This window comes from Delphinus delphis, chromosome 5 (genome assembly GCF_949987515.2).
Source record: "Delphinus delphis chromosome 5, mDelDel1.2, whole genome shotgun sequence".
Taxonomy (NCBI): domain Eukaryota; kingdom Metazoa; phylum Chordata; class Mammalia; order Artiodactyla; family Delphinidae; genus Delphinus; species Delphinus delphis.
Window position 1 is genome coordinate 17,592,401 of NC_082687.1, and position 115,418 is coordinate 17,707,818.

The window sequence follows — 115,418 nt, forward strand, 5'->3', positions numbered from 1 at the left end:
CAGCAATACTAAATGCTTACATTACCTAAACATATTCTGCTCTTTCATGCTGAGCCCTCTGTCTGGGAAGCCCAATTTTCCTTCTGTCAAACTCCTCTTCATCCTTTCAATTTAGGTATAAATATTTGCTTCTAAGTAACAATCAACATAATCACAGAATGCAAATCTCAGGTTAAACAATGACAATTTCTCTTTTAGGTATTAGTTTTGGATGTACTTGTTATCCTCTCCCCTTCCTTCTTCACTCCCTTCTTTTTCTTCAGAACTATTGGAGAGATGGAGAATAAATGGCTCAGAGACCCTTAAATCTCTCTCACACTCAAAAGTCAACCAGCATATTCTTCAAAGATCTGTTTTTCAATGTCCTTGAAGGAAGGGAAGGTAGCAAATATAAAATAAATGGTCATTGACAGCTCTAAATCTTTTCTGCTATTCATTATAGTTTGAAGACTTTGGAAGGATAACACCAAATGCCTTAGTATTTCCTTCCATTAATGGAGGAGTGTACTTCACTCCAGCTTTTCTTTCACTTCTAATTTTCTGATGCTTGAATTCAGGTGCAAAATGACATAAAGATGAAAAAGACTATAGAAAAGTTCAGTGAAACCAAGAGCTGGTTCTTTGAGAAGAAAAGCAAAATTGACAAACCTTTAGCTAGACTTAACAAGAAAATAAGAGAGGACTCAAATAAATAAAATAAGAAATGAAAGAGGAGACATTGTAACTGATACCACAGAAATACAAAGGATCATAAGAGACTGCTAGGAACAAATGTATGCCAACCAACTGGACAAACTAGAAAGAAATTTTGGGAAACATACTACCTTCCAGGACTAAATCAGGGAGAAATAGAAAATCTGAACAGACTACTTACTAGTAAGGAGATTGAATCAATAATCACAAACCTCCCTACAAACAAAAGTCCAGGACCAGACAACTTCACTGATGAATTCTACCAAACATTCTAAAAAGAATTAATACCAATCCTTCTCAAATTCTCCCCAAAAATAGAAGAGGAGGTAACACTTCCTGATACCAAAATCAGACAAGGATACCACAAGAAAATAAAATTACAGGCCAAGATCCCTGATAAACATAGATGTAAAAATCCTCAACAAAATATTAGTAAACTGAATTCAACAACATATAAAAGGGATCATACACCACAATCAAGTAAAATTTATTCCAGAGATGCAAGGATGGTTCAACATCCTGAACTCAATCAATGTCATATACCACATTAACAAAATGAAAGCTAAAAATCATATAATCATCTCAACAGATGCAGAAAAAACATTTGACAGAATTCAACATCTGCTTATGATACAAGCTCTCAACAAACTGGGTATAGAGGGAACATACCTCAGTAAAGGCCATATATGAGAAGCCCAGCTGACATCATACTCAATAGTGAAAATCTGAAAGCATTTCCTCTAAGATCAGAAACATGACAGGGATGCCCACTCTCGCCACTTTTATTCAGCATGGTATTGGAAGGCCTAGCCAGAGCAATTAGGCAAGAAAAAGAAATAAAAGGCATCCAAATTATAAAAGAAGGAAAACTGTCACTATTTGCAAATGAGGTGATAGTGTATAGAGAAAACCCTAAAGACTCCACCAAAAAAAACCTGTTAGAACTAATAAATAAATTCAGTAAATTTGCAAGATATAAAATCAATATACAGAAATCTGTTGCATTTCTATACACTAATAATGAGTGACAAGAAAGAGAAAGAAAACAATCCCATTTACCTGAAACCAAAAAAGAAGAAAATATAGGCAGTAAGCTCCTTGACATTGAACTTGGTGATAATTTTTTGTATTTGACACCAAAAGCAAAAGCAACAAAAGCAAAAATAAACAAGTGGGACTACATCAAACTAAAAAGCTCTGCACAGGAAAAAGACTATCAATAAAATGAAAAAGCCACCTACTAAATGGAACAAAATATTTGCAAATAATCTATCTGGTATGGTGTTAATATCCAAGATATATAAAAACTCATATAACTCAACAGCAAAAAACCAAACAATTGGATTAAAACTGGGCAGAGAACCTGAAAGACAGTTTTCCAAAGAAGAGCTCCAAATGCCCAACAGACACATGAAAGGATGCTCCATATCATTAGTCATCAGGGAAATGCAAATCAAAACCACAATAAGATACCACCTCACACTTGTTAGAATGGGTATTATCAAAAAGACAAGAAATAACAAGTGCTGGCAGGGATATGGAGAAAAGGGAATGTTTGTACAATGTTGGTGGGAACGTAGAAATTGATGCGGCCACTATGGAAAATAGTATGGAGGTTCCTCAAAAAATTAAAAATAGAACTAGCATATGAGCCAGCAATTCTACTTCTAGGTATATACCTGAAGAAAACAAAAAGCTAACTGGAAAAGATATATCCATCCCCATGTTCACCGCAGCGTTATTTACAATAGCCAAGATATGGAAACAAACTAAATGTCCCGATGAATGGTTAAAGAAGTGGTCTATATATACAATGGAATTTTATTCAGCCATAAAAGAGATGAATACTTGCCACTTGTGACAATATGGATGGACCTCGAGGGCATTATGTTAGGTGAAATAAGTCAGATATAGAAAGACAAATACTGTATGATCTCACTTATATGTGGAATCTAAAAAAAAAAAAAACACAGATACAGAGAACAGAATATTTGCCAAAGGTGGAGGTGCCGGGGGGTGGGCAAAATAGGTGAAGGGAGTCAAAAGGTACAAACTCTCAGTTATTAAAAAAAATCCTGAGGATGTAATGTACAGCATGGAGAATATATTAGTTAATAATATTGTATTGCATATTTGAAAGTTTCTAGGAGACTAAATCGTAAAGGTACTCATCACAAGAAAAAAAAATCAGTGTCAAAAGAAATACTTAAGTCTTCATGTTATTTCCCAATCTCTCTCTCAGCCATGCTGAAACATGGAATTACCTAGGAGATATTCAGTATTTAAATTTAGAATGAACTAAAATTCTTCTTGCTTCAAAGCTGTAGTTATGACCCTTTAAGGCAGTTAGACATCTCCCAAAACACTGTAAATTATTTGTTTATGGTGAGTAGTAGTTTTTTTTTTTTTTTTTAATTTTTGGCTGCGTTGGGTCTTCGTTGCTGCACGCGGGCTTTCTCTAGTTGTGGCGAGCGGGGACTACTCTTCGTTGTGGTGTGCGAGCTTCTCATTGTGGTGGCTTCTCTTGTTGTGGAGCATGGGCTCTAGGCATGCAGGCTTCACTAGTTGTGGCACGCCCTAGAGCACGTGGGCTTCAGTAGTTGTGGCTCGCGGGCTCTAGAGCGCAGGCTCAGTAGTTGTGGCACACAGGCTTAGTTGCTCTGTGGCATGTGGGATCTTCCCAGACCAGGGATTGAACCTGTGTCCCTTGCATTGGCAGGTGGATTCTTAACCACTGCACCACCAGGGAAGTCCTGAGTGGTAGTCTTTAAACATCATTTTTAGATAAGAATTGTCTGATGGTTTCTGACTTGCTTTTGTTCCTAATAAATCTACTGAGTTATTTGTTGACATGGCAAATACCTCAAAGAGCAAGACTGGAAAAGGAAACCAGATGCTTTACTGTCTCTTTGCTCATGTGTTAGTTTTGTTTATGAGTTATTCAGCCACCTCTGGGTTCTTTTGATGACTGTGGTAGGGCTGTGCAAGATGATCTTCTGGCCCTTGGATCCCAAGTGAATGAAATGAGTAAACCAGGTAGACATATATGACAAAAAATTTCATCAAAATGGTGTTTGGCCTCTAGGGCCCCCACTCTAGTTTTATTCTTGCCATACTAATTTTGGTTTCTCTTCCTATGCAATGGTCCATTTCCTGAATGTTTGCTGCGTATTTGACAGATAAATATAATTTGATATACTTCAATAAAATGATCAATTTCACATTTTTGGAGAATACTTAATAGAGGTTATTTGTGCAATAATCAGTTGCTAACAGAATTAAGTAGTCATGTGTCTAAGAATGTAATTATTAAATACATACTTGCTCTTACTCTACTTCAACTTCTGAGTAATTTTTTTTGTGTGTGGTACGCGGGCCTCTCACTGTTGTGGCCTCTCCCGTTGCGGAGCACAGGCTCCGGACGCGCAGGCTCAGCGGCCATGGCTCACGGGCCAGGCCTCTGTGCAACCAGTAGGATTTTATGCCCACTATTGTGACATGGGCATTTAGAACCATCTCTTTTTCCTCTGAATCTCACATTATCAGCACCAATATAAAAACATTGGAGCACCCAGTAACATGGGAACGTGGTGTTCCATGATGTCAGGACAATCTGAAAACTTAGGGACATTCTTAAAGCTCCCCTAACCCTCAATATCTCCTTCAGTATCTTTGACAAAAGAATTAAACTGTTCCCTACATTTACGTGGCACTTCATAGTTGACAAGCCTTTTCACTAGCATCATTCCATCTAATCTTCATGAAGCTGTAATGGGTTGGTAGAGTAATTTTTTAAAACAATGGATAAAATGGGTTTAGAGAGGTTGAGTAATTTACTGAAGGTCACAAATAAGTGGTAGATCACTTGCTCTAAGTCTAGAGTCCTTTCCACAATATCAAACAAATTGTAGACATGGAAACAAATCACACTTTTAAAGATAGCTAAAGCTCCTTCAAGGAATAAGCTTTTCATTACACATTTAGAGATGAAGCTCAAAGTGCAAATCTTCCCCTGAGAAAGCACTAACAAATGGGGACCATAGACTTTCACATGTGCAAAGAATTAATTCCAGGGTTATAGGCTTAAGACATGGTAGTTAATAGAAAAGTTCTAGTTTGAAAAGATTTTTGCAAAAATGTACATCTCTATGTGTATATACATCTACTTAGAAAATCTATTGCTTTGGATGTTTGTGCCATTTCTTAGTTACCCTTTTTACACGCTGTGTCCACAGCTGCTTTATTCCCATCCCTAGACTTCAAGCCACCGTATTATTTTTAATTACCTTATGACTTATTTTCAGTCAATTGTAATAACTAAGATCAGTTAACCAATAAAGTACTTTCTTGAGTAAAAGTTATAGACTTTTGGAATATGGTTCCAAGAGCAGTTCAGTTTTCAGATTTACTCTTCAAACCTCACATTTATCACAGGTAGTATGAAACTGTAGTATAAAAACACTTCCCTTCACCTTAAAAATATGTGACATTTCCCTAAGAAATTCCCTGCACTTAGAAGTTCTGGACCTTCTCCACTTACAAATCTGAGTGTATCCTTTCGCAGACTATGTGTAGTTTTTACTGTAGGGTTTTGCTGCATTTCATAAAAAGGAACATACAGACAGTAGAAGTACAGGTAGAGGACTTGGAGCACAATAGTCCATCACATATATGTTGGGGAATAAGTATCACGAGGACTTTCTCAATGACTAAGGCTTCAAAGACTAAGGGTGGCAAAGATACGAAAAGTGCAGAAACTCAAAAGAAATACCTTTCCTCAGTGGGAAAGATGACACGATTCAACATGAGTAGAATGATTAAGAAGGAGGGTTTATTGGACTCAATTACCCATATGATGGTTCATCTGGCTCTTACTTGAATTTTAAGCATTTGCTTAAAAATGATTTCACATTAATTTTATTTCTTTTGGAAAGCCCCCATGTGTAATTTATTGGTAGTATCTCTGAAGAATAGAATTATTGATGATGTTTGGCTGATGTTTCAGATGATGGAGGAGCCGGAAGACTGCTACAAGTGAAGCCACGTGTATAGTCTCAAAATGTCAGGACGGTACGGACACTGAAACAGAAAATAAAAGATACTAATTGTTTTAATGTTTAGATAATATACACTCTTCCATGTGAGAGTACAAGGAGCACTTGATTTGTCTCTTTGAAAAGCTATCTTTGTTTCCTGCTATTTCATTCCCATCCGTAATGCACTCAAGTCAAGTCAAGTAAAACGTCATCTCATCTTTTCCTGTTGTGTTTTCTCCAACCTGAAGCTCTATTATATCCTGAATATGACTGCCATTTAGGCTTCATTATGTATTAGATTTTGAAAATATAATTTTTGAGATCCCACATGCCTTGTATAATAAGGAATACAAAATAACAATGTGTAATGATATGTTCATGCTGTTGTCACATACTATGTAGATGTTTTTCATGTATTTTATCATTTAAACTTCTACTTAAACAACAATGCTAGGAGGCAGTTTCTAATATTATTTCCATTTTAGCAATTGTAGATACTGAGACTTGGAGAGACTTGCAACTTTCTTTAGATCACACATCTAGTGTGGGATCCTGGGATTTAAATACAAATACAAAGTTGCACAAATTACAAGATGATAGGTAATGTGCCTAAAGGTGCTGATAGTGTAATAAAGTTAAGACCATGTTGAAAGTTTAATAGAGCTTTGATAAAGAAATGTTTAAGGAGACTTAGAAGTAGAAAAAAAAGAATTGATTTGTACTGGGTGAGACTTTATTCTTGGAAAGATCAGAAATGTTACATTTTACTGGAACTAATGTCCTTTCCAAAAACCATCTTCTGATGGGTACTTTAGAAAAAGGTGGTCTTTGTATTTAAAAAATATATATATATATGTGTGTGTGTATATATATAATATATATGAAAAATGTATGTAGATAATTTAGAAAGTAAAGGACAGTATAAAGAAGAAAGTAAAGATAACCTGTAATCCCACAACCCAGAAATAATCAGTGTTAATATTTTCTTGAATTTTGATCAACTTTTTCTAAACATATGCAAGTTTTTATTGCTCTTATTGAAAACTTGGAACCATATTGTATATATAATTTTGTTTTCTCTACTCTATAGCCTAAAATTACATCAGGAGAATTTCCCAATTTAATGAAATCATTTCTTTTTAAATGGCTTCATTGATTTCTAGTACATGTTTGGAATTTATTTAACTATCCCCTTAATGTTAACCTTTGGAATGTTTCCAATTTTTGATATTATAGATGAACATGCTTAAACATATGTATGTTGGCATATCTCATAATTTCTGTAGAATATATTCTCAGAAATGGCATTGCTGGGACATAGGATCTAAGTTTTATTTTTTTGTTTTGTTTTTTTAAGGTTTCTGATACAAATGACCAAACTGCTTTCTAGAAAGGATGTAATCTGGTACTGTTTGGATGCTAGTTTCTTTCCTTCCTCAATAATATTTATCAGACTAAGTGCCTAGTATGTGTTATGTGTATGGGTGCTAAAGAAACATTGTTTAAAATTGAAAACCTCATGAGAAGAAGGGTGAAGCTGCAGAAAAAGCAGGGACTATGGAACAAGAAGGGGAGAGTTAGGTAAAACTGCCTATTATTAATTGTGCCCCATATATAAATGCAAATGATAAAATTCTTCTTTTTAGGTGGTTGTAAAAGTTAAACGTTAGAGGTGGAAAATGGAACTGGCTTGTTTTCCTAAGCTTTGAAGAACACGTAAGATTTAAAGATTTAAAATAGATTATGTACCCTTCCTCTTTGCAATAATTTTTATTTGTGAAAAATTCTTTGTAAATGGAAAAAAGGAATAACAATAATAGCATTTTAATGAAGAAAGTAATATCTGTATAGAAAATAATGCCTATATAGCTCCACCAGCTCCCATAATGAGTTTTGGGGATGTCTTGAATGTAATTTAAATTTATAGCTATTAATAGTCAGCCGTTTTAGGTGGCTAGGCAGGGGCTGCAGTAACTCCATGTTATAATATGACTGTGTGTCTCATTCTTTTTCCTTGCAAAGGTAAGAGTTCTCTTGTAAAGAAGGCAGAGGGCTCTGATCATTCAGATTTACTGTGACCAACATAATTTGGCTTCAACAAAACAGGCAGTGCAAAGCATTTAGCTTCTCACAACATGATCTTAAGTGTCCTACATGCAAAGATTGAACTGGGAATGGAAAACCAAGGTACTGCACCCTTGCTTTCTCTCATCCTTCTACCTTTTTTTCTCTGTTAGTCAAACCGCACCATGAAAAGAAACTTAAAGTCTACCTCTTTCCTGAGCGAAGCAGGTCAAATCCTTCATTTATTTTTTCAAAGGGTAAAACATGGGTTATTAATGGATCCAGTGGAAACTTCTTAGCCATAAAATCAGCCACAAGTTTGGGGACAGAATCTTTACTTTTAAAGCCTGAAAAGGAAGTGACATCAATGTTAGATTCAGCCAGATATGAGGAGAATTGGAGAGGAGACTTTCCACATAGAATTTAAATGAAAGTTTATAAAGTGTCCACAGACTACTATTACTGAGGTTAAGAAGAGATGGTGTGTTTCAATATCCTTTTGCGGTGGTTTGACTTTTTAATACAATCTCTCCAAACAAACTAGGGTCCTTGGTTATTAGTTCTCTCATAGAGAAATTATAGTACAGATGGTTATTCTCAAAGTGAAGAAGAAGATTTAACAATTGTCTAAATTGGGGCAGTGAGTGCAGACATAGATTATCGCTGTGGATTTCCTGGATCCTCCTAGGTATTTCAGTGCATTGTGCAGTCACAAGTATCAAAGGAGATGATGCTGAAAGATCCTTGTTTGTTTATGGGGACTCCATTAAAGTCTATCTTGGGACTTTCTGTGTGCATTAGTTCCACATCTAGTTGATTTGGAACCTATAGATACAAAGGAACTTTAGTTTATTTTTAAACTACATTGCGTTTTATTTTTTTAATTAATTAATTAATTAATTTTGGCTGTGTTGGGTCTTTGTTGTTGCGCGCGGGCTTTCTCTAGTTGCGGTGAGCGGGGGCTACTCTTCGTTTCGGTGTGCGGGCTTCTCATTGTGGTGGCTTCTCTTGTTGCAGAGCACAGGCTCTAGGCGCACAGGCTTCAGTAATTGTGGCATGCGGGCTCAGTTGTGGCTCACAGGCTCTAGAGCACAGGCTCAGTAGTTGTGGGGCACGGGCTTAGTTGCTCCGTGGCATGTGGGATCTTCCTGGACCAGGGATCAAACCCATGTCCCCTGCATTGGCAGGTGGATTATTAACCACTGCACCACCAGAGAAGTCCCTACACTGCATTTTAAAACCTGGCCTTGTCACTTGTAAAAAGGAAGAAATCCTGACGTTAGTAAGAATTTGGCCCTCAAGCCTAACTACGTACCACCAAAAACAGCTCCTTTCCAGGTACGTCCAGTCAACAGCAACATGGGGTTCATAGGGAGATTTTCGGCACTAGAAGCTATTCCTACAATGACGCTTACTCCATATGCTTCTTGACAGCACAACAAGGCAGCCATCTGGAATAAAATTAATATGTAGCATCATTAAAGTGGATTTTCTGGTAGTCCCAACTTATGATACACGGTATCGTGTAATATGGATCTAGCTAAATTGTGTGTGTGTGGCGGGAGGAGATTATGCCTTTTTCTTCATTCCCCATTATTTCCTAAAGCCACTAGGTGTGGCTTTAGAAAGTGCCCAGAAAATGTTTTTGAGTGAGACAACAGATGAATGAATTTGTATGTTTGTATGTACTTAAGTCTTCTTTAGAAAATAATAAAGTGGCAAATCTCATTACATATATGTAATCTGATTCCTCAAATAAAGGTAATGTTTATCATCACATGACCCCTGGGCAATCTGAGTTAGTTAACTCATTCTTCATTTACTTATTAAGATATTTTGAACTCAGTACTTTGAACCAGGTATTTTGATGGTGAACCAGATACAAGGTCAATTACATCATCAACATTTCTCTCTTTCCCACTTCACAGTCTCCCTTTTTAATGGATCCCCATTTCTACCGCCCATTTCTAGTGGACACTTTTTTCTTAATTTATGTACTTTATTTTTTTACAGTTTTGTTGAAGTATGATTGACAAATAAAAATTGTTTATTTTTAGGTTGTACAATGTGATTTTTTAGGGTGAACAATGTGATTATTTAATATACCATGTGAAATGATTACCACAATCAAGTTAATTCACATTCATCACCTCACATAGCTACTACCTTTTTTTGTAGTGAGAACATCTGAGATCTACTCTCTTAGCAAATTTGAAGTATACAGTATAGTAGTATTAACTATAATAACCATGCTGTACATGGAAGTCTCCAGAACTTACTCATAACTAAAAGTTTGTACTCTTTGACATCTACCCATTATTCCTCCCCCACTCCTCCAGACCCTGGCCACCACTGTTCTACTCAGTGGTTCTAAGAATTTGATTTTTTTAGTTTCCACATGTAAGAGAGGTCATATAATATTTGTCTTTCTGTGTCTGCCTTATTTCACTTTGCATAATGTCCTGCGGGTTATTCCATGTTGTTGCAAATGGCAGGACTTCTTTTTTATGGCTGAATAATACTCATTCATATGAATTATATTATTGAATATATTATTGAATAGAATATATATGAATATATATATTATATATACATCACAATTTCTTTATCTGTTCATCCATCAATGGACATTTAGGTTGTTTCCATATCTTGGCTATTATGAATAATGCTGCAGTGAACATGGGGGTGCAGATAGTGATTTCTATATTCTTTGGATATATACCCAGAAGTGGGATTGCTGGATCATATGGTAGTTCTATCTTAAATTTTTGGAGGAACCTTTATACTGCTTTTCATAATGGCTGTACCAATTTTACATTCCCACCAACAGTGCACAAAATTCCCTTTTCTCCACACAATCTCCAACACTTGTTATTGCTTGTCTTTTGATAATAGCCACTCTAACAGGTATGAGGTAATATCTCTTTGTGGTTCTGATTTGCATTTCCCTGGTGATTAATGATGTTGAGCACCTTTCCATATCATTGTTGACCTAAAATGGGCATGTTTTAAATGTGCTTTTAACTCCTGTGTGACTTTACTTTAAACTACACCTATTACTCTGGAACTTGAAAAGAAAGCCTTTCCCCTCCAGTCAGGTTTTTAAGCAGGTTTGCAGTAAGAAAGTCATTTAGGATCCCCCCTGAAATATATAATTATCAGTCCTTTGATTTTGGAGTATGACATTTGGAAGACCAGAGAACTTTAGAACATGTGGCTATCAGACATTTAAAACAGTCCAATTCCACAAGAGAAAATGGAGGGGAAACCATAGAAAAATGGCCTACGGAGAAAGGCTAGAGCCTTGGAAAAAGTTGGATTGTATTGGAACTTCAGTCATCTATGGCATATTGTCCCAGGTCAAGGCTGAAAAGAGCTTTACTCTTTAGGTGCTGCTTCTTACTACCAACACTGCTGGGCTGGGACTTACTGGAGAACCTTAAAAGGGGGCTTTTTTTTGTTGGTCTCTGGGGGTGTTTTCATTAGGATTCTAGAGAATTCTGGTTAGGTGAAATGTAGCTAGGAATGTGTTCTCTGTTGCAATTGATAATTGTAATTATTTGAAAGTAATATGTATATTTTAAAGATGATGTAAGTGCTGCAAGATTGCAAACAGTACTGTACGTTGATGACCCCAGCTGACATTTATTAATAAGAGCTTGCTACTGACAGGTGGCACGTGCTAAGTATTTTACATGTTTATCTCACTTAATCCAGAAACAACACTATGAGATACATATCACTTAAATTTTTTGGGTGGAAAAACCTGTTGACTTTTTAAAGTATTCAGTTCAACACACAGATTCGGATGCATATTATGTACCAGGCACTGTGCTGCGTGCTGTGGTAAAACAGGGCATATTTTCTGTTAATAAAATGATACAGAGCCTAAAGTTGCTCATTTTTTTCTTTTGGCCAAAATATGATATCCATTAAAACCTATAAAAATCATCAAACCATTTTTTGTTAAGAACGTGGGGGAAAAATCAAACTTGCCAACTTGAAACCAGAATTTATATTCTTTATATTGACTTGAGGTTGAATTTTTTGAACTAAAAATTAAAATAAATTTATGATGGCTCAATAAAAAAACCCTCTTCTGTCTCTAAAAAGGAAATAATACTTGTGACAGTTATATGTAACTGATGGAATGAGATTCCTCATAATAATAATTAAGCAATCCAGGTAACAAATAGGAGATGGAAAATTGCCATAGTTTAAAAAATATTCTTTATATATAATGTTTATATTCTGCTGCATAAAAGTAGACTCTAGAATGCAGAAGCTGATGTCTCAAGGCATTTCAGGGTACATACCATGGTGTCAAAACGACCGATGACTTCAAATGAAAAATCCACACCTCCACCACTCATTTCCTTCAGCACCTCCTGGATGGGTTTCTCATAGTCCCGAGGGTTGATGCACTCAGTGGCACCCACCTCTTTGGCCTTTACAAATTTGTCTTTGTTGATGTCCACTGCGATGATCCTGGCTGCTCCAGCTGCCTTACAGCCTATGATAACAGACAGACCAACTCCTCCGAGGCCAAACACGGCACAGGTGGAGGCCTGGGTGACCTGTGTTTTCAGAAAATGCAAATACAGATTAATGGCTGTTAGAAAGAGCCTAAATTGTATAAAGTGCCATGCTTTTCCCTTGTCAGGAGCGACTCAAACTATGTCCATCTGTTTTCAAAACTTCTTTTGGCTTCAGCTGCTTCATGTTTAAAATGAAGGGGTTGAATTAGATCAGTGGTTCTCAAATTTTGCTAGACATAAGACTCACCTGGGGAGCTTTGAAAAAAAATCCCAACACCCAGGTCACAGCCCATAAGCAATTAAATCAGACTCTCTGCAGGTGAGACCAAGTCTCCAGGTGACTCCAATGGGAAACCCAAGCTGGGAGCCAGTGGACTGGATGATCTTTGAGCTCTAAATGCTAGTGACCCCCTCTTAAAGAGAATCTATTGATAGCCAGCTTCAGTCCATCACACATACACAAACACAATTTTGGGGAAATTAAATAATAAGTAGAAGAGAGGAGACTGAAAAAAAATAATCCAATTGAACCCTCAATAATTAACTCCTTGTTTCATTAACTTTCAGTAGTCATGAGCAGTATAATGAGAGCAGAAATTATCGGTGAAGCATAGAAGAGTTATCCTCGGCTTAAAGCAAACTTAACAACAGGGGAAGTTGAACAGGTAAGTTTAAGATAATACTGCTTGGGACCAGTGTGCTCTGAGTGGGTCTTTATGTCTGCTTTTTAAAATACACTAATGAAGAATAATGCAATGAAAAGCTAGTCTGTACTTTAATAATGGATGAAATTCATCATCACAAGTGTTTCTTGGCTTCTGTGTGTAGGTTCAGTTGGACCACCTGCTCAGATGAGGCAATTGCACAAGGGACTTAGTGCTAGGCTCACAGAAATTTGGAAAACACGTGCTCTCAATTGTTTAACTTGCCTAAGGAACTGTTTAATAAACCTAATCTGCTACAGTTAGCCTTCAGTGTGGGTGAAATGTTCCTCCTGTCCCAAGTAAACATTCTGTGGGGCACAGCACCACTTTTTTACCTTAGAAAAACATAAGGCTTGTGATTGTGATTTAAAAGTGCTGGTAATTATGTATTATGGTTTATGATTCAGCAGGAATTTTGAGAAAGAAGCTAGTCACAGCTGTCGTATTAACCAGTTGTGAGATTTTGGGCAAATAGCTCTATGTCTCTGGACCTGAGTTTCATAAAATGAAAGGATACTACTAGATTTCCAGCCTTTTGGGAAGAGGAGCCTTTAAAGAATTTCTCCTTAAAATCTACCACTTCTGAAGTGTGTGTGTGTGTGTGTGTGTGTGTGTATGTGTGTGTGTGTGTGTGTATTTGTGGCAGGGGTGGAGGTATAGCAGTGGAATAAATGCTTCATGCATCATTGAAGCTTCATTGCTTTCCTCGTAGAGATCCGTAGAGCGGGTATGTTGGCGACCCTCAGTTTGGAAGTATATCGGAATATCAGGTAAGGCTTTGAAATCTACTGTTGGTCATAATTCTGGGAGTAGAAGATCCATGGACTAGATACTCCTCAAAGGCAACGCCTTCATTTCATTTACTTTTCCTGACGCAGAACTTAGTGGAAACTGCTGTGTATGGCTCATGTTGGTGCTAACTACAAAATGAATGACAAAACGAGCTCCCAGCTCTAAAATTTAGTAATCCCATAGAAAAACACATGTAGAAGAATAATTATTGAAAACATCTTTACTTTCTCTTAGTTAATTATCAACAGCTTTTCATTTGTGATTAACAGACAAATTTTCTAGGATGCGCTCTCAATTCCTTCTGAGGGCATTTTCTACTTATAATCAACAGGCTCGATTCTATGGAGCATGTCAATATTATTACGGTGGTGGGGGGAGAAGCTACCAGTAAATCTGTGTAGCATGATCTCTGATTCCTGTGAGAAGCTGCTCTCCTTTTAGCTCCTGACAGTCTGAGTGTAGCTGGTTTTATCACCCATTGTAATTCCTACCTTGGCAACTTTGACCGCAGACCCATAACCAGTAGAAAATCCACAGCCAATGAGACAGACTTTCTCCAGCGGTGAGTCTGCATCAATCTTGGCCACCGACATCTCATCCACCACTGTGTACTGAGTGAAGGTGCTGGTGCCGATGAAATGGTAGACGGGCTTCCCTCTGCAGGTGAACCTGCTGGTACCATCCATAAGGGTCCCCCGAGGCTTGGTCATACTGGTCAGTGCAACACACAGGCACATGAGGGTATGAGACAGGAGTATAACTGATGTGCAAATTCCTTGGCTGCATAAGGAGAGTATCAGAAACTTACCTGTTTTTCAGGCAGAAATTGCCTTCCGGGTGTTTACAAACACTGCACTTTCCACACTGGGGAACAAAGAGTGGGATGACTTTATCACCTGGGGAAGGGGGTAAAACAAATTCTTCTTAAATTTCTACCCAGGAATTAATAGAGCTAGAGCTTAGAACTTACGCATATGCATTAGAGGCACTTGACTTTGAAAAGTCTCCAACAATAGGGTCCAGTCAGCACTATGTCTTGGTCATTGCCTGCCAGCATCGTTACCAGTTTGGGTTTATATATGCCTGAAGATGCCCAAAGAAAATGCAAATGTGGAAACCAACATGGATTTTTAGAAGTGGTTCCACTGTGTTGATAGTTATCTTTTATTGTGTGCCCTTTCTCTTGGGGATTTTATATGTATCATCTCATTTAATCCTTAATAATTAAAACAAATATTCTCACTGTAAGTGTAAATATAAATTTAAGTTGTGAGCAGGCTGCCATAGTTCCACTAGATGATCCAGTATTTTGTAATAGTTTGGGATACAATAGCAATGAGAATCTCAACAACTATTTCTTGGCTTTTCAAAGTGATTATGCTTATCTCTACTATGAAATGAGTCCTTTAAAAAATTCTTTTTTAAGGAAAACAAACAAAAATAGGACACATAAGAATTTAAGAAATGCTTTTGAAAACCTCAACCCTCAATAATAAGTTAGACACTTTCTTTTAGGATAAGAACTGACTTTCCAATGTTTGTAGCTGATAATTTGTGAATAGTTCATTTTTACTGCTATGGTGGAGGGAGCAGGGGTGAAAAGTAGGGGTGTTGGGCTTCCCTGGTGGTGCAGTGGTTGAGAGTCCGCCTGCCGATGCAGGGGACACAGGTTCATGCCCCGGTCCGGGAAGATCCCACATGCTGCAGAGCGGCTGGGCACGTGAGCCATGGCTGCTGAGCCTGCGTGTCCGGAGCCTGTGCTCGGCAATGGGAGAGGCCACAGCAGTGAGAGGCCCGCGTACCGCAAAAAAAAAAAAAAAAGTAGGGGTGTCATTTATTATTAATAGATTTCTAACTAAAGGAAATACTGAGAGCTGAAACTCAAACCAGACAACTGATTTTATTATTTTCTGTTCATAGGTCAATTAAGTATTTGGTGAGCAGGGAGGTCAAATCTACTGGCTAAAGTGATTTTTTAGAATTAAAAATATTTATTTTTAATCATCTATACTACTTATCCAAAAGACTCAGAAAGATAACATTTAACAGATAAACTTTATATGAGATGATAGCGTGGAAATTTTCTGTTTATTCACAGTTTACCTCTAAAAATATTTATCTGTATTAATACACAATAATATTAGGATACAATAAATATTAAAGAAAAATAGTACTTGGTAACCAGTCACATTTAATCATGGTTAAAGGTAATAAAACAGATATTGTTTATGGCAGGATGCCTTCTGCTAGTTCTCTTTCATTTCCTGCCAACTAGTCTGTTTCGTTCATTCCGTGTTCAGGAAAGAAGGCCATATTGGAAGGGGAAATCAGTGAATGGACTCCACTTCCCACCTGAGAAGAGATAATGTTGATTCAGTCGTGGCCTCACAATCCCCATTGTGTGAAGTCAGTACAGAACAGGTTCCATACACTGATCTAGAGGCTCAGGACACAGACATGTTTTTTCCCTTGTCTCATCTGTAGTTTAATTTGGACCTGATAGAAGACAATGCTTAGCAACACTAAAATGGGAATTAATTCATTATGAACTCCACCCTGGCAGGCACTGGGTCTTTTTTGATCCTCATATATTCCCTGGATCTAACATGGTGGCTGACATCTAGCAGGTCCTCAAGAAATACTTGCTGAAGGAGAGAATACAGGAGTGCATGGATGCATACATGCCTGAGACAGGCAGGGAGGGAGGAAAGGAAGAGACCTCCAGTCAAGTCCTAGCTCAGCCTTGAGCAAGTTCTTTCATCTCTTATTACTTCAGTGTCATCATCCAGGCTGGATCATCTTGGGGTCCCGAACCAAAGCACATTCCCCAACTGTGAATTCTGTACCTGGTTTTACCGTAGTCACCCCTTCTCCTATGCTCTCCACAATGCCGGCTGCCTCGTGGCCTATGATCGCAGGAAGAGGTGTGACCAAAGATCCATTAATCGCATGGTCATCTGAGCGACAGACTCCTGTGGCCACCACCTACAGGGTAAAGGGAGGATGATTAGATTCAGAAAAGATTGTGACCCTCACTCAGATGGACTTAACATACCCAGTTTCCTGAATTTGCGCTTAAGAGTTTTCACTGATAATTCCTACCCTTCCCAAATACAGATTCAATTTATACCCAAGATTATTCAGCCTAAAACCCTCCTCTACTTTCCTTTCATGCATTAAACAATTTGGAATAATCTGTGAAATAATTGTTTCTGAAATAGTTAAGTCATATAATATACAAGGAGGCAATCTTTTGTATAGAAGTAGGAAATGCAGATTAGCACCAAGAAAATAGTTACTTAAATGCTACCATCTAATGCTAATTGATTTAAAATCTGGATATATATTCCTTTGCACCTATTTTTCTGTATTAACACATAAATTCTTTTTTATTTTACTAGGTTTATACTGTATATACTCTTTGGTCTCTTTTTAAAAAATTTAACAATTTATACTTACAACTTTCCTTGGCAACGAATGTAATTCCACTGTCTGGATAACCATATGAAAAGTGCCTCTTAATGGATTTTGGTTATTTTCATTGTTACTCTCTGAAATTTTTAAACCTAAGATTAAATAGAAATGGAAGAAAGTTTTACCTTAATACGAACTTCATAGGCCTTAGGGGGTGCAACCTCCACCTCCTCAATGGAAAATGGTTTTTTGAGCTCCCATAGCACAGCTGCTTTGCATTTTATTACCTGAAAATTGAACAGAAAGATGATACCAGTTTTTCCCCACCCTTGAAGTCAGGGATTGTGTCTTTTACCTTTTTACGTGCAATATCTAGCCCCATGTCTAGAAACTAACATTGTTCCACAGAAATGAAAACCTTTGATTTGCAAAAAGAATAATAGTACCTCTTTATAAAAATGTGTAAAGCAATACCACAAGGAAAGAGAAACAGAATTAACTATAGTGAGACACTGAGATAAAATGGAATATATTCTTTTATGAAGAAAGAACACCATAGGTTTCTTTTTTTTCCTCTAAGGATTGTTTTTTGCTTCTATTTCCTAATGCAGTCCTGAAATTGGTTGTTTACCCAAAACTATTGGCTCGTACGTGAAGTTCTAAATCACTATCACTTTGCTGACAGATTCAGTGTCTGTTCACATGATACTGATTTCTCCCTTGCTCAGTTCTCCACTTAAGCCAAAATGATCTGACTTTATGATTCCAGTTATGGACTTGCCTCCCTGCCTAGGGTTTCTCTCTATATATTTGCCTGTTCCTTTGATTTTCTCTCTACACTTGTTCTATGTGCTATTTGTTTGCATCACTTATTTGAAAGTTAGCTTTGGCAGCTCTGTTTTGTTATATAATTTATGTATAGGGATTTCTTCCAGATTACGCTTGAGCCCAAAATTGTAGAGGTTAAAACTCTACACACACACAACACACACACACACACACACACACACACACACACACGCTTGTATTTAAAAATGGGACAACTGTGTATTTGACTTTCTAGCTAGCATAGCTTACTTACAGGTGTTCTTACAAATAAAAGTTGAACACATTTTTAGTGCTTGGGAATGTAGTATAAGACTTGTATTCATTTTTGCAAAGCTTGTATAGTTGACAGTTTTTTTCTAGAGAGAATTAACATATTGCAAATACGATAAAAATTCAATTGAAATTTATCTGATAATTTATTTTCATTATTTGTATGCCAAATCCTTCTACTTTGCAAAGTGTTTGTCATGGTCAATTCCACAATAAATATAAGAGTACTTGGAAATAATACACTAACGGTAGATAGGTGTTGATTATTGGGTGCCAATGATGTAGCAGGCACAAGTGGCTGTGCTGGGTGAGTTCTTGATACATGTTTGACTTTTAAACTTTATAGGGCAGTATTATTGAATTATTAGTCTTATTTTACAGATGAAAAGATTGAGGCTCAACTGATTTAGTAATTGACTAAACACTTCTCCCAGAATCACAAAGCTGGGTGTCCAAAGAATTAACATCATTTTATCTTTTCACTACTTGATGGTAGTAAAAGATTAACAAAAGGTTAGAGGTTAGATAGCAATAACAGCAATAATAGCAGTGACTGGTATTTATTAAATTATTTCTATGTACCAGGCACTATTTTCAATGCTTTCCAGTAGGAAAAAACTTAATATGAATTTATTAAATTCTCACAACCACCTTATGAAAGTAGGTATTATTATTGTTGCCATTTAGCATTTGAAGAACATACAATGCAGGAAGGGTAAACATAAATGAAGTGTTATTGTAGCTAAAAGTTATTGATGTTGCACCTGAGGACTGAGAATTGATTGCCTATAATTTATAATTATCATTAATACATTTGGTTTACCCTTTTGATCTCTGAACTCTTTCAAGCTGAGTTTTGGAAAATTTAGTTTTTCTTTTTCTTTACTATTCTTCATTTGAAATGTAATATGCCACTGTAAATGCTCATCAGTAATGGATGAAAATAAAGTTAGAATAAAAAAACTGACAATTGGTTACCCATAAGATTTCCAACCAATCTCATTGATATAGGCCTTTTTTGTGTCACACAGTGTGCGTAGAAACCTCAGAATCTTTCAGTTGAGTCATCATAGCAAGATATTATATTGTGCAATCAACTCCTAATACAGCAAACCTACTGGAAACAGTTACACAGGCTTTTGCCGTGAAGAAGTTAAACAACATGAATTGATTGTATTGAATAACCACATGTATTTCTCTTCACCTGTAAGCACATTGAACAAATAAACATGAATCTATGGAAGACTTAGAACCAAGTATCTCTGTTCCCAGTGCTAAGAAGTGGTTCAAACTGTATCAGTATTAACTTTTTTTTTTTTTTAAATCACATTGACTTTTACATGAAGAAGATGTCGTTCTTTAGCAGTGGTCCCCAACGTTTTGGCACCAGGGACTGGTTTCGCGGAAGATAATTTTTCCACGGACCGGGGGGTGGGGGAAGGGGGATGGTTTAGGGGGTAATTCGAGCGATGGGGACCAGCAGATGAAGCTTCACTGGCTGGCCTGCCTTTCACCTTCTGCTGTGAGGCCAGGTTTCTAAGCAGCCCAGGGGTTGGGGACAACTGTTCTATAGGATTTCTATGGAAATTTCCTGAATTGTGCCATAATAGGACCCTTTTAAATCAGAATTTGCATGTTGATGTTGGTTTGTTTAGTCTTGATTGTTCTAATGCTTTGAGATCAATAAAAGTTTTATCACACTTAAGTTTCCTGTACTCATAAAAAGAATATGATTATAAAGAATAGCATTCATATTATGGTATCTTAACATAAAGATAACTTCTTGATAAAAACATTTCATTTCTAACTTTAGACTTGAAAATTACTCATGATTGGATGTACTACTTCACATTTATTTAATATATGAAATATAGACTGTAATAGGTATAATGCTATACATTTTGTTAAAGATATTTAGGTATTGCCCATCTCTTGTAGTTTAATATACCTTGTATATCGAAGCCTATATTCTATGTTGTATTTCAGTATATATTATTTCTAATTTATATATTAATTTTAAGTTATTCATTAAATACTGTATCTCTTTGTGTATTATATTAATTAGAATATAATTCCAAAAGTAAAAAATAAATTGCCTTACTTTTCCTGCTGTACTCATGTTTCTGCTTTCTCTGCAGGCCAGGAGACGTGAATTCTTACAGACTCTTCCCTGCTTAAGTATGTACAACAGATATATTGCACAGATTATTGTTTGCTTGGATAATGCCCAATTCTACACATGTGATCTGGGATCTTTAAGCCCCTCCCATCAGCTTATTTTTGACCAAGTCAAATCAGGAAGAACAGTGCACTCGAACACTGACTTTGTTTGCAATATGCTAATTTCAGGTAACATCTTGATTTCATCAGGTTAAATATTTCCCTAGATATATCTTTTTCCTGGATTACGTATTTCTCTTCTCTCAGTCCCACACAGGGTGTTCAGAGTTCTGTTTTCCCTTTGTGTGAACTAAGCTCCAACTTCTAATCCACATAATGCAGTTAGCAAGGCGGAGGAGTAAGAAAGCAGCACAAATGCCTTAGGACGGAGAGAGTTACAAGCCTGAGGAATGTGTTTGCTTCAGCACTCTCCTCCTCTTCACAGCAGAGAAGCCAGACACCAGTCAGTGACAGCAAAGGTGCTCACTGTTTCTGGCATTCCTGCTCCACTCAATACCAATTAGCACTGGCTGGGAACTTCCCTGTTCCAGACACTCAGCTGGGTACCGTGGGGTGACAATGATGGATAAGAGATGGCCTCTACTCATGCCAGGAGGCATTATGAGGCAGTGGTTATAGCATGACCTTGGATTTGAGCAGACCCTATCCTTACTAGCTGCGTGAACTTGGTCTTGTTATTTAACTGTCCTTGGCCTTAGTTTCCTTATCTGTAAAATGAGGATGAATAGTAGTGCCACCTGAAAAGGTTGTTTGATGGACAAATGAGTTAATCCTTTTAAAGCACTTAGGGGGCCTGACACACAGGACAGCCTTTAATAAGTGTTAGCTACAATGATCATCCATAAAAGTAAACTCACAATCTATGGGGGAAAAAGACACAGGCAACCAAGTCAGACCATCTGTGATGTTCTATATCAGAGGGAGGGCGTTCTGACCGAAGGACTCAGAGGAGGCTTTGTAGAGAGAAGACATTTAGGATAGAAACTAAATAATGATCATTTTGACAATTAGTCAAGAAAACTCCTGTGCATTTCCATTGTCCTTTGTTCAGTGAGTATGAGAAAGAGTTTGATTTTTAATAAATCTCAAGTCTTTTACCAGCACTTGGAGGACATAGTGCATTCAACTACTTAATTAGATTTAGTCTGTCAACATGTATATGTTAACAGAAAGGGTATGTTTCTCTGGAATTGTCAAGGGAACAACACTATTGTCTGTTTCCAACTTTACTTATGCAGGTGTAGAAAGTCATACTAGGGTTGCGCTATATCCACCAAGAGGAGAGGCAAGAAAGGTCTTCCATCTCACTGTGGTCTTATAATCATTGAGTAGGCGCCACTTCTAAGGAATGGCCACCACCCAGCTCTCACCCACCTTAACTTGTGGAGGAGAGCAGTGCAAAGAAAGGGAGTCTGACCACTTTTCAGAGATTCTGGATGGTATCAAGGGGCTGATATGTCCTAACCAATTTGAAAGACTCATGGGATTCGTGTGTTTATAGGATAATGGAAGGATAGGGTATCAGGAATAATGTAAGATACAAATTTACAGGAAGCTAATGGCCACCATTAATTGAGCACCTACTATGCTTCCAGAACTCTACTGGGAGTTTTTCCTACATTCTCATATACAATCCTCAGAGCAATCCTACAAGGAAGATACTACTATTATTCCTATTTTACAGATGAGATAAGAGAAGCTCAGAAATTATACATCCCTAAATATCCTTTCTAAGTCAGAAATATTGGCTTCAAGAACATCAAGATACTCAGGCTGATGTTAATAAGTTAGGGTATGAATATAACAGGCAATCACATAAGCGTCAAAGGACAAGAAGTGAATGGTATGCCCTGAAAAAGCGAAATTTCAGGGCTAACTGACTATTTCATATCTTTGATTCCCTCTCCCTCTCTTTCTCTCTCACTCTCTCTTTCTCTCTCAGAACATAGCTTGGCCGTAAGTCTTCTATCTTTTGACTAAAGTCTCTCCATCAAGCAGTTGGGTCAGGTGTTATCTTAGTCTGTCTGGGCCGCTATAACAAAAATATCATAGACTGGGTAGTTTAAACAATAAACATTTATTTTTCATAGTTCTGGGGGCTGGGGAGTCCAAGGTCAAGGTGCTGACGGATTCTGTGTCTGGTGAGAGCCTACTTCCTGTTCATAGATGGCCGTCTTTTCAATGTGTCCTCACATGGTGAAAGGAGCAAGGGAGTGCTCTAGGGCCTCTTTTATAAGGGCACTAATCTCACTCACGAGGGCTCCAATCTCATGAACTAGTCACCTCCCAAAGGCCCCACCTCCAAATACCAGCTATTGGGGATTAGGTTCAAACATATGAATTTTGGGGGACACACACATCAGTCTGTATCAGGTGTCCGGCCATGAAATAGTCAGTTAAAAATAGATGGTTGAGTTTATGCAGCTGTAGAGAGCTATACCATCTCTAATGGTATCATGAAGCTCGAAAGTGGCAGTGGAAGAATCCTAAACGAGGTCTGCCCAATTCAGAAACCCATATTTTCCCCACTACTTTATAAAAAGAAGGCAGGGCAGAACAGGGTTTGAATAAGACATTCAGCTATCTATCCACAAAGGTGGCCCCCACATTTTATAAGGCCTGAGAAAGAACTCTTTAGCAAGGAGATCAGAAACCATCCAATCCAAATTCCTTATTTTATAGGCCAAATGACTTGGCAAAGCAATGTGGTTAATATTTACTTAAAAGATATTTGGAAAGGAAAAAGATGTAACTCTTCTCATGGGTGCATAAATAATCTAATAGCTTTCAAATATTGTGGGGTTTGGGCAAGGTAAAGAGGGAGGTTAGCAACAGCCAAACATTTACGTTGCTATGGCAATATGTTTAAACTGCCCAAATCCAATACTACAAATCAAGTATTGGACTTCCCTGGTGGCACAGTGGTTAAGAATCCGCCTGTCAATACAGGGGACGTGGGTTTGAGCCCTGGTCCCGGAAGATCCCACATGCCATGGAGCAACTAAGCCCGTGCAGCACAACTAGTGAGCCTGCGCTCTAGAGCCCGAGCTACAGCTACTGAGTATGCGTGCCACAACTACTGAAGCCCACACACCTAGCGCCCATGCTCCACAACAAGAGAAGCCACCGCAGTGAGAAACCCACACACTGCGATGAAGAGTAGCCCCTGCTCGCCACAACTAGAGAAAGCCTGCATGCAGCAACAAAGAACCAACATGGCCAAAAATAAAATATAAAATAAATTAATTTTAAAAAAACAAATCAAGTATTTACTTAACATTTTACTTTGACATTGAAGCCTAAGTTTTTGAGAGAGTTAAAGTTATCTCCTTTTCCCCCAAGTTAGAAAATATTTTGGCAACTTTGACCCCTGATCCTGACCTAAAGAGCATGTATAGAATGTTTAAAATATTTGTTTGTAGATCTCCTTGTGAAGGTCTTAGGAAATAATCTCAGAGAAGTGTTAAGACAAAGCCATGCAGATTTTCTTGACAGTTTTCTCTGAGTTCCAAATTCGAATTATCTGAATGTGTAGCAGATGTTTTAGTGAAATATTATGGATCAGTATGCTGAAGTGCTGCTCAGATGGTAATTTTTGAGATGATGCAGAAACAGAAATATTATGTAATGATTTTTTAAAAATTGAAGTATAGTTGATTTAGAGTGCTGTTTTAGTTTCAGATATACAGCAAATTGACTCAATTATACATATCTATCTATCTACCTATCTACCTGTCTATCTATCTGTCTCTATCTTTTCTTTTTCAGATTCTTTTCCCGTATAGGTTATTACAAAATATCGAGTATAGTTCCCTGTTCTATACAGTAAGCCCTTGTTGCTTATCTATTTTATATATAGTAGTGTGTCTATGTTATCCCAAACTCCTAATTTATCTCTCCCGCCTTTCCCATTTGGTAACCATAAGTTTGTTTTCTGTGTCTGTGTCTATTTCTGTTTTGTAAATAAGTTCATTTGTATCATTTTTTTAGATTCCACATATAAGTGATATCATATAATAAAGTAATGCAAAATGGCATGAATTCTGCACTTTAAATAATATGAAAATATGTACCAGGGAAAGATGCAATCTACACACTGAAAACAGTTGTTTAACCATGAAGAATCTATGGTGATTTTCCACAGGATAGTATTTTTTTTAATTGATCATCACATTATATACTGAATATAGCCAAATTTTATTGAGTGATTGCTTTACTAATGCTTTATTTACATTGCTTAGCTTAATGTTTATTAGGAAGATATTATCATACGTCACCCTTTGTAGATAAGAAAATGAAGATAATACATTAAAAAGTTGATTGAGATAAGTTTCTAAGAGGTTTTCTCCAAAGTTCTTAATAAAGAATAATAACGATGATACTAGTAGCTAGCAATTACGTAGATTTAGCATGTGCCAGGCACTAAGTGCTTTATATTTACTAAAAATTTTCAATTCAATCCTATGCAGTACTACTATATTCCTTTTTATAGATGAGGAAACCGAGGCCCAGAACCAGGTTCCCCTGCCAATGTGGGGCAGAATCAGGATTCGAACAGTTCAGCTCCAAAGTCTGCACTCATCTGTTTACTGCTCTAGTCCCAGGGCTTCGTGAAAGTAGCAAAGAAAGAATGAAAAGAGAAATTACAAAGGAAAAATTAAAGTACGTGTGGTAAATCCAAAAGAACTCAATGTTCCAGTGTGAATGCGTGGAAGAAAGTGGTTTTACTGACTAATAGGGGAGGTTGATTTGAACATGTTAAATTTTAGATAACCTTGAAATATTCTGAGTGGAATGTCAGGCTGGGAAACATGGGAATGTAATAGGCAATATAAAATGACTCAATATGTAGATTCGAGAATGTGCAAAGAGAGGTAAGAGAACTTCTTGTTTTCAGTCTGGCACGCAAGAAGCTTGGAAGTCACCACACCATCCTAACAACAAGTAATATGCTAAACAAACTGAGAAATCAACAACTCTTCTTAGAACCATAAGAGAAATGAGGTCTCAGGGCAGACTGCTGCCCCCCAATTTCTTGTATTCCAAGAAACCAATTGGAATACAGAGGATCACAGCTGACTGGAGCAGCGACTGCCAGGGAAACCAGCACTGGGTAGGAAGACCTGAACTGCAACTGAAGAATTGCTGAAGGCTCAGTTAAAAACGGAGAGAGTTAAACAACTCCAGGCGGACTCAGAAGGAGACCTCCACACTTTTGTGAGTTTTACCTCCTGGATCTCGACCGGATTCTCAGTTATTATTGGAGAAAAATCCCCTCCTGCTTCCTGCAGGGGGGATGAGAAGAGGAACCTTTTGAAATATGCCAGCATATTTTGTTCCTCTCAACAAGGCCTTCCCTCAGGAGCAGCTATTTAACCAAAGCCTAACCTTCTGGGGTTTTTATCAGAGCCTAAGTTACCTGGGGGAAGGGAAATACCCAACTCCAGCCAGCTCTAGCCATCCTGTCTCACCTAAGGGGGGTGGGAGGGGGACTGAGAAGCCCTGACGAAGTTCACAGTGCAGGGGCACAGGCTCACTGAAAGACTCATAGGGCCACAGAATCCTTCCCCTCTCCCCACACCTTACCACCGCATTACTAAATCATATTTTCATCAGTTCCTTTTACCCAGCACAACATGTCCAGATATCAAGGAAAAATTACAAGGCGTACTAAAAGAGACAGAGGAACCAGACTGTAGGAAGCAGACTCAGATATGGCAGGAATGTTGGAATTATTGGACTGGGAATTTAAAACAACTATGATTAAGATGCTAGGAGCTCTCATGGATAAAGCAGACAGCGTGCAAGAGCAGATGGGCAATGTGAACAGAGAGATGCCCCGTCCTTCCCTAGAGGGAAGTCAGGATGAGTGTAGTTTGGCATTAAGTAGGTATAAATGCTTTGCTGTTAATATTGATCTGTTGTAACGATCATTTTACCCTTTTGTAGTCTACTCTGTGATGCTGGAGCTGTGACTCTCCAAACTAAATTGCCCAGAGTCTCTTGACATGTAGTTTCCCTAAAGTTTTTGTCACGGAGAGATTTGAACATAGGAGAAGGGAGAGGGGACTTTCTTTCCAGTTCCCGTTAGTGTCACACCGTGTCACAAGGTTGGCTCCATCCGCCAGCTGCTTTAGGTGCTCGGGGCACCAGTCTTGCTTCACCCCTCAGAGGCGGCAGCAGCAGCTGGGCCCAGCTCTCTTGGCAGGGTGAGTGTGAGCTTTGCCTTCTGAGCAACCACTAGGCTGTACCCTCTCCTCGTGTGGTCTGAGCCACAACCCCGTGGGGCCCTTTTGCTCAGGTTTCTGTTCTGGCAACCCCACTACTTTCTTTTCATTCTCCCAGCCCTTTCGGAGCTTAATGCTTTTAATGTCCTTGGTGACTTCAATATGCCCTTTGTGATCTTTCTAACAATTCTATAACCAATTTTTCTGTATTAAATTCCTCTTTATTTGAAATACAGAGTTGTCTGCTTTCCTAACGGGGCATATTGATACAGTTCTTGGCAGCAGGAGTGGTTCCAGAAGCAGACCCTCAAACAAACAAGTGTTAGCGCAGATTGAGTTGATGTCTTTTTAATGGTCATAATTTGCTGAAATAGAAAGCACTGGGATGAGTATGTTTAAGGGATGTGAGAAGAAAGGCAAAGATCCAGAATCGTCAACTAAGGAGAAGCCACTAGAGATGACTAACAGGGCCCAGTTCCTCTTTCCCATGACAGGTTTATATGGGTCTGATCTGCAGTGTTTTGCACACCCTCCATGTGCCTTCAAGCAGAAGTTTTCCAGAACATTCCAAGGTGTTTGCAATATAGTACCTTTTGAATCTTTATCTGATACAGTCACTGAAAATGACTCAGCTACATATACCTATTTGTACAGTGCTATGAAATTGGTTTGAAAATGTTCATTCACTTTGTATTTTATTAATCCTAGAATGTAACCAACTCTTAATGTCTTCATCATTTTTCCAGTTTTTTATTTTTTATTTTCATTTTACCAAAGTGATACATGAATATACACACGCAAATTTTTTTTCCTACGAAGTCTAACAGCAGTAGTGGCTTTCCCACTTCTTCCTACAATTACTCCTCCCTAGAAGACACTGCTTTCAGCTTTTGAAACTTATCATGTTGTGTTTTATCTCTGCATCTCTAAGTAGCATGCATATATTCCTAACTTGGTTTTTCTTTGGGCATTTTGTTGTTCTCACTTTGAAGGATGAGAATTTGGGGCAGTCGTTACCACAAAAAGACTCTAGTTCTCCCCTGTTTCCCAAATGAGTGATAGATATTAGAGTAATTTATATTATTATGACAATTACAGATGAGCCATGCAGTTTGCACTGCTTTTTTTTTTCTTTCTACCTGAACAATTTCATTTTTCCCTAGGATTAAATACTGGCTTTAAAAAAACTAGTTTGGTTTTGTCTTTATACTTAACAAGTAATTCAACGCCCAAAGCATAGCCAGTTGTCTAATTCTCCATTCAAGGCATGCAGATGTATCAAGTATCCCATCAATTTTGTCTTGACGGGAAGTCTCTCCCATAGTCTTTGACTTGCTCCAGAATGGCCTGGGTGCACTCTGCATCTGGGGCAGTCTGTTGTGTTGCTTTCTTTTGGCTGCTGTAACAAATTACAGTAGTCCCCCTTTAGCTGAGGGGGATACGTTCAAAGACCTTTAGTAGATAGATGCCTGAAACCTTGGATATATACTGCCTGAAACAATATATATGGTACTAAACCCTATATATACTTTTTTTTTTTGCGTCTCCCGTTGCGGAGCACAGGCTCCGGACGCGCAGGCTCAGCGGCCATGGCTCATGGGCCCGGCCGCTCCGCGGCATGTGGAATCTTTGCGGACCGGGTCACGAACCCGTGTCCCCTGCATCGGCAGGCAGACTCTCAACCGCTGCGCCACCAGGGAAGCCCCCCTATATATACTCTTTCTCCCTGTACTAACAGGTGTGTAGCCTATACAGCATGGATATGCTGGACAAACGGATGATTCACACACTGGGCAGGATAGAGGGGCATTGCATGATATTTCATCATGCTACTTAGAAAGACGCTCAATTTAAAACTTATGAATTGTTTATTTCTGGATTTTTTCATGTAATATTTTTGGACCACAGTCGATTGTTGGTAACTGAAACTGCAGATAAAGGGGGAACGACTGCACCACAAACTGGATGGCTTAAAATAACAGGTTTATTTTTCTCCCAGTCTGGAGGCCGAAAGTCTGTGTCACTGGGCTGAAATCAAGGCGAAGGCTTGGCTGTGCTCTCGCGGAGACTCTAGGAGAGAATCTGTCCTGTGACTTCTCCACCCTCTGATGGCTGCCGCATTCCTTGGCTTGTGGCTGCATCACTGTAGCCTCTCCTTCTTCTCTGCTCCTTTCCTTCCTCTTCCTTTTTCATATTGTCTTCAGAAGCTTGTAGGATGTTTTGTTAATTCCTAGTACTCTGAAATTTTCCAGTGATCTGTTCTGGGTGTGGGTGTATTTCTATCCATTTTACTGGCATTCAGTGGCTTCTAAAAGATATGAAGATTAACTTCCTTCAGTTCTAGAAAATTTACTTAGATTGTTTTATTAATGCTCTTCCGTTCCTGCCCCTTTCACTCCGCTTTGTCTGTTCTTTCATGCTGGAACTCCTACTGCTCATATATTGAACATCTTTGTCTGGTACTCTAATTTTCTCTCCCCCTGCCCCTTTCTCCTTTTTCCTATCTCTTTATGTTTTCGCTCCCTCCAGCTCCAAACTCCCTCTTAAAATGCAGGCACAGGTGGCAGCATGAGGGTTTGCAGAGCATGGCACAGTCTTCCTAGGGGTTGGGGGCATTTATAAATCTAGGGCTGGCACTTCATCTTTAGTTCCAGTCGGGGGAAGCAGGAGATTGGAACAGAGCCTTAGTAATGTCACGCAGTAGTGTACCAGCTCAGAGTGCCTTCCTGGCTCCCCGCAATGACAAATAGGATTTCTAAGATCAAGAACTTCTATTAATCTCCCCCTAATTGTCACCCTTTGAATTTGCAGACCTTATATTCATGGAAATAGGGGCCCTGAGTTTTTGCTTACTGTGCTAGCTAGTACCCTGAGAAATTATCAATGATATTTATATGATGATTGTTAAGTTCATGGTCCACTTAAGACTTGTGCTACTGCTTGAACAGTAGCTAGATAATATAAGATCTCGGTTTGCCAGAGACAGTTACTGTTGTCCCAGTGTTAATTATTGATAGCTCACTTTTCACTTTCAGGAGCGTTCTAGTTGTGATCACCCTACTTATGCCTGGATATAACTTAGATTTAGTCAGTTGCAAAAGGCTTCCTTGGAATAAAGAAAACTTTCAAAGTTTCAAGAGTTAGAAGTTCATGTTAATTATTTAACCAATAGCTCCTGTGGTGGTGACCTATTTCAGCAATATTGCAACAATGAAAAGAGTAATATAACACTTAACTAATTTTTACTACTTTATGAGTCATACTAGCTAGTCTAGGATTAGAAAGTGCAAAGGCTAATGTAACTTTAAAAAAATTAGATAGATTCATAAGAAAACTACTCTCAGAAGCTATATTAGAATGAGTCAAAGTCTATATTCAATAACTACATAATATTTAAATATTTAATTTTTTTAGGAACTGATTATTACAAAACCTCAGTTAAGTGTTCACTGAAAGATTTGAAAGTGGTGATTGTATTGAAGTATGTCCATTTTTATTTGTATAAAACTTGCAATAACCTGGAAATGGGCCATTGCATGGGAATAGATAAAATTATTGAAATGAGAATGCATGAGAAGTACAATAGTCACATTGTAGCTTTATCAAATTGGTGTTTGAATTTGAGATTAATTCAATGAGATTAATGGTCTTATATGCGGACTTGTTTTTTTTTTTTGACTTACAATCCAGAAGACATTCTGTGTGCTACTGTCACAGACATCACACAACACCAGAACTTATTTATTAGCCTAAGCTGCATACTAAGTGGAACTTAAAAAAAATTCTGGTTCGCACAGCTGTGTGAAGTATTATCCAGATAAGCTATTTAATGTGTTAATATTTGTCGACAAATATTACAAAATTTTCTTTTGAAAACAAACCAGAAGAAAAGCAAGATTTTTCTTATGTAAGCATTATGTTTTTGGTCTACTGCTCACCCGGAAATCAGTGAATTGCAGTAAACTTGGTGGTATCCAGCTGCCTTAAGGTAGATCGCTGCAGTCTCAAAACAGAATTAATATTTGCTTATTCTAATGTCAAAAATAAAGATCCTCCTCGGATGCCGTGTCTGGGATCTGAGTTGCAGAGAGGGGAAGCAAAGGATGCCAAAAAATAACTTAAGGAATAAGTATTTCTCCAGAGTCTAAACTCAGGCCTTGGGAAAGTAGAAGCTGAAAGAAAGCTGGAGTGCAGTATATTCCTCTATCTCTAAAAGAGAATTCAAAAGCACCCCTCCCACCAAAGAGCAAATAAAAATAAAGAGCAGGAAATGTTTGGAGGAGTCATGACCTATTTCTGTGACACACAGAAACTTCCTCTCTTATAGGGATATTCCAAGGCACACAGTACTCAAGCCACTGATTATTTCCAAGTCTGAGGGGTTCTGGGCTTTTTGAGCAATTTTTATTTATTTATTTTAACATTAAGTGTACACATTGGTGAGCCTTGCCCAATTAATATACCTCTAAATCTACTCTAAATCTACCACCACAAACAGAATATGGAAAATTTCCATTTCCTTAAAAGTTCCCTCATGCCTCTTTGCAGTCAGTCTACCTACACACACCCAGGCCCAGGCAACCACTGATCTGCCCTATGTTAGTATAGACTGCTTAGCTTGTTCTAAAATATCATATAAATAAAATCAAGCCAGGATAAAGTCTCACGTATTTAGCTTCTTGATTCAGCATCATGTTTTTGAGATGTAAACATGTGTATATCAGTGGTCTGTTCCTTTTTATTGTGAGATAGTAGCTCATTGTATGGATTTACCATATTTGTTTATCCATCCACCAGGGGATGGACATTTCAGGTGCAATTTTGGCTAGTGTGAAAATAGCCACTAAAAACACTTGTGGACAAGTCTTTTTGTGGGCATATGTTTTCTTTCTTTTGGATAAATATGTAGGAGTGGAACGGCTGTGTCATATTGTGGGTGGATGTTGAACTTTATAAAAAATAGCCACACTATTTTCCCAAGTAGTTGTACCATTTTACATTCCCACTAAGAGTGTATGTGAATTCCAATTGTTCCACATCCTCACCAACACTCGCTGTTGACAGTCTTTTAAGTAGTAAGGCCAGACACTATGAAACTCTTAGAGGAAAACATAGGCAGAACACTCCATGACATAAATCACAGCAAGATCCTTTTTGACCCACCTCCTAGAGAAATGGAAATAAAAACAAAAATAAACAAATGGGACCTAATGAAACTTAAAAGCTTTTGCACAGCAAAGGAAACCATGACAAGACGAAAAGACAATCCTCAGAATGGGAGAAAATATTTGCAAGCAAAGCAACTGACAAAGAATTAATCTCCAAAATATACAGGCAGCCCATGTAGCTCAATATCCAAAAAACAAACAACCCAATCCAAAAATGGGCAGAAGACCTAAATAGACATTTAGATGTAGACATTTCTCTACAGATTGCCACAAACACATGAAAGAATGCTCAATCTCAGTAATCATTAGAGAAATGCAAATCAAAGCTACAATGATGTATCACCTCACACCGGTCAGAATGGCCATCATCAAAAAATCTACAAACAATAAAAGCTGGATAGGGTGTGGAGAAAAGGGAATCCTCTTGCACTGTTGGTGGGAATGTAAATTCATACAGCCACTCTGGAGAACAGTATGGAGGTTCCTTAAAAAACTAAAAACAGAACTACCATACGACTCAGCAATCCCACTACTGGGCATATACCCTGAGAAAACCATAATTCAAAGAGTCACGTATCACAATGTTCATTGCAGCTCTATTCACAATCGCCAGGACATGGAAGCAACCAAAGGGTCCACTGACAGATGAATGGATAAAGAAGATGTGGCACATATATACAATAGAATATTACTCAGCCATAAAAAGAAATGAAATTGAGTTATTTGTAGTGAGGTGGATGAACCTCGAGTCTGTTATACAGAGTGAAGTAAGTCAGAAAGAGAGAAACAAATACCATATGCTAACACATATATATGGAATCTAAAAAAAAAAAAAAAAGGTTCTGAAGAACCTAGGGGCAGGACAGGAATAAAGACGCAGATGTAGAGAATGGACTTGAGGACACGGGGAGGGGGAAGGGGTAAGCTGGGACGAAGTAAGAGAGTGGCATGGACATATATACACTACCAAATGTAAAATAGCTAGTGGGAAGCAGCCGCATAGCACAGGGAGATCAGCTCGGTGCTTTGTGACCACCTAGAGGGGTGGGATAGGGAGGGTGGGAGGGAGACGCAAGAGGGAGGGGATATGGGGATATATGTATACATATAGCTGACTCACTTTGTTATAAAGTAGAAACTAACACACCATTGTAAAGCAATTATACTCCAATAAAGATGTTAAAAAAATTTTCTTTTAGCCAAGCTATGAGTGCAGTGTTATTTCAATGTGGTCTGAATGTTCACTTACTTCAAGACTAATTTTTTGAGCATTTTGCTCTATTGGTGATCTGTATAATTTCTTTTGTTAACTGTTTAAATCTTTTACTTATTTTTAGTGGGCTGTCTTCATCCTGTTTCGTGGCAAGAGTTCTGGATACATTCTGGGTACAAGTGCTTTGCCAGGTATGTGTTGAGAATATTTTATTCCATTCTTTGGCTTGCATTTTCATTTCCTTAATGGTGTTATTTAGAGGAGCATAAATTTTTAATTTCGATAAAGTCTTATTTATCAATTTGCTCTTTTATAAGTAGTACTTTTATGTTCTAAGAAATATTTGCATTAAGCCAATATGCGAAGATTTTTCCTGTGTACTCTTCTAGAAATTATATAGTTTTAGCTTAAACATTTATGTCTATGATCCAAGTTAAGTGAATTTTTGTGTATGGTGGGAGGTAAGTGTTGGGGTTCATTTGTTTTCCTAAGGATAGCTACTTGTTCCAGCCCCATTTCTTGAAAATCTCTCCTTTTATCCATCACATTACTTTGGCGCTTTTGCTTAAACACACACAAATGTGGGTCTATTATTTCTGGATTCTGTAATCTCTAATATGTTCTATTGCTATTTGTTTATCTTTGTGCTAATATTGTACTATTTTGATTACTATAGCATTACACTAATTCCTGAGTCTTCCAACTGAGTCCTTATTTTTCAAAACTGTTTTGGAGATTCTAGGTCCTTTGAACTTTCATATAAGTTTTAGAACCAGCTTGTCATATTCTATAAAACAAGCCCACTGAGAGAGTGATTGGAATTATATTAGCTCTATAAATGAATTTGGGGTCAGATGATATCATAATAATCTTGAGTCATCTAATCCATAAACATGGTATATCTATTCTTTTATCACCATCTATAATAAGTGACAAAAAGTTAAGTAGATTTCAGGGTATAATTCTTGTACATATTTTGTTCATTTTATCCCTGAGTATTTCATATATTGAATGATATGTAAATGAAAACTATTTTCCAATATTTCATTGTTACTATATTAAAATATAATTGATTTCTATATATTGATATAGTATTCACTAACCTTGCTAAATTCACTTCCTAATTCTAGAAACTTTTGTTGCATTCCTTAGAATGTATACAATCATGACATCTGTTAATAAAAGCAGCTTTTTTCTATATCATTTTAAAAAAATTTTATTGGAGTACAATTGATTTACAATGTTGTGTTAGTTTGAGGTGTACAGCAAAGTGAATTTGTTATACATATATCCACTCTCTTTAATTTTTTTTTAGATTCTTTTCCCATACAGGCCATTGCAGAGTATTGAGTAGAGTTCCCTATGCTATACAGCAGGTTCTTATTAGTTATCTATTTTATATATAGTAGTGTGTATATGTCAGTCCCAATCTCCCAATTTATCCCTCCCCCCCTTATCCTCTGGTAACCATCAGTTTGTTTTCTACATCCATTACTCTACTTCTGTTTTGTAAATAAGTTCATTTGTACCCTTTTTTTAGATTCCACATATCAGTGATATCATATAACATTTGTCTTTCTGTGTCTCACTTCACTCAGTATGACAATCTCTAGGTTGCTACAAATGGCATTATTTTGTTCTTTTTTATGGCTGAGTAATATTCCATTGTATATATGTACCACATCTCCTTTATACATTCCTCTGTTGATGGACATTTAGGTTGCTTCCATGATCTGGCTGTTGTAACTAGTGCTGCAACGAACATTGGGGTGCATGTATCTTTTTTTTTTTTCTTTGCAGTACGCGGGCCTCTCACTGTTGTGGCCTCTCCCGTTGCGGAGCACAGGCTCCGGACGCGCAGGCTCAGCAGCCATGGCTCACGGGCCCAGCCGCTCCGTGGCATGTGGGATCTTCCCAGACCGGGGCACGAACCCGTGTCCCCTGCATCGGCAGGCGGACTCTAAACCACTGCGCCACCAGGGAAGCCCGCATGTATCTTTTTGAATTATGGTTTTCTCTGGGTATGTGCCTAAGAGTAAAATTGCTGGGTCATATTGTACTTCTATCTTTAGTTATTTAAGGAACCTCCATACTGTTCTCCATAGTAGCTGTACCAGTTTACATTGCCACTAACAGTGTAGGAGTGTTTCCTAATAAAAGCAGTTTTACTTCTTCCTTTCTAATATTAAGGCCTTTTATTTGTTTTTCTGGCCTTAAGGAACTTGTTTAGACCTCCAGTGCAATGTTGAAATGGTGAGAATAGAATTCCTTGCCTTGGTCCCAAACATAGGTATATAGTCTCTTTTAACTTTCTATTTCTTTATTGATATTCTCTATTTTAAAATTAATTTTTATTTATTTATTTTCTTTATTTTTTTGGCTGCATCGGGTCTTGGTTGCAGGGGTCTTCGTTGAGGTCTGTGGGCTCTTCCATTGTGGTGCGGTCTCTTCATTGTGGCGCACGGGCTTCTCTCTAGTTGTGGAGTGTGGATTTTCTCTCTCTAGTTGTGGTGCATGAGCTCCAGGGCACATAGGATCTTTTGTTGTGGCACACAGGCTCTCTCACTGAGGCATGCAAGCTCCATAGTTTTGGTGCGCGGGCTTAGTTGCCATGTGGCATGTGGGATCTTAGTTCCCTGACCAGGGATTGAACCCGCGTCCCCTGCATTGGAAAGCAGATTCTTTACTACCGGACCACCAGGGAAGTCCCGGCATATGGTCTTAAATTAAGTATGCTGCTAGCTTTAAATTTTTCATAGATTGCCAAGAGATTTTTCTTATCATGCATGGATGTTGGATTTTGTCAAAGGTTTTTCTTGCATCTGTTGGGTTAATCATATGACTTTTCTCCCTTACCCTGTTATGAATTACACTTACTCTGTGGTTAATTACATTAATATATGTATATTAAACCAACTTTTAATTCCTGGGATAAATCCCACTTGATCATGATATTATCATTTTTATATATTATTGATCTGCTAATATTTTGTTAAGGGTTTTTGTGTCTGTGTTCATGAAATCTGTAGTTTTCTTGAAAAATGTTTGTCTGGATTAGATGTCAAGGTAATACTGACTTGGTAAAATGAGTCCCCTCTTCCTCTATTTTCTGAAGTTATTTGAGTAAAATTGTTATTATTTCTTCCTTAAGTGTTTCCAGTTAGAAGTGGAGTTTACTTTGTGGGAAGACTTTTAGTTAAAAATCCAATTTAAAAAATAGACAGGAAAGAAGTGCAGGATTAAGCAAAGTGCCTGAGCCCTTGAGTCAGACTTGACTGATTCCTTCCTACTCATGTTTTCACATGATTGGGTCGTTATTTAACTAACTAAGTTTAATAGCACCTCATATAAAATAATATACTCAAGAGTCTGAAAAAATAAGCTCAGTAAAAGTTAATCATAAGGTGAGTTTGTAAAACTTCTAAAAGTAATAGATACTTGAAAAGAATATGTGTGTAAGCTTATTGTATGGAACATGAAAACAATATTAGGAAGTAGAATTAAGCAAAAGATTATAGTGTTTTCTCTTTCTACCATAAACTTAAACTTTTGCACCTGCTTCCACATATTTATTTATTCTCTAATCTCAGAATTGCATAATTAGTGACTCGAAATTTAATGTCAACATTATATAATATTCCATAAAGAATATTGCGAACTTTAAGTCCTCTGCTTCTTGAATATTTGAGAACCTCTGCTCTGTAAGGCTTTTCTGACTCTAAAACTTTGTAGGAAAAAGAAAACTCCTATTTCACTTTGAGCTGTTGTCACAAACATTCTATGGTTGGGTGGGATCATTTAGTTTAAATTATTTTTCACATGATAAAACTAAAGGTCCTATATGAGATTATGCAATTTATTTGGTCACATAGAGTTGGTGAAATATCTGGAATGGGAACTCCATGCATTTTCTAATATACCTCACTAATATGGGGGCCTGACCACAAGTTTCTTAGTTTTCTAGGTTATTGCATCCCAGGGTTTGGTTATAGGGTTAACATGATAGGAAAGTAGCCATGCCTGCTACACCTCCACACAACCAAACCAACAATGATGACAGAAAAAAAAAAAAAAAGACACCCACAGTAGAAATTCAAAAGGCCACAGTAAGAATAGATTTCCCATTTGTATTGAGAAGCATATATTTTGAGGCACACCACTTACTTCAGCCTTTGAACCAGCTTGCAACTTAACAGAGGAAATAGAAAAGTATTTTGTTTTATCTCTCTTCTCTGTGCTTTTTCCAAGGTGAAGGGCTGTACAGACCATTGGGCAATTTGGCCATTCCTGAAGTATGAAGTATTGTCTTTGCCCATTAGAATTATTCTACTCTCCTAGCCACATCCTACAATATTACTGCCTCCCTTTTTCCACCTAGGCTCTTCCACGAATGCTATGTATTACATGAAAGGGGTCTGAATAAAGCACATGGCATCCTTAGATGCTTAGTGACCTAAGGACAAGTGTTGCAAATGTAGATAGAATGTGGGAATAGTTCACATGGAGGTCTAGTCCCATGTATAATATTGTTCAGTTAAGAACTGCACTCTGCATGGCAGTTGCATTGCCAGTCAATGTAAAAGGAACTAGGAGCTGAGCACATAAATTAGCTTTAGCTACAGAACAAGGCTAAGGTAAAGGCTGGAGTCCAAGTGGTATCTGAGTGACTGGGAAACATACAATAAGCTATAGGTACAAGTTTTAAAATCCCCTCAAAATGGAAGCAGTAAAGAGTAGAATCAACGTTCCTGACATCAAATCAACAAACTAGAGAACAAATTTGAGATACTCATCAAGAAACCATAGAGTGGGTAAGGAAAAAAAAACAAAAACAAAAACAAAACCTTGCAAAACAAAATGATGAAGGTTAAAAATTAAAGAATAGGTGATGATGACTTTATTCATTTGATTAATTCTTATTGAGCATCTATTGTGTTTTAGGCATATATTGGGCAAATTCAAACAAAAAGAAATCAAGATGGTTTCATAAACATCATATAGAGTTCAAGTCAAAGAAGCGTGAGACCAGATAAAGAGGATCACTTTGTATTGATAAAAGGAAAGCTGCATTGTCAAGAAATATCCTGGTGTTAAATAATGTAATATTTTAGAAGTTTTAATTACAGAGAAAATAATAGAAGCAAACACTTAACGAGAACTTGGAAGTGCTAATCTACCATAAACAGGTTGGAACACTCTATCCATGAGAATGCCTGCGCTACAAGTTACAAAATACAAATGAACAATGGCTTTAACTCTTGCTAATCAATGTGACGTCCATGGACCAACAGCATGGGCATCACCAGGGAGTTTGTTAGAGATGAAGAATCTCAGGGCCCACCCCCTACCTACTAAATCAGAATCTACATTTTAACAAGATCCTCAGGTGATTCAAATGCACATTACTCATTAATATGAGTAATGATATGTAAGGTACTTGATATGTACTTGATATGTAAACATTTTGAGTAATAAAAATAATAAGGTAAAATTATATATGCTATATACTCTACTTACAAAGGCTAGCCTCTTTTTTGAACATTTATGGAAGACTTACAAAATGCATCACTAGGCTAAAAACAAAATTCCTATTAGCTCCAAAGAGTAGAAATTGTAAAAGTCATATAGTCTGGGAACTAGATTAAAATTTAACTATACAGATTTGAGCAAAAATCAGACAACCAAACAGTAAACAGACAAAAAACTCTAGTTAGCTATCATTTCAAAGAAGTAATATAATTATTAATTCTTCCAATCCAAGAAGATGGTATATTTTCCATTTGTTTGGGTCATCTTCAGTTTCTTTCATCAGTGTCTTACACTTTTCGAAGTACAGGTCTTTTGCCTCCTTAGGTAGGTTTATTCCTACGTATTTTATTATTTTTGATGTGATGGTAAATGGGATTGTTTCCTTAATTTCTCTTCTGGTAGTTCATTGTTAGTGTATAGAAATGCAACAGATTTCTGTATATTATTTTTATGTCCTGCAACTTTACTGAATTCATTGACGAGTTCTAGTAGTTCTCTGGCAGTGCCTTTAGGATTTTCTGTGTATAGTATCATGTTATCTGCAAACAGTGACTGTTTTACTTCTTCCTTTCCAATTTGGATTCCTTTTATATTTTTGCTTCTCTGATTGCTGTGGCTAGGACTTACAAAACTACATTGAATAAAAGTGGTGAGAGTGGGCATCCTTGTCTTTTTTTTTACCTTAGAGGAAATGCTTTCAGCTTTTCTCTGTTGAGTATGATGTTAGCTGTGGGTTTGTCATATATGACCTTTATTATGTTGAGATATGTTCCCTCTATGCCCACTTTCTGGAGAGTTTTTATCATGAATGGATGTTGAAATTTATCAAAAGCTTTTTCTGCATCTATTGAGATGATCATATGGTTTTATTCTTAAATTTGTTAATATGGCATATCATATGGATTGATTTGTGGATATTGAAAAATCCTTGCATCCCTGGAATAAATCCCGCTTGATCATGGTGTATGATCCTTTTAATGTATTGTTGGATTCAGATTATGGACTTCTTTTTTTTATATATATTTATTGGAGTATAATTGCTTTACAACGTTCTGTTTCTGCTGTACAGCAAACTGAATCAGCCATATGTATACATATGTCCCATATCCCCTGCATCTTGAGTCTCCCTCGCACCCTCCGTATCCCACCCCTCTAGGTCATCACAAAGCGTCGATCTCATCTCCCAATACTATGCAGCAGCTTCCACTATCCATCCATTTTATATTAGGTAGTGTATATGTGTCAATGCTACTCTCTCACTTCTTCCCAGCTCCTCCTTCCCCCATGTGTCCTCAAGTCCATTCTCTACAGCTGTATCTTTATTCCTGCCCTGCCCCTAGGTTCTCAGTACGGTTTTTTTTAGATTTCACATGTGTGCGTTAGCATACGGTATTTGTTTTTCTCTTTCTGAATTACTTCACACTGTATGACAGACTCTAGGTCCATCCACCTCACTACAAATAACTCAATTTCGTTTCTTTTTAAGGCTGAGTAATAGTCCATTGTATATATGTGTCACATTTTCTTTATCCATTCATCTATCGATGGACATTTAGGTTGCTTCCATGTCCTGGCTATTGTAAATAGTGCTGCAACAACATTGTGGTACATGTATCTTTTTGAATTATAGTTTTCTCAGGGTATATGACCAGTAGTGGGATTGCTGGTCATAGTTAGTTCTATTTTTAGTTTTTAAAGGAACCTCCATACTGTTCTTCATAGTGGCTGTATCAATTTACATTCCCACCAACAGTGCAAGAGGGTTCCCTTTTCTCCACACCCTCTCAAGCATTTATTGTCTGTAGATTTTTTTGATGGCCATTCTGACTGGTGTGAGGTGATACCTCATTGTGGTTTTGATTTACATTTCTCTAATGATTAGTGATGTTGAGCATCCTTTCATGTGTTTGTTGGCAATCTGTATGTCTTCTTAGGAGAAATGTCTATTTAGGTCTCCCCATTTTTGGATTGGGTTTTTTGTTTTTTTGATATTGAGCTGCATGAGCTGCTTGCATATTTTGGAGATTAATCTTTTGTCAGTTGCTTCGTTTGCAAATATTTTCTCCCATTCTGAGGATTGTCTTTTAGTCTTATTTATGGTTTCCTATGCTGTGCAAAAGCTTTTAAGTTTCATTGGTCCCATTTGTTTATTTTTGTTTTTATTTCCATTTTTCTAGGAGGTGGGTCAAAAAGGATCTTGCTCTGATTTGTGTCATAGAGTGTTCTGCCTATGTTTTCCTCTAAGCATTTACAGTGTCTGGCCTTACATTTAGGTCTTTAATCCACTTTGAGTTTATTTTTGTGTATGGTGTTAGGAAGTGTTTTAATTTCATTCTTTTACATGTAGCTGTCCAGTTTTCCCAGCACCACTTATCGAAGAGACTGTCTTTTCTCCATTGTATATTCTTGCCTCCTTTATCAAAGATAAGGTGACCATATGTGCATGGGTTTATCTCTGGGCTTTTTATCCTGTTCCATTGATCTGTATTTCTGTTTTTGTTCCAGTACCATACTGTCTTGATTACTGTAGCTTTGTAGTATAGTCTGAAGTCAGGGATCCTGATTCCTCCAGCTCCGTTTTTCTTTCTGAAGATGGCTTTGGCTATTCAGGGTCTTCTGTGTTTCCATACAGATTGTAAAATTTCTTGTTCTAGTTCTCTGAAAAATGCCATTGGCAATTTGTTAGGGATTGCATTGAATCTCTAGATTGCTTTGGGTAGTATAGTCATTTTCACATTGTTCGTGCTTCCAATCCAAGAACATGGTATATCTCTCCATCTGTTTGCATTTTCTTTGATTCCTTTCATCAGTGTCTTATAGTTTTCTGCATACAGGTCTTTTGTCTCCTTAGGTAGGTTTTTTCCTAGGTATCTTATTCTTTTTGTTGCAATGGTAAATGGGAGTGTTTCCTTAACTTCTCTTTCAGATTTTTCATCATTAGTGTATAGGAATACAAGAGATATGTGCATGAATCTTGTATCCTGCTGCTTTACAAATTCATTGCTAGATCTAGTCATTTTCTGATGGCATCTTTAGGATTTTCTATGTATGCTATCATGTCATCTGCAAGCAGTGACAGTTTACTTCTTTTCCAATTTATATTCCTTTTATTTCTTTTTCTTTTCTGATTGCTATGGCTAGGACTTCCAAAACTATTTTGAATAAGAGTGGTGAGAGTGGACATCCTTGTCTTATTCCTGATCTTAGTGGAAATGCTTTCAGTTTTTTACCATTGAGTATGATGTTGGCTGTGGGTTTTTCATATATGGCCTTTACTATGTGGAGGTAGTTTCCCTCTATGCCCATTTTCTGGAGAGTTTTTATCAAAAATCGGTGTTGAATTTTGTCAAAAGCTTTTTCTCCATCTATTGAGATTATCATATGGTTTTTATTCCTTAATTTGTTAATATGGTGTATCACATTGGTTGATTTGCATATACTGAAGAACCCTTGCATTTCTGGGATAAACTCCACTTGATCATGGTGTATTATCCTTTTAATATGTTGTTGGATTCTGTTTGCTAGAGTTTGTTGAGGATTTTTGCATCCATGTTCATCAGTGATATTGGTGTATAATTTTCTTTTTTGTGATATCTTTTTCTGGTTTTGGTATCAGGGTGATGGTAGCTTCATAGAATGAATTTATGAGTGTTCCTCCCTCTGCAAATTTTTGGAAGAGTTTGAGAAGGATTGGTGTTAGCTCTTCTCCAAATGTTTGATAGAATTCACCTGTGAAGCCTTCTGGTTCTGGACTTTTGATTGTTGGAAGATATTTAATTACAGTTTGAATTTCATTACTTGTGATAGGTCTGTTTATATTTTCTAATTCTTCTTGTTCAGTCTTGGAAATTTGTACGTTTCCAAGAATTTGTCCATTTCTTTGTGGCTGTCCATTTTATTGGCATATAGTTGTTTGTAGTACTCTCTTATAATCCTTTGTATTTCTGCAGTGCCAGTTGTGTTTTCTCCTTTCTTTTTTCTAATATTACTGATTTGCATCCTCTCCCTTTTTTTCCTGATGAGTCTGTCTAAGGTTTTATCAATTTTGTTTTACTCTCAAAGAACCAGCTTTTATTTTTATTGATCTTTGCTATTGTTTTCTTCATTTGTATTTCATTTATTTCTCCTCTGATCTTTATGATTTCTTTTCTTCTACTGACTTTGGCTTTTCTTTGTTCTTCTTTCTCTAGGTGCTTTAGGTGTAGGGTTAGATTTTTTCTTTGAGATTTTTCTTATTTATTGAGGTGAGATTGAATTGCTATAAACTTCCCTCTTAGGACTGCTTTTGCTGCATCCCATAGGTTTTGGGTTGTCATGTTTTCATTGTCATTTTTTTCTAGGTATTTTTTGATTTCCTCTTTCATTTCTTCAGTGACCTCTTGGTTGTTTAGTCGCATATTGTTTAGCTTCCACATGTTTGTATTTTTTACAGTTTTTTCCTCTAACTGATATCTAGTCTCATAGTGCTGTGATCAGAAAAGATGCTTGATGCAATTTAAATTTTCTTAAACTTTCCAATGCTTGTTTTGTGAGCCAAGATTTGATCTATCCTGGAGAATGTTCCATGTACACTTGAGAAGAAAGTGTATTCTGTTGTTTTTGGCTGGAATGTCCTATAGATATCAATTAAATCTATCTGGTCTATTGTGTCATTTAAAGCTTGTGTTTCCTTACTTATTCATCTCTGTTTGTTCACTCTTTAGTTCTTCTAGGTCCTTGTTAAACGCTTCTTGTATTTTCTCTATTCTATTTCTGAGATTTTAGATAATCTTTACTATCATTACTCTGAATTCTTTTTCAGGTAGTTTGTCTATTTCCTCTTCATTTATTTGGTCTTGTGGGTTTTTATCTTGTTTCTTTGCCTGCAAGTCATTTCTCTGTCTTCTCATCTTGTCTGATTTACAGTATTTGAGGTCTCCTTTCCCTAGGCTGCAGGGTTGTAGTTCCTCTTGCTTCTGCTCTCTGCCCCTCGTGGTGAGGTTGGTGCAGTGGCTTGTGTAAGCCTCCTAATGGGAGGGACTGGTGCCTCCGTTCTGTTGGGTGGAGCTGAGTCTTTTCCCTCCGATGAGCAGGGATGTGTCAGGTTGTGTGTTTTCGGTTGTCTGTGAGATTAGTATGACTGTAGGTAGTCTGTATGCTGATGCGTGGGTTTGTGTTCCTGTCTTGTTTGTTGTTTGGTGTCAGGCATCCAGCTGGGAGCTGCTGGCAGTCGGGTGGAGCCAGGTCTGGATTCAGTTAGAGGCTTCCGTGAGGGCTCTTGGCGATTAATCTTCCCTGGGCCTGGGAATTCTCTAGTGGTCCAGCTTCCTGGACTTGGTGCTCCCAGCCCTGAGCCTCAGGCCCGACTTCCAGTGCAGGAACCAAGACCCCACAAGTCACTCATCCCAGCAATAAAGGGATTAAAAAAAAAAAAGAAAACTAACAAAACCCCAGACAAATGGTAAAAAGTAAAATGAAACAAACAAAAATAGAAAAAAGGAAACATGCACTTACAAAAAAGAAACAAAAACAGAACCAAATAAAACAAAAAGCAAGAGAACACGCAAACAAAAGAACCCAAGAATTAAATCAAACAATTAAAAAAAACTGACAAAAACATAAAACCAAAAAACAAAACCAAAGCAGAGTGCCAACTGCAAAATGAAGCAAAGAAACAAAAGAAACCAACAAAAATGATTTAAAGAAAAAGAAAAAGGGGAAAGAGGACAGAACAACTGAAAAGCAACATAGAAATAGAAATATAAAAAAATAAAATAGAAAATATATTACAGAAAAAGAAAGACAAACAAAACCCCAGAGAAATGCTAAAAACAAAATCAAACAAATACAGAATCAAGGAAATACACACACACACAAAAGAAACAAAAAGAGAACCACATAAAACGAAAAGCAAGAGAACAACCAGTCAAATAGAAGAACTCAAAAATGAAATCAAAGAATTACAATTAAACTATCAAAAACACAAAACCTAAAAACTAAACCCAAAGCAGTGTGCCAACTGAAGAATGAAGCAAGGAAACAGAACTAACTAATAAAAATGATTTAAAAAATAATAATAAAAGAAAATAAAAAGGGAAATAACACAGGACAACAGAAAAGTAGAAATGGAAATATAAAAAAAAAGAGAGAGAGAAACATATATTAAAGAAAAAGAGGAAGAAAAAAATTAGGGAAAAAAACACAGAACAACAGAAAAGCCAAGTAAAAATAGAAATGTGTAAAAAAATAAAAATATGTTATAAAACATGGAGATCCCAAAAGACTAAATAAAAAAAACTAAACAACAAACAAAAAAATAAAGAAAAAGAAACCAAAAAAAAATCTAGAACCAACAACAGAATGAATCAAAACATAAAAAAATTAATAGTAATAATTATGTTTCCCTGGGGTCTCTGCTGTGAGGTAGTAAATTATAGTAGTAAATTTTATATTACTATAAAACTGTGACATACATAATGATTAAAAAATATAATTGATAAGATTATATTATATATTATATAATGTTATATTATAATTATATTATATTAGATTATATATATTATATAATTGATAAGAAACTCTAGGCATAAAGTGGAGTTCATTTCAAAAACTGTGATCTGAGAATATAAATGTTTATTCCTTTTGGGATTTATTTCTTCTGATGTAACTATATTTGTATATAACTTTAGGTATCCTTATGTAATAAGTATTTTCAAAATTTGAGATAAGGTACATAAACATTAACCCATTTTACATATGGATTAAAAATGCTTTTGGGGGGTCAGTTTTCCTTCATTAATTAGGTCATAGGGTCCTAACTATAGATGTTGCTAATGGATGAGGGAAATGTCTCTGAATGATGCTTAGGTGGAGACTCTGTGTGTGTGTGTGTGTGTGTGTGTGTGTGTGTGTATGCATATATGTATATATTTTTTTCTAATAAACTGTGACTGTTTATAAGTGCTTTGAGAATTGCCATACCTAAACAGCTTGATGAAGGGATTTCATATACTTTTTAGATATTTCTCCCGTTTTTTGTTTTGCTTTGTTTTTTGAACCTAGATTAAGCAGACCAACAAACTGGTAAAGAGACCTTTTACCCCTTGAGTTCAAGCCACTTTTCATTGGGAAATATTCATTGTGTAAAAGTGACTCATAATTACCTGGACCTTTTGCAATCTCCCAAGGCAGGACTGTCCAAGCTATATGACAACCTTATATTGAAACTTCCTATTTCTGCTATGCCCACCTTACTTATTTTTCTTATGAACTATTTTGTATGTTTTTCAGGTGCCTTACTTTAGTCAATAAAAGCTTTATAACAAATAAAACTGCACTCTTCAAACAAAATATATCACCACAAAACGTTTTATAAAACATTTAAATTGTATTAAGAATTTTAAGTATATCATAGATATAGCTAGATATACCAGTGCAGTCGTACCAAATTGAAAACATTTTTTGGTTAAATGAGTCATTACTAAGTAAAGTGGGACTTAGGGATTTATAATTCTACTTTATTGAACTGAACATTAGTATATATATTACAGTATGATTCTAGCTGCACTTTTATATTTAAGTAGTATTACAAAAAGACATTTTCTGAAATGTCAATGTATGCTGGCAAGTAGCCTCATGACCCCTTATAGGATGCTTTTCAGGTTCATCTAGTTATAAAATGATTCTTAAAGTTAATCATTTAAAGTGTGCCCCTCCTTTATATTTCACTATTTCTTTTCTAAACTAATCAAGTAACTTGTACCATGCAATGAGCTGATTTCAAAACCTAATCCAAGTTAATTTGTAACAAATGCTTTTTAAAAATATTTACATTTACATCCAAAAAGAAAGGTTACAATGTGTTAAACACTATCCATAAAATTAATATTACTGTAGGAAATACACGTACCATATCTTTATATGCTAAATCTGCTCTAAGTGGTGGCAGGTGGGTAAAAGTCTTTTTCAAAAATCTCTATTCCAACAAAAAAATCCAACTGTGTGTTTGTGTGTGGGTGTGTGTATATATATATCTCAAAATATATAATTATGGCTTTAAAATTTTTAATATTGTTGACCTAAACGCCCTGCTAATTCCCAGGTCCTCATAAGACACTAAATCTTTATTTCATAAAGATTATATATCTTCATCAAATCTTGTACTTCAGCTTGTATTTATGAAACAGATCCATGGTCACAGCAGAGGAAATGTGAAAAGGGAAGCCCAGGTCACCATCACGTGACACAGACCTTCTGTCACTTAGAATCTCAAAATGTCAGGACAGTTCGAATGCTGAAGTGTAAAATGATGGTTTTTAGTGATTTGTTTCCACACCTTCCAAACAAGAACATGTTATACAATTGTCCTTTCTGCCTGGGTTAGGAAACTTCAGGTAAATTCTGTTACTGGAAATCCTTCTGGGCCTGAGGTCCCCACCAGAAAGAAAATGAATCGGTATATGAGTATATGCACATGGGTATCTGAGCTGATTCTTGAGGCATTGGTACAATTGCAAAGGCTGACAAGAGGAAAGGGGTTTCCTTGCTGAAGGGAAAGCATGAATATGCTAGGAAGGTGTGAACGGGAAGGATAATCCAGTGTGCTTAGACTTCTGGGTGCCAAGGAGAAAAGTAGGTGAGCCCTGCTCCCTTACTTTATCTCCAGAGCCTAGCACACAGGCTGTGATAGAGTGGGTGCTAAATTCTCAGTTGTTGAATAACTGGGTATATTAACAAAGTAGGTTGTGGTCCAATAGTAAAGGCTTTCAAAACCATGCTAAGTCATTGATATTTGGGGGCAACTTGAGTTTTAGCAGCTTAGTGGATGCCTGGCTAATATGGTAAAATACAGAAGGCAGGAGACATATTATCATGCTACTGTGTTAACATGTCCGGGTGAGAGATTACTGGACTGAACTAAGGTAACAGTCATGGGCAATGAGAGGGAGAATCCTGGAGGAGAAACTGGACCGTGCACTATCAGAGCTTAGCATCAGTTTGCATGTTGTAGGCAAGAGTGAAGAAGGAGTCAAACGTGATGCTCTGGCTTCTAGTCTGTAAAAGCAGAATCAGTGGCATTAATTGCTGAGATAAGATGTACTGGTGGAAGCATTATTTTGAGTGAAGTTGATGCAAGTGGGACATTCAAGTGGAGCTGTGTGGAAGTCGATGGAAATTGAAGAGCTTAGGTTTATAAATGTCAATATAGAAGCCACTGCCTTAACGTAATATTTGAAACAAGATTCCTAAGAGTAGAATTTATGTTTCTTTGGATAACAGCTAGTAACTATTTTTCAAAGTGACCATATTAAGTTATTAATATTGCTTGACTAAGTAAAGGTATATGTCGGAATAGACATTTTTCCAAAGAAGACATCCAAATGGCCAAGAGACACATGAAAAGATGCTCAACATCATTAATCATCAGGGAAATGCAAATCAAAACACAATGAGATATCACTTCACGCCTGTTAGGAGGGCTACCATCAAGAAGATAAGTAACAGGTGTTGGCGAGGATGTGGATAAAGGGAATCCTCATGCACTGTTGGCGGGAATGTAAATTGGTGCAGCCACTATAGAAAACAGTATGGAGGGTTCTCAAAAAAATTAAAATAGAGCTACTCTGTGGCCCAGCAATTCTACTTCTGGGTATTTATCTGAAGAAACCAAAAACACTAACTTGAAAAGATATATGCACCCCCATGCTCACTGCAGCACTATTTACAATAGCCAAAATATGGAAACAACCTGTGTCCATGGATGAATGAATGAATAAAGAAAATGTGGTGTGTGTGTGTGTGTGTGTGTGTGTGTGTGTGTGTGTGTGTAATGGAATAATTAGCCATAAAAAGAATGAAATTTTGCCATTGGCAACAACATGGATGGACCTCAAGGGCATTATGCTAAGTGAAATAAGTCAGTCAGAGAATGACAAATACTGTATGATCTCACTTGTATGAGGAATCTAAAGCAACAACTTCATAGATACAGAGGACAGATTGGTGGTTGCCAGAAGCAGGAGTATTGGGTGGGAGAAATAGATGAAGGAGGTCAAAAGTTAAAAAACAAACAAACAAGCAAACAAAACCTAACCTTCAAGGATCAGAAGAAAACACATTTTAAAAAGCACTTTGAAAACTGTAGAGTAAGGAAATTTTGTGGCATTACTTGAAGAAGTGAGCAGCTTTGTGCTGAAATAAAAATAGCCAAGATGAAATCAATCTAGTATAAAAGAATGAAGTCCAGAGGTTTTTTAAAAAATTGGTTGATATAAGACGATGACATAATAAGTCTATGAAGAAGAAGTAATCAGCTCTATCAGTCTTGCTACGTAAGATAATCAGAAATAAAATATGAAGGAAACAGATGCATTTATAAATACTAAATTTAAAAAGTGACCTATGGGGAGGAGACAAGAGAACTATAAAAAACAGATACCTTTGATGTGAGTAGAGCAGTTCAGAGCCTTCATTGATTTGTTTAAAAGGGAAAACATGGGTTGTCACTTGGTCCAGGTCAAATTTCTTTTCCAGGAAATCAGTCACTAGTTTTGGAACATCATCTCTGCTTTCCCAACCTGTAAGTAAGCATACATGTTCTCTTTAGACTTTACTGAATGATCTTTATGTGTTATTATCTTTGTTCCTTCTCTCTCTTGCATTCTTACCTTTTCCCCATATGGGACTATCCTTAACAGCACACAAATGAGCTGTATTTCTCCCATCTTAAGAAACAAAGGCAAAAACCCCATGAGGAACCTCTATTTCCCCCACAACTTCTAGCTACCCCATGTCTCTGCTCCTTTTACAGAGAAACCACTTTACAGTTCACTGCTCCACTTCCTCTTCTCCCATTTTCTCTTGAGCCTACTCAGCACTCGGCTAGTACAGCTCTTGTCAAGGTAGCCAAAGATACAGACAACGGTTAATGTGAGACCAAGCCTTGTTCTCTTTCCACAGTACCTGGTGCACAAGAAATGAGAGGCTGGTTGGTACAGATGAGATTCTTTAGAGAGGGCTCCTTCAGGGAAATAAGACTTGAACTGAGAACTACACAAGAGGTACAAGTTGAGCCTCCTCGCTTTGACTCTTTGTGTGATGTGGGGAGATTATGGATTACCCAGGAATTAGAAGTAAAATTCAGTTATTCACTAAATGTCTTTGGGGAATATGCTAAGGACCAGACACTGTTTCCAGGGCTGGGAATAGGGTAGAGGTATAACATACCCAGTCCCTGCTCTCAGGAAGCATGAGAATGCTCTCACTGAGTGCAGAGAGACTGACAATAAACAGATAAGGCTCTGCCATTCTTACCTCCAAAAACGCATCCTTTCCATGTGCGTCCAGCGCAGAGCCGCACTGGGTCATAGGTGAGCATCTTGGCTGATAGAGGAGCCCCTACCACCACGCAGACCCCATAGTTCATGCTGCAGGATGCAAGGGCATCAATCTGAGTTTAGAATGAGGGAGACTGTTGGTTTCTCATGTCTCATAATATGTCGTGGGCTGAGAAATGCCCTGCATGCTATTGCAGTTCCAGTAGTTGGTTTTGTTTCCAAGTCATGAAGTGAAATTAGGCCCACATGCCTTTTTCTTTCTGCTTGCTTTTTTTTTTTTTATTTCAAACTTTCTTTTTATTTGTTATTTATTTATTTATTTATTTATGGCTGTTTTGGGTCTTCGTTGCTGCACGCGGGCTTTCTCTAGTTGTGGTGAGTGGGGGCTACTCTTCGTTGTGGTGTGCGGGCTTCTCATTGCGGTGGCTTCTCTTGTTGCGGAGCACAGGCTCTAGGTGCGCTGGCTCAGTAGTTGTGGCTCATGGGCTCAGTAATTGTGGCGCACGAGCTTAGTTGCTTCTTCGTATGTGGGATCTTCCCAGACTAGAGCTCGAACCCGTGTCCCCTGCATTGGCAGGCAGATTCTTAAGCACTGCGCCACCAGGGAAGTCCCTCTGCTTGCTTTAAAACACTCGCAACACAATTTTAGTCATGAATTAAACTCGTTCATACATTTGTCCTTTAAGGCAGAAAGTAGAAATTAATGTGGTCAGTGTTCATGGCATTTTCAGTTTACCATGGACCAAAATGCAGGGAGAAATTCCTATATTTTCAGACCAATATCATCACTTCAGATAAGGTTTGGAAAGCCATTTGAACTAAATCAAATTACCTATACTGAATCAATTAATCCAGTTATTTTAAAGTTTAGTATGAAAATTAAATCAAATACTAAAATGTGGGACAAAGGAATCCCTTTCTTGGTTACATTTCTGAGACTAACCCCACATTTTCTGGTCATCCACCCATCCAATCATTCATTAATAGTTTTTTGAATACTTGGTAGGTTGTAGCAATAGATGTTGGCATTTTTCAGAGACCAATGTTCATTAAAGTATCATCTGGAAATCAGTAGGCCATAGCAATATTCAGTGTTGCATATTGGCTGTGTAAACATGGTATTTGTTGCTATGGAATAATTCTAAGTGACACTAGGGAAGGGGAATGAAAACAGTGGTAAATTAAAGACCACTTGTTCCTAAAGTACCAAAAGTATCAGAGCGAATTTAGTCTCCTAGTCAATTGTGAGCAGAATTGACTTTGTCCCATATTTCCAAGTCTCCCTCCCTACCTTATCCCAGGCTGGGGCTTTCCAATCCAGGAGATCTGACCCGTTTCTCAGATTTAAATGGAAGTCTGGTGCTACTGACTGCCACAAGGGAGGCATATTTTAAAAAGTTGAAGGCTCCTATTTTAAGAGAATTCAGAAAGGAGAAAGCAAACTCAGGTATAGAGTGAGAAGTTGGCTACATCGTGGTTTTGAGGGAAGAGACTGCCAAGTTTTGGAATAGTTCCTTTTGCCCCTGGATCTCCTCCTTCTCTGTCTCCAGAGAGTCACTTTGTGCTGTTTGACTTGCTAACGTTCAAGAGATGGAATCACTGTTGCCAAAAAAGCCATACATACAAAGTAGATTAACACTTAAGCAATTTGCCTAGTTGATTGACTCCCTCCCTGGCAGTCTGATCACATGAGAGTGGTATGATATGATACACTTTTGTCAAGCAGACCCGCACATAAGTTTTGCTTGACTTTTTAGGCACAAGTGCTTCATGATTACCAGGTATTTTGCCTAACAGGTAGTTGCTTTCAGTAAAGCTGTGGAAAATGAGTTTACCCTGTGCGTTCAAGGTAGTTTGGGTATTGTGTGGCTCCTCTAATCTTGGCTCTCACCATAGTTTCAAGATGCCCAATAACTTCAAAACTGTAGCCCAAAGTGTCGCCTGTCAATTCTTTTCTTTTTTATTTTAAATAAATTAATTTTATTTAGTTAGTTTTGGCTGCTTTGGGTCTTCGTTGCTGCATGCAGGCTTTCTCTAGTTGTGACGAGCAGGGGCTACTCTTCATTGCAGTGCGCGGGCTTCTCATTGCGGTGGCTTCTCTTGTTGTGGAGCATGGGCTCCAGGTGCACTGGCTCAGTAGTTGTGGCTCACGGGCTCAGTAGTTGTGGCTCACGGGCTTAGTTGCTCCGTCGCATGTGGGATCTGCCCGGACCAGGGCTCAAACCCGTGTCCCCTGCATTGACAGGCGATTCTTAACCACTGCGCCACCAGGGAAGCCTCTCCTGTCATTTCTGACAGCGCCTCACTGATGGGCTTGGTGGAGTCCTTGGGGCTGATGCACTCAGTGGCTCTGACAGCCACGGCCTTTCCAAATTTGTCTTTGTTGAGGTCAATCCCAATGATCCTGGATGCACCAGCTGACTTACAGCCCATGATGACCAAAAGGCCAACTCTTCCCAGGCCAAAGGCCACACAAGTTGAACCACGGGTGACCTGTGGAGAGACAAGTTCCTGTAAATGTTAGACCTAGGGTTAAAATGTGGAACCTGCAAAGTATCTCCAATATTAGAACACAAAATTCAGAAGATCACTATGATGAGTTATTAGGACTGGATGACTTGTTCTCATGAGAATGCCACAAAGAGAGCTAGAAACAGCAGAATGTCTGAGAACAGAAAAGGAACAAAATCAGTATTTGCAGATAAATGAAAACTTTTGATAAAAGGTTACATCATTCAGGCCTTTGTTGTGGGAGCTTTTGCAGCCTTTTTGGCCACCACCCATAACCTCATCTAACCTCATAACAGGATTAAATAAGCACTTGGATCTCTTACTCTTCTACACAAAACCATGCTAAATCTGTTTTAGATTTGGTTTAACTAGCATTTTCTTAATAACCATAACTCTGAATCCTTTGTAAATAAATTGTTTTTTCATTGAAGTTGAATTTCCATGTTGCAATTAGATGATCCATGTGTAGCTCCAGGAAGGAAATGTAGTTAAATCAAATGGGAGATTTTTACCCTGTACTGTGCTATGTTAAAGAAGGTTCTAGCCAAAACTCACTTTCCTGCTAGTAGAGTCCTAATCCTGTTTCATAGCAGGGATCAGGGAGACCTGAAAACCAGGAAACCCACAAAAAGGGTATGGAACTTATTGTGATCATTTTTGTCTTCTTTTCCTTTCTTTTTTCTCCTCCCTCCCTTCTTCCCTTCCTTCCTTCCTTTTTTTTTTTTTTTTCTTTTTCTTTTTAACATGCAAAGGCTTATGTGTGAGCAGGGTGTGTTGTCATATGTCCTGATTCTCCAGTTTTGTCCTCCTTTGCAGGAATTACCTGAAGAAACAGCCTGTGTGTGGAGGTCTATGTATGCATGTGTTTTGAAATGTCTGAATTTATAAGCAGATATTTAAGTGGGTACAGAGGTGCTGTAGTTTCAGCTACGGCATCCTAACCCCTCAGTTCATTTCCTGAATTTGGAGCTCTGAAGTTAGTGTGGCCATTCTCTCAAGTATCATTCAGTCATTCACTCATTTATGCAGCAAAGTTTATTGATGGATTCTTTGTGGTCAGCATTTTATGTCAGAAACTAAACTGGGCGTTCTCTGCCTTTTCTACTAGTTTATCTGCTAGCTTTATTATCTAGATCTGAGATGGAATTTTTTGTTGATGGTTGAATTCTAAATCTAGAATTTTATGATTCTAGCACTGTCTTCTGGGACCTCTTTCAGCCTTCCTTATTTAATCTCTAGCAAGACTTAGGCTGTGGTGGCCCTGAAGTGTGATATTTCTGACCACCTGGGAACTGTGCCTCTAAAGACTTCTCCCTAGGACTCCATCACCCATCTGGAAAGTTGTAATTTTTGACCTTCATGTCACCCTGACTCTAAGCCTTTAAGTGGATCATGGCCCCAGTCTCTTGCTAACTTCAGATGTCCCCCCACCTGAAAAACCAAAACCAAAACCAAAAAAACTTCTCTTCCTTCCCAACCTTCTTGTTCTACAGAATGGGAACTGGAGATTAATATCTATAGTGAATTATCCATATCATTATTATAGAAGAAAGTTATAGTCTAAAACAAGAGTGTCAATTTTAGGTCACTTAAAAATTTTTATTATTTTAAATAATATTTTATTATTTTGTATTTTAAAATATAGTAAGCTTCCACTTTTTAGTATTATTTTTCTTTACTCTTCTGATCCTCTTCATGATCTTTAATAAATACTTAAATTTCACTATCCCAAAGAACCTTAGGACCTTAACCAGCTCTTGGGAGATAACTTTTGAGTCCTTGGAATATCCTGTCCACTAAGAGTGTCTTTGTACATCTGAGACATTGGGCTACTCCAGATAGTTTATGCTAACAGTGTGACTTACGGTGAATGCCTGTTTTCATATGTCTGGGGCTTTGATCCATCAGCTTAACTCCTGATGCTACTGGAGTCTGAGTAGCTGAGGTCAGTCCTGTGTGTGCTGTGTGCCTACATGACTGTTCCCACAATAGAAACCCTAAACACCAGACTTGGGTGAGCTTCCCTGGTTGGCAACACTTAATATGTGTTGTCACACATTGTTGCTGGGAGAATTAAGCTCTGTCCATGTGACCCCACTGGGAGAGGACAACTGGAAACTTGTACCTGGTCTCTCCTGGACTCTACCCTATGTGGCTTTTTCTTTTGCTGGTTTTAATCTGTATCCTTTCACTGTAACAAACTGTAGCTATGAGTATAATAACTGTTCTGAGTTTTATGAATCCTTCTAGTGAATCATCAAATCAAAAGAGCGTCTTGGGGGACACCAACACATCCTCATATTGTAAGTTTGACCTATCTTCAAATAGGCAAAGGCAAGAATATGTGTTCATTCAAGTAATTTGCCTTAAGATATAGCTTCCAGTAAAAAATTATACCTAAAAGTGGAGAATGTCTTGGTTAATAATATATTAGCCAAGTACTAATATGGTACCAATATATCAAGTACAATAAAAAAACTTAGAATACTAACATAAAACCATATCCAATGTCCCTTCTCTCACCTCTATCTTGGTAGAAAATTCTTAGTGGAAGGTCTCGAGGAATGTTCCAGCACCAAGATTTTCCAAAGAAATGTAAAAGCAAGTGGTTACTAACATATGTCATTGACATGTACATGCATGCTAATGTTATACATTCATAGATCTGAGACCTGTCTTGAACCTATGTCTGGGATAAATCTACTTCAACGCCCATATGTGTATTTTCCACAAGCTCCTCACCTTTTTATTCTTCCACATATTTGGACATCCCTTTCCTTATTCATTCATACATCTCTTTTTTTCCAAATATTATTTATTAAGTCATTACTATGTCCAGGCTCCTTGCTAAGTACTGTAGTGAATAGACACTTCGTCCATACCTTCTTGGAGCTTGTGGTCTAATGAAGACTAAAGGTATAATAAGAATTTGAGATTTGGGACACATACTGTTAATGAAGCAATCATGTAGCCTTGAATAATGGAAGGAGGTTCCTGCTTAGATGGAGGAGACAGAAAAAAACAAACAAACAACTTCTTTGAGCAAGTGGGTTATCTTTAATCTGAGAATGATGTTAATGAAGCACCTACACAAGGGCTCAGTAGATGAGTGTTCCAGACAATCAGAACAGCTTGTGTAAATGTCTTCATGTAGGAACAGGCTTACAGATCTCAAGAGAGGCGAGCGAGTGTGAGTGGATCACAGTGGAGGAGATGAGATTGTTCCAAGTATGGAAGCTACTGAAGGACTTTTGGCAAAGAAGTAATGCAGACCAACTTATGTTTTATAAAATTCCTCTGGCTTGTAAATGGAGAATTATTGGAGATGGTCAAGAGGAGTAATGAAGACTACAGAAGGGAGGCCATTGCATCTGTCAAGATATGATGATGGTAGTGAGTTGAGGAAAATGGAAAGATTTAAAATATACCTTGTAGGTAAAATTAACAGGACTTGCTGCTGGATTGCATATAAGGTAATGGAGAGGGAAGATCAAGGATGAAGAAAATTTGAGTGAGCATAAATAATGTTTGGGTGGTAGGGAGGAAGAAAATTAAGAATTCTGTTTTATACATATTCAGTTTGAGATACCTGTGAGGCCTTCAAAGGGAGAGGTCAGGTAAGGAGTTGGACAAAAGAATTTGGGGTTCAGAGAGAGTTTGAGATATAAATTTGGAGTCAACTAACATATAGGTGATATTTAAGACTCTGGAGTTGGAGGAGACCACCACAGTATGGAGGTTGCTTGTGGGAATGGTTTTACTATTTATGAACTGTGTGTTATTCTACTTACTTCTTTGATTCATTAAGAGTGACATAAATTGAATCCAAATAATCACTCTTAAATATGCATTCATGTTTTCATACTATATGCCAGCCATTATAGGTTGAATTGTGTCCCCCTGCCCAAACCTGCAATTTCATATGTTAAAGTCTTAATCCCCAGTACTTCAGAATGTGATCTTATTTGGAGATAGGGTCTTTGCAGATGTAATCAAGTTAAAATAAGGTAATTAGGTGGGCCCTAATCCAATATAATTGGTGTCCTTATAAAAAGGGGAAATTTGGACAAAAAAGACTGGCATAGAAGGAAGGTGATATGAAGAGACAGAGAGAGAAGACAGCCAAGGAGAAAGGTCTGGAACAGATCTTTCACTCACAGCCCTCAGAAGGAACAAATCCTGCCGACCCTTTGATTTTTGGGCTTCTAGTTTCCAGAATGTGAGACAATAAATTTGTGTTGTTTAAGCCCCCCAGTCTATGGTATTCTGCTGCAACAGCCCTAATAAACTAACAAACCAGCATTGATATTTATTTTGTGAAACAAAAGATTAATTTAATTTTATTTATTTATTTTTTTAACATCTTTATTGGAGTATAATTATTGTGTGTTACTTTCGGCTGTATAACAAAGTGAATCAGCTATACGTATACATGTATCCCCATATCTCCTCCCTCTTGCGTCTCCCTCCCACCCTCCCTATCCCACCCCTCTAGGTGGTCACAAAGCACCGAGCTGATCTCCCTATGCTATGCGGCTGCTTCCCACTAGCTATCTATTTTACGTTTGGTAGTGTATATATGTCCATGCCACTCTCTCATTTGGTCCCAGCTTACCCTTCCCCCTCCCCGTGTCCTCAAGTCCATTCTCTACATCTGCGTCTTTATTGCTGTCCTGCCCCTACGTTCTTCAAAACCATTTTTGTTGTTGTTTTTTTTTTTTTAGATTCCATATATATATGTTAGCATATGGTATTTGTTTTTCTCTTTCTGACTTACTTCACACTGTATGATAGTCTCTAGGTCCATCCACCTCATTACAAACAACTCAATTTCATTTCTTTTTATGGCTGAGTAATATTCCATTGTATATATGTGCCACATCTTCTTTATCCATTCCTCTGTCGATGGACACTTAGGTTGCTTCCATGTCCTGGCTATTGTAAATAGAGCTGCAGTGAACGTTGTGGTACATGACTAAAGTATGGGTTTCTAACCCTAACCTTATAGCACCTGATCTAAAAAATAAAATGGAGCTGAGCTGGTCACCCTCTGTGCACCTGCATCACTACACAGGTGCTGTGATGTGAGTGTGTGTGGTGGAGAGGGTCACATTAGCTTCAGGTTGTCAACCCTCCTCTCTCACAGCTCTGATCCCTCACTCTCAGTAACAGCCTTCTATCATGGACCTCAGCCAGGACTCGCATCACCCAGTCTCATAATGACAGCAGGGGAGTGAGAATACTTAGTGGAGTCAGGAGAGCAAGGTTTGACTGTCACCTCTATCAGTGACTGGTAAGTGCTCATGAAAAGACACTAAATGCTCTGATTTTCACAATGAGAGAAAATTATACTGACTTCAGGGCTTGTTGTGAAGCCGAAGTGAAGGACTGTGTGTAGTAGAAGTGCCTATTAAACTGTCGAACACTCAGTAAATGAAAATTACAGTAAGTGATACCCCTAAGGTTAAGAAAAGAGCCTTTGTGTGCACAGGGAAATGGACCTCCGTTTATTGCTGAATCATTCTTAATAGCAGAAATAGTTATGCAATTGTAGTACCCAATGGCATACAACGGCTAGTCACTAGAATCACAGTGACTTTTGTTCTGCCTTAGCAAACCAAACCGTAAGGGTGGAGTTTTACTCTGATCTTTGTTTTTTCAAACACTCCAAACTCAGGTGGTACGGCAAACAACCAGCTGCAAGCTGAAACTCATCCTTTAATCTTTCCACTGTGCCAAGCCATGCCGGGATGGGGCCAAGCTGGAAAGCAGGGTTGAGATGGGGTTTCTGCAGCTGCACCCCGACAGGTGAAGATTTTGCTAATCCTTTTTCAGGCGTGCTGTGCCAGTGTGCAGAACTGCTGTGTGAGATGATGCTTGGCAGTTTCAAAACTTTTCTTCTCCTTGCAAACCCTGCCCAGGAAAAGAATCCAGAGCAGATTTTTCATTATAAGGCAAGGGCTTCACATCTGCTCCACATAAACTCTCCATTGTGCTCAGCTCACCAGCCGAGCGTGCTGGTTGATGAGAATTTCCGTTCAAGGAGATCAGGAATTGTGGAAAAAGTATAAATCCAAGTTGTTTTGTGCCCCTCTTGAGCTCCCCTTAAGAAAAAACAGAACAGTTAGGGAAATTGGTTTTGCCATGTATCTGGCTAAGGACGAGTTGAAAATAATTTCAAGGCACCAAGGCCCGGCAGTTCTTCATTACTGACGTGGATCTAGGGATTGTTTCTTGCAGAGGACAAGCCACAAACCATCACAACAATGGGAAGCGTGCTGCCTAAGGACCAGAAGCCAGGATCATGGCCTTGAAAGGAGGCAAAGATGGCTCTGGATGCGCTGCATGGCCTTAAGTCAGGTTCATTGATTTGTTCTCACTTTGCTTCCAGAGTTCCCCTCAGGGCTTGTCTCGGTAAAACATGGAGTAAGATTCCAGAATGTTAGCACCAGAAGTAGGCGCAGACCACTTTTCCGTTGCAAAAGTCCAGTCCATATTCAGAGGGAACTCTCTTCCTGGCACAATGAGAATGTGGCACTCAGAGTGAATCAGCTATTTCCGTGCCTGCTGCTCCGCCCAGCCTCGCCTTGTGTTTTTTTTGTTCTTTTGTTTGTTTGTTTGTTTTGCGGTACACGGGCTTCTCACCGTTGTGGCCTCTCCCGTTGCGGAGCACAGGCTCCGGACGCGCAGGCTCAGCGGCCATGGCTCACGGGCCCAGCCGCTCCGCGGCATGTGGGATCTTCCCGGACCGGGGTACGAACCCATGTCCCCTGCATCGGCAGGCGGACTCTCAACCACTGCGCCACCAGGGAAGCCCTCTCCTTGTGTTTTACATTATCAGTTAAGATGGTTAGAGAGTAGATCCAGGGGAATGTTGAATCGTGTCTCCATGGGATGCTGTGGTGTGACGAGGTTATCTTTGGTCTAGAAACTTATCAGCTTTGCAAGTTCAAGAACTTGATTTTATTAGTATGCCTAAGTTTGATTAGATGCTGAAGGCTGATTCACATGAATCACACCCATGAAGAATTGATAAACTAGATACCAATTTATAATTTTATAATATATTAACTTATAATGCTTGCCACTATAACTTTGAATAGATTCTGCACGAGGAACATAATGGACAGATGTAATATTCAGAATATTTATCAAACCTGAAAGGCACGGGCACCCATTAATCAGAATGGGTCCACAGTCCATTAGAATAGATGCCAGATGGCTTGCTATTTTAGGGCCTATTAGGGAGATAGCCCTGGAAATAGGGGCAAAAGTTAATATTTAAGTAACCCTACTACCTGCCAGATACTAATATATGATCAATTTACGTGGACTTTTTTAATTGAAAACTTACAATGACGCTTTGAGGAAGGCATTAAAAAAACTGGCTATCGAAGATTTCAGATAACCTGCCCTTGGTCCAACAGGTAGTAAAATAGTCTGGTTTCACACACAGGTGTATGTGTACCGTACTGCAAAGGGAGATTCTCCCCTGGTACATGCAGAACTGTGGCCCTGATTTCCTTTTCTCGTCCAAGGAATGACAGTATGTGACACGATGGAGCCACATGGCAGTCCTCACTGACGACAAGACCCAGGGTTGCATAACGTGCAAAAGCTAGTGGCTAAATGAAGTCTGAGCTATAATCCTGTGGGGGAGGACTAAACTGAGAACAAGTCTGCAACTTGCCCGGGATTATTGCAAAACAAAAAACTTCTAACTTAAAAATAAACGGTTTAATTATGCCCCAAATGTAGTGCATGTTATTTTCCTAATTAAAAATCAACACAGTCTAATAAAGGGTTTGCTTTTGATGCTGGCGATGTCACTCCCTTTAATACTTCGGACCTCATCTTGGAAGCTTAATTTGGACACTCATGTAGGAATTTTCTGAAACATTTCAGTGCTTTATGGAAAGAGAGAAACAGAATATTTTATAACAGAATATGCTTGAAAATCAGAGATATGGCCACATTTCTGCCAACATGAAAGAAGGAGAGGAGATGGCCTCCTTGGCATCTGAAGTGACAGTCTTCAGCAATGCCCAGGGGCTCTTCCCTTCCCTATTTTTTTTTCTTTTTTTTTTTGAATCCTGGTTCAAAAAGCCCAACCTGAGGTCATGCTAAAGCACAGCCACTCTGTAAATGCATTTTCTGCTTCTTCCCTCTCTCCATCTACCCCAGTAGAGATGTGAAAGTCAACAAAACAAATTAGGTGGATCTAAAATTATTCATCAGAAAAAACAAATTATTAACTTTGTCAAGTGCACCATGGGGTTGGAATAGTTCCTTTTAAAGAGAAAAATGAGATAAGACTAAGCAACATAATTTTTTTATATTTAAATGCTCCATTATAAAAACTTAATGATTCATCTAAAAAATATTTACTATATTTTTTCTTCCCATCTTTTTAGGTCTTTCTAGATAAAATGATTGGCTTATACATACTCAGTTTGGTTCATTTTCAGTGTTTTAGAGTGGAAAAAAAAATCATAGGTTTTGGAGTTAGAGACTGAGCTTGGCCAGGTACTACCCATATACTTTGACCAAGTTACCACATTTTTCAGAGCCCCAGTAAATGAGGCATGTCTTTGAAGGGGTGTTTTAAAGTTAGAAGAAGATAATGTAATTAAAATGCACATTGTAATAGGTACTTGCTAGGATAATTTTGTTTATTTTTGATTGCTGATCATTATTTTGGAGTGTAATACTTTTCATTTTTCAACCCAAATGTCTACAGACATATTTTAAGTTCATACAGATCTTCTGGGTATCACCTGTTTGCTCCCCAAGCTTCCCTCTCTACCCTGCTCTGTCCTCAGGGAAGGCTCACTAATTGGATACGTTGATGGACTCTCTTGCCTTCTGGCTGGGTTTTGGCCAAGGGGGGGATCATAGGCAGAAGAAGAGGTAAAGAGTCGGGTTGAGGATTTATTTCCCAGGTGCTTCTCTGTGGGTCCCTGTAGCAAAGGCCACAGCCGCTGTCAGGGGCCCTTTCTGTGCAGCTCTGTCTCTCTCCTGGTTCCAGCAAGTGCTCCCTCTCCCACCTCCCAACACCCCGAGCCCCCTTACTCACTCCAGGGTACTAGACCACTTCTTGTTTGTTGCTTTTTAAAAATCCTGCCCACAGCCTTACCATCTATTAAACTCTTCTCAATAATTCAGCTTGGAGGTAACATCTATTTCCGCTAGATCTAGAAATGATACAATAGTTATTACACTTCCACTAGTATTGCTTCCAAGCTTCCTAATATTTTGTTTATATTACATATATATGTGTATAATTATCAGTCAGGTTCTTCCACGAGGCTTTCCATCATAGCTCACAGAAATGTGTTCTGGAGGAGGTCTGGCTGAACAGAAGCTTTGGTTTCAAACAACTGGGTTCTGGTCACAATTCTGCCATTTCTAAGCTCTGTGGTCTATCCAAGACTTCTCTGTAAGACTCAGTTCTTTCATCTGTGAAATAAGGATAATAGTAGTTTCTATCTCATAGGATAGTTAGAATACACGTCATTGTTCCATTAATGTCAGCTATTGAGAATAAAAAAAAGATGCCCAGCTGATCATAAACGAGCAGCTGAGCTGTCAAGTCTGCCTTCAGTACTGTAACATTTCAGGCCAAGGTGGAGGTACTGAAATCAGGCCTTGGGTGAACCCAGTGTGAACAGGGGACAGGGCAGCTGAGTGCTGTAGGAACAGTCAGCACCCTCTGGCTACAGAGCAGATCTTGCTGGAGGCCTGGCTCCACAGCGATTTTTTTTTCCACCCGTGACTCTGCATCACCCTACCAGGAAAGGCTTTTTAAAACAAATTGCAGGTACTATTTCAGAGCTCCAGAATTTTTACAGACCTACTCAGGTGCTTCTGATATCCAGCCTGGACTCTGAGCCTTACCCCAAGGGGCAAGATACTATCCTGGGCAGAGGTCACCCTGTGCTACACCCTGTGGCCCTCCTCTGCTCCACAGCCAGCCAGGGACCAATCTGATCAGCCTTCAAAGAAAGCAAATACTTAGAAAATCTTAGGGCTAGGATGCTAACATTTGCCCTAGGATTACCAGCCATAGATGAGACGTATGAGCTGTTTTTCCCAACTTGGATACAGAGTCCTAGTGCCAGATATTAATAAGCTCAGTATTCTCCGGGGGAAACTCTCAATCTGCTGACTTTTGACAAGGTCTGTTACTGTCCAGGTCCTTCAGGGTTATTGCAACTACCCAAACTGCAACTTTTCTGGAAGCACCATGGCTGTCACTGCTGGGAGCTTTGCTGTGCTTTCTCCAGGCCAGTGCATGGTCCAGCCAAAAGAGTCTGGCAGTACCCTTTGTTCTCATCAACTCCCTACCTGTCCTATGTATTCTTTTATTCACTCATACATTCAGTAAATATTTATTGTGCTACCACAGAGGGTGGATTCTACCCATATATATGGAAAGCCTCCTGGGAAAAAAAATCCCCAAGTAATTCATTGGTACACCCAGGATTGAGAATCATGTTTCTAAATGTAGTCAACCTGAAATAATAACTTGAGTCAATGGTAGCTCACATTTCTGTAAGACAGTTTTGTAGAAATTATTTTAATTGTTCATTCTGCTTATCCAAGAGGTAGAATGTCAACTCCACTAGTGAAAGCAATCTACTGGTGCAAGCAGATGTTCCAGTTTATCAAGAGTATCTTTTTGAAAGGGCTATACATAAGTCTTCATTGAGTTTTACCTTCTGAAGGGTTTATTAGTTTAGGAAACTGACCACAGCAGTTGCTGCCTCCATTCTGGCTCTTCATGCTCTAGCTGACCTGGACACAGCCAAGTCTGTGGATGGCATGTTGCCGCCACCTAGTGGTGAACATGGAACTTTAACCTTGTGACTGGAATAAAAATCTCTTTGAGGGAATTGGTAGAGTTGGAGTAGCAACATCAGTTTGAAAACAATCTTGAATCCCCTCTTGCCCTCAAACAAACAAAAAACCCACCCAACCACCCTGATATATTCCTTCGACAAGTTTAGGTATTCTCTAACTTTTTTTAAAAGGGCACACCAACGCTCATTTTCCCCCTTTTCTCTATTCACACCCTACAGTAATTTTTCCTTCATTAAACAAAAAGTCAGAAATAAACTATCACCCTAACCTCTCAATATCTGTGAAATATCTAATGTGGATATGCAAACGACAGAGAATGCTGGTTCAACCTTTTTAATGAACCCTTAAACATCAAATGCATAGCGCTTCTTCTGATGAATGAAACATCTCTTCTCAGAGCCAGGAAAACAATTAAGAAGCACTCGGGAGGGAGACTTTCAAGATGGCGGACGAGTAAGACGCGGAGATCACCTTCCTCTCCACAAATACATCAGAAATACATCTACACGTGGAACAATTCCTACAGAACACCTACTGAACGCTGGCAGAAGACCTCAGACTTCCCAAAAGGTAAGAAGCTCCCCACGTACCTGGGTAGGGCAAAAGAAAAAAGAATAAACAGAGACAAAAGGATAGGGACGGGACCTGCACCAGTGGGAGGGAGCCGAGAAGGCGGAAAGCTTTCCACACACTAGAAGCCCCTTTGCGGGCGGAGACTGCAGGTGGCGAAGCGGGGAGGCTTTGGAGCTGCGGGGGAGAGCGCAGTAACAGGGGTGCTGAGGGCAAAGCGGAGAGACTCCCGCCCAGAGGAACAGGGCCGACCGGCACTCACCAGGCCGAGAGGCTTGTCTGCTTACCCGCCGGGGCGGGTGGGGCTGGGAGCTGAGGCTCGGGCTTCGGTTGGAAGGAGAGGGAGAGGACTGGGGTTGGCGGCGTGAACACAGCCTGCAGGCGGTTAGTGCGCCACGGCTAGCCGGGAGGGAGTCCAGGGAAAAGTCTGGACCTGCCGAAGAGGCAAGAGACTTTTTCTTCCCTCTTTGTTTCCTGGTGCGCGAGGAGAGGGATTAAGAGCGCTGCTTAAAGGAGCTCCAGAGACGGGTGCGAGCCGCGGCTAAAACTGCGGACCCCAGAGACGGGCCTGAGACGCTAAGGCTGCTGCTGCCACCAACAAGAAGCCTGGGTGCGAGCACAGGTCACTATTCACACCCCTCTTCCGGGGAGCCTGTGCAGCCCGCCACTGCCAGGGTCCCAGGATCCAGGGGCAACTTCCCCGGGAGAACGCACGGGGCGCCTAACGCTGGTGCAACGTCACGCCAGCCTCTGACGCCGCAGGCCAGCCCCGCACTCCGTGCCCCTCCCTCCCCCCGGCCTGAGTGAGCCAGAGCCTCTGAATCAGTTGCTCCTTTATAACCCCGTCCTGTCTGAACGGGAAAAGACAACCTCAGGTGACCTACATGCAGAGGTGGGGCCAAATCCAAAGCTGGACCCCAGGCGCTGTGCGAACAAAGAAGAGAAAGGGAAATCTCTGCCAGCAGCCTCAGGAGCAGCGGATTAAATCCCCACAATCAACTTGATGTACCTGCAGCTGTGGAATACCTGAATACACAACGAATCATCCCAAATTGATGCAGTGGACTTTGGGAGCAACTGTAGACTTAGGGTTTGCTGTATGCAACTGACTGGTTTCTGCTTTTAAGTTTATCTTAGTTTAGTATTTAGAGTTTATTATCATTGGTAGATTTGTTTATTGATTTGGTTGCTCTGTTCCCTTTTTTTAATATACAGGTATATATATATATATATATGTATATACACTTTTATTTTCCTTTTTCTCTTTTTGTGAGTGTGTATGTGTATGCTTCTTTGTGTGATATTGTCTGTATAGCTTTGCTTTTACCATTTGTCCTAGGGTTCTGTTTGGCCATGTTTTTTGTTTGTTTTTTTAGTATAGTTTTTAGCACCTGTTTTCATTGGTGGATTTGATTTTTGGTCTGGTTACTCTCTTCCTTCTTTCTACTTTTTTTTCTTTTTATAATTACTTTTTAATCGTTTTCTATTTTTAATATTTTTTTATTTTAATAACTTTATTCTCTCTCTCTCTCTCTCTCTCTCTCTCTCTCTCTCTCTCTCTCTTTCTTTCTTTCCTTTTTTCTCCCTTTTCTTCTGGGCTGTGTGACTGACAGGGTCTTGGTGCTCTGGCCAGGTATCAGGCCTGTGCCTCTGAAGTGGGAGAGCCAACTTCAGGACAATGGACCACCAGAGACCTCCCCGCTCCACGTAATATCAGTTGGTGAAAGCTATTCCAGAGATTTCCATCTCAACGCTAAGACCCAGCTCCACTCAACAACCAGCAAGCTACAGTGCTGGAGACCCTATGCCAAACAACTAGCAAGACAGGAACACATCCCACCCATTAGCAGAGAGGCTGCCTAAAATCATGTCCACAGACACCCCAAAACACACCATTGGACACTGTCCTGCCCACCAGAAACACAAGATCCAGCCTCATCCACCAGAACACAGGCACTAGTCCCCACCATCAGGAAGCCTACACAACCCACTAAACCAACCTTAGCCACTGGGGACACACACCAGAAACAACGGGAACTATGAACCTGCAGCCTGCAAAAAGGAGACCCTAAACACAGTAAGTTAAGCAAAATGAGAAGACAGAGAAACACACAGCAGATGAAGGAGCAAGGCAAAAACCCACCAGACCAAACAAATGAAGAGGAAATAGGCAGTCTACCTGAAAAAGAATTCAGAATAATGATAGTAAAGATGATCCAAAATCTTGGAAATAGAATGGAGAAAATATAAGAAATGTTTAACACGGAACTAGAAGAACTAAAGAGCAAAGAAACAATGATGAACAACACAATAAATGAAATTAAAAATTCTCTAGAAGGAATCAATAGCAGAATAACTGAGGCAGAAGAACGGATAAGTGACCTGGAAGATAAAATAGTGGAAATAACTACTGCAGAGCAGAATAAAGAAAAAAGAATGAAAAGAACTGAGGACAGTCTCAGAGACCTCTGGGAAAACATTAAACACACCAACATTTGAATTATAGGGGTCCCAGAAGAAGAAGAGAAAAAGAAAGGGACTGAGAAAATATTTGAAGAGATTATAGTTGAAAACTTCCCTAATATGGGAAAGGAAATAGTCCAGTCTGGTAAGCACAGAGAGTCCCATAAAGGATAAATCCAAGGAGAAACACACCAAGACACATATTAATCAAACTATAAAAAATTAAATACAAAGAAAACATATTAAAAGCAGCAAGGGAAAAACAACAAATAACATACAAGGGAATCCCCATAAGGTTAACAACTGATCTTTCAGCAGAAACTCTGCAAGCCAGAAGGGAGTGGCAGGACATATTTAAAGTGATCAAAGGGAAAAAGCTAAAACCAAGATTACTCTACCCAGCAAGGAGCTCATTCAGATTTGATGGAGAAATTAAAACGTTTATAGACAATCAAAAGTTAAGAGAATTTAGCACCACCAAACCAGCTTTACAGCAAATGCTAAAGGAACTTCTATAGGCAAGAAACACAAGAGAAGGAAAAAACCTACAAAAACAAACCCAAAACAATTAAGAAAATGGTAATAGGAACATACATATCGATAATTACCTTAAATGTAAACAGATTAAATGCTCCCACCAAAAGATATAGACTGGCTGAATGGATACAAAATAAAGACCCGCATATATGTTGTCTACAAGAGACCCACTTCAGACCTAGGGACACATACAGACTGAAAGTGAGGGGATGGAAAAAGTATTCCATGCAAATGGGAATCAAAAGAAAGCTGGGGGCTTCCCTGGTGGCGCAGTGGTTGAGAGTCCGCCTGCCGATGCAGGGGACACGGGTTCGTGCCCCAGTCCGGGAAGATCCCACATGCCGCAGAGCGGCTGGGCCCGTGAGCCATGGCCGCTGAGCCTGCGCGTCCGGAGCCTGTGCTCCGCAACGGGAGAGGCCACAAGAACAGTGAGAGGCCCGCGTACCGCAAAAAAAAAAAAAAAGAGGAATTGTACAGATGTTGTCAGGACATATAGGAGTAGATTTGGAGCTAAGAGAGTCTTCAAGGAGAAAGGAATCCAAAGAATGTTTAAGATATAATTAGAAAATGAAGAAAAGCATGGAAGAGCTCATTCCCAGTGAAGAGAGCTTCATATCTAAATGCTAAGATGTGAGAGCACTATCTATTCAAGGAACTAAAAGCAATGATATGGGTGATGCAGAGAGTCAGGGAGAAGTTTATAAAAGACAGGGCTGGAGACTTAAGCAGAAACCAGATAATAAAGTATTTTATAAGCTATATTGAGGTGGCCAGATTTCATCCCAAGGGCTGAATTACTTTGTAAGTACAAGAATTACATTGTCAGAGTTGTACTTTAGAAAAATCATTCTAGATATAATGTGCAGAATTAATTTGGGAGGGGGAAGAAAATTTCCAGCAAGGTACTCTGCTTCCAAACTGATAGATTAGGTTCATTAGCCTCCAACTGTAAACAGCAATATATCTGGGAAACAAACAAACAAACAAAAAACTGTTTCCAGGCACTGGACACCAGACAGCACAGGTTTATGACCAATAAGGGAAGTGAAACAATTGGGATAATTTCCACATTCAACCCAGATTTCTTCCTGGGGCACATTCCTAATCATGGCACAGAGAAGTGGAGCCCAAACAGAGAGTAAGAGCTTCACTAGGTAGAGAAAACAGAGTTTAGTGTTTGGGGATGCTGAAGTGGCTGGAATTCGCAAATTAAGATACTGAAGAAGAAGGATCTGTGGACAGAATGAGCTCCAGAAATCTGTATCGGGTTCCCTGAATCTTTAGCCCAATAAAAGCTGTATGTGCACAGGATGAGAGTCTGAGACCTGGCAGAAGAGAGCTAATGGGAGGGAGCATTTTGCTTAAAGATGATGGAGTGCTGATCTGCTAGAGTAGAGAGACCTTGCTGAACACACCAGGAATGCAGTTGAGACCCCAGAAAGGTCACACTTTAGAAAAAGAATAGGGTATACTAACCCACAGTAGGGGCTACCCTAGACCTACACTCAAACCCTAAAATCAAATTTCAACAGATCAAACTCACCCACCAATACATTAACTGGCTTCCAGAATAAAACTCAATGAAGAGAAAGTTTCCTAGGAGGACTTATTCTATCTTCTCTCACTAAAATGATAATTATAGTCTTTCAAAGTTGTAAATGAGTGACCTGTGAATTAGAAGAAGCTGGGAGTGATGTGCAATCACCGTATTGATGACAAAATCATGAGAGGCAGAGTGGCCTAGGGAATAATATAATACCACAGGGCTATTTTTCTATTTTTGCCATGGACACTGATTTATTGTGAAATTAGGAGCAAATTTAACTTGTTCTCTTCTAGGATGAGGCATTATTGGGGACAGGAATCTTAATAATAGAACAAAGCTCAATAAAGGACAGTGGATTTTTCTGCCCTTTACTTTAAATTCTATATCTCCAGCACCTAGATCAATGATAGACACAGATATTTGTTAAATTCATAGTATTTTAAGAAAAGATTTCATCCAGAAAGCCTAGGAAAAAGGATGTTGCAGTTGCAGAATTGATGATAGTTTAGACTGGGTCAAGGCTGTGGGGATAAAGAGAAATAGAGATATTTGAGAAATATTTAGAAGAAAGAATGTACTGAACTTGTTGGTAGTCTGTTGTAGAAAAGGACAAGGGAGTTGTCCAGTATGAATCCCAGGGTCTTGCTTGGACATATGTTCCATGTATGCTGGTGTGTCCACTGAGATAGGGGAACCAGGAGAAACAGCAAGTTTGGAGCAGGTTTTATGAAGAGAAAGCTGGGTTTAGCTTTAGATATTTGGGGTTCAAAGTACCTACAGTATGTCTAAGTGGATACGTCTGGTAGGCAGATGGATATATAGGACTGAAGTTCAGGAGACAGGTTTGGATTTCAGATATGTCTAAATTCCAAGAACAGACACAATTTAGGGTAAAACTAGAAACATCTACATGTGCTTAATACTTTGGACTTTAATGCCTTATTATAGTCCACTTTTATTAGAATTATTTCATATATCTCCTCTGTCATCCACACTCAGCCCTTAACTCCAGATTAAGAAGTCAACGAAGGATTCTGATAGACTAGAGGTAATTGTATTCCTATCCTATTGGGCCAATCACTGTGTTCAGGGGACTGAGGAACAATGATGAATTCAGCTAGATTCACTCACTATAGAGAGGAGAAGTACAGATGGGGCAGTTCTGTGACTGGAAGAACCCCATGCTGCAGTGGGAAAGTATCAGTTCCGAAAGAGAAGAAAAGTGAATTGCTCCTCCAGAAGATGTTAGTACTGAACAAACAAAACAAAACTGCATCGCCTAACCTAAACTATCACAGTTGACCCTTGAACAACACAAGTTTGAACTGTGTGGGTCCACTTATACATGGATTCTTTTCAATAATAAATATGATAGTACTACCTGATCTGTGGTTGGTTGAATCTGTGGATGTGGAACTGCGAATATGGAGGCCACCTGTATGGAGGGCTGGCTCTAAGTTATAGCTGGATTTTCGACTGCTTGGAGGGTCGGCGCCCCTAATCCTGCCTTGCAGGGTCAAATGTACTTGTACTGAAGATGTTTTTTTCCTGTTTGAAATCTGGCTCCCAAGCTAAAATCCCCATCGACTTGAGCATCGTGTACAGAGTGACATTTGGGAAGATGAGATTGTGGAGTAAGTAAAGGAAACCTTATAAACCTTGCTCACTATGTAACTCTAACGTTCTCTGTCAGGTTCTGGAAAAGATCTGTAACATTCTACGTACTGATTCTCTGGCAGAAGTTCTACAGTGGCTGCTCCATGCAAGTTCAAAAGGTGAGATTAAGCATTTGTGAACGCTGAGCTCAGTTCATTGTAAGAAACTAGGCATGTGCCAGTGTCTGAAGTTTTCTACCTTGGATTTGCAAAGACAAGGTTGCAACATTATTTCCCTAATGTTTCAGTATCAGAGTCCTGTATATCCAACTGCACACAAGCTGGTCATACAATGACCCACAATCTGGTATGCCCCAAACTGAACTTCTTCGGGTGATGTGAAACACTTGTGTCCAGAGCTGGTTTGTGCTTTTCCTCCTGCGTCCGCACACCCAGGCTCTCCCTGAGCATATCTTCTGGCCTCCTGTGACCCCTGAATACAGCCTGTTTCCCTCCTTTTATGTGGATGGTAGCACAGCCTTCCAAATTCCAGATTCTAACAGCTCTGCCAATTCCTCACCAAAACCATCAAGTCAGTCAACTCCCAGCCTCCTTTAGGCTCTTCTGACCTGTTCCATGAAAGCACATGCCAGTCCCAAGTGAGATAACCATAAATAGCATAGAGCAGCTAACCTCAGACCTAGCTGGTCATCAGACTGACTGAGGCAAAACTGAGGTGAGTGGAGTCTGAGAATTGACATTTCTAACAAGTTCCCAGGTGACACTGATAAGCCTGGTCTGGGGACCACTCTTTGAAAATCACTGCAGTAATCAATGTTAGGAAATACCAATGTGTTAGGAACAGACTAATGTTTTTAAATGGGGAGTACTTTGGAGATAGTACCTTACCTCAGGAAGATTACTTGGCAGGCAATTGAGAAGTATTTGGGGATAAGGAGTTTTTAGTTATTCTTTTTTTTTTCCTTTTTAAGAATATAAATTTTAAAAATTTACACAAGTATTGAGTGCTTATTTGGGGGTGAAAAACAAATCAACCAGAAAAAAATAATAAAAGGAAAAATAATAAAATTATCACGGACATCACTTTAGTACTACTTTGGTATATATCTTTGTTGAGATGCTTAAAACTATTTATTATTTAACTATTAGTCTTTATTTTAATGAGATCGCATGGTACTAATACTTTTTATAGGTATCTTTATTTGTTTTTATTTGGCAGTGGCCTGTAGTCTGGGCTTTATACTCAATATTTTAAATGTATTCCACTGCCACTCAGGGACAAGTACGCCAGTGAGTACTCTGAGAGTGATACAATATCACAGGTCAACAGAAATTAGGTTGATGTGAATCACCTTTTCTACAGAAAATTTAACTCACACGTAGGTGCCTACCCAGAAAACAGATTACCTTTCACACTGGAGTGCTGAGTAAAAGAACTAATCCTGTGTTTCTAGCCAACATGATAATTACAACCTTCATGCCCCTCTCTTTTTTTAAATCAGAAAAGGAGTGAGTCTCAGCTTTGATTCATGCTGAACTGGCTGAGATAAACTTGTTAACTCCCCTCAGAAGAAAAGCCTCAGCGGAACTAGCAGCAGAGACTGGCAGGCCACCCAAAGTTAAATCACCCTCAGATTCACCAGCAAAATCAGAAGTGCTAACCAGTTCTAGGGAAGGACATCGACAGAGCAGGTAATTAGGCCTAATGGCCACCTATGGGGCATGTGGTTCATAAAGACTTTGAATTCCCTTTTGTGTTTTGTTTGTTTGTTTGTTTTGCGGTACGCGGGCCTCTCACTGCTGTGGTCTCTCCTGTTGCGTTGCGGAGCACAGGCTCCGGACGCGCAGGCTCAGCGGCCATGGCTCACGGGCCCAGCCGCTCCACGGCATGTGGGATCTTCCCGGACTGGGGCACGAACCCATGTCCCCTGCATTGGCAGGTGGACTCTCAACCACTGCGCCACCAGGGAAGCCCTGAATTCCCTTTTGGTTATCTTTCAAAACACTAAAATTGCTGAGGTTTTAAGTATCCTCCTTATTCAGTAAATGACAACAATGAGTGTTTGTTTTCTTTCATTTTCATAAACGTAATACGAGAAATCATTCTAAAGCCTGTTGTTCAGAGCATTTGGCAGAGACCATGTCTTCCTTACCTAACAACCCATCTTTTTGAGAAAAGTTCCCTTTCCATTCAGGGTAAAGCAAGAGTAGCCACCCAGAAATCTAAGAAAATGCAGTGGTTTTTAGTTTATCTAAAAACAGAAGCAATAAAGAAAACCAAAATTGCATTGTTATTGTGTATTTTGTTAAATCACTTTTTTTTTTGTCTAGAACAATGCAAGATTAAAATAAATTGCTCCACTTAATTTTCTCTGATTTATGCCTGGGGGCTGCCAGAGGGAAAAACAACTATTAAGGGAATTTGGAATTATTTCAGTAGAAATTTGTCTTAAGCTTTGTAATTTCAATGACAGAAGAAAATACATATTTATGTGTAACAGCATGGTGAAAGAATGTGGTAATATGTTATTTAAGCTGTGAGAGAATATCTTGTTGCTTTAAAATTAAAAGTTGGGCAAATCTTAAATTCAGGGAAAATAAATATTCAAAACACATAACATGTCACTTTAAAAAGCATTATTAAGACAGAGGAAGAATTTTACATTTTAATCGGTCGCCACCTTGAAGTTTCCATAAAATTGGAAACTGGGAGATAGCGTCAGTTTCTCTACCTTACTGAGTAATAGCTGATGTACTGTTCAGATGTTTACTCAAAGTTAGAAGAATTTTTCATTGGAAAGTACATTTAATGCTGTCTGCGTTGAAAAATGAAGAATTGGGGTAGCTTATTTAAGAAACATACATACTTAGCTTGTTGATGATAATGCAGTCTATGGGAAATAATTGTTTGTATCTGTGAATTTCATTTTCTCTTTCTCCAATTGATTTAGAGTGTCAAGTCAAGGATCTGAAGGAAATAAGGAACTACTGAAAGGTTAAGTACAGTTTGCGATAATTACTGAGTTGGTATAAGGAAACCAGTAAGTATCTAGCTAGTTAGAGACAAAGATGTTAAGGATCTGTGGTTTTAAAGGCAGTATAATATAATAGCAATTTACAGCTACTCTTAAGGGACAGCATCAGCTGAATTTCTCAATGAGATAAATTTGACCTATATTTGACTTTGTTTTGAAAGGCAAAGTGCCTCATCACACTCTTTGAGAAGCAAGACAGAAGGACAGCAGGAACTCTTAAGTTTGGTCATGCCAGGAGACAACCTGCATTGACCTAACAAAAAGGACAGTGATAGTCAGAGTTTTGGTTCTTCACAGCTTAACTGTCATTGGGCTAAATGATTTTCACCTGAAACAAAGCCAGCCAGAGAAAACAATAAAATTTTGACAATTAGCCACAAACATATGCCCACAACACAGCTGAAATACAACAGAGAGTAGCAGTTTTATGTCCCCATCAGAAGTCCAGCCCCAGCCTTCAATTTGGACCAAGCAAAATCAAGAATTGTGGAAAGTCCTAGTTTGGTCCAGAATAGTCGAATCAAAATATCCCTGTGGGTTTGGCAGCTCCTAGCTTTAAAACAAACATAGCAGCAATGGCTATAGGGCAACAACTATGAAACCTGTCTACAAGCCTCAAACAAAAGTCTGTCTTCCTATTTCTGCAAGTCCCCCTTATACCAGGAATGACTTAGCAATCAATTAGAGTTTCCGGAGGTCACTCTAGACTCCAGCAGTTTCTGTTGGGATTAATCAAACCCGAAAGAAATGCTATTTGCTAATAGGCAATAATAAGTTTAGTTTAGAAATTAGAAAACACCTCCTTACTCTGACACTCCAAGGATGGTCTATTGTATCTGACTTTTAACAAACTCTTCACCCTATGATCACAAAATCATGACAGTGATGGTTTCTATCACATAATTTTATGTCTTATCTGTAGGCCTCAAATATATTTTACCCTGTCTAGATACTTGTATACAAATCCTCAAATCATACCTCTTTGTCTCTACTGTTGGTATTCAGCATCTCCCCAAATCCTTATTTCTGTTTAGGTGTAAACAGTGTAGGCCTTGGGAAGGTCTTTTGAGTACAGTTGTTTTAACCGGCTTGTCTACTTTCTTTTTTGTCTGTCAGGACCATATATCCTTCACCTTTCTCTCACTGGTCCCATCCTTATCCCTCACCTTTACTCATCACCAGCTCTAAATCGTTCCTACCAAAATAGTGTTTGATTTTAAGATTGAAAGAACATATCTTGCATGTTATAGAACAAATAACTCACTAAAGATGAGCAGGTGCTAAGAAAGATGAGAATAAATTATTTTATGAATTTTGGGTGTATTTGATTCACCTAAACTTCATATAGATTGTGTGTGTGTGTGATTTGCTGCTAAAACATGGCAGAAGCTACTATATTCGATGTCTCAATTATGGTCTTATTGAGACTTTTTCTATTTCAGAGGCTGAGCACAAGCTTCCACTGTTTATAAGAAGAAATAAGATGAAAATACCCATTGCAGAATATTTCAGCAAGCCAAAGTCTCTTCCCAGGCCTAAAACTCAAGAGAGCATATCAACAAAACCAACATAAGCAAGGAGTATACAGCAAGGATACAGTCTCTCTCCCCAGAGAAGATTTTATCCTGTAACACACCAAAGGTAGAAATTCTAGACTGGGCTAAGTCTTTCACAAACGTGAGTTTCACTTTGTTATAACATCAAATTATTAAAAACATGTTTTTGGTATGGAGGAATCAATAGCTCCTCTATATGTTGGTACATGTAAATCTCAAAGCACCTGTATATAATGATACTAAATAAATATTAAGGGAGATAATATTTCTATTTGTAGTTAAATTAGTACCATGTATAAAAGAAATATGTTTATATACTATATTTCTAGTCTCGCTACTATTAATATTAGTACATAAGCATTGGGCTCTGATACTAGAAAAATCATCCATAATCAGAATTAGGCAATTTCAATTCAACACTACCCCAAAATCTGATAAAAAATAAAAAGCAACGACAATAAACAAACAGAATTTTAACATCTGAGCTACTTTTTGCAATCTACTGTGTTTCAATGTTGTTGGACTATTGGAAAAATGGTCATCTCCTTACCCAATCTTTTGTTTAGAATGTTTGCACTGATATTCAAAACAGATATTATAAATTTTTTGTGTGTGTGCATTTATGCATACACGCTTTTTTTTAAACATCTTTATTGGGGTATAATTGCTTTACAATGGTGTGTTAGTTTCTGCTTTATAACAAAGTGAATCAGTTATACATATACATATGTTCCCATATCTCTTCCCTCTTGCGTCTCCCTCCCTCCCACCCTTCCTATCCCACCCCTCCAGGCGGTCACAAAGCACCGAGCTGATCTCCCTGTGCTATGCGGCTGCTTCCCACTAGCTATCTACCTTACGTTTGGTAGTGCATATATGTCCATGCCTCTCTCTCGCTTTGTCACAGCTCACCCTTTCCCCTCCCCATATCCTCAAGTCCATTCTCCAGTAGGTCTGTGTCTTTATTCCTGTCTTACCCCTAGGTTCTTCATGACATTTTTTTTCTTAAATTCCATATATATGTGTTAGCATACGGTATTTGTCTTTCTCTTTCTGACTTACTTCACTCTGTATGACAGACTCTAGGTCTATCCACCTCATTACAAATAGCTCAGTTTCGTTTCTTTTTATGGCTGAGTAATATTCCATTGTATATATGTGCCACATCTTCTTTATCCATTCATCCGATGATGGGCACTTAGGTTGTTTCCATCTCCGGGCTATGGTAAATAGAGCTGCAATGAACATTTTGGTACATGACTCTTTTTGAAGTTTTGTTTCCTCAGGGTATATGCCCAGTAGTGGGATTGCTGGGTCATATGGTAGTTCTATTTGTAGTTTTTTAAGGAACCTCCATAGTGGCTGAACCAATTCACATTCCCACCAGCAGTGCAAGAGTGTTCCCTTTTCTCCACACCCTCTCCAGCATTCATTGTTTCTAGATTTTTTGATGATGGCCATTCTGACCGGTGTGAGGTGATACCTCATTGTAGTTTTGATTTGCATTTCTCTAATGATTAATGATGTTGAGCATTCTTTCATGTGTTTGTGGCAATCTGTATATCTTCTTTGGAGAAATGTCTATTTAGGTCTTCTGCCCATTTTTGGATTGGGTTGTTTGTTTTTTTCTTATTGAGCTGCATGAGCTGCTTGTAAATTTTGGAAATTAATCCTTTGTCAGTTGCTTCATTTGCAAATATTTTCTCCCATTCTGAGGCTTGTCTTTTGGTCTTGTTTATGGTTTCCTTTGCTGTGCAAAAGCTTTGAAGTTTCATTAGGTCCCATTTGTTTATTTTTGTTTTTATTTCCATTTCTCTAGGAGTTGGGTCGAAAAGGATCTTGCTGTGATTTATGTCATAGAATGTTCTGCCTATGTTTTCCTCTAAGAGTTTGACAGTGTCTGGCCTTACATTTAGGTCTTTAATCCATTTTGAGCTTATTTTTGTGTATGGTGTTAGGGAGTGATCTAATCTCATACTTTTACATGTACCTGTCCAGTTTTCCCAGCACCACTTATTGAAGAGGCTGTCCTTTCTCCACTGTACATTCCTGCCTCCTTTATCAAAGATAAGGTGACCATATGTATGCACACACTCTTAATGATAACACTTATACTACACTTACTGTGTGTCAGGAATCATTCTAAACACTTTAGATATAGTATTTAAGTTTCACCATAACTATTTGAGGTAGCTATTATTTTTATACTCACTTTTTTTTCTTTTTTAAATTATTATTAATTAATTTATTTATTTTGGGCTGTGTTGGGTCTTCGTTTCTGTGCGAGGGCTTTCTCCAGTTGAGTCAAGCGGGGGCCACTCTTCATTGCGGTGCGCAGGCCTCTCACTATCATGGCCTCTCTTGTTGCGGAGCACAGGCTCCAGACACGCAGGCTCAGTAGTTGTGGCTCACGGGCCCAGTTGCTCCGTGGAATGTGGGATCTTCCCAGACCAGGTCTCGAACCCATGTCCCCTGCATTCTCAACCACTGCACCACCAGGGAAGCCCCTCACTTTTTTTTTTAAATAAGAAAACTTATTTAAAAATAAGTTTAAATTCTCTGAGGCACAGAGAGTTGTACTCATTGGGATGAGACAAAACAGTTGTAAAAAATGTCGTCATTCAAATACAGCAGAGGTTTTTCTCACATAAGAGTCCAAGGTGTGTGTTTTCAACCAGCAGATGACTTCACTTTACTTGGTGATTCAGAGGCCCTGGATCCTTCCATCTTCTGGCTCTACCGTTATCTAGAGTTTCACTGTTAATTTCTTCCTGCTGGCAAAAGAAAGTAGTATCTTCCTGTAGCTGCTGTAATAAATTACCACAAACTTAGTGGCTTAAGCCGATACAAGTTTCTTACAGTTCTGGGGCCGAGGTCCAAAATGGATCTCACTGGGCTGAAACCAAGGTGTTGGCAGGGCTGCATTCCTTTTGGAGGCTTTAGGGGAGAATCTGTTTCCTTACCTGTCCAACCTCTAGAGGTTACCCACACTCCTTGCCTCATGACTCCCTTCTATCTTTAAAGCCAGCAGTGGCTGGTTGAGTCTTTCTCATAACACATCACTGATACTGACTCTTCCGTCCCCCCTCTTCCACTGTTAAGGACCCTGTGATTACATTGGGCCTGCCTGTTATCCAGGTTATCCAAGATAATCTTATCTTAAGGTCAAATGATTAGCAATTTAATTCCACTTTACCATGTAACACCATAGGTTCCAGAGGTTAGGATCTTTGGGGGGACATTATTCTGCCTCCCACAGGGAGGGTACATCTGCTTAAAGTCTTGGTATACATGATATACAGTGCTGTGTGTTGTGTGTTTCGAAGGTGTACAGAATCTGTTTCATTTATACATACAGATATATCTATTCATCTCCGGATTCTTTTCCCATATAGGTTATTACAGAATGTTGAGTAGAACTCCCTTGTTATACGTAGGTCCTTGTTGATTATCTATTTTATATGTAACAGTTTCTATTTGTAAATCCCCGCTTCCTAATTTATCCCTTCCGCACATCTGTCCCCTTTGTTAACCATAATTTTATTTTCTACTTTTGTGATTCTGTTTCTCTTTTGTCAATTGGTTCACTGGTATTACTTTTTAGATTCCACCTATAAGTGGTATCATACAATATTGGTCTTTTTCTTTCTGACTTACTTCACTTAGTATGATTACAACTAGGTTCATCTATGTTGCTGCAATTGGCATTATTTCATACTTTTCATGCCTGAACAATATTCCATTGTGGACATGTGCCACTTTTTCTTTATCCATTCATTGGTCAGTGGACATTTTGGTTGCTTCCATGTCTTGGCTATTGTAAATCTTGCTGCAGTGCACGTTTGGGTGCATCTTTTCGAATTCTGGTCTTTAGATACATACCCAGCAATTGGACTGCCGGATCATATGGTAGCTCAATTTTTACCTTTTAAAGCTGCCTCCATTCTGTTCTCATTAGTGGCTGCTACCAGTTTACATCCCACCAGCAGCATAAGAGGGTACCAATTTCTCCACCACCCCTTCAGCATTTCTTGTTTGTAGATATTTTGCTGATGAACATTCTAACTGGTGTGAGGTGATACCTTTTTGTATTTTGGATTTGCCTGACTCTAATAATTAGTGATGTTGAGCAGTTTTTCATGTGCTTTAAGAAAAAAAAAACAACGGTGTGAGTAGAATTTACCTCTTGAAATTGTCTTCTTGAAAGTTTGCCCTGTGTTGAATTTTCTTGTCGATTCCTGACCGCAGGACATTTTTTGAGGGCAGGTGTCATTTACAGCCCTGCAGTCCTTGTGAATATTATGTGACCGTTAGCACTAGGTTTAAAGCTGCTGTTGCGGGAAACGGCCACAAGGTGGCAGGATTTCTCAATTCCCCACTCTGGTTACTAGGGCAGCAGAGCCTTCCTGGAAGTCCTGTTCCTTTGTTGTAAATTAGAGTGGAATGTGCCAGGACAAACCCCCAAAAGCTTATGTCTCATTACTTCTTTGTTTTTTTAATTTAATTTTTATTTTCTATCAGAGTAAATTTGATTACAATGTTGTGTTTGTTCTCGGTGTACAGAACCTGCTTCATTTATGCATATACATATATCTATTCATGTACCGATCCTGTTCCCGTGTAGGTTATTACAGACGGTTGAGTAGACCTCCCTTGCAATGAGGTAGGTCCTTTTTGATATATTTATTTTATCTGTATTAGTATATGTATGTTAACCCCAACATGCTGATTGACCCATTCCTCCCACCTTTCCATTTGGTTAACCATAAGTTTGTTTTCTAAGTCTGTGTCTTTCTCTGTGGAAATATGTTCATTGGTATCCGTTTTTAGATAACACCTATAAATGACATCATAGGATATTTGTCTTTCTCTTTCTGACTTCACGTAGTATGATCATCTCTAGGCTCATCTATGGTTCTGCAAAGGGCACTGTTTCATTCTTTTTTTGTGGCTAATATTCCATTGTGTACATGTACCACTTCTGTCCATTCACGTGTCGATTGACATTTTGGTTGCTTCCATTTCTTGGCTACTGTAAATCTTGCTGCAGTGGACGTTTGGGTGATCGTGTCTTTTAGATTCTGGTCTTCTCGGTTGATAGGCCCAGTAGCAGGTCAGCCAGATCATATGGTAGCTCAAGTTTTACCTTTTAATGGCACCTCCATTCAGTTCTCGTTAGTGGCTGTCACCAGTATACATCCCACCAACAGCATAAAGGGTATGCATTTCTCCACAACCCCTTCAGCATTTATTGTCGACTTTTTGCTGATTGCCATTCTAACTGGTGTGAGGTGATACTTCTTTGTTGTTTGGATATGCATGTCTCCAATTATTCATTATGTTGACCATTTTTCCATGTCTTTTTTTTTAATAAAAAAAAGAGTAAACTTTACCTTGTGAAAATTTGCCCCGTGTTGAATTTTTTTGTCAATTTCAGACTGTAGGACATTTTTGGAGGGCAGGTGTCATTTACAGCCCTGCCTTGTGAATGTTAAGTGACCATTAGCACTAGGTTTAAAGCTGCTGTTTCAGGAAATGGCCACAAGGCAACGCAATATCTACATCCCCAACTCTGGTTACTAGGGCAACAGAGCCTTCTTGGAAGACATGTTCCTAGGTTGTAAATCAGAGTGGAAGGTGCCAGGACAAACCCCCAAAAGCTTATGTCTCATTACTTCTTGTTTTTTTAATTTAAATTTTATTTTCTATCGGAGTAAACTCCAGTACAATGTTGTGTTTGTTGTAGGTGTACAGAATCTGGTTCATTTATGCACATACGTTTATCTATTCATCTTCAATCCTGCTCCCATATAGGTTATTACAGAGTGTTGAGTAGACCTCACTTGGTATATGGTGGTCTTTGGTGATTATATTTTTTATTTTAGTGTATGTATGTTAACCCCCGTATCCTAATTTATCCATTCCTCCCACCTTTCCTTTTGGTTAACGATAAGTTTGTTTTCTAAGTCTGTGAGTATCTTTCTCTGTGGAAATATATTCATTGGTATCAATTTTTAGATAACATCTATACATGATATCGTAGGATATTCTTGTTCTTACTTCACATATGATTATCTCTAGACTCATCTATGGTGCTGAAAACAGCATTTTTTCATTCTTTTCCGTGGCTAATATTCCATTGGCTACATGTACCACTTCTTGTTTGTCCATTCATCTGTTGATGGCCGTTTTGGTTACTTCCATATCTTGGCTATTGTAAATCTTGCTGTAGTGGACGTTTGGGTGCCTGTGTCTCTTCCATTCTGGTCTTCTCAGGTTATAGGCCCAGTAGTGGGTCTGCAGGATCATATGGAATTTTTACTTTTTAAAGGCACCTCCGTTCTGTTCTCCTTAGTGGCTGTTACCAGTTTACATCTCTCCAACAGCATAGGAGGGTATGCATTTCTCCACCACCCCTTCAGCATTTCTTGTGTGTAGACTTTTTGCTGATGGCCATTCTGACTCATGATGGGTGATGCCTCTTTGTTGTTTGGATTTGCATGTCTCTAATTATTCATGATTTTGAGCATTTTTCCACGTCCTTTTTTTTTGTTTTTGTTTTTTTAAAGAGTAACAAATTCTGTTGTTTTGAACCACTGGTTTGCAACAGTTTGTTACGGCAGCCCTAGGAAACAATTACAGGGCTTTTATAATTGGTGAAAATTAAACTTTGTAGTGCTTGTAATGATCTTTCTCCACCTTTCAATATTAAACTGTGCCTTATTCCATATGGAGTAATTTAAGGAAAAGGCATAATGTTCCATGCCACCAACTAGATTTACTCAGAAAAACCTGGAACTTTGAAAGATACAACTTAAGACATTAAGCTTTGTTCTTCTACCATTGCGGGGGCTTTTCTTTGTTTACATATGTTGCTCACAGACCTTAGACAGATAACTATAAAGATCACTAAGAATAAAGCAATGTAAGAGACAGTGAACATCAATGTTAAATTCAATGAACTTTCTACCAAATATATATATATATATATATATATATATATATATATATAATTTGAGATGCCAATGAGTAAAAAGAATAGAAACTTAATTATGCAAACTCAGAAAAGGCTTCTGAAATGTTACTTTAGCTGTGACAGAGAATAATCACTTTAAACGTAATTGCTCTACATTTACTGGTAGGAACTAAAATATCTTTTTTCGAGCCCCATCTTCCCTTGCCAATGCCCTCATACAAATGTCGAGTTATGGATTTTTGCACTTTATGAAATTTAAATTCCTTAGTGATATTCAGCACAATCATTCACACAAATAAAACAGATATATGGCAACTCAATCCTATTATCATTGATTAATAACAGAATCATACATGATATGGACAAATAGATGTATATACAATTACATGCATATTTTCATATATGCTTATATTATTTATAGAAACATACATTTGCATTAGCTTGAATATTATTATATGATAGTAGACAGGTGCACATATAAAGTTAACTTTATTTGCTTAAGAACCAATATATTTTATTGTAAAGAAGTACATATGGAAGGAAAAGAATAGGTGCTAAGAGCTACGTTTTTGTTTTTCTTTTTAAATTTGGGTAATGACAAAATTGATCCTTCAACAGCCTTTTAAAATAATATAGCCTGAAAAATTAAATTTTGTAATTGAAATAATTTACCATCATTATTGAAATTAAGAAAATATATTAAAGAGAGTCTTAACTCTTCAGTGATTGCTTTAGAACCACAAAGGCATTACAAAGGAAGAACAGAGATGGGCTCCGTAGTCCAAAAGAAATCAATTCTTGAGTTTCTCAATCCAACACTTATTCCTAGAATCACTATATTCCTTTGAAGTAACTAAATTGAATATAAAAGCTGCAAATAGGTAACCACCCATACAGAATATTTTGGTGGACTTAAAGGAGTTTCAGGATAGCTGCCTCCATAAATAAGTAGGCAATAAATCAGAAAGACATTGATATAAACATATAATAATAAAACTGAAAGGTCAGAAGGCACATTCTGAAGAATGCAATCTTGTAAATAAAAGAGAATGAAGGTTTACTAATAAGGTAAAATTCTCAAGAAATGCTTATTTGAGGCTTAGAAAATTATTTTTTAAATTACACATTTAAATCTTATGCAAAAACAAAAAAATGCTTTTTTAGTGCTTTTTATCACTTAGTTCTAAAAAAAGAAAGTTTAAAAAATTCACAACAGAAATAAGAGAAAATGAAAGTTTCTTCCATTTCAAATATTCTACGAAATATTGTATGAAATTCTATATTTTCTCCTAATTTTCCTTAAACTTAAAAAAAATGACATTAGTGTAGTATAGAGTTCACTGTAGATTCAGTGCTATTTTCTTTATCCTGCTTTTCTTCCTTATGTGGTGAATCTAGTTCATTTCTATTTTCCTCCTCACTGGAATCACTGTTCAATCCACCTTCAACTCTGGTGAACTTCTTGTCATGTGAAGAACTTTCACAGGCTTTGTCTGTGGGAACAGCTCCTTTTCTTTGGGGTAAGATAGTGAAAAATGCTTCTTGCCAGTCTCTTGTTTCTAGGTATTCCAGAATAATCTCAAACACTGCAACAAAGACAAACTCCATGTGTTTCTTAACCTAGTTCATCACAATGGTGCATGCTTTAAAACACACTGCTTTTGTGTTAAGAGTGCTAGTATGTCCTAGTAACTACTTTGTTCTTATTACTTCTTTCTCCTGTATTAGCTGTCAGAGCCAATATGCCTAAGGCTCTCAACGCTGCTACCTCTTTTGTAGCTTTTTCTCATTTCAGTTCATAAGCACTCAGAGGTTTACCATTATCTGTTGTCAATTATAATAGACAGAGGACCTTTTTTGTTTCCTTCCTATTCTTTTTTCCTTCCACTTCTTTATCCTTTATGTGCTAACATAAAACTAGAAAAAAAAAAGGGTTAGTGTTAACCTAAATTTCTTCTATCTTTCCTATATAGTGCCACTCACTCTGGGGAGTGTCTTGCCTGCTTTTTTTTTTTTTTTTAAATACTATCTTCGATGTCCTTTCACTTTAATACACTGCTGGGGGAAATTTGGATTACTTTATGATAGAAAAGTACTTTCCACTAATTTAGCAAAAGTCTTAGAAGAAGTTCATTCCTTGAATCAATAAGTTTGTTTCTATAACTCCCTAGAGCCTGCTATAGAGAAAATTTAAAAGCCCAATTATGTGTACTAACAAAAATCTCTACTGAAAAATTTTTAAAAAGCAAAACTCCAGGCAAAGACTTAAGTCTGAGGATGTCTCTTACAATGATATTTACAATAGTAAAAAGAAAAAAAATAACAACAGGAGAATGGTTACATTATTGCGTATTTAGATGATGGAAAATTACATAGCCACTAACAGTGATTCAATAAATATAATAATAAATGGGGGGAAACACCCTGGATTTATAACATTTTATGCAATAGAGTAAGAATCCAATTATGTAATAAATAATATTATATATGCATAGGAAAAGAACTGGAAGAAAACACACCAAAAACTTTCTACAAAGTATCTCTGCATAGTAAAATTACACCTATTTATTTTTCTTTATACTTTTGTACATTTTCAAAATTTTGTAAAGTATGCATATATTATTCAAAAAAATCATAAATGATGACATTTTATAATTTTGTACCCCAAATTGTGTGTTTTCCAAAGGTGTATATTTTCTACTTGTCCAAAATGTAAATGTAATGTTATTTTTCACAGTGTTCACTCAGGTACATTTTCAGTTTATCCCCTTATAGCTTACCATGATTAATTGCCAAAACTTTTCTACTATTCATCTTCACGAAATTTCCAAGAGGGAGCTGTGCATGATCAATTCCGTGTTCTGATGCTTGTTTATACGTGAGTCCCTAAAACAAAGACACTGTGACTTGGGCTAGAACATTACATTATTTAAAGTCTATGAAAGAATAAATAATTTTTAGGAAAGACCTTAGTTCAGAGAATATAATCTGAAAAAGTGTGTGTGTACGTTTAACCACTAATTTGGAAACATTCTCTTGACAATAAGTATAGTTAGAATGTTGCTGGCATTTGTCTTAACCAATTTACAAATGAGGAAACCAAAGACATTATGCTCTCCGTCCCATCACAAAGTTCCTCAGTGGCAGAACCAAAGGAAAAACCTGGCTCATGCCTCCTGACTCAAATAGCGTCTCATCACTCCACACTGCCTTTCTCTCTTAAAGTACACAAACTGAATTCCTAGAGAAGCATCATCATTCTTCCCATGACTTTAAAAGATAAAACTATGTTTCAATTACATAACACTAAGAGGCACAAATGGCAAACACAAATTAAATAAAAACCTGAATTGAAAAAAATGTTCAACTGCCTATAAATTTTATTCTTCCCTTTCTGTCAATTAAAAGAATGCTGAATATAAATTTTCTCTCTTCTTAAAATTAAAATCCTTAAAGCCTGGGTCTAATCAGGACTGAAAGAGCAAAAAGACAGAGTGAAGGAGGAAGAAGAGCTAAACTTCTCAACCAATAGTTTGCATGTTTTATTTTTTTAATTTTTTTTAATTTTTTTTTTTTTTTTGCGGTACACAGGCCTCTCACTGTTGTGGCCTCTCCCGTTGCAGAGCACAGGCTCCGGACGCGCAGGCTCAGCGGCCATGGCTCACGGGCCCAGCCGCTCCGCGGCATGTGGGATCTTCCCTGACCAGGGCACGAACCCGCGTCCCCTGCATTGGCAGGCGGACTCTCAACCACTGTGCCACCAGGGAAGCCCTATTTTTAAAATTTTTATAGCACTGACCTCACTGGGTTGCAGTGAGGATAAAGCAAACTAATATATGCAAAATGCTTTGCTTAGCTAGAAAGGTGACTGAAATACTGTAGGCACTCAAACATCAACTATCAGTATTTACTAACAAGAAAACTGATATTACTATCAAGAAAACTGATGTATCAATTTTAAGTATGAGCAAAAGCAAAAATAAAAACTTAATAGTACCTTGTGATGGTTGTGATCTACTAATCCTCCAATCACATAGGCCTTTGATTCATCTAATTCCTTTAGTACATTAGGTGAATCTGATGTAAGATAAACCAGGTCTTCTTTCTGTATGAATTCACTATAGTGCTCTGGTTTGATGTGGATATCCTTTAAAACACAAGGGGAAAGATGTTATTAATAGGATTTTGTGAAAATTGGCTAAAAATGATTATTTTCTTTTCCCTAGACAAACCCATCCAAAAAATATATGAAAGGAAGTTTGAAAGAATATTATAACAATGTATTATTTATTTAGAATCTACTACTCCAACATCTTTTCACCTCACATCTCAATTATTTAAGTAGCCTCCTGACGTTATTTCCCTGTCTCTAGCCTCAGATCTCTCCAGTTTACTTCCACACACGGATGGTGCACTCATTTTCTGAAAACACTATCACGTTTTATCTTTATCTGTAGAATAAAATTCAAACTCCTTAACTTAGTAATTCTTTCCTGAATATAGCAGTAACCTATCTTTCTCTGTTCCAACAAAACAAATGCATTTTTGTCATGTATTTGCTCACTTTGTTCTCCAGCCAAAGAACGCCTTCTCCAATTACTTCCTTCTCCATCTACATGAATCATCTAAAGGAAAGGGCTTACAGATTTAATAAATTCCATGCATCTGCTTCCACAAAGATACACATTTGAAATCTTCTTCACCAAAACTGTCAGGTCAGAGGTACAAGACTGAACAACAGTTGGCAGTCAGAATTTTGCAAATTGCACCAGAAGAATAAAGGAAGATGCATCCATCGCCAGGCTCAGACGGCATTTCTCAATAATTTTTGTGGAAATCAAAAATGAAGCGGAGACCTCTCACCTAAGATGTATACCTTATTGATTAATAAACAGCCATTTTTCTGGAAAATGGTATATTATAAACTTGATCCCTATGCTGAATAAGAGCCCCAAGAGGAATGTGCATAATTAGAGACCAGCCAACTCACATCTCTCTGGAAAACTGGTGGTATGAAATAATAAATTTAACAAGCCACAAAATAGCTGAACGTATGCCTATTCTAACTTATTACATTATTTCTTAGAAAAATAGGCATGAACATAAAACTTGGTAAATATATTGTACTTTAAAACTTAAAAAACCTTTGAAAATGTTTTATACTATGGACTATTAATAAATTAAATGCAGTCATTATGGGATTAGTGAGACAGGGAAAGTCTATCACAGTGAGAACTGGCTTGGAGAAAGGAAAAAAGTGTAGGAATAACCCACTACTTCTCTGAGTAGAATAGGGTTAAGGTTCCTTAGGGACTGGTACTAAAGCCAATCTATTAGTAATCTTTGCAAATGACTGAGAGTAGTTTAGTCCAATAGAAAAAAATGTGAGCCACATATATAATTTGAAATCTTCTAATAGCCACATGAAAAAAAGTGAAAAGAAATAGATGAAATTAATTTTAATAAATTAATTTGGTTTTTTTTAATTTTAAGGAGATATTTTACATTCTCTCTCTTTTTTTTTGTACTAATATCTATTTGACATTTATAGCACATCTCAACTCAGACCAGTCACATTTCAAGAGTTCAGCAGCCACATGTGGAAGTGGACACCATATGGTATAGCACAGATTTAGAAGAAAGAGAATGCAAGTACATTTCCAAATTTTAGAGTGACTTCACTCTTATAAATAATGTATAGCCAGTTTGCTAGGTAGAGACTGCATACAGACCTTTAAATTTTTTCCTTTTTAAAAAAATATGTTTTAAAGTTGGCAGTAAAATAGCAAGTGAGATTTCATGAAAGCAAGTACAGACTATATCTCAAGGCTCTTAGCTTCTTCCACTGGTAAACTTAGGTACAGTGATATGCAGGGTTTGTAGCTGCTGACTCTTATATTTATTAGCATTGTGTAGAACTTAGGTAAAACATGTAGACCTTTAAACATAAAAATACCTTGAATTATGTGAGAGTTAATCTATTTTAGTTACCTTCCAGTTGACCCATCCTTTGTCATTTTCATCCATGTTCTTTTTCAACTGGCCTCCATGGCTTGTCAAGTAAAACTGATAGAGAGATTGGCAGGTATAGAAAGAGAGAGCAAATGACTATTAAAGTCAATATTTTATTCCCTCATACACTCATCTGATTATCAATGAAAGACAAAATATTTTCATTCTGGAAAAAAATGAATTTATGGCATGCTTTAAACGTGCAAGAATAAATTTGTGGTACAAGCAACGTGTATTTTTGTGTATCTCCTAACCCACTAACTTCTGTATTCCATCTACATTTTCATCCTGTTTTCTAAGCAGTTATAATCTGCCTCTTGTTTAATGATCACTTTACTATAAACTTCCTGCTTCCATGTGAAGTTTCCCTTCCCCTTCTTTTGCCACTACAGTTATTTTTTACCAGTCCAAAATCTTCATAATTTTGCTTTGACTCTAAACCCTGAAACCTATTTCAAATCTAATCAAGGGTGAGAAGAATATAGAATGTAAAAATATAATATTACTATCACTTGATAAGAAGAAAATATCTAACCAAAAGTATATTAAGAGTTTCTGGTTTTTAACATCAGTGAGCCAGAATTAATTTTTAGGTCACCTAGAATTCAAACAAATTCAGTAAGAAAAATGACCCTACTCTTAAGAGCAGCCAACTAGTCTCACAAATCACTTCCTCATTCTAGCTAATAAAGTACCTTTCAAAATTATTAGTGACTCAATATCCTTTAAGTAGAAAAAATCTAGCCAACAGACACAATGGCACATATCAGCCAGGGGCAGTTACCCCATTCCCCAGAAAGGAAGGAATTGAGAGCTGAGAAACTGGTATGGAAATATGCATAAGTCCTTTAAAGAAGATGTTCAACTACACAGCAGTGAACAGGTCAGTGTGTATATGACTAATGATGAATGGGCACAATGTGTTTGAGAATGACATGAAAAAATGTTTAAAATATTTTATTTTTGTAGAAAAATAAAACATTTTTACAAATAGGCGTTTTGTTCTCTAAGAAAGATTACTTGTAAGACTCTTCCTTATAAAAGCAACGAGGATTACCTATGCCTTTTCCGAAGGAAGATATAAAAGGAAATTGGAAGTTTGTTTTAAATTCCCCAAACATACCTGCACAGGATGCAGTGCTCGTCGATTTTCTGCATAACATCGTTGAATCTGCTTATGAAGTTTCTTAATGTCCTATAAAAGAGTGAAATTTTTAAAGCAATATTTTCAAAATTATCTATGGCCATTCCACAATCCGAGTGGAATAGAATAAGCAGAAGGGATGACTAGATAAGGACATCCTTTCTTTTGAAATACAAGTCCTTTCTGATAATTTCCATTCAGTTTTCTTACATACTAATAAAATAATTACCATAAGTCAATACTCTATAAGTGACCCATTATTTCACATTTTGTAGCCACTTAAAATGCAAGTTCAGGAAAACTTTCACTCTTCTTAAGAGACAACAAAAGAAAAAAAGAACTCTCTTATAGTCATGCTATTACAATTTTTATAACTACCAAAGGTTATAAACATATTCCTTTTAGTAGCATTGTTTAAACAACGAGGTTTCTCAAACTATTAAATAAGAAATAATTCTATTAAGCCAATCATATTTCTTATTTTCTTCCTTTTGATTAGGATAAATAACAAACTCCCCACAGCTCTTTATGATTAATATGCAATTACTGAGTTTCATAATCTCTTAGAGTATCTGTCTTTCCCTCTGTCTATACATATACATATAAATAAAAGCAACTTATTAGCTACTTTAATTTAGGGTAACAGATTTTGAAAAACTTAATTTTAAGATGCATTTTAAAGCTGGTTTGGTGGTGCTGATTTCCCTTCGCTTTTGCATAAAGCTTTCGATTTCTCCATCTAATACGAATGAGAGCTTTGCTGGGTGGAGTACACATTCCTGCACACTAACAACAGAAGGTCAGAAAGAGAAATCAAGGAAACAATCCCATTTATCATCACATCAAAAAGAATAAAAATACTTAGGAATAAACCTACCTAAGGAGGCAAAAGACCTGTACTCAGAAAACTGTAAGATACTGATGAAAGAAATCAAACATATGGAGAGAGATCTAAGATATTCCATGTTCTTGGATTGGAAGAGTTAATATTGTCAAAATTACTATAGTACCTAAAGCAATCTACAGATTCAATGCAATCCCTATCAAATTACCAATGGCATTTTTCACAGAATTAGAACAAAAAATTTTTAAATTTGTATGGAAACACAAAAGACTGAGTAGCCAAAGCAATCTTGAGAAAGAAAAACGCAGCTGGAGGAATCAGGCTCCCTGACTTCAGACTATACTACAAAGCTACAGTCACGAAAACAGTATGGTACTAGCACAAAAACAGAAATATAGATCAATGGAAAAGGATAGAAAGTCCAGAGATAAACCCATGCACCTATGGTCACCTAAAGGAGGCAAGAATATACAATGGAGAAAAGACAGTCTCTTTAATAAGTGGTGCTGGGAAAACTGGACAGCTATATGTAAAAGAATGAAATTAGAACACGCCCTAACACCATACACAAAAATAAACTCAAAATGGATTAAAGACCTAAATGTAAGGCTGGAGACTATAAAACTCTTAGAGGAAAACATAGGCAGAACACTCTTTGACATAAATCGCAGCAAGATCTTTTTCAATGCACCTCCTAATGAAAATAAAACCAAAAATCAAACAAATTATTGTTTTTCTTTTCAGTTTTTTTTTTTTTTTGGCCATGCACATGGGATCTTAGTTCCCCAATCAGGGATCAAACCCACGCCCCCCTGCATTGGAACTGTGGAGTCTTAACCACTGGACCACCAGGGAAGTCCGAGTGGGACCTTTTTAAGTTTAATTAAGCTTAAAGTTTAATTAAAACTTAACCTTTTAAGTTTAATTAAACTTCAAAGCTTTTGCACAGCAAAGGAAACCATAAACAATGAAAAGACAACCCTCAGAATGGGAGAAAATATTTGCAAATGAAGCAACTGACAAGGGATTAATCTCTAATATATACAAACAGCTCATGCAGCTCAATATCAGAAAAACAAACAACCCAATCAAAAAATTGGGAAGAAGACCTAAATAGACATTTCTCCAAAGACATACAGATGACTAAAAAGCACATGAAGAGATGCTCAACATCACTAATTATTAGAGGAATTCAAATCAAAAGTATACTGAGGTATCACCTTACACCAGTCAGAATGGCCATCATTAAAAAATCTACAAACAATACATCCTGGAGAGGATGTGGAGAAAAGGGAATCCTCCTGCACTGTTGGTGGGAATGTAAACTGGTATAGCCACTATGGAGAACAGTATGTATGTTCCTTAAAAAAATAAAAATAGAGCTCCCATATGATCCAGGAATCCCATTCCTGGGCATATATCTGGAGAAAACCATAATTCAAAAAGATACATGCACGCCAATGTTCATTGCAGCACTATTTACAATAGCCAGGTCATGGAAGCAACCTAAATGTCCACTGACAGAGGAATGAATAAAGAAAATGTGGTACATATATACAATAAAATAATACTGAGCCATAAAAAAGAATAAAATAATGCCATTTGCAGCAACATGGATGCACCTAGAGTTTGTCATACTGAGTGAAGTAAGTCAGACAGAGAAAGATAAATATCATATGATATCGCTTATATGTGGAATCTAAAAAAAGGGTACACGTGAACTTATCTACAAAACATAAATAGAGTTACAGATGTAGAAAACAAACTTATGGTTACCAGAGGGTAAGGTGGGGGAGGGGTAAATTGGAAGACTGAGACTGACATACACACTACTATACATAAAATAGATAACTAATAAGGATGAACTGTATAGCACAGAGAACTCTAGTCAATACTGTGTAATGGCTTATATGGGAAAAGAATCTGAAAAAGAGTGGATGTATGTATATGTATAACTGATTTACTTTGCTTACACCCAAAACTAACACAACATTATAAATCAACCATACTCCAACAAAAAATTTTAAAGAAAGATGCATTTTAGAGGGCTCCAATCGAGATCGCAAAATAGAAGGACACAGAGCTCACCTCCTCCCACAAATACATCAAAAATACGTCTACATGTGGAACAATTCTCACAGAATACCTGCTGAACACCGGCAGATCTCAGACACCCAAAACTGCAGGAAAGATCTCCATGTAACTGGGTAGGATGAAAGAAAAAAAAGGAATCGGGACAAGACTTGAGCCCCTGGGTGGGAACAGTGAAAGAGGAAAGGTTCCTGCACCCGGGGAAGCCCCTTCACTGGCAGAGAGATCAGCTGGGACAGAAAGGGAGCTTCAGAGGCTCAGAGGAGAGCACAGCAGCTGGTTTGCAGCAGGCAGAACAGACGGAGACCTGCACAAATGGTCCCTGCCATCGCCCTGCACTCCCCAGTCTGAGATCTGCTTTTGCTTTAAAGCTTGGGCTTCAGAGGACAGACCCAGGGAGAGGACTGGGGTTGGCTGCACGGAGACAGCCTGAAGGGGCTGGACTGTGGCTCGGGCCTGCCACAGAAGTGAAGCACCATTGTTAAGGGGTGCACAAAGGGAAGGGCAGGGTCCGCCATAGCAGCCTCACTCTTGGTGCACTCACAGCAGGTGTGCTGCTGCCACTGAAACCCCACTGTTAAGGGGCAGTGCCTGCTAAAGCTCCTTCTTTCTCAGTGAGCTCTCATCAGGCTCAGTGCTGCCTCCACGAGCTCTGGGAGCACGCAGTGCCAGCGAGCTGTCCACACACAGAGGCGGGGCTGAAATCAGAGCTGATCCCCAGGGGCCGTGTGACTTACGAAGCAGGGCTGATATCTGAGCCCTCTCCCTGTGGCTGTGCGATCTGTGGGTTTAGGCCACTGCTGCCAGCTTTGTAAACTCAGTTCCTGCGGAATATCCGAGTGGGCTACAGGTGCTCCCATGGCTGGGGCGGGTCTGGCCTTAGCAGCTGTGGGCTTTGTGGGTGTGTGCATATGGAGTTGGGCCAGGGTCTGGGCTCCATCCATAGCTCCCACGGCAGGTTCAGGTATGCAACTACTGCGGTCCTGGTACCTGAATTCAGTGGATCTGCGCCAGCGGATCTGCGCTGGTGGCTTTGTGAACCCAGCACCCGAGGAACAACAGGGCCAATTGCCTGCATTCCCATGGTTGAGGTGAGGCTGAGGGCAGTGCCCACAACAGTGTACTTTGTGAGCCTGCACAACGGGTGACAGATGACACGACAGAGCACACTTCTCAGCGGACAGCTCTGGCAGAGGAATACTCAGTGGCTCCTCTCCCAGTGGGAGTGCTCCAATACTGCTTACCTCACACTACAGCTCAGAAATGGATCTGGGGGCTTCTACTCCAACAACTGGGGAACAGACCTTGCCTCCAATAGGGCTGTGACAACCACAGAGCAAAGAGGAGGCCCTGCTCAATATTCAGTGCAGGCTCTGGCCACCACAACCCCAGTCACACCCCCTATCGAGGAGACAACAGCAGGTATCCATACAAAAAACAGCTCTCTCACCAAAAATATTAAACCCATGCAGGCTACACAGGGACATTCCCACATAAAAATATCTCCAACTATTTAGGAAACAATTGTTTCTCCTAAACTCATAGAGTAAGAGAACTATAAGTAAAATGAAGAAAACAGAGGAAACACTCCCAATGAAAAGATCAAGAAATTGCCAATCAAAGACAATGAAACAGACTCCTTCAGTCTAACAGACATCAAGTTCAAAAAGGAGATAATGAAAATACTGAAGGAAGTAAGAAAGGCTATTGACAGAAATGCAGATTACCAGGAAAAGGAACTAGGAAATATAAACAGGAGACAAGAAAAATTAGAAAACTCATTTGCTGAGACAAAAGCTGAGCTAAAGTCAACGAACAGCAAATTGAATAATGCAGAAGAACAAATAAGCGATGTGGAAGACAGACTAATGGAAATCACACAATCAGAACAGCAAACAGAAAGCCAAGTGAAAAAAGTTAAAGCAATATAAGATGTATGGGGTAAAATAAAGCAGGCCAATCTACACATAATAGGGATCCCAGAAGGAGAAGAAAGAGAAAAGGGAATCGAAAATGTATTTGAAGGAATTATGGCTGAAAACTCCCCAAACCTAAAGAAGTAAACAGTTATACAGATACAGGAAGCACAGAGTGTCCCAAACAAATGAACCCGAACAGACTTACACCAAGACGTATTATAATTAAAAAATGGCAAAAGTAAAAGATAAAGAAAGTATTCTAAAGGCAGCAAGAGAAAAAAAAGAGTTAATTACAAGGGAACCCCCCATTAGGCTATCAGCTGATTTCTCTACAAATATGTTCCAGGCCAGAAGGGAATGGCAAGATACATTCAAAGTCCTGAAAGGGAAAAATCTGCAACCTAGGATACTCTACCCAGCAAGATTATCATTTAGAATAGAAAGAGAGAGAAAGAATTTCTCAGACAAGCAAAAACTAAAAGAAAAAAGCAATACTAAATATATCCTTAAAGAAATATTAAAAGGTCTTGTCTAAATAGAGAAGTAAGAATCTATACGAAAGAGAAAATCACAATTGGAAAGTAAATCACTTAAATAAGCCAGTATACAGATTAAAAAAAAAAGAAAGAAAGAAAAAATTTCTGTGAAAGCAAGATAACCACAATAAACAGCAAAAGGATGAACATGAATATGTAAGAGGACATCGAAATCATAAAATGTGGGGGAGGAGAGTAACAAAATGTAGGTTTTTTTTTTTAATGTGTTTTAGCCTATATGACTACCAGTTTAAAGGCAGTAGATATAGGAAGGGGTTAACATACTTGAACAACAGGGTAACCACAAATCAAAAACAGATTCACAAGAAAACAAAAAGAACACAAGCATAATACAAAAAAAAAATCACATCACAAAAGGAAATACAAAAAGGAAAAATAAACAAAGAAGAAATACAAAATCAAGTGGAAAACAAGGTTTAAAATGGCAATAAATACATACCTATCAATAATTACCTCAAATGTCAATGTGCTCCTATCAAAAGACCTAAAGTGGCAGATTGGATAAAAAAGCAAGCGCCTACAATATGCTGCGTACAAGAGACCCACTTTAGGGCAAAAGACACACAAAGACTGATGTGAGGGGATAGAGAAAGATATTTCATACAAACAGAAATGACAAGAAAGTGGGGGTTGCAATACTCATATCAGACAAAATAGACTTTAAAACAAAGGCCATAAAGAAAGATAAAGAAGGACACTATACAATGATGAAAGGATCAATATAAGAAGATGATATTACATTCCTCAACATATATGCACCCAACATAGGAGCACCCAAATACATAAAATAAATACTAATGGACATTAAGGGAGAAACTGATGGGAAAACAGTAATAGTAGGAGACTTTAACACCCTACTCACAGCAATGGACAGATCTTCTAGACAGAAAATCAGTAAGGCAACAGATATCATAAATGATAAAATAGAACAGTTAGACTTAAATAACAACCAAACATACAAGGAAGAACTTATATCAATCCTTCTCAAACTCTTTCAAAAGCCTGAAGAGGAGGGAACATTCCCAAAGACACTCTATGAAGCCATTTTCACCCTGATACCAAAACCAGACAAACCATAACAAGAAAATTACAGGCCAGTGTCTCTGATGAAAATAGATGCAACAATTCTCAACAAAATATTAGCAAACTGAATCCAAGAACACATAAAAAAGATCATACACCATAACCAAGTGGGATTCATCCCAGGGTCACAAGGATGGTTCAACATATGCAAATCAATCAATATGATACACCACACCAACAAAAGAAAAGACAAAAAACACATGATATCTCAATAGATGCAGAAAAAGCATTTGATAAAATTCAACATCCATTCATGATAAAAACTCTTATGAAAGTGAGTATAGAGGGAACATATTTCAACATAATGAAAGCTATTTATGACAAACCCACAGCCAATATAATACTGGTGAAAAGCTGAAAGCCTTCCTGCTATAAACTGGAAGAAGACAAGGATGCCCACTCTCATCACTTCTATTCAACATAGTATTGGAAATCCTAGCCACAGCAATCAGACAAAAAAAATAAAAGGTATCCAAATTGGAAAGGAAGAGATAAAATTGTCATTATATTCAGATGACATGATACTATATATAGAAAACCCTAAAGACTCCACACAAAATCTACTAGAACTGATAAATGAATTCAGCAAGGTAGCAGGATACAAGATTAACATACAGAAATCAGTTGCATTTCTTTACATTAACCATAAATTTCAGAAAGGGAATGTAAAAACAGAATCCCTTTTAAAATTGCAACCAAAAAAAAAAATACTTAGGAATAAACCTGACCAAGGAAGTAAAAAACTTATATGCTGAGAACTATAAAACATCAATAAAGGAAACTGAGGAAACTGAAGATGATTCAAAGAAATGGAAAGATATCCCATGCTCTTGGCTTGGAAGAATTAATATTGTTAAAATGGCTATACTACCCAAAGCAATCTACAGACTTAATGTGATCCCTATCAAATCACCCATGATATTTTTCACAGAACTAGAACAAATAATCCTAAAATTTATATGGAACCATAAAAGATCCAGAATTTGCAAAGCAATCCTGAGGAAAAGAACAAAACTGGAAGCATAACCCTCCCAGACTTCAGACAATACTACAAAACTACAGTAATCAAAACAGTTTGGTAGTGGCACAAAAACAGACATATGGGTCACTGGAACAGAATAGAGAGCCCAGAAATAAACCCATGCAACTATGGTCAATTAATCTTCAACAAAGGAGGCAAAAATATACAATGGGAAAACAAAGTCTTTTCACCAAGTGGTGCTGGGAAAGTTGTACAGCTGCATGTAAATCAGTGAAGTTAGAACACACCCTCACACCATACACAAAAATAAACTCAAAATGTCTTAGAGACTTAAATACAAAACATGACATCATAAAACTCTTAGAAGAGAATATAGGCAAAACATTCTGTGACATAAATCCTACCTATGTTTTCTTAGGTCAGTCTCCCAAGGCAATAGAAATAAAAGTGAAAATAAACAATTGAGACCTAATCAAACTTATAACCTTTTGCACAGCAAAGGATGCCATGAAGAAAATGAAAATACAATGTATGGACTGGGAGAAAATATTTGCAAATGATGCGACCAACCAGGGCTTAATTTCCAAAATAAACAAAAAGCTCATACACCTTAATATAAAAAAAAACCCAATCAAAAAATGGGCAGAAGACCTAAACAGACATTTCTCCAAAGACATACAGATGGCTAAAAAGCACATGAAAAGATGCTCAATATCGCTAATTATTAGAGAAATGCAAATCAAAACTACAGTGAGATATCACCTCACATCAGTCAGAATAGCCATCATCAAAAAACCTACAAATAATAAATGCTGGAGAGGGTGTGGAGAAAAGGGAACCCTCCTATACTGTTGGTGGGAATGTAAATTGGTACAGCCACTATGGAGAACAGTATGGAGGTTCCTCAAAAAACTAAAAATAGAGTTGCCATATGATCCAGCAGTCCCATTCCTGGGCATATATCCAGAGAATACTATAATTCGAAACAAAACATGCACCCTATGTTCACAGCAGCACTATTTACAACAGCCAAGACATGGAAGCAACCTAAATGTCCATCAACAGGTGAACAGATAAAGAAGATGTGATATATTTATACAATGGAATACTACTTAGCCATAAAAAAGAATGAAATAATGCCATTTGCAGCAACATGGATGGACTTAGAGATTATAGCCATAAAAAAGAATGAAATAATGCCATTTGCAGCAACATAGATGGACTTAGAGATTATCATACTAAGTGAAGTTAGTCAGAGAGAGAAAGACAAACACTGTATGATGTCACTTACATGTAGAATCTAAAAATATGACATAAATGAACTTATCCATGAAACAGAAACAGACTCACAGACACAGAGAACAGACTTTTGGTTGCCAAAGGGGAGGAGCGGTGGGGGACAGATGGATTGGGGGTCTGGGATTAGCAGATGCAAACTATTATACATAGAATGGATAAACAACAAGGTCCTACTGTATAGCACAGGGAACAATATTCAATATCCTGTAATAAACCATAATGGAAAAGAATATGAAAAAGAATATGTATAAATGTATAACTGAGTCACTTCACTGCCCATCAGAAACTAAGACAGCACTGTAAATCAACTATACTTCAATAAAATAAATTTTAAACACACACACAAAAAGAACAAAATAGCCAAGAGGTGGAAGCAACACAAATGTTGACGGACACCAGATGAATGAATAAACAAAACGTGGTCTATACATACACTAGAATATTATTCTGCCTTAAAACATAAGGGAATTCTGACACACACTACAATGTGGGTAAACCTTCAAGACATAATGCTCAGTGAAATAAACCAGTCACAAAAGGACAAATACTGTAGGATTCCACTTACATAAGGTACACCGAGTAGTCAAATTCATAGAGACAGAAAGTAGAATGGTGGTGCCAAGGGCTGAGGGAGGGGGAATGGAAATGGTTGTTCATTCAGTGGGGATAGAGTTTTAGTTTTTCAAGATGAAAAGACTTCTGGAGACTGGCTGCACAACAACATGAATGTAATTAGCACTACTGAACTGTCCACTTAAAAATGGTTAAGATGGTAAATTTTACATTACATGTATTTTACCACAATTAAAAAGAAAAAAAGAGATGCATTTTAGTACCTAAAGTTATATCAAAGTCATATTACATATTAAAGCAAAAATTATTCAGCCTAGTTCAGTTACAGGATTTTTCTGACAATGATTCATGATACCTTTAATACCATCAAGCTATCAAAACTGCAGTCAATGATAAGGCGGAGTGGGCTGTAAACAACGTCTCTTCGAATACGTTTTCTGTCACTTCCTTCTGAGTTTGATTCCAGTTGACACTGTCGCTCTAATTGCTTTCTCTTGCGTTTTTCCTTCCGCTTTTGTCTAAAATTAGTAATTGAAAATAACTTTTCGTTATTTGTATATTCATACATTTACAATACTTTTCTAAATAGACAAAGAAACAATTACTTTTAAAAATTAGCAGACTAAACCATAACAAAATTGCCACTTCCATGGATCAAAAATTGTCAGAGGGCTTCCCTGGTGGCGCAGTGGTTGAGAGTCCGCCTGCCAATGCAGGGGACATGGGTTCATGCCCCGGTCTGGGAGGATCCCACATGCTGCAGAGCGGCTGGGCCCGTGAGCCATGGCCGCTGGGCCTGCACGTCCGGAGCCTGTGCTCCGCAACGGGAGAGGCCGCAACAGTGAGAGGCCCGCGTACCGCAAAAAAAAAAAAAAAAAAAAAAATGTCAGATATCAGCAATTATATATAATCTATCTAAAAGCTTTACATAATAAATGAGTTTGCAAAAACAGTATAGTACTTTTTACACAAATTCGAACTATACTAATAATTTTATTTACTATTGGTAGCACGTTAAACATACTTACAAAACTTTTAAAATACTGAGTTTGAGAGTTATGATAAATTTTACTTTTATCATTCTTCTCCTACATGATTTTTGAGTTACATTTATAACCATATAAAAAGAAGTAAAATTTTTATCCAATATAGTTTTGGAAGTCGAAGCCACGGCAGGCAGAAAGAAAAAGAAAGAAATAAAAGGAATCCAAATTGGAAAAGAACAAGTAAAACTGTCACTCTTTGCAGATGACATAATTCTGTATCCATAGAAAATCCTAAAGTGCTACCAGAAAACTACTAAAGCTCAACAATGAATTCAGTAAAGTTGCAGGATACAAAATTAATACACAGAAATCTGTTGCATTTCTATACACTAAGAATGAAATATCAGAAAGAGAAATTAAGGAAACAATCCCATTTACCATCTCATCAAAAAGAATAAAATACCTAGGAATAAACCTACCTAAGGAGGCAAAAGACCTGTACTCTGAAAACTCTAAGACACTGATGAAAGAAACTGAAGATGACACAAACAGATGCAAAGATACCTCATTCTTGGATTGGAAGAATCAATATTGTTAAAATGACCATACTACCCAAGCAATCTACAGATTCAGTGCAATCCTTATCAAATTATCAATGGCATTTTTCACAGAACTAGAAAAAAATTGTTTTAATTTGTATGGAAACACAAAAGACCCTGAATAGCCAAAATAATCTTGAGAAAAAGGAATGAAGCTGGAGGAATCATCCTCACTGACTTCAGACTATACTACAAAACTACAGTCATGAAAACAGTACGGTACTGGCACAAAAATAAAAATATAGATTAATGGAACAGGATAGAAAGTCCAGAGATAAACCCATGCACCTATGGTCACCTAATCTATGACAAAGATGGCAAGAATATACAATGGAGAAAAGATGGTCTCTTCAATAAGTGGTGCTGGGAAAACTGGACAGCTACATGGAAAAGAATGAAATTAGAACATTCTCTAACACCATATACAAAAATAAATTCAAAATGGATTAAATACCTAAATGTAAGACCAGATACTATAAAACTCCCAGAGGAAAATACAGGCAAAACACTCTGATATAAATAGAAGGAATATTTTTTTTGGATCCATCTCCTCAAGTAATGGAAATAAAAACAAAAATAAACAAATGGGACCTAACTTTTGCACAGCAAAGGAAACCATCAACAAAATAAAAAGATAACTTATGGAGTGGGAGAAAATATTTTCAAATGATGCAACTGACAAGGGATTAATTTCCAAAATAAACAAAAAGCTCATACAGCTTAATATCAAAAAAAACCAAACAACCCAATCAAAAAATGGACAGGGGCTTCCCTGGTGGCGCAGTGGTTGAAAGTCCGCCTGCCGATGCAGGGGACATGGGTTTGTGCCCCGGTCTGGGAAGATTCCACATGCCGCAGAGTGGCTGGGCCCGTGAGCCATGGCCGCTGAGCCTGCGCATCTGGAGCCTATGGTCCGCAACGGCCAAGAGGCACAGGAAAAGAAGCTCAGTGCCACTAATTATTAGAGAAATGCAAATCAAAACTACAATGAGGTATCACCCTACACCAGTTAGAATGGCCATCACTAAGAAGTCTACAAAAAACAAAAGCTGGAGAGGGTGTGGAGAAAAGGAAACTCTCTTACACTGTTGGTGGGAATGTAAATTGGTGTAGCTACTATGGAAAACAGTATGGGGCTCCTTAAAAAACTAAAAATAGTGTTACCATATGGTCCAGCAATCCCATTCCTGGGCACATATCTGGAGGAAGCTCTAATTCGAAAAGATACATGCACCTCAATGTTCATAGCAGCACTATTTACAATAGCCAAGACACAGAAGCAACCTAAATGTTCATCGACAGATGAATGGATAAAGAAGATGTGGTATATATATACAATGGAAAATTACTCAGCTATAAACAAGAATGAAATATTGCCATTTGCAGCAACATGGATGGACCTAGAGATTATGATATTAAGTGAAGTGAGTCAGAGAAAGGCAAATATCTTATGATATCAGTTATATGTGGAATCTAAAAAAATGACATAAATGAACTTATTTACAAAACAGAAGTAGACTCAGAGACATAGAAAACAAACTTATGGTTATGAGAGTGGATAGCAGGGGGGTGGGGAGATAAATTAGGAGTTTGGGATTAACATATACATACTACTTATGTATAAAATAAACAAGGACCTACTGTATAGCGTAGGGTTATTACAAGACACTATATTCTGTGTCTTGTAATAACCTATAATGGAAAAGAATCTGAAAAAGAATATATATACATGTACATACTTATACATATATATATAACTGAATCACTTCGCTGTACACCTGAAGCTAACACAACGTTGTAAATTAACTATACCTCAATAAAAATAAAATGGTTTTTTAAAAACTATTCCTATTTAAAAGTAAAACTGTTTGTGAAATAAAAGTCATATTTTTTTCTCTCATCTGCATCAACAATATTTTCTTCTAGTAAATTCTGTCTTTATACAGTGACAGCTTCAGCATAACTGCTCTCACCAAAACCTGCAATAGTTCTTCTAGCAAAATCAATGTTAGGCCCAAATTTGATCTTTCTGAGGTGGTTATTTTTGTTCCATATCTAGGACATGGATGCTAACTATATCCCTTTTGTAAATCAGTTATTTTAGAAATTGTGCTCCTACTCACAATAGGTTCTGGGTGAGAAAAGTGTACAGTGTAAATTCATCAACACTGCTAAAAAAATAAAACACATTCAGTTTTAGTAGCCAATTGACAATGTTAGCTAACAATATGTAGACGTGAATTTTAATTAACACAATTATTTTTAATATGTCAAAGGGCTATTGCAAGGTCCAACATTCCAATAGGGGTATATTGGAATATACCCCAGTGAATAGGGGTAGAATACATGCATTCTGATACATACTTGCGGAGTTCTCTTTGTTCTTCCCATTGTTTCTGTTTCATTAGCTTCTTCATTTGCCGTTTAGATATTGGTTCAAACCCTTCACCTAATCCTGGTTTCTGATTCTCCTCTTGGTCTTCATTTAAGTCTTGCTTTCTTTCAACATTAGAAGTCTCACTAAATGCTGGCAATATTTCAGATGACATTATTTGATGCCTCTGAAAAATTGAAAAGCAACTTTGAAATGAACAGATGACTTACAAACACAAAAAAAGTAAGAAAAAAAACTGAAGGATGTGATTAAAATTAAACCATATTAGTAATGAATAAAAATGCAAATTTGGGCAATTAATTGTCATTTACTGGCAAAGATCATTTGATGAAATGGGATATTTTCATACAGTACTGGTGGCCATGGCACAATTTTTCCAGAAAATTACTCAGACCTATAATGTTTGAAGAGCTTTAAAATGGTGGTGATACTCTTTCACATAGTAATTTATTTCCTTAGAATAAATTCCTGTAAATTAATTAGAAATACACACAAAATTAATGCAAAAGGATATATGTACTGTTGTTATTTTTAACAATAAAAAATTAGAAACTACTTGAATGTCAGCAAATGGGGACTAAAAATAAATTAAAGGTCATCGATAACACTGGCTTGGAATACTAAGCAGCCAAGAAAAATCATGTTTCCCAAAATTATTTAATGATAAAGGGAAATGGTTATGTTAAATGAGAAAATCAAAGCAAAAAACAATAATGTCCAATTTTGTTTTAAAAAATACATACACACGTTTTAATTCTGACCCACCCATGGCTTTCTGCATTTTTAAAATTTTATATAATGAAAATATAGTTTTATAAAAAATATATACTATTTTTTAAAAGAGATGGAAAACACCTTTTTGTACTTTTCTTTAATGCTGTCCATACAAGAAAAATATTACTTTCACTACCTGGGCGTACCCTCAACAATTGGGTTTTGACAACAGACATGCTATATATTTCTATCTTTTGGCCAGTGCAGAGAACAACTTTGGTTGCCCCCACCCCAATATATTTCATTGTAAATATGTAATTGTCAATTTTCCACTTAAGTCACAGCTGAAAAACAAAATACGTAAGTTGACTCTGTAATCAGCTGTGGAATACTTAGGGCCAAGTCAAACATCTTTATTTGGATTTAAACACCCACATCTTCATATCCATTGCCTAAAACTGAACTTGCTTTCAGATTACAGAAAGGGCTAGAAATATGAGATATCTTTTCTCTTTAATTGATTCTTAACATCAAAGCTTAAGAATGTATGTTATTTATCCCTACCAAAGACTAAGCATGAAGCTTGCAAATGTTCTATTGGCCTTATAGAAAAATACGTGATTCTTCCCTCTTACAGAGATAGCTAACAAGTCTGTGCAGAGAAGCTAACATCTAAAAGAAAAAAGAACAATCCCCACAATTCAGATAATGGAAGGAAAAAACCTTTGCAGAACATAATTTCAGCAGTAGTTTTATTATATGGTTCTTGCTTTCTTTAAAAGTGCAATGATATAACAGGACATATGGGGATAACCAAAGCAAACTTAGAAAGTTTACTGAATTTTGACTGAAAGACAAGAAATTTTAAGATGCGTGCTTTAGGGGCTGGAGCAAAAGCCCTGGCATTTTACTAGGTCACAAAATTACTAAGAGTGGAAAAAAATCATTTAGTAATACAAGTAAGAATTCACAAGTTTTCCTTACGCCACCAACCAAACAATTCTCCTTAGGGAGAACATCTCCTAGAAATAACAACTCAACTTTGACTCTACACTGGAAACTCCACTGGGTAAGGGATAAGTCTGATTTTGCCCAACATTATATTGCCAATACCAATACAGTGCTTGGCACTTCGTAGATGCTTATTATACACTGGTAGAATAAACAAATGAGTGAATATGATATTACAAAGGACTTTTTAAAGTAATGAAAATAGAGCAAACATTAATTCTTATTATGCTTAATAAAAAATATTATCTAATTTACTCTTCATAAAAACCCTATGAAGTAGATAGTATATACCTACTTTGCAAAGGAAGAGGTACAAAGGTTAAAGAACTTGCCCAAAGTTAGAAAGCTATTAAATAATTCCTAAGAAACAAGGCACCTAGAGCAAATGTCACACAAAGTAGGTCCTCAAAATACTTGAATGAATAGACAAATGAAGTGATGGAGCTAAGATTCCAACCCACATCAAACTCTACCATCTCCCAGAAATCCAAAGTCTTATTTAGAAAATGAGGGTTTCCAAAGAATGTTAAAGAGTTGTGTTGCTTTAACCCTGCTGTTGGAGGGCTCTGAAAAGACCTGTGTCACTGAAACATAAGGAGAAAAAAATAGCTCCAGTTCTATTCTTATGCCTCTGCACCAAAAAAATTCGGACAGACTTCCTAGAGATCATTGCCAAAAGTTCATGTTTTGATGCACTCTGACTCCCAATCTTGAAACATATGACAACAGTAGATAAAATATAAAAAGGGGAAACAAAAAAGGTACAGCCTCTCTCAAAATCCAGGTTAAGAACTGGGTCTTCTGTGTAAAGGCAGCTAGAAGTTTTCCTAGCTTTAAAGTAAAGAGAAGAAGAATACAAGAGAGAGAAAGATGGGAGACAGTTTAAGATGAACCCTTAAACTAGTGTTAGGGGTAGGGCTCCTCTTTCCATGAAAAAAGCCTGAAAACAGATAAAATTATAGACTATAGCTTATACAAAACTGACTACTTGGGGGAAACCTGAAGGAAACAGACACAGCCTCTTGGGTCTGGGTCCAGCATGAGGTGACATATGAACTTATATTATTACATGATTAGAATTCTGAACCACATATATAAGCTCTGCTGTGGGCTGAAGCACTGAAAAGGGTCATGGGTGGGAGAAACCACAAAATCAGTAGTTTGGAGAGGAAAGTTATAATTCCATTCAAGATGAGTCTGCAAAGCAAAATTACAAAAAGACAGAAATGATGAAAAAAAACTCCAGCTAAATCAACAAGCAGGAGATAAATTCACTCTATAAAAATTGAATAGAGCAATGTGAAAATGACTTTAAAATAAGTTTGGCTGAAATCTTTCAGAGCTCATGAAGAGTAATAACCATAAAAACAAAACAGGAAATTGGGACACAAAAGCAGGCATAAAAATAGGAAAACAAGAATGTGTAAAAAAGAACCAATTTGGAAACCAGGAAATGAAGATATAAAAATTTCAACGTATGAGACAAACTCCAGATTACCTGGAGTCCAAGAGGTAACTGATGAATTAGAAGACATCCTCAGAATCTAACTCAGAATTCAGACAGAAAAATAGAACGAAAAAATAGTATGTCCGAGCATTTAGATACAAATAACAGGATGAGAGAACTACAGGCCAAAAAGGTAAATGAGGGTAAATGTATAACCTTGAGTGCATTCACTAATTTTTTTTTTTTAATCTGGAAAATAAGGTTAGCATTCAATTTAAGGAACAGGAGACAGGAGAAACACAGTAAGCCTGAAAAGATCAGAAGAAAAAATTTAACTATATATTGTGACCCCTAGGATCAATTTTATTTCCTTTCCATAGATAGTACGTTAATAAAATGGGCAATAAATGTATTCAAACCAATATAGGGTGGAGAAAACATAAGCTAAACCTGCCCATTAAGCTAAATGTGCAAACTTAAAGGCACAATTAAAATTCAGAGGAAACAAATTGCTTTCTTCATGAAACAGTGATTAATATTCTAAGAGAGAATATTTCTATTATCAGTGGCATTTTTTGCTAGTTCTCTACTCTGTTCCAAACTGCAAGTGTTGATTTGCTTTATCATGTGAAAATTTTAGATAAGTATAGCAATGTTTTACAGCTTATGCACACCAGGGGGAGCTTTCGCCTTTCCTATCTAAGAAGTCTAAGTTAAATCTAATTTGCTTATCATTGCATACTAATGTTTTTAAACAGCCTATCAAATACAAAAGGTCATGAGCTAGTCAACATCATTATCACTACTATTTTTAAAGTTATTCCCAATTAAGAAAATGCACTGTAGTGAGAGAATTTTTTTAAGCTTTGAATAAGCTAGATACATTGCACATTGCACAACAAAAATGATGCTAGCTTGAGATCCTATAAATTATTGCTTGCAGCATACTTTACATACAAAGATACGTACCAACTCCTACTGCCTACAACATACAATAAGCATTTCACTATGTACTCGCTTGTTTGGATTAACCTGTTAAGCAAAGTATAAACTCCATGGAGTTTTGCATTCCTCCCTCACATGCAGTGATACTCACAGCTCATTTTCATTCATTCACCACGTTCAACAAATTTTGTAGCAATTATAGAAATAATTGCGTGAAATTTAGTTTACCGGGGCATTGAATTTTTCAAAAATGTTTCATTTAGTTGCAGATCCAGGTTATCTGATGGTCTTATAAAATTAACAACTGGATAAGGATGACTAACGCAATTTGGTATGGGATAAATACATTAAAAAATAGTATCTCAATCGTCCTTGTATTCCCACTTCTTAGCACAACTGCCGGCAAGGAGGACATACATCATAATGAGTGACCGGCCAGAAGTTAAAAAAAAAAATTCATGGTTTTATTGATTGGGCTAAAGTCTTCATAGAAATTTATGACACAGCCTCCCTTACAGAAAGATCCAAATGAATGTCGGAATAACTGCAAAATGGAATTAAATGACCTGACGGTGATAAAGAATACCCTTTTTAAAACGCGCGGGCCAAATGTGCATAGCTCGGTTCAGCTATGAGGCCCTTAGGCAGAGAGGGCTGGGCTGGGCCGGGCTGGGGAGACGGGGCAAGATTTAAAACAAAGAAAAATAAAGTGAGAAAGTCTTCTGTCGCTATCCTCTTTATATCTCTAGAAAAAGTCCCGAATTTTAACACAAAATATTTCAGTGAAATCCAGTAACACCACGGACTTCTTAAAATCGTCCTCAGCTCACCACCGTGGGGCTGACAGCACCTGCAGCAACCTCGCCCTGGCCTCTCCCCACATTTCAGAGCGCTCAGCGACGTCTTTGGAAAACTGAGGTAAGGCAGGTTTAAAGAGGTGAAGCGACATGCTCACGCTCTCTAGCCACCAAGTGGCAGAACCACAACTCGTTTTCCGGCCCTTCAAACTCCAGATTTCCCTCTCCCTTCATTCTTTGGAAGCGCACACCCTTCACATGCTAGGGACCGTATCGCTAGCCGCAAGCAAACGTCGACAGCGACAGCCCCGACGCTTGTGGACAGAGCCGCGCCCCACTCTTCCCTACAGGCCGCCCGAGGGCGGACGCATTCCGGAGGCGGGATTAAACTGTAGCCGACGAATCAAAAATCTGTTTGGCAAGGCGAGGGGGCGCGCTCTCTGACATCACTTCCTTCGGAAGCTGGGTCTCGGTTGCTGCTTCCCGTGTCCCACTCCCCTCTCCCTCGGAAGCCCTACTGCTAGTGGAAGGCAGCAGTGGTGCGCGCTCCTTTTGCGCTCGGATAATATCAAGGGGTAGGCGAGCGATAGCGTCCATGCCAAGAGACTTACCGAACGGAGGAGTTGTCGCGGAACCTGAGAGCCCGCACAGAAAGCTTTTTGTAGTGGTCTTTACCACTGCAGAAGGTCCTCTTTCGGAAACTTCAACTCCCAGAGGCAGACACGGTAGCTACGCGTAGGAGGCTACGGAGGTTACGTCTTACGTCAGCTAACTGCGCCAACTCCGTAGCCGCAGTCGGAGAAAGGGGCGGGACTTTATGTGGGGCGGGGTCTGGAGTTAGGGTTTCTGGAGTGGGAGGTAGTTGCGTGATGTCTGTTTTTCCACTTCAAGGCAAGGTTGTACCTGCGGCATATATTCACTCATATTTCTGTGGGGATGGCGGGGGATGTTAAGACATTCCTACTCTTAAAAATTACAAGTGCGAAATACCGTTGAAGGGCTCTTAATTCTTCCGTGTTGGAGATGAAAGCATCTCTTCCCTAAACTATTTGTAACTAATCCAGAAGAAGGTTGTTAGTAGCACATGATTTTACACAACTCAAATGAAAAATCAAATTTTAAAAGTGAGTCAAACTCCCAATAAGATGCGTGTAAACCTGGAATGGTTAAGCTTTTTCTTGCTTACAACCGCAAGTCTCACTCTCCATTCATTTCTTGAGCGGTTTTACATATGCTATTTTGCAAAACGTCAGGTGACATTTCATTGTTTATAATACCTGACCTTATGTAATCTTTTTGCTATATATAGATCAAGTCAACTGAGGGAGGGCTGAAACATAATCCAGTAGATTGTCATTTTCTATTTAGTTTTTAATTTGGTCCTCCTTTGTTTTGTTTTGTTTATTTATTTTTTTGGCTGCGCCTTGCTGCATGTGGGAGCCTAGTTCCTCAACCAGGCATCGAACCCTCGGACCCTGCAGTGGAAGGGCAGAGTCTTAGCCAGTGGACCACCGGGGAAGTCCCTGGTCCTACTTCTAAAAGGTGATTATTGCAGAATTTGAATAGAAGAATGTTGTTTGACTCAATGAATAGAAGACTGCCATCTCAGTATGGAAAGAACTCTGAAGTAAATTATTCTTGATATTTGAAAACATTTTAACATGTTTAAAGGTTTCAGTGAATAGAAAATTAAATTCTGAATTTGAGTTTTCTTAAAGAATTGAAATTTCTCTAAATTTAGTTACAAAACGGAAGTCACTCTTGCTTTAAACCATCAAATTTTACTTGAAAAACTATGTCAGCTGTAACATGGTTGTAAGCCATGTCTGCTTCTTCATTATCTCCAGTCCAAAAGATCTTTTAACTAAGCATTGGCAGAGAAGTCTGGATCCATTTCTGATCTGTTAGTAGGGCATCTTTTTTCAGCTGCCTCCATATCAGGCCAACGAGTAGCTGAGGGAGGATTAGTAATTGGATATGTAGCCCTTCACATGTAGGTCATTAAACTCAGGCTGGCCATAGTGATGTGCCAGAACTTTCAGCAGCTGTTCAATTGCCCCTCAGGGATCTGTTTTATGAATAATTATATATATTTTTCAGCGTTAATACCTGATATCCTTAGATATTTAAAACAAAAATGTTAAGTTACTTTAAAAACCTTCATATTTTAACAGTGGGGTCAATGTTTTCTTTTGACATAGCTATTCAACTTTATAATCATAGGGTGTGAAATTTAAAATGATTCTAGTATCAATCCAAACCAAGTACCAGCAAAAAATGGACAGTTTAACCAAAGATATAGAAAGCATTCAGAAAATACAGGAAGGTAAAAATCATAATATGAAATAATCTTATTTTCATTGATTTGTAAAATTCGTGTTTAATTTTTTTTTCTTTCTTTTTTTTTTTTTTTTTTGCGGTACACGGGCCTCTCACTGTTGTGGCCTCTCCTGCTGCGGAGCACAGGCTCCAGATGCGCACGCTCAGCAGCCATGGCTCACGGGCCTAGCCGCTCCATGGCATGTGGGATCTTCCCGGACCGGGGCACGAACCCGTGTCCCCTGCATCAGCAGGTGGACTCTCAACCACTGCGCCACCAGGGAAGCCCAGATCTCAATTTTTTTAAACAGCAGCCGGAAATCTGGATTTTTACGTGAAATCTGATTTTTAAGTGTTGGCAACTATTTTGTTTGTTTTTAAGTACTGAGCAGGCTAAACAAAACATGTCTTGGACCACATTCAGACAATTGGCAGCCAGTTTGTTAAATTGGACTGTAGATTGTAGTACAGATAAAAACAGAATTTTAGGACACAAAAATATGGTAATAAATAAAATTATGAGATCCTCTAAGATGCTTGGCCTGAAAACATAGGGCAGTCATCACAAGTTATTTTAAGCCGAGTTCTGATGTTTTATTAAGTCTGAGAGTACTCTTCAGTAGGTTGAGGAGGTCTGGGAATAGAGTTACATTTGTGGGTAATTAATCTGAGGCTAAGAAAGCCAAAAAGAACCTAATTTCTTTTAAATGATGTGAAAGGTATCTAAAATCAACCTATCACCTATAATCATTTCAACTTGCATTTGGATTGCCTTCAAAAATATAGAAAAAGTTTAAGTGTTTTAAAAAATACCTTATTCCCCCCTCTTAAGTTATTGAAGACTCTAGGAAGATGACTATGGAGACTGTAGTCTGAATCTCTTCATAAAACAGGTAGAACATCTAGGATAGCAGAACAACGCTACTTACAAGAACAAATCATGGCTACAACAAGAAAGAATCCTTATAAAGCTCAAACTATGAACAGGTGGGAGCAAACCACCAACTTAGTATCAGCATCTGTGTAAGAGGAAATAGTGGGAAGACAACAGAGCAGCTGAAGGCCATGAGAATGGGAGGACTTCAAACTGCCAACAGGTATTCACTGAAAAGCAAGGGAGATCGATGTGAGATTAGCAGTAAAACAGACTCTAATTTCAGAGTGAATACAAAAGTATGAACAGGAAGGTCTGGAAGTGCTCATGGGGTGTGAGGGTCCAAGAACTCTCAAAACTTAATGAACCTGAAAAAAAGCCCAACACTAAGAAGAAACTTTGGGGAGTAGAATCTAAATTGAACAGGACAGGGACAACAGAGGCAAAGAAAAAAGGTCCAGATAAAAGTGGGAGAAAAGAAGAGGAGACAGAGCTAAGAAATGACCAGGATTTTATGAAAACATCAGAAAAGGAAGCTCTAGAAGCTAGAAAAGCTATTCTACCCACTTCTGTCTACACATACAGAATAACTTATTTAGCCTAAAAATACACCATGAAAAGAATAGTAATTGAATCCTATTTAAAGCTGTTATAATAAAAAAGAGAATATGAAGCAGAAAAATAGATGAAAACTATAACCCATTATTTCAAAACGAGAAGTTTTTTAAATGCTAGGAGATAGAACAACATAAAACAGAAAAACTCAGAAATAAAGTGATTGGAAAAAAGATTTGAAGAGCAGTAACAACTCAGAAAAGAATATGAAATATAAACAGTACACATATATATTTAACATCATATTGGAAGTGTGAGCTAGTGCAGTAAGAAGAAAAGGAAATAAAAGGAAGAAGTAAAACTGTTCTCAGGTGACATGATTGTCTATGAAAAACATCCCCCCAAAATCAACCAAAAAACCCCTCATGGAATTAATAAGTGATTATAGCAAGGTCACAGGTGACAAGGTTAACATACAAAAGTCAATTGATTTCCTATCTACTAGCAACGAACAATTGGAACTTAAAATTCAAGAAAACATTAGCACCAAAAAGAAAGGTGTAAGTCTAACAAAATATGTACAGTACCTAAATGAGTGAAACTACAAAACTCTGATGAAGGAAATAAAGATCTAAATAAATATAAGATACTCTGTGTTCATGGATTAAAAGACTCAATATTGTAGGAATGAGCACACTTTGTGCTCAGATCTTGGTTTCTAATACCATTCTTCAGTAAAAGGAACCACTTGGAGAAAGGGCTGATTCTAGGATTGGGGTGAAAACATACAAGATGAGCCTGGAGCATCTTGTAGTGCCAGAAATGAAGGAAATGCTTAAACAGACACACACACACACGGATGGGGTATGTCAAAGGAAAACAGGAGCCAACTGAAAGAGCTCCCGATGGCTGAAGCTGGAACAATTGTAGATGTAAATTTAAAAGTAGTATTAGATTACAACCCCAAATATAAAATAAATAGTCATGTGCTTATACGGCTAAAAATGATAAATAAATGGGGGAGAAGCGACAAATCTCTCATGCAGAGAAATTCCAAATAATTTATATAGATGCTCCACCTTCAATGAGGAGCAACATAATTCCCTACTCCGTAAGTACGGGCCACCCCTAGTACTTTCTTCCAAAGAGTACAGTATGGAAAAGAAGGTAAAAAAAAAGAGTAAGTTTACAGTGGAGAAATCTGACGACACTTGTCAGCCAGGTGATCAAGGTCAACATCAACAATGATAAATCACATTGATAGTATGTACTTTTGATATAGTGTGATGAAAATGGGACCTCTGGGGTCTTCCTCCAAACCTACACGCCCACTCAAATCATGAGAAAAGCATTCCACAAACTCCAATAAAGGAGCATTCTGCAAAACACCTGACTGGATCCTGCAGAACACTTCAACGCTGTCAATGTCATCAAAAATGAGGAAAATTATTATATGTGGAATCTTAAAAAAAAGGAGTACAAATGAACTTATCTACAAAACAGAAGTAGAGTTGCAGATATGGAAAACAAACCTATGGTTATCGGGGTAAGAGGTGGGGAGGGACAAGCTGGAAGATTGGGATTGACATATATACATGACTATATATAAAATAGATAACTAATAAGGGCCTACTGTATAGCACAGGGAACTCTACTCAGTACTCTGTAATGGCCTATATGGGAAAAGAATCTAAAAAAGAGTGGATATATGTATGTGTATAACAAATTCACTTTGCTGTACACCTGAAATTAAAACAACATTGTAAATCAACTATACTCCAATAAAAAAATTTTTTTTAATGAAAATCAGAGAAACTGTCATGACAACTAATTTTAATGTAACCTGGGTGGGATCTTGGAACGAAAAAAAAAGCATTAGATTAAAACTAAGGAAATCTAAATAAAGTAAGGATTTTAGTTAATATGTGAATTATTAATATACCACACTAATGTAAGATATTAATAATGAGGACAACTGGGTGCAGTCTATATGGGAAATCTCTGGAATGTCTTAGTAAATAAAATGATTCTGATCAAAATTTAAGTTTGTTTTCTTTACAATAGTTCATTGAAAGAAAGCCATCAATTTTCTCCTTTAAATGCTAGAAATTTGGTTTTATGCTGCCAAAATTAGTGTAAAGTTAGACTCCTCTTAGAGTGACTATTATTGACCCATAAGGATTTTTTTGGTTGTTGTCAAATACATGTGTGTGGAGGGGTGGGAGGTGGAGGTAAAGTTTGGTTAATAACTCCATTATGGAAAATGACTACCCTTTCTGGAGAGTCTTAGATTCCAAACTTTTCAAACCTAAGTCTTGTTTACTCTTTCTAAGGAAAGGCATTTAGTGCATTTGTATTTTCTCAAAGTGAATTCTTAAAGAATACCTTAAAAAATAGTATATGTATTCTATAATTTTTGCCTTGGCATGAAAGACAGCATCACATCATAAGAATACAGTCCCATAAATTGGGAGATTGGGATTGACATATACACATTATTATATATAAAATAGATAACTAATAAGGACCTACTGCATAGCACAGGGAGCTCTACGCAATATTCTGTAATGACCTATATGGGAAAAGGATCTAAAAAAGAGTGGATATATGTGTATGTGTAACTGATTCACTTTGCTGTATACCTGAAACTAACACAACATTGTAAATCAACTATACTCCAGTGAAAATTTTAAAAAACCAAACAAACAAATAAATTGAGAAAATGTTAACTGACAAAAGGCAAAAAAAAAAAAAATATACAGTCCTCTCTCAGTATCCATGTGGGACTGGTTCCAGGACCCCCGCTGTTACCAAACTGCGGATGCTCAAGTCCCTTACAGTTGCCCCTCCTGGGTATCCCCTGGTTCCACATCTGCTGATACAGAAAGCTGACTGTATTCTTAACCTACCAAAAATATTTTTTCAGGATTCCTTGAAAAATGCTAACTCCCTCATTGAATTGAAAATACTATTAGACTTTATTATGACCGCTTAGGGATAACTTGAAGAGTCCCTCTAAGAATTTGTTTTTTATTAATGTCGTGGTTCTTTCTGGAACAGAGTAAAGTGTTCTGATGTTATAAAGACTTTTTTTTTTGTCTCTAGCTACCATACATTCTGACTTACTATATATAGTAGGTTAATACCTTTCCTTCCAACCTTTAGTGGGGTGAAGTTCATTTATCTTCTAATCTAGGAAATGAGTTAACTCCTAACAACCTCTGATACTCAACAGAAACACTATTGTACTTTGGAATCAGTCAGCTGTCTTTATTTCATAGTCTCTTATTATCACTGCAAAATAGTAGTATAGCAAATATTCCACAGTGTCATGTACTTACCAACAGAATTTCATTGCAATAGCATTGTTTTAAAATCTATTATTTGATTTTGACCTGGCTAGCACAGATCAATTTTTTCCCCTGGAACAATTTGTTCAGCCTGGAACATCTAACAACAGCAATCAAGTGCTCTTTTAGCCTCCATACAAAAGTGTGATGAACTTACTAAAAGAGAGCCCCAATTAATAATTCTATGTCATCCATAAGAAATCAATTCTTTCTACCTCCTATCTCTAATATTTTTTAAGGAGAGTATTGGATCTAGGTCTCAAGGCTTGTTTTTCTATGGTCCCTAAATCATTTTACTAAATAAATCTGAATATCATTTTGCTAACGTGTGAAATGATTGTTGTTAGGATATACTACAAAATGTTCAGTGCTTAGCATAGTGTATTGTACATAGTAATCGTTCCAAAGATGGCAGCTCTTATTTTTGTATCGTGCTGTGCTTCTGTCCTGCTTCACATACCATGTAAATAGCTGATTTACTTGTGATGAGATCTGGAGGTATCTCCCACATATATTGTACAATGTTTGCTCTGCTTGATCAACAGAGCAACAGAGGAGAATGCCTCTCCTTTGGTACCCAGAATTCACTGAATATGAAGACTTTGGCATTCTTATTTCATCTCTGTGAAACAATCTTAAGAAGTCTTTCAAATGTCTTTGTAAAAAGTTACAAGCAAAATATAAAAGGATGATGGTTTTTATTACCAAGAGAAGCAGCCTTATTTGAACACCCTATGTTGAAATGACTACTTAATACAGTGACTCATAGGAGCTTTCTAGTGAAAAGCAAATGCTCAATGAAACAGATTTTGTTAGGCAATAGTGATATGCCTTTTATTGGTTGGATTCTGGTAAACACCTGACAATGAACGATCCTTTACCTGAATAGACATGTATCATGCACCACATAGTCTAACCACAAACATGTAGCTGTGAGCCTCAAATGGAAATACAAAGTTCTCATAAGATTCAAACTAGTCCTTAATTTAAATAAATAAGTATGTAAAGTTTAAGTGACTATAGTGGCTTCATGTCACTATGTATATAATGCAGAAATTGTGGGAATACATAGAAATCTATTCAAATGTAAAGCAATAAAACACTTTCACATTATCTTGTATTTATAATACCTACTATTCATAAAAACTTATATTCCTTCAACAGTTATTTTTCTAAGAATGGCCTTTTCTATTTACCCCAGGATAATATGTAAAGTGATTGTCATAACCAAATATTTTATTTTTATATAGGTATTTTAGTCATGATTTATATATAAA

At 37.7% G+C, this 115,418-nt stretch overlaps 4 protein-coding genes across 7 annotated transcripts; 1 reads left to right on the plus strand and 3 right to left on the minus strand.

The window, feature by feature from the left end:
* Positions 1–5,502: 5,502 nt before the first annotated feature.
* On the minus strand, positions 5,503–20,542 carry LOC132425753 (alcohol dehydrogenase E chain). The gene is made up of 9 exons (XM_060012013.1): positions 20,441–20,542; positions 17,427–17,528; positions 16,674–16,812; positions 14,636–14,723; positions 14,319–14,538; positions 12,110–12,370; positions 9,109–9,244; positions 8,002–8,140; positions 5,503–5,772 (listed from the first exon to the last, which is right to left on the minus strand). Exons 1-9 carry the CDS (start codon positions 20,456–20,458, stop codon positions 5,748–5,750), a joined length of 1,128 nt encoding a protein of 375 aa, XP_059867996.1. The 5' UTR covers positions 20,459–20,542; the 3' UTR covers positions 5,503–5,747.
* Positions 20,543–25,519: 4,977 nt separating this feature from the next.
* C5H4orf17 (chromosome 5 C4orf17 homolog) lies at positions 25,520–75,213 on the plus strand. The gene is given in 7 exon segments (XM_060011910.1): positions 25,520–25,633; positions 33,253–33,319; positions 63,744–63,916; positions 70,156–70,237; positions 71,581–71,770; positions 73,030–73,073; positions 74,556–75,213. Coding segments are annotated over 7 exon segments (873 nt in total). The 3' UTR covers positions 74,759–75,213.
* On the minus strand, positions 46,905–52,450 carry LOC132425758 (all-trans-retinol dehydrogenase [NAD(+)] ADH7-like). The gene is made up of 5 exons (XM_060012022.2): positions 52,269–52,450; positions 51,864–51,927; positions 49,950–50,085; positions 49,075–49,213; positions 46,905–46,929 (listed from the first exon to the last, which is right to left on the minus strand). The coding sequence occupies exons 1-5, from the start codon at positions 52,403–52,405 to the stop codon at positions 46,905–46,907; spliced, it is 501 nt and encodes a 166-aa protein (XP_059868005.1). The 5' UTR covers positions 52,406–52,450.
* A 6,904-nt stretch (positions 75,214–82,117) lies between the features above and the next one.
* On the minus strand, positions 82,118–107,782 carry TRMT10A (tRNA methyltransferase 10A). 4 transcript variants are annotated; one of them, XM_060012017.1, is made up of 8 exons: positions 107,655–107,782; positions 102,099–102,295; positions 98,505–98,667; positions 88,781–88,852; positions 87,637–87,711; positions 85,643–85,792; positions 84,426–84,531; positions 82,118–83,231 (listed from the first exon to the last, which is right to left on the minus strand). In XM_060012017.1, the coding sequence occupies exons 2-8, from the start codon at positions 102,281–102,283 to the stop codon at positions 82,966–82,968; spliced, it is 1,017 nt and encodes a 338-aa protein (XP_059868000.1). In that variant the 5' UTR covers positions 102,284–102,295; positions 107,655–107,782; the 3' UTR covers positions 82,118–82,965. The 4 variants fall into 4 exon arrangements, with proteins under 4 accessions (XP_059868000.1, XP_059867999.1, XP_059868003.1 ...); XM_060012016.1 differs by lacking the exon at positions 107,655–107,782 and adding an exon at positions 107,077–107,342; XM_060012020.1 differs by lacking the exon at positions 107,655–107,782 and adding an exon at positions 106,475–107,342.
* Between the last annotated feature and the right edge of the window lie 7,636 nt (positions 107,783–115,418).

What these genes read in the sequence shown, in the direction of transcription:
- LOC132425753 (XM_060012013.1), bottom strand. An exon ending in CTGCGGTCAAAGTTGCCAAG is followed by an intron (nt 12,371 to 14,318) that starts GTAGGAATTACA and finishes CTGAAAACACAG; the next exon opens with GTCACCCAGGCCTCCACCTG. An exon ending in TCGGTCGTTTTGACACCATG is followed by an intron (nt 9,245 to 12,109) that starts GTATGTACCCTG and finishes ATTTTATTCCAG; the next exon opens with ATGGCTGCCTTGTTGTGCTG.
- LOC132425758 (XM_060012022.2), bottom strand. Translation starts at nt 52,405, where the DNA reads ATGGGCTGTAAGTCAGCTGGTGCATCCAGGATCATTGGGATTGACCTC. An exon ending in AAGCCCATCAGTGAGGCGCT is followed by an intron (nt 51,928 to 52,268) that starts GTCAGAAATGAC and finishes AAAATAAAAAAG; the next exon opens with AAAAGAATTGACAGGCGACA. An exon ending in CTGCTCTACTCACATCAAAG is followed by an intron (nt 46,930 to 49,074) that starts GTATCTGTTTTT and finishes TTTACACTTCAG; the next exon opens with CATTCGAACTGTCCTGACAT.
- TRMT10A (XM_060012017.1), bottom strand. Translation starts at nt 102,283, where the DNA reads ATGTCATCTGAAATATTGCCAGCATTTAGTGAGACTTCTAATGTTGAA. An exon ending in GAACAAAGAGAACTCCGCAA is followed by an intron (nt 98,668 to 102,098) that starts GTATGTATCAGA and finishes TACTAATTTTAG; the next exon opens with ACAAAAGCGGAAGGAAAAAC. An exon ending in TAGATCACAACCATCACAAG is followed by an intron (nt 84,532 to 85,642) that starts GTACTATTAAGT and finishes TCTTTGTTTTAG; the next exon opens with GGACTCACGTATAAACAAGC.